Genomic DNA, 137,006 nt, shown 5'->3' with positions numbered 1-137,006 from the left:
ATAAATGTGCTCGTTATTTAGCCATCTGACAGGTAAAACTTTATTTGTTCATCGACAATTGTGAATAACTCACCACAGGTAAATGAGAAGGGTGTGCTTGAAAGGATGCACATAACTCTGCAATGTTTGGTTGTATTGGAGAGAGTCTCAGTCTTAAATCATTTTCCACACACAGTCTGTGCCTGTATTTAGTTTTCATGCTAGTGGGGGCCGATAATCCACTCTCACATAGGTACGTGGTTGCAAAGGGCATCAGTGTCTTAATAGCACAATTTGCCAAGGCAAGAAACTCTGAGCGCAGCCCTATCCAGAAATCTGGCAGTGGCTTCTGACTAAATTCAATTTTCACAGAACCGCTTGTTGCAATTTCAATGAGAGTCTCTTTGTTCAGATATCAGTAAGTGGACTGGATGGCAGGGCATGAAAGGGATAACGAAGTCCAGTTTTTTGTGTCATCGGTTTCATGAAAGTACCTGCGTAATTCCGCACCCAGCTTACTCAGGTGCGTCGTAATATCACATTTGACATTGTCCGTAAGCTTAATTTGCACACAAAAAAATCATACAATGATGGAAATACCTGTGTGTTGTCCTTGTTAATGCAGACAGAAAAGTTCTCCAACTTCTTAATCATAGCATCTATTTTATCCTGCATATTGAACATAGTTGCAGAGAGTCTCTGTAATCCTAGATTCAGATCATTCAGGTGAGAAAAAACATCACCCAGATAGGCCAGTCGTGTGAGAAACTCGTCATCATGCAATCGGTCAGACAAGTGAAAATTATGGTCAGTAAAGAAAACTTTAAGCTCAATTTTTTTAAAAACGTGTCAATACTTAGACCCTTGATAACCAGCGCACTTCTGTATGTTGTAAAAGCATTACATGGTCGCTGCCCATATTATTGCATAGTGCAGAAAATACACGAGAGTTCAGGGGACTTGCTTTAACAAAGTTAATCATTTTCACTGTAGTGTCCAAAACGTCTTTCAAGCTGTCAGGCAATCCCTTGGAAGCAAGAGCCTCTTGGTGGACGCTGCAGTGTACCCAAGTGGTATCGGGAGCAACGGCTTGCATGCGCGTTACCACTCCACTATGTCTCTCTGTCATGGCTTTTGCGCCATCAGTATAGATACCAACACATCTTGACCACCAAAGTCCATTTGCTGTCACAAATCTGTCCAGTACTTTAAAAATATCCTCTCATGTTGTCCTGGTTTGCAGAAGAGGATGTCTTCCTTAATTGACTCCCATAAACATAACGGACATATACCAGGAGCTGCGCCAGGCCCGCCACGTCTGTTGACTCATCCAGCTGTAACACATATAATTCACTGGCTTGTATGCGGAGCAGTAATTGTTTCAAAACATCTCCTGCCATGTCACTGATGTGTCGTGAAACAATGTTGTTTGATGAAGGCATTGTTTGTATAGTTTTTTGGGGCCTTTTCCCCCAGCATTGTCCCAGCCATATCCACGCAGCAGGAATAATTAAGTCCTCCACAATAGTATGGGGCTTGCCTGTCCTAGCCACTCGATAGCTCACCATATAAGACGCTTCTAGACCCTTCTTATTAATGGTATCTGTTGCTTTTATACATGTCTTAGTACTTGAAAGTCGTCTTCATTCTCGCTCAGAGTCATGTGGCTTATTTTTCAAATTGTCATGTTTCGTTTCTAAATGTCTGCGCAAGAGTGAAGGTTTCTCGCGAGAGAGTAACGGTTAATGTGACTGGATGTTAATTATTTGACTAAGCTACCTGTATTTGACACTGTGTTGTTATTTCGCTGAACACTAGATGGTTTCATTTTGTTTTTGGCAGTGAAACGAGGCTACTCAGGTGAGGAAAACAAACTCAATCAAATGTATAGCCCCGTTGGAAAATATAAATGTACTCTTTGAAAATGTATCACATTTTTATTTGGCGTACCCCCGACAGCATTGTACCTATCCTAGAGCATCTGGTCATCGCAGTGGTGGCACAGGTCTACTAATTTCTCCTGTGGAGATTTTCTCTTTTCTCATCTGTTCAGCTCCTAATTTGAATTTCATGCTGTCCCTGTCACTTGTTCACTCCAGCTTAACATTAATGTCATCTATCGCCCACCAGGTGCCATTGGAGAGTGCCTTGACACCTTGATAAGCTAATTTTCTGACGATGGCTCACTGCTCTTCGTACTTGGCGACTTCAACCTCCCGACGTCTGCATTCGATTCATTTATTTCCAACTCTCTCTTTCCCCTCCTTGCCTCTTTTGACCTCACCATTTCCCAATCCTTTCCAACTACGCCTGACCTCATATTTACTAGAGGCTGCTCGCCTACTAATCTCACTGCAACACCCCTCCACCAAGTATCTGATCACTACTTTGTTTCCTTTTCTGTCTCCCTTTCCTCCAACCCTAACCACTCAGACCCTACCCAGATGGTCATGTGCAGTCGTAATCTTCGCTCTCTCTTCTCATCTATCCTATCATCTCTCCCTTCTGCTAAATCATTCTCCCTTCTGTCTCCTGATTCTGCCTCTTCGACCCTACTCTCCACCCTTTCCGCATCCTATAAATCGCACTGTCTCCTTACTTCCTGACTGGCTCGGCCCTCCCCTTCTGCTCCATGCTGTGGGCTGCTCAGGGCTGTGGGCAGCTGAGTGAAAATTGAGGAAAACTACATTTCTGTGGGACCTATCATCCTTTCACTCCATCCTCTCTACCTTCTCTTCTTCTGTATCCACTGCTAAAGCCACTTTCTACCACTAAATGTCAAGCTTCTGCCTCTAACCCTAGGAAACTATTTTCTACCTTCTACCTCCTTAATCCACCCCTCCCTCTCTGCGGATGACTTTGTCAACCACTTTGAAAAAAAGGTTGACGACTTCTGCTACTCATTCACTCAGCCTATTGAGTCCACTGGTCTCACTCACACAGAACTACCCTACGCCTTGACCTCTTTCTCCCGTATCTCTCCAGATGACATCCTGCCAGAGGTCTGGCCGCTATTTAACCTGCCCACTCAACCCCATCCCCTCCTTTCTCCAGACTATCTCTGGAGACCTTCTCCCATTCTTAACTTCCCTCATCAACTCATCTCAGCCCACTGGCTGTGTCCCCTCTGACTTCAAAATGGCCCGAGTTGCTCCTCCCCTCAATAAACCAACACTCAACTCATTTGACGTCAAAAACCATAGACCTGTATCCCTTCTTTCTTTTCTGTCCTAAACACTTGAGCATGCTGTCTTGGATCAACTTTCTCGTTATCTCACTAAGAACGATCTTCTTGACCCCAACCAGTCAGGCTTAAAGACGTGTCACTCAACCGAGATTGCTCTTCTCTGTGTCATGGAGGCTCTCTGCACTGCGAAAGCTGACTCTTCTATCTCCTCTGTTCTTACACTCCTGGATCTATCCCCTGCCTTTGACACCGTGAACTATCAGATCCTTCTCTCCACCCTCTCAGGGCTGGGCGTCTCAGGCTATGCACACTCTTGGATTGCATCTTACTTGGCAGGCAACTCCTACCAGGTGACGTGGAGAGGATCTGTGTCTGCACTACGTACTCTCACTACTGGTGTCCCCCAGGGCTTGGTTCTAGGCCATCTCCTCTTCTCTCTATACATCAAGTCACTCGGCTTCGCCATATCCTCACATGGTCTCTCCTAATATTGCTATGCGGATGATAATCAAGTACTTTTCTCTTTCCCCCCTTCTGACACCCAGGTGGCGACACGCATCTCTGCGTGCCTGGCAGATATCTCAACTTGGATGTCGGCCCACCACCTCAATTTGGCCCACCACCTCAAACCACATTTAACCAGTTGCACTTGACCCCCCCCCCACCCCACCCTTTTAGCTGTGACTCTACTGACAGTTACGTTATTTAGGAAAAATGTACATTCTATGCCTGTGATATGTGGTTGTCCCACCTAACTACCTTAGAATGCACTAACTGTAAGTCACTCTTTATAAGAGCGTCTGCTAAATGACTAAAATGTAAAAAAATATATATATATTTGATGGTCCGACCGTATTCTGTCTCATCAACACTTTTTAAACTTTTGGTGCCAGAGAGAATGACATAAGAAAGTAGATAGATTGAATCAACTAGATTGATTGAGCCTCAGCCATGTATATCTCACTAGGTCAGGATATTTAAGCCTCCATATATCCACTAGTTCCAATATATCTATATTTGTGATTTTGTTAAGTGCATGAGGCTAATAGTTTGTAGTGTGATTTCCTTTACGGTCCATAGAGGTATTTAAAACTGTATTATAATCTCCCACCATAATAGTCTTGTATTGCTTGATCAATTATTATATAGATTTTCAAAGAAGCGTGGATCATCATTATTTGAACCTTATAGATTATTGAGCCATATCGGTTTATGACCCAATAACATATTTAAAATCATCCATCTACCTTGAGGATCTGTTTGGACAATTTGCACATTCGGATCAAAATTACTGTTACTTAATATCATCACCCCATGGGAGAAATATATTTCACCCCCCAGTCCTTTTTCCACACAACTTCATCTAAAATTGTTGAATGAGTTTCCAGTAAACAATAGATATTATATTCCTTCTCTTTTAGCCAGGTAAATATCTGATATTTTCTTATCTGCTAAGCCATTAGAATTATAACTGGCTATTCTTTGTTCACCATTTACTATAATGCGATACAAATTTCAAATCTATTTATGATAACATATGTTTGTAAACTCACCATTAAAAAGTACCATAGTGATTGATTGTCTATATAGCTGTACCATGATAATTTGCATTGCTGCTAAGTAAACCTCCAATTGTTCCCCACTATTCCACCCGCTAAAACCCCTCCCCATCCCAAGTTGGGTTGTCATCCCAGTGACCGGCAGACCACACCCATCCCCCCGGACACCAGGACCCATCCTTCAAAAAGAGCACATAGAACAGGTGCAGATCAACTGCCAAAAGTATTTCCATCGCCCTCACCTCGATTTGCATTATATATAGCTATTAAAAATATATATATACAGTACCAATCAAAAGTTTCGAAACACCTACTCATTCTAGGGTTTTTCGTTATTTTCACAATTTTCTACATTGTAGAATAATAGTGAAGACATCAAAACTATGAAATAACACATATGGAGTGTTCAACAAATCAAAATATATTTTATAATTGAGATTCTTCAAATTAGCCACACTTTGCCTTGATGACAGCTTTGCAGCCTCTTGGCATTCTCTCAACCAGCCTCATTAGGTGGAATGCATTTCAATTAACAGGTGTGCCTTGTTAAAAGTTAATTTGTGGAATTTCTATCCTTCTTAATGCGTTTGAGCCAATCAGTTGTGTTGTGACAAGGTAGTGGTGATATACAGAAGATAGCCCTATTTGGTAAAAGACCAAATCCAAGAACTTTAAAAGTTTCTTCAATTGCAGTCGCAAAAACCATAAAGCGCTATGATGAAACTGGCTCTCATGAGGTCCGCCACAGGAAAGGAAGACCCAGAGTTACCTCTGCTGCAAAGGATAAGTTAATTAGAGTTAACTGCACCTCAGAAATTGCATCCCAAATAAATGCTTGACAGAGTTCAAGTAACAGACACATCTCAACATCAACTGTTCAGAGGAGACTGCATGAATCAGGCATTCATGGTCGAATTGCTGCAAAGAAACCACTACTAAAGGACAACAATAAGAATAAGAGACTTGCTTGGGCCAAGAAACACAACCAATGGAAATTAGACTGGTGGAAATCTGTCCTTTGGTCTAATGAGTCCAAATTTGAGATTTTTGGTTCCAACCGCTGTGTCTTTGTGAGATGCAGATTAGGATCTTTGCATGTGTGATTCCCACTGTGAAGCATGGAGGAGGTGGTGTGGTGTGGTTGTGATTTGTTGGTGACAGCATGGAGAAGGTGGTGTGGTTGATTTGCTGTCTGTGATTGATTTAGAATTCAAGGCACACTTAACCAGCATGGCCACCACAGCATTCTGCAGCGATACGCCATCCCATCTGGTTTGCACTTAGTGGGGCTATCATTTGTTTTTCAACAGGACAATGACCCAAAACACACCTCCAGGCTGTGTAAGAGCTATTTGACCAAGAAGGAGAGTAACGGAGTGCTGCATCAGATGACCTGGCCTCCACAATCCCCAGACCTCAACCCAATTGAGATGGTTTGGGATGAGTTGGACCGCAAAGTGAAGGAAAAGCAGCCAACAAGTGCTCAGCATATGTGGGAACTCCTTCAAGACTGTTGGAAAAGCATTCCTCATGAACCTGGTTGAGAGAATGCCAAGAGTGTGAAAAGCTGTCATCAATCAATCAATCAAGTTTATTTTATATAGCCCTTCGTACATCAGCTAATATCTCGAAGTGCTGTACAGAAACCCAGCCTAAAACCCCAAATAGCTAGTAATGCAGGTGTAGAAGCACGGTGGCTAGGAAAAACTCCCTAGAAAGGCCAAAACCTAGGAAGAAACCTAGAGAGGAACCAGGCTATGAGGGGTGGCCAGTCCTCTTCTGGCTGTGCCGGGTGGAGATTATAACAGAACTATGCCAAGATGTTCAAAATTGTTCATAAGTGACAAGCATGGTCAAATAATAATCATGAATAATTTTCAGTTGGCTTTTCATAGCCGATCATTAAGAGTTGAAAAACAACAGGTCTGGGACAGGTGGCGGTTCCATAACCGCAGGCAGAACAGCTGAAACCGGAACAGCAGCAAGGCCAGGCGGACTGGGGACAGCAAGGAGCCACCACGCCCGGCAGTCCCGACGTATGGTCCCAGGGCTCAGGTCCTCCGAGAGAAAGAAAGAGAGAAGGAGAAAATTAGAGAGAGCCAAGATTTTCAAAATGTTCATAAATGACAAGCATGGTCAAATAATAATCAGGAATAAATCTCAGTTGGCTTTTCATAGCCGATCATTAAGAGTTGAAAACAGCAGGTCTGGGACAGGTAGGGGTTCCGTAACCGCAGGAAGAACAGTTGAAACTGGAATAGCAGCAAGGCCAGGCGGACTGGGGACAGCAAGGAGTCATCATGCCCGGTAGTCCTGACGTATGGTCCTAGGGCTGAGGTTCTCAGAGAGAGAGAAAGAAAGAGAGAACGAGAGAATTAGAGAGAGCATACTTAAATTCACACAGGACACTGGATAAGACAGGAGAAGTACTCCAGGTATAACCAACTGACCCTAGCCCCCCGACACAAACTACTGCAGCATAAATACTGGAGGCTGAGACAGGAGCGGTCAGGAGACACTGTGGCCCCATCCGAAGATAGATGTATCTGGTACATTCACTATGGCTATCTACTCTCATCAAGGCAAAGGGTGGCTACTTTCAAGAATATAAAATACATTTTGATTTGTTTAACACTTAACTGGTACTGTATTTCAGACCCCAATAGAATTGTGCAAACCAGGTGTGAAAAGCTCTCAGAGACTTACCCAGAAAGATTTTACAATCCAGGTGTTTAAAGCTCTTAGAGACTTACCAAGAAAGACTCAGAGCTGTAATCACCCGCCACAGGTGCTTCTACAAAGTATTGACTCAGGGGTATGAATACCTACAGTACCAGTCAAAAGGTTGGACACACTTCCTCATTCAAGTTTTTCTTTATTTTTTACTATTTTCTACATTGTAGACTAATAGTGAAGACATCAAAACTATGAAACAACAAACTAGCTAGCGAACAGTACACTTTAACTTGAAATGAAAATGTCTTTCTGTTAATATTAGAAACGTGTAATATTTGAAAATGTAGCTAGCTAGACTATCTTACCCGTGCTCTGAAATCAGAGTAGATAGCCATAGTGAATGTACCAGATACATCTATCAACATTTGTCACAGCGACATTCTATCGAAATGGATACTTGCATAGTGGAGTCTTTTGTGAAGACATGTAGCTAGCTAGCTAGCTAAATAATGAACCATAATCCCAACTCATGATGTTACTACCCTGCATGAATCTGCAGGTAGCTAACCAACCAGGTTTGATGTTAGCTAACTAACATTAGGCTATAACTAGCAAAGCAAATGGCTCTGAGATACAAATAATAAGATCATACACGTAATGTTAGCTAGCGAGCCAGCTAACGTTAGCCTGCTACCTATTAATACACTTTAACTTGAAATGAAAATGACTATCTGTCAAAATTAGAAATGTGTAATATCTGAAAATGTATCTAGCTAGACTATCTTACCCGTATACATCATGGATGGATGCTTCTGTCACACCCTGATCGGTTTCACCTGTCTTTGTGCTTGTCTCCACCCTCCTCCCAGGTGTCACCCATCTTCCCTATTATCCCCTGTGCATTATACCTGTGTTCTCTGTTTGTCTGTTGCCAGTTTGTCTTGTCTTGTCAGGTCTTACCATTGTGCTTTCCCGTCTTCCTGTTTTCTCAAGTTTCTGTTTTCTAGTTTCCCCGGTTCTGACCATTCTGCATGCCCTGACCCCGAGCCTGCCTGCCGTTCTGTACCTTACTGACTCTGCCCTGGATTACGGACCTCTGCCTGCCCTTGACCTGTCTTTTGCCTGCCCCCTGTTTGGGTCAATAAACATCTGTGACTCTAGCTGTCTGCATCTGTGTCTTATCCTGAGTTCTGTCACAGATGCCATGGTTGCCCTTAGTTTGAAGATGTAATCCGGAGACAGGTGTTTTCTCCATCTTCTTAGCTATCATACTCAAAATTCATAATTCATAATACTCATAATTCCACTGATTTCAAAACTCGGTCCTCCAGAAAGTGGAGAGCAACACTATATACGCAATATATATTTTTAAAAGTTGCGTTAGACAGGATTACCTACACATACTGACCAGCTAAAATAGACAGAAGTGTGCTATATGTCAAACCAATCCGAACTCATCTCTCGGCATATCCAGCCCACTCATTAACTCAGCTCAATCATGGAAGGTTGCTGTTATTTCTGTGGCTAACATACTAGGCTCGTGATTTAACAATTTTAATTGTATTTACAGATGGCATACAAGTTTGCTATTAAGGCACATGAAAGTTCACATGTTACAGAAGTCATTTCTGCCAAAAAACACATTTCGAATTCTAATGGGCTCTCCTGTGAAGTAGTGACCCGCGACATATGCCTAGTTTCCTGAAACGAGTCACATATGGTAAGCACTTTTTGGCTGCTTTTCCTTTACTCTGCGGTCCAATTCATCCCAAACCATCTCAATTGGGTTGAGGTCAGGTGATTGTGGAGGACAGGTCATCTACTGCAGCACTCCATCACTCTCCTTCTTGGTCAAATAGCCCTTACACAGCCTAGAGGTGTGTTGGGTCATTGTCCTGTTGAAAAAAAAAATATTGTCCCAGATGGGATGGCGTATCACTGCAGAATGATGTGGTAGCCATGCTGGTTAAGTGTGCCTTGAAGTCTAAATAAATCACTGAAGGTGTCACCAGCAAAGTTTCTTTGTAGCAATTCCAAATCAAAAAATCTAATCAAATCAAATTGTATTGGTCACATACACATATTTAGCAGATGTTATTGCGGGGTGTAGCGTAATGCTTGTAAATTCGACCATGAAGGCCTGATTCATGCAGTCGCCTCTGAACAGTTGATGTTGAGATGTGTCTGTTACTTGAACTCTGTGAAGAAATTATTTGGGCTGCAATTTCTGAGGCTGGTAACTCTAATGAACCTATCCTCTGCAGCAGAGGTAACTCTGAGTCTTCCTTTCCTGTGGCAGGCCTCATAAGAGTCAGTATCATCATAGCGCTTTATGGTTTTTGCGACTGCACTTGAAGAAACTTTCAAAGTTCTTGAAATTTTCTGGATTGACTGACCTTCATGTCTTAAAGTAGTGATGGACTGTCAATTCTCTTTGCTTATTTGAGCTGTTCTTGCCATAATATGGACTTGGTATTTTACCAAATAGGGCTACCCTCTGTATGTCAACCCTACCTTGTCACAACACAACTGATTGGCTCAAACGCAATAAGAAGGAAAGAAATCCCACAATTAACTTTCAACAAGGCACACCTGTTAATTGAAATGCATTCAAGGTGACTACCTCATGAAGTTGGTTGAGAGAATACAGAGTGTGCAAAGCTGTCATCAAGGCAAAGGGTGGCTACTTTGAAGAATCTCAAATCTCAAATATATTTTGATTTGTTTAACACTTTTTTGGTTACTACATGATTCCATATGTGTTATTTCATAGTTCTGATGTCTTCACTATTATTCTATAATTTAGAAAATAGTAAAAATAAACAAAAACCCTTGAATGAGTAGGTGTGTTCAGACTTTTGACTGGTATTGTATATATTTTTTTGTTAAACAGGTGGGGCTCAAAACAGGTGAACAGACCCACCCTGAATGACGGGTCGCCACTGTATGTAATGCTTTCAAAACGAATGATAATTTATAAAACTGCATATCTAAAGCTCTGGATTGTCCTAGGAGTGAGGTTAAACGGTAGGCATGTTCTCTGCTATCCACTTTATGTTTTACTTATTCATTTGGGTATAGGGGAGAGTGACTTGTTTTTTTTTCAAGCGTTTAGGGAGGGTTGGCTAAAAATATATTTGACTGAAAGGAGGGCCATACATTTTAATTTCAGAGACCCGATTTTCTCCAGATCCCTCATTATAAATCTCTGTGCTCCCCGTACTGTACCATCTTTTGTCATCCTATTTAGCTAGGCTAGCATGCCTAAGCATGCTGCAGAGTTGTCTGACGAAATCATTTGACTAGTTCTTCAAAGTAGATAAGGCGCAATAGACTATGGTCATTGTAGTTAATTACCAAGTTTCTGCATTATACATAACTATAAAACGTTGGCGAGCATCCACACTAAAGGAAAGCTTATCGTTCAACAGTAGCCAACACTTGTCAATCAACTAAGCAAAGCGTCCTACTGCACGCTAATAGGCCTATTATTAAGGTGGTAACACAGACCATTCAGTTCTTCAGGGTGTGTTCATTGTCATAGTGACAACTGCAAATAATACTTCAATGTAGGCTACATGGAGCCTAATCAAAAATATAATATAGAAACTTGTATTTAAATTAAATGTCGATAGGCTATTCAACAACAAACGCTGTTTAGCCTTCGCATCTTTTACATCATGTCATTGCTTGCCTCATTGCTCAAGTTGCTTGCAAGTGATTTCCATTTTTCTAATAGATGTCAATTAGTTTGATATTTTTTTCACTGTGCTCATCACTGTCTTTTCCTGTGCAACCATTTAATACATCAGTGCAACAATGTTATCGTCACTGGCGGCCAGTGATGCTGTCACGCCCTGTGAGGGTTTATGCACTGTAGCCTGTTAGCATATTGTTTGAAGATGAATATTGTTTTGTTACACACACACAAACAATACAGAGGAGGGTGTGTGTGTAGGTGTAAGGACTGACCAACACAGGCCATAAAAGCTGTGGACAGTCTGGAGAGGGGAGGGGTGCATCTCTCTAGACCAACCAAGAGTTTAGAATACTGGACAATACCATATTAGGAACTGTTTCAGTGTAGAATCGACAGACACAAGACGGATCTAATCTACCCAGCAACCAGATGTGGACAAAAGGAACGCAAAGCAAAGGCGGGGCAAAGTCTAAACCGCGCCCAGCCTCTACTGTGATAGGCCAACAGACGTGTTGGAACTACGTCATCAGGGTATAAGAACAGCTGTTTACGTACTTCCTGCAGTTCCCTGTTAACCCTGCGCGGTGATACAGCGAACCCGTATATATGAAAATTGCATTTGCCATTCATTGCGGTAATTAAACATAATTAAAGAAAGTTAGCAGACCTTGCTTTTTATTTATCCTGACACCGGATGTGTTACACGCAGCGTTCACACCTGACCTTAGAGATCCTTTTTATGTCTCTATTTTGGTTTGGTCAGGGCGTGAGTTGGGGTGGGCATTCTATGTTTTGTTCTATGTTTTCTATTTCTGTGTGTTTGGCCGGGTGTGGTTCTCAATCAGAGGCAGCTGTCTATCGTTGTCTCTGATTGAGAACCATACTTAGGTAGCCTTTTCCCACCTGTGTTTTGGGTAGTTTTCTTTTTTGTGTCTGCACCAGACAGAACTGTTTCGTTTGTTCTCTTTGTTGTATTTGTTATTCAGTGTTCAGTTTAATGAATAAATCATGAACACTTACCATGCTGCGCTTTGGTCCACTTCTTCATGCAACGATGGCCTTTACAGATGCACTCTCTCCCTAACTTTCCCGACAGTTAATTTGGCTTAAATGCCTATTTTACATTCAGCAATTAGCAAGAGCAAACCTATTAGGCCTCTTAGAGAAAAAAGTGTCTCCTATAGATTTTGTAGCCTATAGTTTTTCCTGGGATTTCAGGAAAACAAGCTAAAAATTCGCTAAATATTAGGCCACTCATTAGCTAAATATTACGGGCTATAAACATTTACCTGAAAGTGCAAGAAAAAAAGTTTGATTATGAAATGGCAGATCTGTGCGTTAATCTGCTCTGCAGCAGTCGGGCACAGCAAAGCTCCGCTATTTTTATTTATTTATTATTACGATCACCTTTAGCTGTGACGATTGCAGCAGCTACTCTTCCTTGGGTCCAAACAAAACATGAAACATTACATAATTAATAGACAAGAACAGATTAAGGACAGAACTACATATATGTAAAACGTCACATATAGCTGGTGGGGTACGTGTGTCAGTGGTGTGTGTACTGTGACCATGGAAACAATTTTGAATTTAACACATTTGCTTCTTATATTAAAACAAAACTGAAGCAGTCAGTCGCCTTTACTTCTAGCCAAGAGAGACTGGCATGCATAGTATTGATATTAGCCCTCTGATTACAGTGAAGAGCAAGACAACCACTCAAGCATCCTTTTTGAATGCGTCATGCTGAAATAATTAAAAAAAATCAAATCAAATTGTATTTGCCATATGCGCCTAATACAACTGTAGACTTTACCATGAAATGCTTGCTTATGAGCCATTCTCTACAATGCAGTTTAAAATAAGAATACAAATAAAATAGTAACACGAGGAATAAAATAACATACACAAGAATGGAGCCTTACACAGGGAGTAGCTACCATCCTTTGCCTGATTATCCAACCATTTGGAACAGTTATTGGTCTATTCTCGACAGTTTACAAGGTCCAGAAATGTACATTAGCAGATATTTTGATCACACCATAGCACGCGCTCTCTCTCTCCTCCAAGCCAGGGGTGTATTCATTACGGAAACCGTTTACCGTTCCCAACCAACTAGAAGCAAACAGAACAAAACGATAGTTTATATTGGACAAATTCAGGTAGGTCCCGCCCCATTTGCTTCTGTTTAAGAAATGTTTTGCAGAAGAGTCGGCGTAATGAATACGCCCCAGTTCTTTTGGCTTCTGTATTTTATACTGCATTTAGACGAGGGACGCAAAAACCGCCATACCAGTCAGGATAGCCGAGCAAAAGCAAGCCAGCATGACTGTATACGTTGCTATGGTGACCACGTGACTACTGCGTTAAGATGCCACGAAGTAAACGATAAAACCGAATTTCGTTGTTTTCAGTGAGAGAACGACGGCAAATGACATTCAGCGCTACAAATAGACGGGACTTGCCGCCAAGTTAAAACATTTCAAATGTGGCCGTCTGCTGTAGCAATGTTTTCTACTGGATGTTGATTTGCACTATTTGTTTACTGACATCACCATAGTAACGTTACGCACACCTCGTGCTGGCTTGCATTTGCCTCACTGTCTTTCTTGCTTTCTTGGCCCGCAATGCCGACTAGTATGACGGGTTTTGCGTCCCTCGTCTAATGCAGCATAAGGCAAATGCTAATATCTTAACTATGGTGGCCAGTCTCCTCTACCGTGGCAGCTGACGGTTTAGAAATATGCTAGAGTTTCCGACTATGAATTCAGAGCTGGATGAACGTTCAAAATTTTTTCACAGTCGGAGTTCGTTTGTTTCTCGAGTTCTTAGTTGTCTTGAACGCTCGGAACTCAGAGATTTCAGATTTCCCAGTTTTGAAAGCAGAATTTCTGCTAGCTCCCTACATCGTCACTACAAGCACTATTTTATTCACCAGATACTCCAGATACACGCCGTGTTCTGGATACGCCAAGCACAAAGAGGGACTGATCGAACAGCCAATAGAAAGTAAAAAGCGCAATGCCCACCCAGCCGGGCTAAACGAGGAGAATGAGAGACAGAGAAAACGGGTCTACACGAAACACACATATAGTCAAATTAAATATGTAAATTCCCAAATGCGGACATTTCATCGATAACAAATTACACTCGGGCTCCCGAGTGGTTCAGTGTTCTAAGGCACTGCATCTCAGTGCTAGAGGTGTCACTACAGACCATGGTTTGAGTCCCATAGGGAGGTGCACAATTGGCCCAACGTTGTTAGGGTTTGGCTGGGGTAGCCCATCATTGTAAATAAGAATTAGTTCTTAACTGACTTGCCTAGAAATATACATTTTAAAAAATGAGCCTCCCCTGGATTAAATTAAAAAAATATTAAACTCTCCCCCTAAGTGACATTTTAAAACCATGACCGGCCGCCATTTTCCTCTGGGTAATAATTGCACCGGTCTGTAACTGCCTCCTCCAAGCCTAGCTATCTGGCCACTGTAGCTATTATTATTAAATCACAATGGATTTGTTTCCATGAAGCAGCTGCCTGTAGCTAGCTGCTGAGCCAGCTAGCTAAAAATGTATCTATGGGATGTATGGTATTATGGTGAATGAATTAAATTGTTTCTTTGTCATCTTGTTAGCTAGTTATCTAGCTGTGGCCATCTGGCTAGTATCAACAAGTGCTTTTTACAACAATAGCAACATTAGCGGAGAAATTGCTATTTATTCTAGACCATAAAACAAGACACGGACATGCATTGCCAAACAACACTACTGCCACCTTCTGGTTTATTTTAACAAGGCTGAGTGGCTGAAGACTTCAAGGTCTTTGCTGTGTGAACACAAAACACACCAATCCACAAATGTGAATCGCTTTCCACAAATGCAATTCACTATCCACTATGTTCACTATGTTTTGTTTAAACATTTTTTGATTTGTATTTGTAAATCCATATATTGCATTAGCATTTTATATAACTGCAGATATGCAGGTCATTTCCAAGGGCCTTGAGTAAAATGACTGCCATAAAGACAAAAAGTTCTCACGTGTAGAAAGGGATTTAGGCAGGCAAGAAAATGGCCTTGCCGAAATCCTCCCCCCTTCTAATTTCCTTAATTTTGTGGCTAGTCAAATACTTTCTGTGGCACACAGTACTGGTCAACATGAGCTACCAAAATGATTCTGAAGTGTGCCAGGCCTTGCTGTAAGGTTCTGCTTTTCTTAGTCAACCTTGTGTTCTTTTTCTTTGTGTTCTTGAACGTAGCCCTGTTTCTTTGTGTTCTGGAATGTAGCCATGTCTTTAATTTTTGTTCACTGATTTCACCTGAGTCCGTTTCTCACCTGGTCTCATCAGCTCCCTATTTAGTTCAGTTTTCTGTTTGTATGGTTGTGAGGTAATTTTTTTTTTTATGACTGCCTACCTGTGTTTGACCAGTGCCTACCTGTGACCAGGATTCCTGCCTTCTGTGAAGGCTTAATATATGGAATGCAGTTTTGGTCTTAAAGCACGTGGTCAAAACACAATATTTTTAATGCTGCGTGTGTAAAATAAGCAGGTGCTGGCGCTAAATTAACGTGTGCACGCGTCAAATAAGCATGCGCGAAATAAACGGCTGCAAGCGGTCCTGCTCACGTCAAATTAACGCCTACAGCTGCTAAATATACACCTACACATGCTAACTTAACGCAGTCTTTAATATGCTAATTTTACCAGCCAATTTCCCTAGCTCCTCCTTTCATTAAACCGGCGTACAGTCAGTTTGATGCAACAACTCCACAATTGAAGATGGCGAGAAGGAACTTCCATATCAGCTGCAAACAGACCCTAAATGGCTGCACTCGGCTTCTGCTCTCCGTTAATCCTGGACTTGATGCCCTTCAGTGCACATTAACAAGGTTGATTCTTTTTTTAAATACTATTATTACTTAAGCATAAAGTTGATTTGCTAGCTAACACAGCGGATGTATCTGTGTATGGCTATGCAACTATGTTGGAGGCTCAGACACTGAGACAGCAGTGCAAGTAACTTAGGCCTATGTGTCGCTAATATTGTAAGTCTGATTAGACCAAGGGAGTATTTCATATTTAGCTAGTATATGTAGAATATATATATATATTTTGATATGAATGCTGGTATTTTAAATGGCTGGATTACTAAATGAGTTACTAGTTTGCTTGATAACGTTCCTTAGCCGCCCACCCCGGACATAGCCACAGTGAACGGCGTCCGGCTTGTAATATTTTTACAGCCCTGCTAGTTACATAAAGGTGACTTATCGAATAGTACTGACGTCAAACATGTTTTTGAAATTTTAGGCAAAACAACAACTGAAGGTCTAAAACTTCAGGCAGGCTATCTAGCCTTAGCTGCGCTAGCTCGCGATTAGCATGAAAACATTTGCAAAGCTCACTTGACCTAGGACAACCCTGTAAAAACGTTGCTAATATCTACAACATATCAGCTTTCCAACAGCACAGATATTACTTTTGAATACCCTTTTAAATATGAATATTTCATGTAAGCCTATGATGTAGAAATGAACAACTTCAGACAAAAACCAGGAACGTTAACATTAGGACTATGGCACGGTTTGAACAGGAATCGCAGTCCCTTAAAGGTCTCTATTAAAAAAAAAAAAAAACTCTTCTTGCAGAATGGAAACCATGCAGAGGAGGTTTCTGATGTCCTGTACTTTCAGTGTGTCTCAGATGGCAGATATTCTACATGTGTCCTGATCGACAGTCAAACGTTGTCTAAGGTCAGTTTGCTTGGGAGTAATGCTATAAACTACAGACTTTAGATGCATGGTTTCCAGTTTCTTACCAATCAAACAATTTAGTATGACTACAATCAAGACAGGACTTTAAAATGATTATGATATGTATTACCTCATCCCTGTACATTGTTACTTTGTTTCTCAGATACTTCAATTTGTTACATGCACCAACCATTATATTCTGACATGTCAGACTCTGCTCTGGATGAAAAGATTAAGGACTTGGTGGCTGGGAACGACAAATGTGGAGCGGAGGCTGTTCGATCACAATTAAGGGCTCTGGGTGCAGAGACTCAGATTGAGGGACAGCATGCTTCGTGTTAACCCGAGGGCGGCTGCCCTTAGAGCCATGTCGCAGAGGCTGCATAGAAGGTCATACCGTGTTGCTGGACCAAACTCGTTATGGCACCTTCATGGAAACCACAATCTGATAAGATAGATGTATCTTTGATAGACAATTATCTATATCACTGGTGAGAAGTTGTACATTTGTTACGCACGCCTCTAAGAAGAGGGAACGCAACACCCTACTACAACTCAACTCCCCATGAAGTGAAAGAGGTATGGGACTGTAGGTGCGAGTAAGGATGACAAAAGGCAGAGAAGTTACCATTTACTGGGAATTTATTCCTTCACATGGTAATATGGGGGAAAGGGGCTGGACGGAACCAAAGCAAGGAAAGTAAATATCAAAGCCCCCTCTCCTACCTTACCTGCCTACCCACTACTTACCACCACCTGGTGCGCTAACCAAAATACAGGGGGTGGTCCACCCAGGTCTTACCTAGTGTGTCTAGACAGTGAATATACTACGGGTATTTGTATGCCCGCGGGCCTCTTGCCTAAGCACTCCCTCGGTGCCTTCCCCTTCCCCCCTGGAAACAAATGAACCAGAATATTAAACAATTTCACAAACAAACTGAGAAACACAGGACATTAAATAAGCTCTATCTGACTGAGCAACAAACTAACACAGAACATACCAAAGCTGTTCCCAGCAACAACTAACACAGTAAATAACCCACAGCCATCAGCCTCCTCTCTCAGCAATCATCTCTCTTGAACAACAGAACACTGGCTTTTATATAGCTTCAGAAGGAGTCTAATCAGATACAGCTGTAACTTGATGAGGGGGTGGGGTCAGCTCCAATTAGCCATGGAGTCGACCAATCAGCTGCTTGGGGGATTTCAGGAAGCCACCCTGAAACACACACATAACAAACCACAACACAGAAACTGGGGAACGTAACAACATTGTAACAGCTCAAATTGTTCATCAACAACTAACAATTCAGTAAGCAATGGCCCTTGATACCATATGTTACTCATGTGGATAATAATTGTTTTATTGTGTTTCTGCTACATGAAATTAACAAACATGCTTATATTGAGGACATACGGAGGCAAAAACAGTTGGAGCAAAGTATTTGTGCCAAAGTGTGAACAACAGGAGAGTCTGTCCTCTTGACTCATCAATATAAACGTGGTTATTTTTCCTAATTGAAGTAGATAATGTAATCACACATCTTCCGCTGCAGGAAACAGTCTAGAACAAACCCTTGTTGTAGCCTTTAGAGGGCTAACGGAAGTACTTATAGTTGTGATCAGCGGGAGACTCTTCATTAACATTGTTCCACATTTTGGATGTTAATGTAATATTTGGTCTGCTGCTTTGTTATATACTGGAGGAACCTGATGCAGCATTTAAGCGGTAAAGGAGGATGGTGATGTTTGTATATTTAATGTGTCTTCAGCTTTTGTATCAACCAGTGCTGTATTTTCTGATTTAGGTGGAGGATAGTCATACATGGTGGCATTGATGGGTACAGCCGTCTCGTTGTTTCTCCGTGCTTCCAGCAGCAATCGCAGCAGTACTGTAATGGATTGCTTCGTGAATGCTGTCTCCAGATATGGCGTTCCCTCCAGAGTTAGGACGGACCATGGAGGAGAAAACGACACTGTCTGCTTGTTGAATGTAATACACATTGAAAATATTATTTAAAAAAATAGAGCTACATGCATCCTTAAAATGTCTTCTTGACCTACACATTGATTACATTCTATAGTGAGTGATGTATGCGGCTACATTTTTTTCTGTAAATCATTTTTAGAACGCAATCACATTATGTTTGCAAGCTTTAGTGCTTTCTCCATGTTTTTGAAATGTATAAGCCTTTAAATGACATTTAACTGACTACTTCTACAAACAAGGCTACACTTGTGACAGCACCTATTCCTGTGCCCCCCCCCCCCCCTATATCACTTCCTGTGGCCTCCCCTCCACCATTCCCTGAGGCTTATTGTCCACCTTCCCCACACTCTTCTGTTGATTTTGAGGACAATGAGCAAGTAATCCCTGTAAATAATTCAATGTCTTGTTATTACAGATGAATTGTGGGAAGTATCTGAGCTTTTTTATTCTGAATGTCTTTTTTTTAGTGGTGACCTCCAAACACTGCTAAAGAGTTAATGAGAGGCCAACCAAGTTAACGTGATGATTGTGCAATGAGAGGCTTTAAGAGAGCCCGCTTTAGTCCGGAGGAAAAAATAGACATGGTTTTTAGGGATGCTGACAGAAAAGGGTCTGCTGAGGATGGTCCCTCGAGAATTTCTCCGGCTGCTAATGAGTGCCATCCATTCCTCTGCAATATTTGAGGGACCTGCTTGGCAAAAATGTCTTTCTTGCAACTCTCAAGGTGAGTTACACTTTTACACTAACAAAGACACATTTGTTTATGGCAATATACACTGCTCAAAAAAATAAAGGGAACACTAAAATAACACATCCTAGATCTGAATGAATGAAATATTCTTATTAAATACTTTTTTCTTTACATAGTTGAATGTGCTGACAACAAAATCACACAAAAATGATCAATGGAAATCAAATTTATCAACCCATGGAGGTCTGGATTTGGAGTCATGCTCAAAATTAAAGTGGAAAACCACACTACAGGCTGATCCAACTTTGATATAATGTCCTTAAAAAAAGTCAAAATGAGGCTCAGTAGTGTGTGTGGCCTCCATGTGCCTGTATGACCTCCCTACAACGCCTGGGCATGCTCCTGATGAGGTGGCGGATGGTCTCCTGAGGGATCTCCTCCCAGACCTGGACTAAAGCATCCGCCAACTCCTGGACAGTGTGGTGCAACGTGGCGTTGGTGGATGGAGCCAGACATGATGTCCCAGATGTGCTCAATTGGATTCAGGTCTGGGGAACGGGCGGGCCAGTCCATAGCATCAATGCCTTCCTCTTGCAGGAACTGCTGACACACTCCAGCCACATGAGGTCTAGCATTGTCTTGCATTAGGAGGAACCCAGGGCCAACCGCACCAGCATATGGTCTCACAAGGGGTCTGAGGATCTCATCTCGGTACCTAATGGCATTTAGGCTACCTCTGGCGAGCACCCAAAGAAATGCCACTCCACACCATGACTGACCCACTGCCAAACCGGTCATGCTGGAGGATGTTGCAGGCAGCAGAACGTTCTCCACGGCGTCTCCAGACTGTCACGTCTGTCACATGTGCTCAGTGTGAAACTGCTTTCATCTGTGAAGAGCACAGGGCGCCAGTGGCGAATTTGCCAATCTTGGTGTTCTCTGCCAAATGCCAAACGTCCTGCACGGTGTTGGGCTGTAAGCACAAGCCCCACTTGTGGACGTCGGGCCCTCTTACTACCCTCATGGAGTCTGTTTCTGACCGTTTGAGCAGACACATGCACATTTGTGGCCTGCTGGAGGTCATTTTGCAGGGCTCTGGCAGTGCTCCTCCTTGCACAAAGGCGGAGGTAGCGGTCCTGCTGCTGGGTTGTTGCCCTCCTACAGCCTCCTCCGCGTCTCCTGATGTACTGGCCTGTCTCCTGGTAGCGCCTCCATGCTCTGGACACTACGCTGACAGACACAGCAAACCTTCTTGCCACAGCTCGCATTGATGTGCCCTCCTGGATGAGCTGCACTACCTGAGCCACTTGTGTGGGTTGTAGACTCCGTCTCATGCTACCACTAGAGTGAAAGCACCGCCAGCATTCAAAAGTGACCAAAACATCAGCCAGGAAGCATAGGAACTGAGAAGTGGTCAGTGGTCACCACCTGCAGAACCACTCCTTTATTGGGGGTGTCTTGCTAATTGCCTATAATTTCCACCTTTTGTCTATTCCATTTGCACAACAGCATGTGAAATTTATTGTCAATCAGTGTTGCTTCCTAAGTGGACAGTTTGATTTAACAGAAGTGTGATTGACTTGGAGTTACATTGTGTTGTTTAAGTGTTCCCTTTTATTTTTTTGAGCAGTGTATGACTTGAGTAAGACAGTTGATTTTTGTATGTAATGTGTCCTTTATTTGCTGTTTGTCTTCTGTGTGATAGCACTCTATGATGGCGTATACAAGCAGGTGGGCCGCATGCTTGCTGTCTGTCTGGTACATGGGGTGTAGAGCAACATTTTTTCAGGGGCTATACAGGCAAGTGTGTGGCCTACAACCTCCTGTGCCAGAACTGAAAGAAATTGTGAAATATGACTTCAGAGAGAAGTTGGAGAAGGTAAGTAACTATACTGTGATGGATGTTATGTTACTGTTAATTTGCACTAAGTTTGGAAAAAAATTTATTGGTTCATTAATACTTTTCCACATGGATTTGGTTTCCTTTTGTTGGCAGTCAATCTTTTTTAAGGGTTGTGATAATCAGTTTATTGTTTTGCTAATTTGTCCCAAAACACTGTTCAATAAACAATCTAAGATCCAGTTAGCACAAACTGTTGACGAGGCACAGGAAAGCGGTCATGTTGGGTCCAGTGCAATACATTCGTACATTAGTGGGATGCCCTGGTTGGGTCAGCCACAAATTTTTACTTAGAAAGCAGGATACGGGATGCTCTTGAGCAGTGAGTTTCCATATATCTAATTAATCTCAAGTTTAGTTAAATTCTTCAGGGCAAATTCATTGACTTTTTTGACTTTATAGATTCAAAGAGGGTCAGAAGTGTCTAGGTCTCCTGCCTTACATGAATAGACACTCAAGCCTCTCCAGAGAGGTTTTCATCTATGCTGAGAAACCTCTTTTGGCCAAAGACATAGCTTCTCTCTTCAAAGCAGAGTGCTCCCCACCTGGTACCAATCAAAGAGCAATAGAGAGACTAGTCATATGTTTCTGGAGGGACTAGCTTCTGGAGGTGGAAGGTTAGATGCAAAACCATGATCGTTGAAGTAACACGGCCCACATCAATAAAATATCACCTCATCACACATTTTATAGCCTTATTCTTCCATGGGCCCCCTAAGAATTTAATAGATAAATGAAATCCCAAACTACTTTCACTTAGAGTATTGTGTTCTCCAATAAGTGTTACTTATGGACTTTAATGTCCCCCCCCATTCCTTTTTTCAGGGGGGAACACATACCCTTTAACCATGGAGAAGGTTTTCATTTTCACTTCGGGGGCTTCAGCATTCCTAGGCTGGTATTGCCAGTGGAGCCACAGCTACAGTTCTCTCTGCTACCGCACGGCAAGCGTTACCGTAGCGCCAAGTCTAGGTCCAAGAGGCTTCTAATCAGATTCTATCCCCAAGCCATAAGACTACTGAACATCTAATCAAATGGCTGCCCAGACTATTTGCTGCTACTCTATCTATGCATTGTCACTTTAATATCTCTACCTACATGTATATATTAACTCGACTAACTGGTGCCCCCGCACATTCTCTGTACCAGTATCCCCTGTATATAGCCTCGCTATTGTTATTTTACTGATGCTCTTTAATGATTTTCTTTTCTGTAGTTTTTTTTAAACTGCATTGTTGGTTAAGCATTTCACTGTAAGGTCTACTATACCTGTTGTGTTTGGCGCATGTGACAAATACGATTTAATTTAAGGGGAATTATCCAAAATGTTTATTGCATGACTACCTAGTAAGTCAGGAATACAGCAGCCAATGTTAATTGGTGATATGTCACAAAATAATTGATATTATGAAAGTTTCATATAAGATTGTCCATCAGCAAAAAAAAGTTGTGTAGTGAAAGTTTAAAAAAAACATTACAACCTTCCAAAATCAAATGGACACAGTAATACATAATGCAGCTTTAATATTTAAATAAATGTATGATTTCATAGAGTAGGTAAACTGAGCATGATGCAAAGTAGTTAAGTCATGTATGTCAAGGGACTATGTTACAATATGTGCAATGTTGCCATAAATAAATCTTACAGTAAATATGGACATTTTGTTTACATGTGTTATGGAAATAAAAGCAGACACTGTAGTTGGTACATAGGTCGTGGTGCAGCAAGTTTGAGGGTAGTGGAGAAGCACAAGTGGGACTTTGAGTGAAGTAACTGAGGGCAGAAAAGGATATCAGGGTGCCCAGGAACTTGAAGCTGCTGATCATCTCCATGTCAATGTACAGTAGATGAGAGAATGGTCAAGTATCACCATCTACTTTGTTTTGCTTAAGCTAAGACTGTTGTCCTATCACCATTATGTCAGGTCCCACAGCTCCTTCATTTACTCATGATCAGGTGTACCATGGTAGTGTCGGGTCCATTCTGGGGATACACATTCTTGTGATAATGTAAAAAATCTAATTTGTTACTACAGGATTTACATCCAGAGCCCTGAGTCTGCTAACCAGTTTGTGAGTCAGGATGGGGATGAAAGCAGAGCTATAAAAGAAAATGCACGCTGACGTATGTAAAATTTACATTTGTTGGGACAATAGGCAAACTGGAGATGTTACATTTTTGCTACTATGTGCTACACGATATCTATTGTTCCAGTTTCTTAAATCAATATTGACTGGGCTGCAGTGGAGATGGTATATGCTTCGATATCATGGGGACCTAACTTCTAATGTCCTTTCTTGGTACACCTACACTGCAGTCAAAAATGCCAACCAGCGGCGCTCTGTCCTACGGTGGCTGAAGACATTTTGCCTGACGTCAAGCATTAACGAGAGTTTCGGATTGAAGTGTCTGGAAAAAATGTAAACAGAACCATAAGAGCAGATAACTTTTTTTGTCATCTTTACTGGCAGTTTAAAAATGTCTAATTGTAGTCCCTTTCAATTGATTCATTGACTCCAAGAACCATAGATTGTTTGTAGTTCATAATATTAACACAACTGACAAATGTTGATTGGCGGTAAATTGGGATACATGTTTTAATATCATTGGATATTTGATTGGGCTTAATGTTGCATACCTTGTAGTGTTGTGCATGCTAACCAGGTGAGAATCACCAGAATTAATTGATACTTAAAGCAGCAGAGAAGACCTGATTCTTCATCAGCCTTGCCCACTCCAAGCTCCCCTCCAGGATTCCCTTCTGCAAGACTCAATTGTGTGAAAATAAAGCGGAAGGAATGGGAACCCTATTCCTTTGAAGCAGTACTGGGTATATGCCTGAAGTTATTTTACCCTAATAAGCTTCGATGGAATATAAATATTCAGAAAACGAAGTGAACGTGCACATTAAAGTCTACTCTGTTCGAAAGCTGACATGTAGATGTTAGCGAGAGTTTTACAAGGTTGTCACTAGCCAAATTTGCTTTATGTGAGCTTTACAGTGTCTTCATGCTAATCGCGAGCTAGCGTGGCTACCACTAGCTTTGAACTGACAGCCAGTCAGGCTGAAGAAGTTGCCTACCTTTTTAGCTGTTGTTTTGCTTAAATACAAGGTTTTGGGCTAAAAACGTAACTCGAAAACATGTCCTGCTTCAGTACTAGCCAATAAGTCACATTTAGGTAGCTTGTCTTCCTTTTCGTCAATGATAAAGACAATAGTCCAAAAATCGAGAACTACCAGGATGTTGAGCATCTCCGTTGTCTAATCTATGTATGCCTGGCCCTGCATTCAAGCAACAATCTTGCTAGTATGTAATTTGCCTTGATAGTATTAACATAGTCCAATGTGTTTTCGTGGCTGTTAAAGTTAACATGTTTTTTTCAGCAAGGCTTTTAATAAAACACATGACGGTTCCGTTCACTGCCGCTAGCAGTATGACCAGGCAGTTTGAGGCTAACTATAATGATATAATATGGCTGGGGTTCGAGACTACCAATGTTAGCTAAATTAGCTAGCAAATATCTGATTTAGCTTATGCTAAGCACTGCCGATCCTGGTGCTAGATTAATGTTTACTGCATTTTATAGCCAGTGATGAGAAACAGATCCTTCCACTGTAAACTAGCTGATAAACTTTATAATTCAGTAACAACAATTTTCAAAGACAAAACTGTTACCATGTAAAGGTTCATACTCTGCTTGCAATGCAGTGGAAAAGGAACTTCCTTCAACTGTGAAATCTGGTTGAAAGGAGGAGCTAGGGAAATTGGCTAGTAAAATTAGCATGTTAAATGAGTGTGTGTAGGTGTATATTTAGCAGCTGTAGGCGTTAATTTGATGTGTGTAGGACCGTTTATTTAGCACATGTTGGACTGCCTGCAAGCACATTTTCATGCGCTTATTTGACGCCTGCACTTGTTTACTTTACACACGTAGCATTAAAAATATTGAGTATTGACCACGTGCTTTAAGACCAAACGGAGTGTGAATCTACACCTTTTTCTCCCCGAGTATTCATTACACTTGCAGTCCCAAGATAGAAGGGGGGGGGGGGGGGGGGGGGGGGGGGGGGGATTTCGGCAGGCAAGAAGATGGCCTTGCCATCCCCCCCTCTAATTTCCTTAATTTTGTGGCCAGAGTCAAATACTTTCTGTGGCACATTTCAGAGTCAAATACTTTCTATATAACAAACTTCACGTCAGGATAGGCAACCGAAATGAATAATTAATGTGTGTTATATTAAACAGTGGGAGTAAAATATAGGCAAGCAATAAACATTTCAGAACAACTACTAGTCGAATAAGACATGGGAGAGATGATGAATTTTGGCAAAGAGATGTATTTATAGACTAATACACTTGAAACAAATAGGGGGGGGGGGGGGGGGGGGTTCGGCACAACACCTGATCACTGGTTGCTGTGGAAAAAGAGGTCAAAGGTGGTGTGTGTAACCAGTGTGAAATGCTAGCTAGTAAGCGGTGCGCGCTAATAGCGCTTCAATCGTGATTTCACTCGCTCTGAGACCTTGAAGTAGTTTCCCTGGCTCTGCAATGGCCGTGGCTTTTGTGGAGCGATGGGTAACAATGCTTCGAGGGTGTCTGTTGTCATTGTCTGCAGAGGGTTCCTGGTTCTAAACCTAGGTTGGGGCGAGGAGAGGGACAGCAGTAATACTGTTACAAAGTCTGATCCCATATCCTACACCTCCACTCTACCTTTTGCATGCCTATCCTGGGGAAATGGTTGGAGGCCTCTGGAATACTTGTCTCCTTACTGCTCATTGTCTGTGCAACATGAGACAGCGGATGGATTATAATCACTTTGACATATCCTTCACATTTAGTGAGGCTATCACATTGGCCAGCTAATGCAACTATGTGCAAACCTTTATGGCAGTCATTTTACTTAAGGCCCTTGGAAATGACCTGCATATCTGCAGTTATTAAAAAAAATCGAATGCAATATATTGATTTACAAATCAGAAGGTGTTTGTTTGGATAGTGAATTGCATTTGTGGATAGCGATTTACATTTGTAGATTGGTGATTTACATTTGTGAATACATTTTGCATGATATTGATCCCATAGCCAACACTGGCAGGTAAACGTTTGACAAGCCAACCGGTGTGTCTGAGCCTTAAGATTTAGCAGAGAGGATATTTTCCCTTATTGTAAGATCAGGGATGCTATCAGTCTCCAGTGTAAGATAATACCGATTCAGAACATGTGCTGGTCAGATTCAGCTTCTGGTGAGGTGACCAATATGTTCTACAGAGAAAACCTAACTGTTATGTGTTGACTGGCAGATATGTTCAGGATAGGTGTTGGCCAAACATGTAGCTCCTTATTGCTTGCTAGTGAGCAGGTTTTTCAACCCCAGATTTCATTTATGACAACCCTGCTATGTCCCCTGAGACTCCAGCATGGTGCCTGACTGTGCCCCTCCACCACGGCCGGTCATCACCTCTGGTGAGAGGAACAACAGCTTGTTTTAAATGAGAAAGGCTCCCTCATTGTGTCAGATGGCTCTTCCCCAGGGCAAAGTCCTCTGCTCTTTGGCATGTCACATGGTTTAAGCCTGTCCCTGCACACAATCATCATTGGCTGAAGCCGGGTGCTCAATCTATATTATCTTGTATGCCACATCTCACCTCCATTGGCTCAACAAACTCATTGCCATACCAATGCCATATAATAAAACCCATTGCTTCAACCTTGACCCAGCTCCAACAATATTGCACCACCCATAATAATAGAGACTGACAGCCATGCCTATAATGTAGTTGACTCATTGTGGGATTGATTATATTTAGGTATATATTTAAGTATTGCCTTTGAGATACATATTATACATCATAACGATGTACTTAGAATAACGTTAACATACCTCACATCACTATAACTGAGCTCTTGTAGTGTTTTAATCCCATAGCTATGTGTGTCATTATAATCATATTTACACTAACATACTCCTGGAGGGGACTCACAGCAGGATGCAGCCCTCTCTGTGGACTTTCCCCCACCCTCCTTCACCCTCCACTATCCTGGGGCAAAGGTGCATTCAAAATGGCACCCTATTCCCTACATAGCGTACTACTTTTGACCAGGTTCTATAGGGCTCTAGTCAAAAGTAGTGCACTATGTAGGGTATCGGGTGTCATTTGGGATGGAAACCAACTGTTATTGACAGTCAGCAACTTCAAAGAAATGTTCCTGTTCTGGACAGAAAAGCAAAGTCACTCGATGGAATGCAGAGTGAATCCAAGAGGTTAAGAAGAATCCCATGCACACTCACCCACGTAAAGTAATGACATTTCACAGTACAGTAGTGTGTGGTAATTGGATATGGTTTTCAAGTTCTCCTAAGGGGCATGTCATGTTTTGTCGTATCTATTAGGTGGAAGAATACAGTGCATTCTTGGCATTTCTGTGGGATCTTATTGTTAGCCACCATGGGACATACAGTACTTAATCTGGGCATGCATGATCAAATTATAATGGCTTGCAAGTATTATCTGACTAATAAACACACATTGATATCATAATATTCAATAAGATCACCTTTTCATTCCAGGCTCGATGCATCTTTCATGAGAACATCCTTTGGGATTACTGGATTGGCTTCTTTGTTACCCTCTGCAGCAATGGGTGAAATTGTTGCACCATAGCACAGCATGGCCCATATCTTAGTCACACAGCATACATTCAATAGCAGTGCATCTCTGGCCATTTACCAGGATACCAAACACACTCTGAGTGTGTGTGCCTGCTGTTCTGACAGTGGTAAATGACTGCAGCAGGTTGGGGTGGAGGCTGTGCGGCAGGATGAATTAGGTGGGGGGGGGGGGTGCACTTGGAAGGAACAGGGAGAATATGCCAAAAAATGTAAGCTTCTGTTTCCAGGGCAACAAGGATCTGCAGATCACAGTTCTGTAGGCTTGTCACTTGTACAGACAGAACCCAGAAATATGTCTAGTAGTGCACCACTAACATGAAACGGCATTCAGGTTTCACTCCGCTCTAGGAACAATTACGACAGGATCACTCCGTTTTGGAGCTTTGGTCCTTTATACACTGTATTCCTTTCATTATCATCATTATATACAAGTCATATTTTATCAGTAGACTCCATTTGAACTAAGATGGTCTTCATCTGTGGAAAATAGACTGCATGTACTGAATGATGCCACAAAAAAATATCAGGAATTTAAAGGCTGGACCTTCAATTAGGTAAGCATTTAACTCGGAAAAACAATGTGGACAGATTAGTTTCCTGAAGACATATTTGCTCTATTGGAGCAAGGTGTACATTTATTTTTATTTATTTTTAAACCTGAAAAATCTTTCCTAAACATGTATTTTTCATACTCTGTGATCATCTATAAGCCATCCTTTTGAGCTGCTTGTATCCAGTGTGATCAGCTGACTGGTTTTCCTGGTGTGAGAGAGCGAACATGCTGAATAGATGCCCTCATGCACTTTGGCTAAAGAATGCTACACTTAGCACTAAACCGTGAGGGCTCATCAAGGCCAGATCAATTGTTCATCTCTCTACAGCCTATCCCCAAGGCTCAGCACAACTAAGGGTTAATTCTCATGGTATGCTGTGACAGTCACAGGCGAGGAGACCTAGAAGCCCTCGAGGGGAGAACTACAAAAAGGTTACATTCCACAGACTGGAATGTAGGTCTACTTGTTATCAATTGTAAAAGACTACAAGTTGTCCCAAAAATGTTTGTGCATGACTGCCCACATTTAGTTTCTTTAATCTTTTAACAGTGTTAGAATTAGCTGCAAACAGATCCATTATAATGTAATTAACATTTTCATAGTCATAAGCAATTGATAAGAAACTTATTATGTATTGTTTCTTTAAGACTCCCTTTCAAGGAAACTATTGTTTGGCAGCATATTATTATGAACTTATCTCCATGTGCTGGTATGTTCCTCTAAAAACAGAAAAAAACTGTATTTCCATAAGCTCACTTGCATGCTGATTCATGATGAGAAGAGCACCACATTATTACCTCACGGGCTTAGATCGTTTACGGTGGTAGCAGTGAATCACACAGTAATTACACCTAGTGTTGCTCCAGACTTTGCTGAAATAATGAGTCCTCCAAATCTCAAGAGGGACTACTGTAAAGATAGGGATTTACAGAGCAGGACAACACATATTTATCAAAGTCATATAGACCTTGAATGAACGTATGGGGATAGCAGCTATGACAAAAAAAAAATCCTATGCTATGACTAATCATGTGCAAAACATCTCTATGCAGAGGGAGTCCTGTGGTCTGCTTTAGATCCTTTTTTTGTATATAGACTGATAAGCAGACAACTTGCTGTCAGCTCATGTCAACAGGAGTCATTGCAACATATGTTCTGGGTACATTACATTTATACTACAGTACAAAAACAGGGTATGACACTATAATCTGAAGTTGGAAGAGGTTGATTCTCTTTGACCGACTACCACTTATATTTCAGCCCATATGGCAAATATATCATTTAGCAGACAGACACTCTTATTCAGAATGACTCAGGACCTTATTGTCAGAAATAAATTCTGAATCTGATGCAGTTCTAAAATAATTAATTGACTGCTCTCCATTTCCATCTGTAAAATTACAATTCAGGTAGATGACAACTATTATTTCATGAATTATTATTAATTCATTAGATCATGTATTATTGTTATTAATATTGTTATACATACTTATCAATTACAACTAGTCTGATTATTTAGGCTGTAATACACACAGCCTGAAACTAATGCCTGTAAAATCTTGTAAATGTTACTTACGAGCAAGAATATTGAATACAATTACATTTAAACTTACTATACCGGGTTGTCCTTCATCTGCTCGAAATTTAAGACAAAGTATGCACAAGAAAGTATTGTTTACCTGACTTTTCAGAGAGCAGTACAGTTCTGCACCTAGGTAAAATTAGTTTTATATTGGATATTCAGTTTTGTCTCATGAATAGCTATTGAACCAAGGATGCCATGATAATTGTATATTCTGAATCGGGAGGATGGGGAACAGTCAACCCGTTTTCTTTGGTGAATTTTTCATTTTCTAAAATGTTTTTTTCGGATTTCAATTTTTAGAAAAATCTAAAATTCCCACAAAAACAGTGTTGATTGTTCTTCATTCAGAATATAAAATGTTCAATGTCATGGCATGCTTGGTTCAACAGTATTGATGAGAACTGAATATCCAACATTAGACTAAAATATATATTTTTAATCAGAAAAAACAATACTTTCCTATGGATATTTTGTCCCCAAAAAAATCGAGCAGTTGAAGCAAAAGAGTTTAAATGTAATTTCATTATACATTATGGCTTGTAAAAGTACATAGTTTACATTTACACGATTTTGGAAGCATTCGTTTAGGCTTTCTATACAAATGAATTACCTGTGTACTACAGCCTGATTAATCAGACTATATTACAGTGTGGTCATAGAAGTCCTTGATCTCATGCATAAATTACACCAGCCCATTGTGCAACAGAAGGAAGCAGCTTGTTAGCTAGCTAGCTGGCTGAACTGTGGTGGCTAGAATTCGCACTGTAACATTAGTGGAGAACAGAGCCAAGGAAAGTGCAGCCCTTCAATACAGCAGGCAAGCAGACCAGGCTGCCCTCAGTTATCAGGCCAGTTAGCGACATTATTGAGACGGTAGGGCAGGGTTATCCAACAAAGTAGAACGCGTGGGTGACGGACAATGCTACACTGTAAAATTAATTGAATTAAAGCTGTACTTTATTGAAATAGCACTGATGGTGCCGAGCGCTGCGGAGGGTAGCTAGTTAACGTTAGCTGGTTAAGTAACGTTAGCCTAAACAAGTTTCCTAGATAGACGAGCCTGGACAACCTTTCGACATTTAACGTTAGTTAGTTACATTAGCAACTTGTCCTAAAAGCTAACGTTAGATAGCTAGCTACGTTATTTTGTCAGTACAATTTATCTTAGTGAAACCGGGTCCCAAGCATCCAGAAAACGGGTTTGCGCATTACTGCCGCGGAGCTCAGACTGCAGCCACGCAGACCAACCCCGGGCAGTTGAAGTTGCAAGGTAAGTCAGCACCAGCAGCCACTTCACTCCATTGTCACTTAAAGCTAACGTTAGCTAGCATGTAGCTTAACAGCGAGCAGGCTAAACCATCATCTAGTTAGCTAGCTATAAAACCTATAGTTAGTGGTAGCACTGTACTGCCACATCATTGACTTTTGCCAACTAACGAGCTAGATTTTGGTAAAGGATATTTGTTACATCAGAGTTGTTTACTAACTAGCAGAGCACAGAGCTAGCTAGTTAGCTTGTTAGCCACAAATGGCCCAAGCCATTATTCGCATGTTAGTCAATCGTGTCGTCATATAAATAGGAAAGTAAGGTTAACGTAAGTAGGCTACGTAGTTGCGATTTTGTCTTGGCATTGAACTACTGTCTCGTAAAATATCCAAATTCGTCTAAGTGTTAGCTGGCTAGCAACCATTTCGTAAACACTGTCACACTGACAGTTGCCTTTATTTATACCGCATTCAAAATGTCTTCAATTTATATTTTTCCCAATCATTGTGGTTTAAATATAACGTAACTGTACCACTACAATATGAATAAGATAACGATAGTAGTGTTTGTTTACGAATGGGGGGCGACATTGGTCAGCTTTGCTAACGTTAGCGAATTTTTGTTGTCTTCATCGTTCGTTCAGATGAGAAGTAGCTAGTGATGTGCAGTTCGCGCAAGATTCGTTTTTTTTAGTCATGATTCCGAGTGACTCGGTTCATTTTTGTCGTTCGTTTGACCTGCTGGAGACGTATTGCGAACATCAACTGTCTATTTGCATGTTTAGAACGGATCAGTGATCGCATGGTGCAACAATGAATGCAATTCATCTATTGAATGGTATGATGGACACCGCTTTGTAGAACCAACACATACACACAGCCTCTGTTCAACGAACTCGAGAACGAATCGTTTGGGTGCTGCAGTTTGCGAACGACAGGCTATTTTGCGAATCACTCACGGCAGTCAAGCGATGCATTCCACCAAGTGTCGTTCACAATCTAGTCCGGTTGCGGCCACCACAAATACACCTCGTTTCAACTGTATCAAAAATGATCTAATTTGTATGCCTAGCAAACAACACATGTAGATTGTTTAAAGCACACTTACAAGTCTGTCACAGATGACAGCTCCAATAAACCCCTTATGGTGAAGGACATGTGAACGAGAGGCTTGTGGAATTATGACTTGAGTTTTCAGTGGCATCAGTTCATCTAAACCTAGGGTGTAGAAATACACCCACCAGTTGAAGCTAATTTACTGTACTTCCACACACATTTTTAACTATAAAATGCTATTTGGAGAACCGCAAAAAAATAAAAATGTTCCTCCCAATACATTATCACCACTATATTAGGTTTATAGGTCTGTGGAATGGTGTGTACAATGTACTACTCAACCTCATAATACATAGGCTACATTGACTAATTTAGCCTACTTGTGGAACAGCGCAACATGAAATAGATGCATATTACACGCTATCAAATACAAACATCAATGTGAAAGTAACCTGAGCATAAAACAGCTGACTGCGAATTCAAACTATGCCAGATAGACCCTACACATGCATTGAAATAAAAGGCATACGTCAAAGGAATTACTTAGGCCTGCAATCGACAAGGACGCATAAAGACAAACAAACTCGACCAAGGAATTAAGAAAAATCTACACATTAAGGCCGCACCTGTGATTCAGCACCACTAAATGGAAAGTGCCTTGATACAGGTAGGCATAGTGGAGCACTGTGGGGTGTGGCTGAATGGACAGCGTCACTGTCTAGTAGCCAGCTAGAAGTAGTTTGTGGGCAGTTAGGCATTTTCTGGGCACAGTTGAATAGCCCACAATGCTTATGTTAAAATCATAACTGGCACTCAGATTTTTTTAAATTGTAAATTGTCACTCATATGACAAAGGTTGCAGACCCCCTGCTATAGGCTATATATTTAATTAAATACAATTTTATTGGTCTCCTACACCATATTTAGCAAATGTATTGCGGATGTAGCGAATTGATTGTGTTCCTAGCTCTAAAAGTGAAGTATTTAACAATACACACATCTCAAAGTAAAATAATTTAAGAAATATATAATTATTAGGATGATCAATGTCGGAGTGGCATTGACTAGAATACAGTATATACATATGAAATGAGTAAAACAGTATGTTAACATTATTAAAGTGACTAGTGATTCCATGTCTATGTACATAGGGCAGCAGCCTCTAAGGTGCAGGGTTGAGTAACCGGGTGGTAGCCGGCTAGTGATAGCGACTAATTTCAGGGCAGGGTACTGGGTTGAGGCCGACTATTGATGGCTATTTAACAGTCTTATGTCCTTGCTGTGTTTCAGTCTCTCTGTCCCAGCTTTGATGCATCTGTACTGACCCCGACTTCTGGATGATAGCAGGGTGAACAGGCTGTGACTCGGGTGGTTGATGTCTTTGATGATCTTTTTGGCCTTCCAGTGAAATTGGGTGCTGTAGGTGTCCTGGAGGGTGGACAGTGTGCCCCAGTAATGTGTTGGGGAGACCCCCCTCTGGAGAGCCCTGCGGTTGTGGGCGGTGCAGTTGCCATACCAGGCGGTGATGCTCTCAATGGTGCATCTGTAAAAGTTTGTGAGGGTCTTCGGGGCCAAGCTGAATTTCTTCAGCCACCTGAGATTGAAGAGGCGCTATTGCGCCGCCTTCACCACACTGTCTGTGTGGGTGGACCATTTCAGATTGTCAGTGATGTGTATGCCAAGGAACTTGAAGCTTCTCACTGCGGACCCATCGATGTGGATGGGGACATGCTCCCTCTGCTCTCTCCTGAAGTCCATGATCAGCTTGTTCATTTTGTTGACGTTGAGGCACCACTCTGCCAGGGCCTTCACCTCCTCCCTGTAGGCTGTCTCGTCATTGTTGGTAATAAGGCCTACTATTGTTGTGTAGTCTGCAAACTTGATGATCGAGTTGGAGTTGTGCGTGGCCACCCAGTCATGGGTGAACAGGGTGTACAGGAGAGGGCTGAGCATGCACACTTCTGGGGCCCCTGCGTTGAGGATCAGTGTATTAGAGGTGTTGTTGGGGGCGGCCTGTCGGGAAGTCCAGGACCCAGTTGCACAGGTTGGGGTTCAGACCAAGGGCCATGAGCTAGGAGGGTACTATGGTGTTGAAGGCTGAGCTGTAGTCAATGAACAGCGATCTTACATAGGTATTCCTCTTGTCCAGATGCAGTGTGATGGCGATTGCATTGTCTGTGGATCTATTGGGGATGTATGCAAATTGATATGTGTCAGGTAAGGTGGAGGTGATATGATCCTTAACCAGCCTCTCAAAGCACTTCATAATGACAGAAATGAGTACTACAGGGAAATAGTCATTTAGTTCAGTTACCTTTGCTTTCTTGGGTATAGGAAAAATGATGGACATGTTGGAGCAAGTGAGGACGTCAGCCTCGGAGAACGAGCACCCACAGTCCTCGGGAGAGGGCTGCATCGGCCATGCCGATTAATCGGTCGACCTCTAGTTGTAATATGGCAAATCTTTCTGGATTGGCTTCCCCAGTGATTTTATCCATGTACCACTACTGTGTTCAGTACAAAAACGCTTTGGCATGTTGGAGATAGAAATGCCAGGAATATAACTGACACGATTCCTTAGAATCAGGTGCATGTTTATTATACATAATACATTTCTGTTTGAACGTTGGCAAATGTTGTCTCTCCTCCTGCTGGACTTGGCCCTGGTAATCGCTTGTCCCTACCTATGTGAAGCTAGCCAAAATAATGATTATCCACTATCCTCAATGGTTTTACTCATGTGTATGTGTGTCTTTTTCAAGTTTTATGCGTGCATGTTTTTAAAATTGTTAAATTAATAAACTAAACTACTATGTGTATTGAACATTGAGAGCTAGTGTGGCTAATTTCAGTGGTTTCAGAGTCCTGCAGTAAGAGCAAATACGCTAATATTTGTGTAAACTCTACATGGCTGTGTTTTGTGGATGTCACTGAGCAGGCCGATACCCAACTTCATGGGTGCACAATACATAGGTTAGAGTGTGCCCCCAATGCAATTATGCAGTCTAATACGCACGCCCCCCCCAAAATTATTCTGTTTATTGTCAAACAAATTAATAATTGTATTTCATTTTAAAATATGTAACAACATTCCAACCTTGTTTATCATTATCTAGTCCAAATACGCAATGATTCCAATTTGTATCGGTTTGCATCAATTTCAATTAGGCACTTATTTTGATGGCGACCCACAAATTCCACACGCTGAGCACGACAATCAAGCGATCACATTTTTATTTGTGACACGCTTCCTAAACAACAGGTGTAGACTAACAGTGAAATGCTTCTGGGCCCTTTCCAACAATGCGGAGAGAGGGGAAATAATCAAGAAATAATAACACAAGGAATAAATACACAAAGAATAACGATATCTACTCGGTACCGATACCCAAGTTGTGCAGGGGTATGAGGAAATTGAGGTTGCTATGTCAATATAAGTAGGGATAAAGTGAATAGGCAACAGGATGTATAAACAGTAGCAGCATCATATGCAATAAGTCAAAATAGTTAGTGCAAAAAGGATTAATGCAAATAGTTAACCAATAGCTACCTGGATTAACTATTTAGCAGTCTTATGGCTTGGGGGTAGATGTTGTTCAGGGTCCTGTTGGTTCCAGACTTGGTGCATCGGTACTGTTTGCCGTGTGGTAGCAGTGAGAACAGTTGAGTTGAGTTGAGTTTAAGTTTATTTTTACAGGGACAGTGCACATTAATCAACGTTTCAGTAAAAGTGCCGGTTTTAGCCAGCCGGCTAATTTTCAACCGCAGTCCCTGGGCAGTCTATAACTTGGGTGGCTGTAGTCTTTGGCAATTTTTAGGGCCTTTCTCTGACACCGCCTGGTATAGAGGTCCTGGATGGCAGGGAGCCTCGGCCCCAGTGATGTACTGAGCCATACACACTACCCTCTGTAGCACCTTGCAAACAGTTGCCATTAGAGGTCGACCGATTATGATTTTTCAACGCCGATATCGATTATTGGAGGACCAAAAAAAGCCAATACCGATTAATCAGCCGATGTTTATATATATATTTGTAATAATGACAATTACAACAATACTGAATGAACACTTTTTTAATTTATTTTTTAAATCAATTTTTTTACCCCCTTTTCTCCCCACTTTCGTGGTATCCAATCACTAGTAATTACTATCTTGTCTCATCGCTACAACTCCCGTACGGGCTCGGGAGAGACGAAGGTCGAAAGCCATGCGTCCTCCGAAACACAACCCAACCAAGCCGCACTGCTTCTTAACACAGTGCGCCTCCAACCCGGAAGCCAGCCGCACCAATGTGTCGGAGGAAACACCGTGCACTTAGCTACCTTGGTTAGCGTGCACTGCGCCCGGCCCGCCACAGGAGTCACTAGTGTGCGATGAGACAAGGATATCCCTACCGGCCAAACCCTCCCTAACCCGGACGATGCTAGGCCAATTGTGCGTCGCCCCACGGACCTCCCGGTCACGGCCGGCTGCGACAGAGCCAGGGCGCGAACCCAGAGTCTCTGGTGGCACAGCTAGCGCTGCGATGCAGTGCCCTAGACCACTGCGCCACCCGGGAGGCCCACTTTTTTTTTACTTAATAAAATCCATTTAGTCTCAAAATAAATAATGAAACATTTTAAATTTGGTTTAAATAATGCAAAAACAGTGTTGGAGAAGAAAGTAAAAGTGCAATATTTGCCATGTAAAAAAGCTAATGTTTAAGTTCTTTGCTCAGAACATGAGAACATATGAAAGCTGGTGGTTCCTTTTAACATGAGTCTTCAATATTCCCAGGTAAGAAGTTTTAGGTTGTAGTTATTATAGGACTATTTCTCTCTATACCACTTGTATTTCATATACCTTTTGACTATTGGATGTTCTTATAGGCACTATAGTTTTGCCAGCCTTATCTCGGGAGTTGATAGGCTTGAAGTCATAAACAGCGAATGCTTGAAGCACAGCGAAGAGCTGCTGGCAAATGCAGGAAAGTGCTGTTTGAATGAATACTTAAGAGCCTGCTGCTGCTTACCACCACTCAGTCAGACTGCTCTATCAAATCATAGACTTAATTATAATATAATTACACACAAAAATACGAGCCTTATTCTTTCAGTGAAATACGGAACCGTTCCGTATTTCATCTAACAGGTGGCATCCCTAAGTCTAAATATTGCTGTTACATTGCACAACCTTCAATGTTATGTCATAATTATGTACAATTCTGGGAAATTAATTACGGTCTTTGTTAGGAAGAAATGGTCTTCACACAGTTCGCAACGAGCCAGGCAGCCCAAACTGCTGCATATACCCTGACTCTGCTTGCACAGAACGCAAGAGAAGTGACACAATTTCTCTAGTTAAAATAAATTCATGTTAGCAGGCAATATGAACTAAATATGCAGGTTTAAAAATATATACTTCTGTATTGATTTTAAGAAAGGCATTGATGTTTATGGTTAGGTACACATTGGTGCAACGACAGGGCTTTTTTCGCGAATGCACTTGTTAACTTGTTAAATCATCACCCATTTGGCGAAGTAGGCTGTGATTTGATGATAAATTAACTGGCACCGCATCGATTTATATGCAACGCAGGACAAGCTAGATAAATTAGTAATATCATCAACCATGTGTAGTTAACTAGTGATTATGTTAAGATATATTGTTTTTTTATAAGTTAAGTTTAATGCTAGCTAGCAACTTACCTTGGCTCTTTGCTGCACTCGCGTAACAGGTGGTCAGCCTGTCACGCAGTCTCCTCGTGGAGTGCAATGTAATCGGCATCCAAAAACGCAGATTACCGATTCTTATGAAAACTTGAAATCGGCCCTAATTATTCGGTTGACTTCTAGTTGCCATACCAAGCAGTGATGCAGCCAGTCAAGGTGCTCTAAATGGTTCAGCTGTTGAACTTTTTTTTATTTTTTATTATTATTATTATTATTATTATTTTTTTATTTTTTTTTATCCCCTTTTCTCCCCAATTTTCGTGGTATCCAATCGCTAGTAATTACTATCTTGTCTCATCGCTACAAGTCCCGTACGGGCTCGGGAGAGACGAAGGTCGAAAGCCATGCGTCCTCCGAGGCACAACCCAACCAAGCCGCACTGCTTCTTTAACACAGGGCGCCTCCAACCCGGAAGCCAGCCGCACCAATGTGTCGGAGGAAACACCGTGCACCTGGCCCCCTTGGCTAGCGCGCACTGCGCCCAGCCCGCCACAGGAGTCGCTGGAGCGCGATGAGACAAGGAAATCCCTACCGGCCGAACCCTCCCTAACCCGGACGACGCTAGCCCAATTGTGCGTCGCCCCACGGACCTCCCGGTCGCGGCCGGCTGCGAGCTGTTGAACTTTTTGCGGATATGAGGGCCAAATTATTTCAGCCTCGAGGGGGAAGGGGCATTGTCGTGCCTTCTTCACGACTGTGTTGCTGTGTGTGGACCATGATAATTCCTTAGTAATGTGGACCAAGGAACTTGAAGCTCTCGACTCACTCCACTACAGCCCCGTCGATGTAGATAGGGTTGTGCTCGGCCCTCTGTTTCCTGTAGTCCACAATCCGCTCCTTTTGTCTTGCTGAGGGAGAGGTTGTTGTCCTGGCACCACACCACCAGGTCACTGACCTCCTCCCTATAGGGTGTCTCATTGTTGGTGATCAGGCCAACCACCGTGTCATCAGCCAACTTAATGATGTTGGAGACGTGTGCAGCCATGCAGTCGTGGGTGAACAGGGAGTACTAGGCACGTACCCTTGAGGGGCCAGCGTGTTGAGGGTCTGCTTGGTGGGTGTTGTTGCCTACCCTCACCACCTGGGGGCGGCCCTTCAGGAAGTCCAGGATCCAGTTGCAGAGGGAGGTGTTCAGTCCCAGGGTTCTGAGCTTAGTGATGAGCTTGGAGGGCAATATGGTGCTGAGCTATGGTCAATGAACAGGGATCTTGTGTAGGTGTTCCTCTTATCCAGGTGGGAAAATGCAGTGTGGAGTGCAATAGAGATTGTACCAACTGTGCATTGAAGTGTGAAATGTCAGTGAACACACTTGCCAGCTGGTCAGCGCATGCTCTGAGTACGAGTCTTGTTAATCCGTCTGGCCCCGCGGCCTTGTGAATGTTAACCTGTTTGATGGTCTTACTCACATCAGCTACAGAATGCAAGATCACACAGTCACCCGGAACAGATGTTGCTCTCAAGCACTGACACATCTAACGAGCATCAGAGCCAGCGTAGTAGGATTCAATCTTAATCCTGTATTGACTTTTGACTGTTTGATGGCTCGTCAGATGTCGTAGCGGATTTCCATGAGCGTGGCTCCCGCTACCTTGAAAGCTGCAGCTCTAGCCTTTCGCTCAGTATGGATGGTGCCTGTAATTTATGGCTTCTGGTTGGTTGTTCTCGATGCACCTATTAATGAAGCCGGTGACTGATGTGGTGAATGTGTCTATTATCGGATGAATCCTAGAACATATTCCAGTCTGTTCTAGCAAAACAGTCCTTTAGCTTAGCATCATCGGACCACTTCCGTATTGAGCGGATCACTGGTACTTCCTGTTGGAGTTTTTGCTTGTAGGCTGGGTTTCTGTACAGCACTTTGAGATCAGCTGATGTAAGAAGGACTTTATAATTAAATGTGATTTGGTCTTTATTGCATTATTCACACACACTCAAAATATGCTGCGTCAACTTCAGTAGCCTACCTGTCCTCTTCTAGTTGGTATGTGAGATCAAGTGCGCCTAGTATACACTACATGACCAAGAGTATGTGGACACCCCTTCAAATTAACGGATTCGGCTAGTTCAGCCACAGCTGCCCTTGCCGGGACCTGCGGGAAAGCAGCCCTGCAGATAGAGACACTTTTTGTCCTTTGTTCTTCACTCTCTGTCGACGTCCCCCTTCATCTCTATCATATAATTCAATAAGATGAATCAGCTTTGCAAGGTCTTTTGAATCACACTTTTGTTTGTGTACCGTCGTGGCCAAAAGTTTTGAGAATGACACAAATATTAATTTCCACAAAGTTTGCTGCTTCAGTGTCTTTAGATATTTTTGTCAGATGTTACTATGGAATACTAAAGTAAAATTACAAGCATTTCATAAGTGTCAAAGGCTTTTATTGACAATTACATGAAGTTGATGCAAAGAGTCAATATTTGCAGTGTTGGCCCTTCTTTTTTCAAGACCTCTGCAATCCGCCCTGGCATGCTGTCAATTAAATTCTGGGCCACATCCTGACTGATGGCAGCCCATTCCTGCATAATCAATGCTTGGAGTTTGTCAGAATTTGTGGGTTTTTGTTTGTCCACACGCCTCTTGAGGATTGACCACAAGTTCTCAATGGGATTAAGGTCTGGGGAGTTTCCTGGCCATGAACCCAAAATATCAATGTTTTGTTCCCTGAGCCACTTAGTTATCACTTTTTCCTTATGGCAAGGTGTTCCATCATGCTGGAAAAGGCATTGTTCGTCACCAAACTGTTCCTGGATGGTTGGGAGAAGTTGCTTTTAGAGGATGTGTTGGTACCATTCTTTATTCATGGCTGTGTTCTTAGGCAAAATTGTGAGTGAACCCACTTCCTTGGCTGAGAAGCAACCCCACACATGAATGGTCTCAGGATGCTTTACTGTTGGCATGACACAGGACTGATGGTAACGCTCACCTTGTCTTCTCCGGATAAGCTTTTTTCTGGATGCCCTCAAACAATCGGAAAGGGGATTCATCAGAGAAAATGACTTTACCCCAGTCCTCAGCAGTCCAATCCCTGTACCTTTTGCAGAATATCAGTCTGTCCATGATGTTTTTCCTGGAGAGAAGTGTCTTCTTTGCTGCTCTTCTTGACACCAGGCCATTCTCAAAGTCTTCGCCTCACTGTGCGTGCAGATGCACTCACACCTGCCTGCTGCCATTCCTGAGCAAGCTCTGTACTGGTGGTGCCCCGATCCCGCAGCTGAATCAACTTTAGGAGACGATCCTGACGTTTGTTGGACTTTCTTGGGCGCCCTGAAGCCTTCTTAACAACAATTGAACCTCTCTCCTTGAAGTTCTTGATGATCCAATGAATGGTTGATTTAGGTGCAATCTTACTTGCAGCAATATCCTTGCCTGTGAAGCTCTTTTTGTGCAAAGCAATGATGATGGCACATGTTTCCTTGCAGGTAACCATGGTTGACAGAGGAAGAACAATGATTCCAAGCACCACCCTCCTTTTGAAGCTTCCAGTCTGTTATTCGAACTCAATCAGCATGACCGAGTGATCTCCAGCCTTGTCCTCGTCAACACTCACACCTGTGAGAGAGAATCACTGACATAATGTCAGCTGGTCCTTTTGTGGCAGGGCTGAAATGCAGTGGAAATGTTTTTGGGGGATTCAGTTCATTTGCATGGCAAAGAGAGACTTTGCAATTAATTGCAATTCACCTGATCACTCTTCATAACATTCTGGAGTATATGCAAATTGCCATCATACAAACTGAGGTAGCAGACTTTAATATTTAATATTTCTGTCATTCTCAACTTTTGTCCATGACTGTACATCCTCTCTATGTTCAGAAACATTGGCGGTGGTGAGTGACTGAGGGCTTAACTAAAAATAAAGCTTGTAAACAGCAGTTGATATGACTGATCTGCGGGTTGGGAATTGGGAGGGTTCTCTGCTGTGTGTGTATTAAAATGAGTAGGGGGTTTGAGGTTTCCCCTAGGAACTACAAGTGTTTTCAAGCTGATGCCTTGTTGACCAAGAATCATGACCAAGCCAAGGAGTAGCTACATTTTATACTATTACTATGAACCTAGGAACTACAAGTGTTTTCAAGCTGATGCCTTGTTGACCAAGAATCATGACCAAGCCAAGGAGTAGCTACATTTTATACTATTACTATGAACACACTTGATCACGTAGGTGTCTGATACACCAATGTTGTTATTATTGTATCAAGTCCCAGTCCAAGACCTTCCTGTGAGTGTGAAACATTTGCACTTACGGCGTCTGCAAATACCTCCCTCCCTCAGAGCATGTGTGCAGCTACAGGTTGGATGACATAAATTCCAGTTGGCCTGCAATGGAGTGGATGGTCCATCAGGACTGATTTAACAGACACTGAAGAGAGCCACGCTCTATTGATGGGTCCGTACCTCCCAAGTCATAACACACAAAGGCTGTTAACAGTATTAACTCTGAAGTGATACATGTTCCCATGTCTCACTAGAGAAGTGTCTTTGTATGTGTTCTGAATGAGGGACCGTTCGCTTTGTTGCCGAGCCCCCCCCACACACACTTTGACAGGGTCCCAGGCAGCCAGTGTCTGTGTGTGCGTGTGTGCAGCCAACTCCCAATGAGTTGCTCGTGTCGGTGCCGATCAGTCAGCAGTCAAGCTGTTTTTTCACTTCGAAGCAGGAAGGGGCCAGTGACTGTGCAGGGTGAGTCACGGTGCCGCAGGGAAGAGAAAGAGAGCAGGGCCGGCACAGCACAACCGCTCTCTGCCCAAGTTTATACAGAGAGGAATATGTGCACTTTGGAATGGATTAAAAGTGAACACACCTGTGATGACTGGGCATACCAGTTCAAATACACCCAACTGTAAACTAATGACCACAGTTTGTCTTTTTTTTTTTTTTTTCCTTTTTTTTTTACCTTTATTTAACTAGGCAAGTCAGTTAAGAACAAATTCTTATTTTCAATGACGGCCTAGGAACAGTGGGTTAACTGCCTGTTCAGGGGCAGAACGACAGATTTGTACCTTGTCAGCTCGGGGATTTGAACTTGCAACCTTCCGGTTACTAGTCCAACGCTCTAACCACTAGGCTACCCTGCCGCCCCGTCTTCATTTATATGAAGGTCTATATTTTTTTGTGTGGGGGGGGGGGGGGGGTAATGGCAAAGTCTTGCTGCCTTGTCACCCAATTACGTGTTGTTGGCATTCTCATATGGCTTTATGATGCTGATGACTTCCTCGAGTAATGAGTTGTAACTAAAGCATTTTCTGGGGTGAAGGTGGTTGTTGTTAACTTGCCCCTCTCTAAATAAATTCCCATAAGTACTGCATGTTCTGCTGACATCACTCAACCTTTCACCTGGTATTTGGGGGGGGGGGGGGGGGGGGGCTGGGGGACATTTTGTCTCTCCAGCTAACTCATTTCCTTGTCTCATGTGATGTAGAGACAATTGCATGCTTATCATTGTGACATTATGCCATACACCTATATTTTTACCTTAAACATTTCATTTGTTTAAAAATAATGTTTTAGCCTAAGCTTTATGCATGTGAGTTTGGTTTATCGGTATGTACATTTTGTTTTGTTGTCAAAGTAGTGCGCTGATTGCTTGCTAGATGCCAGCCTCTCTACCTCTTCTTTACCTGTGAAGGTGGCCTGTAATGACTGTGTCTTCAAGAGCTCACTGCCAGGCAGCCATCCAGATACAGTACTAGTGAGTGAGAACGAGAGGAGGGGGGGGGGGTCTTTTTGAGTATGCTGCACCAGTAATTTAGTTGATTCTGTAGTTTGTGTAAAAGCATCTGCACTCCCCTGGTCCCTTAGCTGGGTAGAGGGACTCAGTCAGCCTTGCAGATGTGCTCAGCATAGTGGATGCTCCCCAAATTGCACACTATACCCTATATAATACACTACTTTTGACCAGAGCCCACTAGAGTGCCATTTGGGATTGACCCACAGTCAGAGCCAGAGCCAACAGTTTCACATTCACTCACACTCATTTGGAGAGAGAGGGCACGGCCGTCGGCGAAAACCAATTGCCCCTGTTGATTATGGGCGATTCCAGTGTTATGGACATTACATTTGCACACAAAATCACAACTTTCATGTCTCACAGAATGGACAAACAAAATATAAATACAACTTTTGATGCGTGGGTCTATAGTAGTGTTTACCCCAAAAAGAAGACTTTTAAATATTGGCATGTTGGAGAAATAAAGCATATAAGACGCATTATGGATGCTACATGAAATTAGATTTTTGAGAGACTGAACATATTATTAAAAGTCTCAGTTTGTAAGTCTTAGGTCAAAACATTGTTTGCCATTTCAAAGGAAAGTCTTTGCTGAATAGAAAAACAATAATTTTGAATTATTACTTTACAGAGGAAAAAACTACAGTTATGGATGTTTATTAAAAAAATATAAAAAAAATAGGCAAGTCAGTTAAGAAATAAAGTAAACAGTGACTGTAATGACTTCTCTTGCACTGAGATGCAGTGCCTTAGACTGCTGCGCCACTCGGGAGCCCGAGTCTGAAATAGACATTCAAATCTTCAAGGGGCAATCAGCAGTTGCTACATCCATTTCTGGACTTAAAAATTAATGATATGTATCCATTGATTCGTAAAGAATATACAGTGTATTCAGAACCCTTGAATTCTTCCACATTTTGTTACCTTACAGACTTATTCTAAAATTGATTAAATAAAAAAAATCCTCATCAATCTACACACAATACCACATAATGACGAAGCAAAAACAGGTTTTAGCCATTTTTGCAGCGATTACAGCATTGAGTCTTCTTGGGTATGACACTACATGCTTGGCACACCTGTATTGGGGAGTTTCTCCCATTCTCTGCAGATCCTCTCAAGCTCTGTCAGGTTGAATAAGAAGTGTCAGTGCACAGCTATTTTCAGGTCTCCAGAGATTTTAGATCGGGTTCAAGTCCAGGCTCTGGCTGGGCCACTTAAGTACATTCAGAAACTCCTACGCAGGTGCATGTTCATTAATTGTTTATGGTTCATTGATCACGCATGGGAAACATTTAAGTCATTTAGCAGACGCTCTTATCCAGAGCGACTTACAAGTACATACATCCATACTTTTTTTTTTTGTACTGGCCCCCCGTGGGAATCGAACCCACAACCCTGGCGTTGCAAGCGCCATGCTCTACCAACTGAGCCACACGGAAACAGTGTTTAAACCCTTTACAGTGAAGATATGTGAAGTTATTTTGATTTTTACGAATGATCTTTTAAAGACAGGGTCCTGAAAAAGGGACGTTTCGTTTTTGCGGAGTTTCTATTCAGTGTGCGAGCCAATATTGAGGTTATGATTAAGTTGGAGTTATTTTCTGTCTGTATGAACAAGGACAACACACAGGTCTTTCCGTCATTGTATGTTTTTTTTTTGTCTGCAAATTAACTCAAGTTTACGGACAATGTCAAATGTGATATAGCGAAGCACCTGAGTGAGTTGGGTGTGCAAACAACTGGATTCGTTATCCCTTTCATGCCCTGCCTCCAGTCCACTTACCGATATCTGAACAGGAGAGCCTCATTGAAATTGCAACAAGCGGTTCTGTGAAAATTGAATTTAATCAGAAGCCACTGCCAGATTTCTTGATTGGGCTGCGCTCAGAATATCCTGCCTTGGCAAATCGCGCTATTAAGACACTGATGCCCTTTGCAACCACGTACCTATGTGAGAGTGGATTCTCGGCCCTCACTAGCATAAACTAAATACAGGCACAGACTGTGTATGGGAAATGATTTAAGACTGAGTCTCTCCAATACAACCCAACATTTCAGAGTTATGTGCATCCTTTCAAGCACACCCTTCACATTAACCTGTGGTGAGTTCACAATTTTCGATGAGCAAATAAGGTTTTATATGTAAGATTGTTAAATAAAGAGCAAAATTATTGATTATTATTATTTGCGCCCTGGTCTTATAAGAGCTCTTTGTCACTTCCCACGAGCCGGGTTGTGACAACTCACACTCATTCATATGCTTAATAAATGTATTGTACAGTTTGTGTGTGTGGCAGGTTTACAATGATGGCAAAAAACTATATTTGAGATTGTGCTGACGCTGGTGCTAGAGGGGGTATGCAGCTGGAGGTTTAATGTTTGAAGGGGTACGGGACTATAAAAAGTTTGGGAATCACTGATAGCAGGAGTTAGCGGTGTATTGTCAGCTAATTTAATGTGTACGTACAAGAAAATGAAACCATTTAATCGTATTTGCGTACTTGTGAATTGTTGCATTACTCAGTAGTGTAATATGGTTTGGTTGCATTAAAACTTCTTATGGCTGAGATCCCATTAACGGGATCAACTTGACAACAGCCAGTGAAAGTGCAGGGCGCCAATTTCAAACAACAGAAATCTCATCATTAAAATTCCTCAAACATACAAGTATTTTACACCATTTTAAAGATAAAATCCCACCACAGTGTCCGATTTCAAAAAGGCTTTACGTCGAAAGCACACCATCTGATTGTTAGGTCAGTACCTAGTCACAGAAAAACACAGCCATTTTTACAGCCAAAGAGAGGAGTCACAAAAAGCAGAAATAGAGATAAAATTAATCACTAACCTTTGATGATCTTCATCAGATGACACTCATAGGACTTCATGTTACACAATACATGTATGTTTTGTTTGATAAAGTTCATATTTATATCCAAAAATCTTAGTTTACATTGGCGCGTTATGTTCAGTAATGTTTTGCCTCCAAAACATCTGGTGATTTGGCAGAGAGCCACATCAATTTACAGAAATACTCATAATAAACATTGATAAAAGATACAAGTGTTATACATGGAACTTTAGATACATTTCTCCTTAATGCAACCGCTGTGTCAGATTTCAAAACAACTTTGCGGAAAAAGCACACCATGCAATAATCTGAGTACAGCGCTCTGAGACCAAAACAAGCCATAAATATACCCGCCATGTTGTGGAGTCAACAGTAGTCAGAAATAGCATTATAAATATTCACTTAGCTTTGATGATCTTCATCAGAATGCACTCCCAGGAATCTCAGTTCCACAAATGTTTGTTTTGTTCGATTAAGTCCATCAGTTATGTCCAATACCTCCTTTTTGTTTGCGCGTTTAGTTCAAAAATCCAAATTCACGACGGGCAGGCCAGACGAAAAGTCAAATTCCATTACAGTTCGTAGAAACATGTCAAACGATGTATAGAATCAATCTTTAGGATGTTTTTAACATAAATCTTCAATAATGTTTCAACCGAAGAATTCCTTTGTCTTTAGAAAGGAAAAGGAATGCAGCTAACTCTCACGGGCGCGCGCATGATTTAGCTCATGGCACTCTGCCAGACACCTGGTTGAAACTGCTCTCATTCTCTCCCGCTTCACAGTATAAGCCTGAAACAAGGTTCTAAACACTGTTGACATCTAGTGGAAGCCTTAGGAAGTGCAATATGACCCCATAGACACTATATTGGATAGGCAAAGACTTGAAAACCTACAAACCTCAGATTCCCCACTTCCTGGTTGGATTTTTTCCCTTGGGCTTTTGCCTGCCATATGAGTCATGTTATACTCACAGACATCATTCAAACAGTTTTAGAAACTTCAGAGTGTGTTCTATCCAAATCTACTAATAATATGCATTTCTTAGCTTCTGGGCCTGAGTAGCAGGCAGTTTACTCTGGGCACTTTTATTCATCCAAGCTACTCTACTGCTCCCAGCCATAAGAAGTTAATCTAGACCGTAATATTTTTTAGATGAAAAGTTTCTCGGATTGTTAAATAGTTTGTTCTTATTGGCTACTGTGACATTTATGGTCAATTTGAGGTTTGGACCAAGATGTCACGTTGCCAGTCACAATGAAAGGTAAGGATGTAATGTGAATTGAAATCTCTTTCGCCACTCAGCTCCTCAGACTCCCCTTCATCTCTTGTAGTGGGAATAGGGTTCTAAGCAGTATCCGTGTCACCTATGTCTCTAAACAAATAAGGGTGGCATTGAGGTGAACTCGAATGCAGTTATTCTGACTGTTGCGTCTTGTTGCCTTGATTTGGTTCAGTGACAAACGGTTTGAGTAATTGTATAGGGAAAAGGGCGGTTAGGCTTATCACATCAAGAGAATTATTTACCTCAAGTAAATTAATTACCGTCCTGAAAAAGGTCACCTTTATGTAGGCTATGCGTTTTCAATGTCTGAGACAGTTGGCGACCCTTCAGAGAACATCAAGACAAGATTTTGCAACGGTAACCGTTTTGCAACTGAAATGAGCCTTCCTTATTGGACAAGTTCGGGTTTCATCCCATTTGCTTCTGTCTGTGGTTCCAAATAATTGACTTGACCTTACCTGTTTTTCAGGAAATGGAATACTGTCTGCAGTGAGGGCTTTGGGGAGGGGAGCTCAAAATCCTGTTTCTGTGAGGGATCCATTGCTATTGTCCCTCTGGGGACCTTTCACATCTGCTATTCAAAGAGGCTGAAACAGTTTTTGGTTTTAGTCCCTTCTATAGCTTGTTCCAGTAGAGGCAGCTAGAGGTGGTGCATTTTGGAAACCCAAGTGGTTCTGAGACTGCATTCTGTGTTGCCTCCTAACTGTCATCACAGTGTCTGATAGTTCTGGGATTTCTTTCTCTAGCTGCACTCTTGAGTTTCCCAAATGAGTGGTTGAGACTGGGGAATGCTCAATGAAACTTTATCAGATGCCATCACTATGATGATTCATTACAATTCTATGTGTAAGGCCTATGTCATCAGGGATGCCAAGCAAGTATGTCTGTGTGCGCAACCGGGTCTCCACAAATGAGTGAGCACATTTGCGTTGGATTTTGGGGAGTGTAAAAGTGTGTTGTCTAACACTGTAGTGATGTTCAGGAATGTGTAATCTTGGGCCGGCCCCCCTCTGTTCACTCAGCTCCCTTCTTCCCAGCACTATTCTCTTCGCAAACCATTCCTCAAAGGTCCCGTGTTGGGGGAGGGGCCCCACACCGACCAGTTATTTGACTTCAGCCTCTGTCCGTTTGGTGTTGGTGAATGGCTTGACCAGTGGTGGGGGATAAGCACTAATGTCCTGTTTTCTGGAGCTCTTGTGCTGGACAGTGGACACCGCTTAAGAGGCACCCATTGATGGGCAAGTGTTGCAACTAGGTGCTTTCGGAAAGGTAGCAACCGTCTCTCAAGCTTGTGTGCAGAGGTAAGCCTTGCTCTCTGTGCTGTTGTCCTTCTAGCTACTCATACTGGAATGGGTCTTCTGTTTCCTTTCACTGTAGAGCACATCACGTCGGCGCTAGGCTAAATTAATGGGGCTGCTGCTGGCTGTTCCATCTATGTCTTTGTGTTTCAGGAGACAGCCACACAGGTTGGACTGTCCGAGGTTGGCTGGAATAATAAGGCTGTTGAATATGTTGCCTTGACTTGAGATTGTGGGTTGAATTGACAGATGTCATCTAGCTAACCATAAGACATCGGACACCAGGCCTGTATTCATGAAGTGCTGATTTAGGGTCAGTGTTGTTTTTTTTGTTGATTATAATGAATGGATAGAGGGACCTGATCCTAGATCAGCATTCCTACTATGAGACGCTTGGTACATACGTGCTCTAAGCTATTCAGAAAGCTTTTCAACAGTTGTGCCTTTGGCTGGAGCTGGAGGTTCAGGTGAACTGGCCATTGAAGTGGTGCTGTAGAGAGGATGACACCGCAGGGAGGGCACCTTTACAATGGAATGAATGCAGGAGGAAGTGATTGAGTTTGTTTTGGAGGTGCAACCACCAGAATAAAGCTTACCTGTCTCGTCCTCATCCCCCCCACCCCAAGAATGTTTATTTGGGAACCAATAGGTCTTCAGTGGCAGGGCCCATAGTCATAAAGCATCTAAGTATGAGTGCTGATCAAGGGAATGCTTTGCTGATAAACCTGTGAATACCAGGGTGTTGGAATAAGAAGTGGGCCCAAAGGTTTATGTGTGTGTGTGTTTACAGTTCCGTGCCGGTCCCTAACACTGGGGGGGTTGGAGCAGGGCTGTGCGTGACCTGGATCTGTGTGGGGTAGAGCGTCTGAGTGTGTTTCAGGGCAGCTAAGTGGAGAGTGTGTGTGGGGTAGTCGGTCATTCACAGTGTGTGTGTCAGGAATATTGATCTGAGACAGATCACACGGTTAGTGTATCTGACACATTTTCCCACGTGGAATCCTCCATCGTTCACTCAGCTACGTGTGTATGTGTGTGTAATGCAGCCAGATCCTAGTCATATAACCAGTACCGTCGCTCCATCAGACCAGACGCCATGGCGATCAGTTGAGGAGGATGTAATTTGTTTTGATTGGCGTCTACATTAACTTGCCGTCGGTCCTCAGCCAAACTCTGAGAAGATTAAAGGACCATATGTTAATGCTGTGTGAGCAGCGACCCACCGCACTCTGTCTGCCTCGCTACAAAATAACAGTTCTCATCTCAGCAGCAATGCTCCCATACAGTCCTTCTCATTAGATCTAACCTCCGCTTTGTCTTGCCTCTGAAAAGGTATGCGTAAACTTCGGCACAGTACATTTGTTAAGGGCAATTCCACGGAAATGGAATTACACTGAGACTCCAATTTTTCACTTTAGAATGTATGCAAAACAAAAAACGTTGATTTCAAAGTTTAACAAACCATACAACTCTATGCACAATGACTACTAGAAAAATGTTCCAGTAAATGTTTTACAAAACTGTGCAGATAAAAAATTTGGTAACAGAATTTCAGTCAAATGTCCTTCTGTTTTATTCTGTTACCTAACTTTGTATATGCACAGTTCTTCCTGTAAATATGTTTTTGTAAAGTTTTCTGTGGAAATTGTTAAAAGTAGTCCTTGTGCATAGTTATATGGTTTATTAAACTTAGAAATCAACGGTTTTTGTTTGGTAAACATTTTAAAGTTAAATATCTGACTGGGCGATATATCAAATGAATGCTCTAACAATCACTTTCCCTCTTCCGCTCTCCAGTTATTGCCCTCTCCTCCCCGCCCTCTCTACCTTTGCCGGCCCACTCTCCCTGCAATTTTCCCTTATTATCCTGGTAGGCATCCTTCTCTCTCTCATACTCCGCTGCCCCCCCCTCCCCTCACCCCCCTCTTCTTTCCACATGTATTTTTCAAGCTGGAGGCTGTCTGACCTAAATCTAGCAAGCAGGCAGTGACAGGAATTAAGGGTGGTGCGGGGGGGAGGGAGGGACAAAAGGCAATGATTCCAACAAATTAGCATGCCAGTTAATGGCGCTCATCCTGGCTATGTGGTATGGCCCAGAATGAGGGGATGGGGGATAGTGAGGGGTTGGAGGGGGGGGATGACAACCCTTTGTACAAAGGCCCCTCAAGGGAAATTAAACTCCTCATTCTGAAACATCTTCACCCGTGCTACTGCTCGGCTCTTCTACTCTGCTGCATGTGTGCCATTTGGCACACGGAGATCGAGAGACATTCCCACTGTTTCCACTCTCCATATCACATTTTCCACCTTTTTGAAATCCTGCTGCTATTTTTAGTCCTAAACTCTTCTCAGCTGTGAGGAATCTGTGGCGTGCAGCAGTAGCCACAGAGGCTGTGATATTGTCCAAAAGCAACAACACAAGCACTGCATGGCATCATGCTGCTGCACAGGACACAGGTGCACAACCTCCTCGTGTGTTGCCTTAGCCTAACAATTAGTACTGATGTCTGATGCCTGAGCATACCACGTCACTGCGCTCTGAAGCAGGATTATGGCGTCAGCATGCTTTGGTTTGAACTCGGCTGGGCAAAGCGAACGAGTGTGCTCGCATATTCCCTTAACTGACTTGCCTAGTTAAATAAAATAAAAAACAAATAAAAGACGTTTGCTTAAAAAAGAGGGAAAGTGGCAGTATTACCCCATGACAGTAGTGGGCGATAAACTGGTAATAAGCCATCTACGGCCAAACAAGGAAGAGATGTGCGGGACTGATAAAATTGCATACAAAGAGAGACCCGGGAATTGCCTGGAATCTACTAGATTTGCAAGACATATATCAAATGGGTAAAACTTATTTTGGGTAAAACTGCAGCAGGAGACCCTCGACTGGGCGATTTTTATATCTAATTAATGCTCCAACTCTCTCTCCCTCTCCCGCTAATTTTTGTAATTTGCCATGTTGAATCGAGTTACGGGGCTGAATCGAGAAGAAGAATAAACTTTCGTCACCCCTACAGTTGACCAGTCACCAATGAAGTGGCGTAGACTTTGGCTCCCGAACTTCGGTTTTCCTACCAAAAGTGCACACGAACAGCCGAAAGAACTCCTGCCAAAGACAAAACTGTCACGAAATGTAGTCATAATATATGTACAAACTGTTTCAGTTGGGAACCATGCCGAGGCCTTTAGACCATACTTCTTTGATACTTACGTTTGGCCTGCATGGGGAAAATTACGTTTGCTTGAATTAGGATTTGGGTAAGATTTTAAAATCCTTTTGTGTCAGGCTACACACACAGTGCAGCCTGTACAGTTGACCCCAGGCAGGATGGGGCCATGGATTCATGCTGCTTATGCCAAATCCTGAGTCAGCCATCAGCATGATGCCACAGGAACCACTCCTCAATTGTCCAGTGTTGGTGATTGCGTGCCCACTGGAGCTGCTGCTTATTGTTTTTAGCTGATAGGAGTGGAACCAGGTTTGGTCGTCTGCTGCAATAGCCCATCCGTGACACGGACCGACGAGTTGTGCGTTTCGAGATGCCATTCTGCACACCACTGTTGTACTGCGCCGTTATTTACCTGTTTGTGGCCCGCCTGTTAGCTTGTACGATTTTTGCCATTCTCCTTCGACCTCTCTCATTAACAAGCTGTTTTCGCCCACAGTATTGCCGCTGACTGGATGTTTTTGTTTGTCGGACAATTCTCTGTAAACCCTAGACACTGTCGTGCATTAAAAGCCCAGGAAGCCATTTCTGAGATACTGGAACTGGCTTGCCTGGCACCGACGATCATACCACGCTCAAAGTCGCTTAGGTCACTCGTTTTGTCCATTTTAATGTTCAATCGAACAGTAACTGACTGCCTCGATGCCTGTCTTCCTGCTTTATATAGCAAGCTACGGCCACATGACTCACTGTCTGTAGGAACAAACCATTTTTGTGAACCTAATAAACTGTCCGCTGAGTGTACCAGTCAAATGTTTGGACATCTACTCATTCAAGGGTTTTTCTTTATTTTTACTATTTTCTACATTGTAGAATGATTGTGAAGACATCAAAACTATGAAAAAATCCATGGAATCATGTAGTAACCAAAAAAGTGTTAAACAAATCATAATATATTTTAGATTCCTCATAGTAGCCACTCTTTGCCTTGATGACAGCTTTGTACACTCTTGGCATTCTCTCAACCAACAGCATGAGGAATGCTTTTCCAACATTCTTTAAGGAGTTCCCACACATGCTGAGCACTTGTTGGCTGCTTTTCCTTCACTCTGCGGTCCAACTCATCCCAAACCATCTCAGTTGGTTTGAGGTCGGGTGATTGTGGAGGCCAGGTCATCTGATGCAGCACTCCATCACTCTCCTTCTTGGTTAAATAGCCTTTATACAGCCTGGAGATGTGTTGGGTCATTGTCCTGTTGAAAAACAATTATAGTCCCACTAAGCGTTAACCAGATGGAATGGCGTATCGCTTCAGAATACTGTGGAAGCTTGCTGGTTAAGTGTGCCTTGAAATCAAAATAAATCACTGACAGTGTCAACAGCAAAGCATCATCACACCTCCTCATCCATGTTTCACGGTGGGAACCACACATGTGGAGATCATCAGTTCACCTACTCTGCATCTCACAAAGACACGACTGTTGGAACCAAAAATCTCGAATTTGGACTCCTCAGACCAAAGGACAGATTTCCACCGCTCGAATGTCCCATTCTTCTCTGCAAATCTTCTCGAGCTCTGTCAGGTTGGATGGGGAGCGTCACTTTACAGCTTTTTTCAGGTCTCTCCAGAGATGTTCTCAGATTCAAGTCCGGGTTCTGACTGTGCCACTCAAGGACATTCAGAGACTTGTTCCGAAGCCAGTCCTGTGTAGTCTTGGCTGTGTGTTTAGGGTTGTTGTCCTGTTGGAAAGTGAACCTTTGACCACAAATGGAGATCCTGAGTGCTCTGGAGCGGGTTTTCATCAAGGATGTCTCTGTACTTCACTCCGCTCATCTTTGTCTCGATCCTGACTAGTCTCCCAGTCCCTGCCGCTGAAAAATATCCCCACAGCATGACGCTGCCACCACCATGCTTCATCGTAGAGATGGTGCCAGTTTTCCTCCAGACGTGACGCTTGGCATTCAGGTTCATTTGTGGTTTCATCAGACCAGAGAATCTTGTTTCTCATGGTCAGAGTCCTTTGGTGCTTTTTGGCAAACTCCAAGGGGGCTTCTCCCCCGATTTACTCAGTTTGGCCAGGCGGCCAGCTCTAGAAAGAGTCTTGTTGGTTCCTAACTTCTTCCATTTTAGAATGATGGAGGCCACTGTGTTCTTGGGGACCTTCAATACTGCAGAAATGTTTTGGTACCCTTCCCCAGATCTTTGGACAATTGTGTGATCATGCTCTTCGTAGCTGATGTGAGCAAGACCTTTAAACAGGTTAACATTCACAAAGCCGCGGGGCCAGACGGATTACCAGGACGTGTACTCAAAGCATGCGCGGACCAACTGGCAAGTGTCTTCACAGACATTTTCAACCTCTCCCTGACCGAGTCTGGAATACTTACATGTTTCAAATAGACCACCATAGTCCCTGTGCGCAAGATAGCGACGGTAACCTGCCTAAATGATTACTGCCCCTTAGCACTCACGTCGGTAGCCATGAAGTGCTTTAAAAAGGCTGATCATGGCTCACATCAACACCATCATACCAGAAACCCTAAACCCACTCCAATTCACATACCGCCCCAACTGATCCAAAGATCTCAATCGCACTCCACCCTTTCCCACCTGGACAAAAGGATCACCTATGTGAGAATGCTGTTCATTGACTACCGCTCAGCGTTCAACACCGTTGTGCACACACAGCTCATCACTAAGCTAAGGACCCTGGGACTAAACACTTCCCTCTACAACTGGATCCTGAACTTCCTGACGGGTCGACAGATTTGGCATGGGTCCACAGATCCTCAAAAAGTTGCACCATTGAGAGCATCCTGACCGGTTGCTTTACCACCTGGTATGGTAACTGCTCGGCATCTGATCTGAAGGCTGTACAGAGGGTATTGCGTACGGTCCAGTACATCACTGGGGCCGAGCTTCCTGACATCCAGGACCTATGTACTAAGCGGCATCAAGTGTCAGACTCCAATCACCTAAGTCATAGACTGTTTTCTCTGCTACCGCACGGCAAGCGGTACCGGAGCGCCAAGTCTAGGACCAGAAGGCTCCTTACCCCCAAGCCATAAGACTGCTTAACTAAACTAATCAAATGGTCTCCCGGACTATTTACATTGAATCCCCCTCCCCTCCTTTGTTTTTACAGTGCTGCTACTTGCTGTTTATTATCTATGCATAGTCACTTTACAAATTACCTCGATTAATCTGTACCCCCGCACATTGACTCTGTACTGGTACCCCCTGTATTTAGCCTAGTTATTGTTATGTACATTTCTTGTTGCTTTTATTTATTTTTTTACTTTTAGTATATTAAGTAAATATTTTATTAACTCTAGTTCTTGAACTGCATTGTTAGTTTAAGGACTTGTAAGTAAGTATTTCACAGTATTCGGCGCGTGTGACGAATAAAATGTTATTTGATTTGAGTTCCTTCAACTTCATGGCTTGGTTTTTGTTCTGACATGCACTGTCTACTGTGGGACCTTATATAGACAGGTGTGCTTTTCATGTCCAGTCAATTGAATCTACCACAGGTGGACTCCAATCAAGTTGTAGAAACATCTCAAGGATGATACATGGAAACAGGATGCATCGGAGCTCAATTTTGATTCTCATAGCAAAGGGTCTGAATACTTATGTAAATCAGGTTTAATTTTTTTTTTTATATATACATTTGCAAATAAAAAATAAACTGTTTTCGCTTTGTCATTGTGGGATATTGTGTCTAGATTGAGGAAATGTTTTATTTAATCCATTTCAGAATAAGGCTATAACCTAACAATGTGGGAAAAGGGAAGGGGTCTGAATACTTTCCGACAGCACTGTATATGGCATCTTTGGGCCATTTTATTGTGTTTTCCATAACCCCTCAAGCATTTTAAGCTGTCCACCCGGGCTCTTTTACTCAGGGCCCCCCCTTCCAGCATTGGGGAACATCCCGCACCCCACCTATTTCTATGGGCACAAGCACTGTTCATGACACCAGCTGTTCACACCCCTTTTGTTGGTGGAGAAAAATTTTCAGGGTTAATTAAAGCTTATTTCCGGAAATTTTACACATTTTGTCAAGGGGTGCAAACATAGTTTTGCAGTTTTAAATATAATTTTCTTGCAATTCTATACATTTTGCCACGTCTAATATGTATTCATGTGATATTTGAGTAACAAAAAAATTACAACTATCTCTGGGCTAAAAAAACAAAATGACAAAGGATTAGCTGACATGGGCTAATTGATCTGGACATTTCTGACAAGTTATAAATAGCTCTTTAAGGTATACAATGTCTAACATGACAAGAGGAACTGATGAGGCACTACACAATTCTCGAAATTGCACCTTGTGCATACTACTATTAGACCTTTCAAGAGTAAGTTTAATGTCTGACTTAGTTCCTTAAAAACAGTTATTTTTATTTTTGGCGGGGACCTCCCACAGTTTGGTAACCACTGTAATAGAGACCCACAATGGAGGTGAATATATTGATAAAAGTATATTCACCTCCACTGTGGTACTCTGTACGGCCCCATGCGGCTGGTTGGTGGCTGTACCAAAGACCTCAGAGTGGAGCATCCATACTACTGAGATGAACTTGATTAACCAAGTTGATTTCACCTGTTGAGTCTCCTCTCAATGCCACACTCTTGCCACTAATTATCAGGACTGCCCTGGCTTATTCACACCTTTTAGTTTGTATTTAAATTCTGTCAAGCCATTCCTCCGTTTCTTTCCAGTTAAGAGTAAGTTTGTTTACTATTTTCCATTTATATTTTAGTCAGGTCATGACATTAAGATGTCTTCTAATTTCCTTATTTGAAATATATTGGTTGAATAGATTCATACTTATCACCTGCTTATGTCCCTCCTTTGTTGCAGAACCACACATATTCTACTTTTACCATGTCCAACCACAAGTCCTGAATAAATATATGAACTTTGTCATCTGCCAGAGTACCCCGGGGGAAATCTATCCAACCATTTACCTATCTTGGGTTTCTTAGCCTATTTTTCAGCGGCAATATTGGAAATTACTGCCAGGGGGGGTAATGGACCAAATCTGCGATGGCACTATACCCAAAAATATGTATTTAGACATGCCCTTATTTAGTGGGTAGATGTAATTTTTATATTGTTTGGAATGATTTTACCCTATTTTCTAACAGGAAATCCTGGTTGACTGACATGCTTCCCAGAATGCCCCCAATCTTAACAATGTTCTTCAAGGTATCTAGTCTTATTCAATATATCAAACTTGGTAGACTAATTAATTCACCTATCCTCTCGACTAAACGTATACACTGAGTGTACAAAACATTAGGAACACCTTACTAATATTGTGTTGCACCCCCTTTTGCCCTTAGATCAGCCTCAATTCGTCGGGGCATGGACTACAAGGTGTCAAGTGTTCCACAGGGATGCTGGCCCATGTTGACTCCAAAGCTTGCCACAGTTGTGTGAAGTAGGCTGGAGGTCCTTTGTAGAGGTCGACCGATTATGATTTTTCAACGCCGATACCGATTTATTGGAGGACAAAAAAAGCCGATTAATCTGCCGTTTTTTTATTTATTTGTAATAATGACAATTACAACAATACTGAATGAACACTTATTTTAACTTAATATAATACATCAATAAAATCAATTTAGCCTCAAATAAATAATGAAACCTGTTCAATTTGGTTTAAATAATGCAAAAACAAACTTTTGGAGAAGAAAGTGCAATATGTGCCATGTAAGAAAGCTAACGTTTAAGTTCCTTGCTCAGAACATGAGAACCAATGAAATCTGGTGGTTCCTTTTAACATGAGTCTTCAATATTCCCAGGTAAGAAGTTTTAGGTTGTAGTTATTATAGGACTATTTCTCTATACAATTTGTATTTCATATACCTTTGACTATTGGATGTTCTTATGGGCACTTTAGTATTGCCAGTGTAACAGTATAGCTTCCATCCCTCTCCTCGCCGCTACCTTGGCTCGAACCAGGAACACATCGACAACAGCCACCCTCGAAGCAGCGTTACCCATGCAGAGCAAGGGGAAAACCTACTCCAAGTCTCAGAGCGAGTGACGTTTGAAACGCTATTTGCGCGCACCCCGCTAACTAGCTAGCCATTTTACATCGGTTACACCAGCCTAATCTCGGGAGTTGATAGGCTTGAAGTCATAAACAGCGCAATGCTTGAAGCACAGCGACGAGGTGCTGGCAAAACGCACAAAGGTGCTGTTTGAATGAATGCTTACGAGCCTGCTGGTGCCTACCATCGCCCAGTCAGACTGCTCTATCAAATCATAGACTTAATTATAACATAATAACACACAGAAATACGAGCCTTAGGTCATTAATATGGTTGAATCCGGAAACTATCATCTCGAAAACAAAATGTTTATTCTTTCAGTGAAATACGGAACCGTTCCGTATTTTATCTAACGGGTGGCATCCATAAGTCTAAATATTCCTGTTACATTGCACAACCTTCAATGTTATGTCATAATTACGTAAAATTCTGGCAAATTAGTTCGCAATGAGGCAGGCTGCCCAAACTGTTGCATATACTCTGACTCTGCGTGCAATGAACGCAAGAAAGTGACACAATTTCACCTGGTTAATATTGCCTGCTAACCTGGATTTCTTTCAGCTAAATATGCAGGTTTAAAAAAATATATACTTCTGTATTGATTTTAAGAAAGGCATTGATGTTTATGGTTAGGTACACGTTGGAGCAACGACAGTCCTTTTTCGCGAATGCGCACTGCATCGATTATATGCAACGCAGGACACGCTAGATAAACTGGTAATATCATTAACCATATGTAGTTATAACTAGTGATTATGATTGATTGATTGTTTTTTATAAGATAAGTTTAATGCTAGCTAGCAACTTACCTTGGCTTCTTACTGCATTCGCGTAACAGGCGGGCTCCTCGTGAGGCAGGTGGTTAGAGCGTTGGACTAGTTAACCGTAAGGTTGCAAGATTGAATCCCTGAGCTGACAAGGTAAAAATCTGTCGTTCTGCCTCTGAACAAGGCAGTTAACCCACCATTCCTAGGCCGTCATTGAAAATAAGAATGTGTTCTTAACTGACATGCCTAGTTAAATAAAGGTGTAAAAAATATAGTGACCATTCCGATTAATCGGTCGACCTCTAATCCATAGCATGGATAGAAGAAGGTTCCTTTATCTTCAACCTCGTGTTGCGTTTTCGGTTTGTTGACTACTCAGACCTTGGCTGCAGCTCGGGTCACTTAGTCTATGTTAATTCTTAACTCACATGTCTTATACCCTCGGCTCGGAAGTGGGCGTTTCCTCCTTTTAGGGCAATTCTCTGGGCGTACCAAATTACGAGGCAAGGTCTGGATTTTACTCTGATCCAATTTAGACAACTAACTTCACATTTCATCTTTACCAAAACATCCTCTTTGATTTGGACATTTCCCACCCAACGTACAATGTATAAACATCAAGCATATACTAGGAAAACTCTTAAGTTACAATGTTTTCGTTATAACGTTGTCCTTTAACTTTTAATAACATAACAAAAATGACATTCATTTTCATATTCCATCTATCGTCATTACCACCCTTGTGGCTGACGAAACCCATTGTCCCAAAGTCCATTTATTGCATGTTAATGTTCTGAGGCCGGTTCTCTATAGTGAGGGGACAAAGGAATTTTGTCTGCTGCCTTAGATTTACAATGGGTGGGAGGTGTCATAAACCCCCCCACCTTCATACCCCTCGATCTCTTCTCCTCTGGTGGGTGTGAGAGATCTCTCTGTTGGATTGTGGTCCCCGGTAACCTGACCCGAGCAGGCCGGTCATGACACTACCTCATCTTTGTACCCCTCACATTATCTGTAAGTTCCCTCAGTCGAGCAGTGAATTTCAAACACAGATTCAGCTACATAGGTACGGTATACGTAACAACAACATTACATTCAGTACCACTCAGTCTCACTTCCTGGCTGCTCATAAATTCAGTGGAGAACCGGTTCTCCAACCACTAGGACCATCCCCAACCTCTCCCGTATCCCAAAGAAATGTTTGGTTTGGCCTGATGTTATTATGATGTACATCATGACAATGGACTTCACGGCTTTGATCATGTAACACATTTTCTCTCCATCCGACCTGCCCGAGGCTGAACTAGTGACCATCTGTCCTGCTACAGTGCCTTCAGAAAGTATTCATACCCCTTCATTTATGCCACATTTTGTTACAGCCTGAATTCAAAATGGATTAAATAATTTAAAAAATCACACAATACCCCATAATTATAAAGTGAAAACATATTTTTGGAAATGTATTGCAAATGTACATAAGTATTCTACATCTGTAGAAGCACCGTTGGCTGCGATTACAGCTGTGAGTCTTTCTGGGTAAGTCTCCAAGTGCTTTTCTCACCTGGATTGTGCAACATTTGCCCATTTATTCTTTTTTTTAAATCTTTAAAGCTCTGTCAAATTGGTTGTTGATCATTGCTAGACAACCATTTTCAGGTCTTGCAATAGATTTTCAAGCAGATTTAAATCAAAACTGTAACTAGGCTACTCAGGAGCATTCACTGTCGTCTTGGTAAGCAACTCCAGTGTAGATTTAGCCTTGTGTTTTAGGTTATTGTCCTGTTGAAAGGTGAATTGATCTTCACATTTCTGGTGGAAAGCAGACTGAGCTAGGTTTTCTTCTATGATTTTGCCTAATAATATCACTGAGTACCACTCGCCATATTTCAAGCATAGGGATGGCTGCATCATGTTCTGGGTATGCTTGTAATCATTATGGACTGGGGAGGTTTTCCAGCATGAAAGATAGATTTGAGCCGGTCGGTCACTAATGTTGTATTGGATTTGCCCCAAACATAACACTTTTCTATTCAGGACAAAAAAAGTATTGCTTTGCCGCATTTCTTGCAGTATTACTTTCGTGCCTTGTTGCAAACAGGATGCATGTTTTGGAATATTTGTATTCTGTACAGGCTTCCTTCTTTTCACTCTGTCAATTAGGTTAGTATTGTGGAGGAACTACAAAGTTGTTGATCCATCCTCAGTTTTCTCCTATCACAGTCATTAAACTCTGTAACTGTTTTTAAGTCACCATTGGCCTCATGGTGAAATCCCTGAGCAGTTTCCTTCCTCTCCGGCAGCTGAGTTAGGAAGGACGCCTGTATCTTTGTGGTGACTGGATGTGTTGATACACCATCCAAAGTGTAATTAACAACTTCACCATGCTCAAAAGGATATTCAATGTCTGCTTTTTACATTTATTTTTAATCTACAAATACAGTGGCAAGAAAAAGTATGTGAACCCTTTGGAATTACCTGGATTTCTGCATAAATTGGTCATAAAATCCATAAAAAAGTCACAACAATAGACAAACAGTCTGCTTAAACTAATAACACAAACAATTATATGTTTTCATGTCTTTATTGAACACACTGTGTAAACATTCACAGTGTAGGGTGGAAAAGTATGTGAACACTTGGCAGCAATAAACTCAACCAAACGTTTTCTGTAGTTGCGGATCAGACCTGCACAATGGTCAGGAGGAATTTTGGACCATTCATCTTTACAAAACTGTGTCAGTTCAGCAATATTCTTAGGATGTCTGGTGTGAACAGCTCTTGAGGTCATGCCACAGCATTTTTAATCAGGTTGAGGTCAGTACTCTGACTGGGCCACTCCAGAAGACGTATTTTCTTCTGTTGAAGCTATTCTATTGTTGATTTTACTTCTGTGTTTGGGTCATTGTCATGTTGCATCACCCAACTTCTGTTGAGCTTCAATTGGCGGACAGATAGCCTTACATTCTCCTGCAAAATGTCTTGATAAACTTGGGAATTCATTTTTCCGTCAATGATAGCAAGCTGTCCAGGCCCTGAAGCAGCAAAGCAGCCCCAAACCATGATGCTCCCTCCACCATACTTTACAGTTGGGATGAGGTTTTGATGTTGGTATGCTGTGCCTTTTTTTTCCTCCACACATAGTGTTGTGTGTTCCTTCCAAACAACTCAACTGTTTCATCTGTCCACAGAATATTTTGCCAGAAGCGCTGTGGAACATCCAGGTGCTCTTTTGCAAATTTCAGACATGCAGCAATGCTTTTAGATATACTTTTGTAACCCTTTCTAGGTTTATGCAAGTCAACAATTCTTAATCAAATCAAATTGTATTAGTCACATGCGCCAAATACAACAGGTATAGACCTTGCAGTGAAATGCTTACTTACGAGCCCTTGACCAACAATGCAGTTATATAAAATAAAAAAAATACAGATAAGAATAAGAGAGAAAAGTAACTAGTAATTAAAGAGCAGCAGTAAAATAACAATAGCGAGACTATATACAGGGGGGTACCGATTTAGAGTCTGTGTGGGGGCACCGGTTAGTTGAGGTAGCATGTACATGTAGGTAGATTTATTTAAGTGACTATGCATAGATGACAACTGAGTAGCAGTGGTGTAAAGAGAGGGGAGGGGGGCAATGCAAATCGTCTGGGTAGCCATTTGGCTATATGTTCAGGAGTCTTATGGCTTCAGGGTAGAAGCTGTTTAGAAACCTCTTGGACCTAGACTTGGTGCTCCGGTACCACTTGCCGTGTGGTAGCAGAGAGAACAGTCTATAACTAGGTTGGCTGGAGTCTTTGACCATTTTTAGGGCCTTCCTCAGACACTGCCTGGTATAGAGGTCCTAGATGGCAGGAAGCTTGGCCCCAGTGATGTACTGGGCCGTTCGTGCTACCCTCTGTGGTGCCTTGCGGTCGGAGGCCAGGCAGTGATGCAACCAGTCAGGATGCTCTCTGGTGCAGCTGTAGAACCTTTTGAGCATCTGAGGACCCATGCCCATAATCTTAGGTCTTCTGAGATCTCTTTTGTTTGAGGCATGGTTCACATCAGGCAATGCTTCATGTGAATAGCAAACTCCAAATTTTGTGTGTTTTTTTTATAGGGCAGGGCAGATCTAACCAAAAAATCTCAAATTTTGTTTCATTGATTGGACTCCAGGTTAGCTGACTCCAATTTAGCTTTTGGAAAACTTCACATAAAAGTTCACATACAAAGTTCACATACTTTTCCCAACTTACACTGTGAATATTTAAATGATGTATTCAATATAGACAAGAAAAATACAATACTTGGTGTGTTATTAGTTTAACCACACTGTTTGTCTATTGTTGTGACTAAGATGAAGATCAGATAAATGTATGACTAATTTATGCAGAAATCCAGGTAATTCCAAAGGGTTCACATACTTTTTCTTGCCACTGTAGGTTGCCCTTTTTGCAAGGCATTCTAAAACATCCCTGGTCTTTGTGGTGAAATCTGTGTTTGATAGTCACTGCTCTACTGAGTGATCTAACAGATGGTTGTATGTGTGGTGTACAGAGATGAGGAAGTCTTTCAAAATCATGTTAAACACTGTTATTGCACACAGAGTGAGTCCATGCAACTTATTTAGCGTCTTGTTAAGCACATTTTTACTCCTGAACTTATTTAGTCTTGCCATAACAAAGGGGTTGAATACGTATGGACTCAAGACATTAGAGCTTTTTATTTTTTATTAATTTGGAAACATTTCGAAAAACACAAGTCCACTTTGACATTATGGGGTATTGTGTGTAGGCCAGTGATAAATATAAATGTAAACCATTTTAAATTCAGGCTGTAACACAACAAAATGTGGAAAAAGTCCAGGGGTATGAACACTTACTCAAGGCACTGTATACATAACAACAACATTGGGCGGTAGGCCTATGTTGATTTTTCTCAGTAGTGCCCCTCTAGTAGCTGCGGGATGCTCTGCCGATCATTGTTTCGGTTGTTTCTCCTCTTATAATTATAGACTTTCTGAATATGCAAATCATAGAAACATTGCTGGAACATTTGTCATGTCTATTCTCCAACATGGTACAGTAGACTGCAATCTTAATAGTTGGCCTCATGTCTAAACACGTGTTCTTTTGTTTTCAGGCTGTCTGCTGGTTGAGGAGTTGTGGGGCTCCCTGCTGATCCCAACGTCCTTCCGATGAACCCCATGAATTCCATGAAACCTGGCCTGCCTCCTAATCCACACAGGTGTGTACCAACTACCCACCCAGCCAGACAGCCAGCCCATCTCACCTCCCTCTCCATTCGATAAGGATGATTCTTAGCTTTGATGTGGTTTTGTAGATTAGAAGAATGGCTGTGACTTTCAGGGTCTGTATTCACATGTCTCAGAGTAGGAGTGCTGATCTAGGATCAGGTCCTACCCTCTTATTCATTATGATTTAAAACACAAAACTGATCCTTGGTCATACTCTGAGATGCTTTGTGAACACGGGCCCAGAAATACATCCTTTCTGTGAATTTTTGTCAAGGAGGCAAGGGAGAGTCGAAATGAACTGACCGATAAAGTGATCTTCTTTTGAGGATGGCTGGTTAAACGTGGGAGTTGAGAAAAGAGTGTGACAGTAAAGGTTTTATTTTAATGAGAAAGTACACCCACACAAGGCAAAAACGTCACCACCTCTCACTCCAACATAGCTTACTCAACAAAGTTTTGTGCTGATATAACCCTCACTTCAGTCTTGTTTGCTTGGATAGAGGCCAGGGTCTAGCCTACCAACATCACGTACTACGACCCCAACAAAGAGCTCAGACTCCAAGTGGACACGTCGAAGTATGGACTAGGTGCAGTGCTACTGCAAGAAGGAAAGCCCATCGGCTACGCTTTCAAATCTGACTGTGAAATTAACTACGCTCAAATCGAAAAGGGGCTGTACGCCATTCTGTTCGGGTGTAAGCGTTTTCATCAGTACGTATATGAACGACAAGTCATTGTGAAATCTGACCACAAGCTCCTCGAGTCAATCATGAGGAAACCGCTAGCCGCAGCCCCGCCAAGGCTACAGAGAATGATCCTTCAACTACAAAAATACGACTTCACAATCACTCACCGTCCAGGCAAAGACATCCCTGTCGCAGACACACCCTCAGTGAAGGCATGGACATGCAAGTGCACACTGTGTACAGCAACTTACCAGTTAGTGACACAAAACTGAAGGAGAGCTGAGCAGAAACAGAAAAGGACACAACACACAGCTGAGTAAAGTCATACAGGATGGATGGCCTGAGGAGAGGAGAAAATCACCTCTGAGTGTCTGAGTTCTGGAAACATCGTGATGAACTATCACAGATGAATGGAATCATTTTCAAAGGAGAGAAAATCATCATTCCTTCCATTCTCAGAGAAGAGAATGCTGGCCGCATGGAAACGGAGAGCACGGGACATTTTTGTTTTGCCCCGGAATGTGCAAACAAATAGGGGACATTGTTAGTAAATGCCCCACATGTCTTGAACGATGCCCCTCAAACACCAGAACCAATATTACCTCACTGTATCCCAGACCAACCCTGGCAGGTCGTGGCAACCAATCTGTTCACCTGGAACAACGAGGACTACATCTTAAAAGTGGACTACTACAGCAGATACTTCGAACACGACAAGCTTCACAGCACCACATCTGCAGCTGTGATACACAAGCTGAAAGCAATCCTTGCCAGGCATGGCATTGTAGAGACTTTAATATCTGACAATGGCCCCTGTTACAAATTAAATGAGTTTGAATCCTTTACAAAAGCATGGGAGTTCACACATTTCACCACAAGCCCACATTACCCTCAAATGAATGGCCTTGCTGAAAAATCTGTGCAGATTGCTAAATCACTCATGGACAAAGCAAAAGCAGACGAGAGACCCCTACCTCAGTCTCCTTGAATACCTCAACACTCCAGTTGACAACTTCAAATCACCAGCCCAGCTGTTGATGAGCCACAGACTTCGCTCAAACCTTACCAGCACTAACCAGCAGCTGCACCCTGAGGTCGTCAGCTACAAAGAAATGCATGAAAAACGTGCACAGACACAACTACGACAGGTCAGCGAGACCACAGCCACCACTGAACGACGAAGAGTCAGTTAGAATCCAGGAGCATAGCCACAGGAAGCAAGCAGTCCTCATACAGCCAGCTGACACTGAACATTCATATCACCTCCATGTCAGCACCGCAGAAGGAGCAGTGTACCGTTCAAACTACAGAGCATGTATTCAAAAGAAACGTTTAGAATATGTTGTACATTTTTCTTTAAAAAAAAGGGATGTAATATTCATATGTGTAAACATACTGAATTGTAATTGGATGCATTTAACCGCCGTATCATACTGTGCTATGATTGGTTAAGACCACCCAGGGGGTGAGGTCATATTCGGTTGATCATGGTATGAGACACGCGAACATGCCAGTTATAGCTTGCTAATAAAGAGCTGTGTTTAGAAATATCCTGTCGTACTGCATTTTATTTTGTACAAAGCGTGCAAAACAAGACGTGCCTTTTGGCTTTATTGTTGATATGAAAACCAAGTTGATATGAAAACCAAGAGATATGGAAATACGTTTGACAATTATGTAATTAGTCCTGTCTATACAGAAATAAATTAAATAATTCAAAATACTTCACAAGAAAGCATGACTTAGCTACAGAGGAACAATGATCATTAGTAACAAAAAATGTCATATTTTGCTTTGTATTGTTTCAAATCAGAAGCTCTCATAGGCTTATGCCTATTTGGGAAACCCGCAATTTGGGCACCGCGTGGCAATAAGCCTAGCTGTCAGTGAAAAGCATAAAAAATATGTGTGAAGATAATGTGTCTTGAGTATAATTAAACATTTTGAGACGAGAAGAAGCGGAGTGGTGTGGTGAAGGCCAGTCTCCCCAGAATGGCTCATCGGTCTCCCGCCAATTCTTGCACATTCATTGTGTGAATTGTTTGCCCTTTTTATTTTATTTGATCAATTCCCTATTACATATGTCACCAGTAATAAATGTACCGTTAATCGTTGTCATTTGGTTACATTAATTTATGTTAATACATGCATTAATTACTTTCATTTACCGTTCTCATTATTGGAGTGGAGAGGTCTTGGAGTGCGGAGTTCACAACCTGCTACACTTGTGAGAAACAATTTTTTTTTTTTTCATAACCATAATTTACCAGATTTGTCATTTTTTTCATTCCTTTTTGTTTGGAGTGCTCGATGTGAACAATGAGCATGTGTCTAGTTTCTCTCTTTCTCTAATGTTGAGGGAGCGTGCGCGCGCGCCTAAGCATGCATAGAAGTACCTGGCCTGCTGCGTGGCAAAGTAGGAAAGTTTTATTTTTTACATCCATTGCGAATGATAATATATTAAAACTATAGTTTTTCACTGTAAGCTATTTGAAAAATCTTTCGAACAATCTCCCTCGATAATCACCAATCCTCGATGTGGAAGTGCAATGGAATTTATAGGCTTAGTTCCATGCGCTCATTTCTTTATGCGCCAATGGATCATGGTGTATCAATAGGTTGGTGACCTCGCATTAGTTGACTTTTAGATGTTTATCATTTTAATTCAGATTTTTATGATTAAACATGTGACAATGATTTTGAGAAACGAAAACATTATTATTGCAATGAAATTGTTCCATTAAAACGCGCATATGAAAATCATAACTGGCACGTAAAACGGAAGAAATGGTAGGATAAATTGTAAGCTTCCCCAAACTTGAAACTCACGCGCTGCCTATAAAGTCTTTATAAAATACTTGCCTCCACGTTTTATGGTCGGGTTTTGCCTATAGGCTACTTTGAATGAAGGTAAGACATGCCTCATTTAAATGAAATAAAACATTCAGGTTTCAAACAAGAATGTTTTTAAAATGCATACTGCCTCCAGCTCACATTTTGAAGTGGTGGATGATGCGCTGATAGCCTGTTACCTGCACTTGAATTGTGAATGGGGGGCGCGCTTCAATAGCCTGTTCGAGAAATAAATACATAAAAAATTGTATTTTTAAAAACTGTGCACCAAACTGTTTAACACACGCATTTAGAATTGTTGCGCAATGAATGGGCTTATAAAAGCATGTTTACTCCAGCAGCAACCAGCTGATGAGCTCTGTATGCTGTGCGTGTGTGTAACAGTTGTGTTGGATAAATAAGATACACGATGACTAATACACACAGGCCAATTTAATTCCACTAAATTATGCAAATTAACCTATAGACTGATGAGCATGATGGTCAAATGTATTTCCACCGACTGGTATTTCCATGAATGAATATAAGCATTATTTTGCAATGGGATTTTTTTTATATATCTCCCAGTCATTTTTGCCTGCAACAGTTTTATTTATGGACTTTTCATTTTTTTTATCAGCCAAAATAACAGAAACCATGCTGTGCCTGTGTGGCCACTGTGCCAGACTCAACAAGATGTGTGCTGCAAGGCTGATTATGGAAAGCAAACAGGAATAACTAGAGCAGTCCTGTTTTATCCAGTATGAGTCACACACGTAACTTCTCTCTTGGCACTGCTACTTTTACCCGTATCTAGGTGACGGCTTTGTCTCCATGGAGACATGGTGCAGTGTCGTGTGATAATGTGATTGACATGCACAGGCAAATCCACTGAGTAAAGCACAGGCGGCACACATGCCCAGCACAGATTTTTAAATATGCAAGGGCTATAGCAAAGCCAGAATCTTCAGGCATGCATGTTGCTTACATGTATAAATACATGTCCATATTTCTCTCCTGACTCAGCAAAGCTCCAGCATCCGCTCAAAGCTCCACAGACTTATCCGCCTTAACCCATAGTTGAGGTCCCTGAAGGGCCACAGAGGAAGTGTTGGCCACGATCCAATTCTCCAGTCAGTAATCTCTCTGTCTCTCCTCCTCCTCAGTGACGGCTCCTACCCTTATGACCCTGTGTCCTGGCAGCAAGGCAGCAATCAGCCGGCAGGCTCCCTGTCTGTGGTAACCACAGTGTGGGGGGTGACCAATCCTTCACCCAGCCAGGTATGGATAGACACGTGACCCCACGAAAGCAAACCTTAAGGATGCGTTCCAAATGGCACCCTATTCCCTATGTAGTGCACTACTTTTGACTAGGACCCATTTGGGATGCTACTTACAGCTGCAATATGTCACCCTCCCTTCCCTTCCTCCACATGCGATACATCAACATTCCAAAGTACAAGAATCATTGCGGTGAATCATATTAGAACTAGGTTGATAGTGATTCACCTCGTCAACACTCCTGTTTGTTTCTCCTCCCCCTCTCAGGTCCTGGGTGGGAACCCGATGGGTCCAGGTGGGAACTCTGGTGGGGGAAACATGATGCCCGGCCATAGCCCTGGGATGGGCCAGCAGTTTTTAGGTCAACAGGGCTACCCGGAGCCCAACAAAGGCTACATGCAGCAGGGCATGTACGGCAGGGGCAATGGGGGATACCCCGCCGGGCCTGGATACGTGGGCAGGTAAGCGACAGACAGACCGACCGATATAGCCCAGGCCACGTGTTTTTATCTCCGCTCATTCATGTGGAATTACCTCAAGGAGAAGGAGAGGAGAGATTTGGAGGCAAAGATTAAGGGAGTCAACATCTCCCACACACACACACATACCCGTGTTGGTAATATGCCTCTGGCCACTACAGTATGTGAAGGCTGGATAGTGTCAGAGCTCCTCGTCCATCTTCTTGGCTGCAACCGTTTCCTTTTAGTGAGACCTGTCTCTGACTCACCCATTAACAGCAGTTTCCTTTTGTCTTCCCCTCTCATACCATTGTGGATTCAGTCGACTAGTAGGCTATTTAATCCTGAGTGGTGCACTGCAAAACTAAATCGATTAACATTCAGGGTGACACTAATCTCAATACACCATTCATTTTTGAATAGCTGGAACTGTTCCCTCCGAGCACAAGGGACAAGTGTCCAAACCAAAACAGAATGAATTAGCTGCCAGACATACATGTTGTATAGTAGTCCTCCTGTAGTCTTTGTATAGTAGCCAAGAGGGTGATGGTTTCTGTTCATACGGAACAGTTACTGTTTTACTGTTTTCACCTGTGTGTGAAATACTGGAGTCACACTATTTTCAGGTTGGTTTATTTTGAAACATCCATTTCTCTGTCCCATCAGTTACCCCAATAACGGAGGGGGGTCTATGGGCATGCCCCCTCACGGCATCCGTCCTCAAACCGACTTCACCCAGGCGGCGGCGGCAGCGGTGGCTGCAGCGGCTGCCACAGCAACAGCCACAGCCACAGCAACGGTTGCTGCTATCCAGGAGAAGCAGAACCAGGAGATGAACTATGGCCAGGTAAGGAAGGAGGTAGGGAGGGCAATGTAGTACATGCTCTGTAGTGGATTTTTCCTTAGGTACAGATCTAGGATCAGCTTGCCTTCCCCCAAATCCTAACCTTAACGGAGGGCATGTTGTCCGGTCCTCTGGCAGTCTCTATGGGGGTACCACAGGGTTCAATTCTCGGGCCGACTCTTTTCTCTGTATACATCAAAGATGTTGCTCTTGCTGCGGGCGATTCCCTGATCCACCTCTATGCAGACGACACCATTCTGTACACTTCCGGCCCTTCCTTAGACACTGTGCTATCTAACCTCCAAACGAGCTTCAATGCCATACAACACTCCTTCCGTGGCCTCCAACTGCTCTTAAACGCTAGTAAAACCAAATGCATGCTTTTCAACCGTTCGCTGCCTGCACCCGCACGCCCGACTAGCATCACCACCCTGGACGGTTCCGACCTAGAATATGTGGACATCTATAAGTACCTAGGTGTCTGGCTAGACTGCAAACTCTCCTTCCAGACTCATATCAAACATCTCCAATCCAAAATCAAATCTAGAGTCGGCTTTCTATTCCGCAACAAAGCCTCCTTCACTCACGCCGCCAAACTTACCCTAGTAAAACTGACTATCCTACCGATCCTCGACTTCGGCGATGTCATCTACAAAATAGCTTCCAATACTCTACTCAGCAAACTGGATGCAGTCTATCACAGTGCCATCCGTTTTGTTACTAAAGCACCTTATACGACCCACCACTGCGACCTGTATGCCCTAGTCGGCTGGCCCTCGCTACATGTTCGTCGTCAGACCCACTGGCTCCAGGTCATCTACAAGGCTATGCTAGGTAAAGTGCCGCCTTATCTCAGTTCACTGGTCACGATGGCTACACCCACCCGTAGCACGCGCTCCAGCAGGTGTATCTCACTGATCATCCCTAAAGCCAAAACCTCATTTGGACGCCTTTCCTTCCAGTTCTCTGCTGCCTGCGACTGGAACGAATTGCAAAAATCTCTGAAGTTGAAGACTTTTATCTCCCTCAACAACTTTAAAAATCTGCTATCCGAGCAGCTAACCGATCGCTGCAGCTGTACATAGTCCATCTGTAAACTACCCACCCAATTTACCTACCTCACCCCCATACTGCTTTTATTTATTTACTTTTCTGCTCTTTTGCACACCAGTATCTCTTCTTGCACATGATCATCTGATGATTTATCACTCCAGTGTTAATCTGCTAAATTGTAATTACTCGATTTATTGCCTACCTCATGCCTTTTGCACACATTGTATATAGATTCTCTTTTTTCTACCATGTTATTGACTTGTTTATTGTTTACTCCATGTGTAACTCTGTGTTGTCTGTTCACACTGCTATGCTTTATCTTGGCCAGGTCACAGTTGCAAATGAGAACTTGTTCTCAACTAGCCTACCTGGTTAAATAAAGGTGAAATAAATAAAAAAACAGGGGAAATTCTAAACTGGCCCAAGATCAGAGTCTAGGAGCAACTTAATCCGACTCTGTAGTGCATACTGTCTGCTATAGTAGTACTATTGTCTCGAATGACCACAAGCCAGGGGTTGCGACATAAACACCTTATGGGAGTTGCCTGTCAGACTCATGTATTGTGCAGAAACATCCAACCAAAATGGTGGCCTCTGTTGGTCTGAGTGGATACTGCACCCCCTGCTGGCTATAGGAGTGTATAGGAGCTGTTAAACAGCTTATGTCATGTTTAACAGAGGGAAGTTCTTTGACTTTGCAACACTGCTCAATATGGACCTTATTTATACGTTATTATAACCATGTAACCCAGGGAAAACATAGAACATCAAAGTGACTTCTGTTTCCTTTATCTCATCTGCCATATCATGCCCACACTAACCTAGAGGACTTTTCAGATGGGCGGCGGTACGGGCTACAACACACAGTTCATGCAGCACCCGGGCCCCAGAGGTCCCCCTGGCATGTCTCCGGCAGGGATGGGTCCCGCTCGTCCCCCGTCCATGGGGCCCATGTACGGTGCCCCTCAAGGTCAGAGGATGCCCCAGCACCCAGGCTACCCCGGGGCTCAGCATGGACCACCCAGGCCACAGCAGGGACTCAAACGCCCATACAATGCTGAGGTGAGTCTCTCCCGGCGAATGACTTCACATATTTTCTAATGCAAACCATTTGTAGACTGACAGCCATAAGTAAAAAATATACAGTGAATTATAATATCATGTTAACACCTATGTACATCCATTTTATTAAGCTTGATATGGAGTTTGTCGTTAATGTAGTTGTTTTTGGTTACACTGTCCAACTTCACCAAATTGGGCCATTCTCTTATAATAGCCAGGTGTCACTTCACATTTTAGCAAGTAAACGCCTCCAATTAATGCTGCGTATCAAAGTGTAATTTCGCGAGCTTAAAATTCAAGTAAGCTCAACTTCCTTATTTGGTGAGATTTATCTCAGTAACATTATAGCTTTCATTTGTTTGTATCCTCATCATACCAGAAATATAATTGTGTGCCCAGTTTTGCTTTGAGGTCAACACATACAGTATCTCGGTTCCATTTTGCCCCCTCTGTGTGTCTCCCTCAGGGCTTTACCGGGCAGCAGTATGGTCCAGGCATGGCTGGCCCTGCTCCTGGTCAGGGACCCTACCCTGGGCAGCCCATGCAGTACCATGGGGGCCTGGGACCCCAGCGCTCAGCCACCTCCCCCTCCTACCAAGGCCACAAGATGCCCATGCAGCAGGGCAACATGGGCCAGTACCCCTCGGGACCAGCCCACCCAGGACAGTACTACAAGGTAACGCTATCCAGTGTCACACCCCTATTCTTGTCTGTCTGTTGCACAGTCTGCTGGGCTGTCCTGTGCTGTTTTCACACCCTCCCCCCTTTTTGTGTGTATGTCCTGGCTGGCTACTGTAATAATACCCAAACTAGAGTCCAAAGTACAAGCCAGTGCTGTGCGATTTGCCTTTCAGTCGGAGCAGTTCAATGGACAGGGCAACACACTAAATGCACTAGCGGCCGGGGGAGTCAGTGGAGTTTACAACACCTTCAACCAGACTGCAGTCAATGGGGTGAGACGGAGAGAGAGAACTCATTCCACCTTCATTATGTTTTTGTGTAACATGGTCCTAGATCTGTTTGTGCTGTCTTGCCAATGGCCGTAGGATTTGGAAAGACGGCACAAACAGATTTGGGACCAGGCTTGTCTTTGTGTGTAGAGTTGTAGACCTACGTTGCCTCTGAATGCCAAAATCTCAAAGCACAGCACATTACTGCTATTTTTAGTCCTCCAAGTACAGCAACCTAACCCTACTCTCATTCTCTTTGTGTCCTAGCCGGGCAGGGCGATGCCTGGTTATCCAAGCTCTCCCCTTCTTGGAAACCCCACCCCTCCCATAACCCCAGGCAGTGCGGTGCCCCCCTACATGTCTCCTGGCCATGACGTCAAGCCCTCTTTCCTGCCTGATATCAAGCCAAACACGAACTCCCTACCCCCACCACTCCCCACAGGTAAACCTCAAACATGACACACTCGTACACAGAATTTGCTTTGGAAATCCCTTGTCTCTCAGTAGCTAAATTATATTTTATTGGTCACATACACGTGTTTAGCAGATGTTATTGTGGGTGTAGCGAAATGCTTGTGCTTCTAGCTCCGACAGTGCAGTAATATCTACAAATTACACAATATATACCCAATATATACAAATCTAGTAAAGGAATGGAATTAAGATTATAAAAATGTATGGACGAGCAATGTCAGAGCGGCATAGAATAAGATACAGTAGAATAGTATCAGATACAGTATATACAAATGAGATGGGTAATGCAAAATATGTAAACATTATTAAAGTGACGAGTGTTCCATTTATTAAAGTGGCCAGTCTCATGGCCTTGAGATAGAAGCTGTTTTTCAGTCTCTCGTTCCCAGCATTGACGTACCTGTACTGAGCTCGCCTTCTGAATGATTACGGGATGAACAGGTAGTGGCTCTTGTGGTTGTTGTCCTTGATTTAGCTTTTTGGCCTTCCTGTAACATCGGGTGCTTTAGGTGTCCTTGAGGGCAGGTAGTTTGCCCCCGGTGATGTGTTGGGCATACCGCACCAGCCTCCGGAGAGCGCTGCGGTTGCGGTGGTGCAGTTGCCGTACCAGGCGGGGATACAGCCCGACAAGATGCTCTCGATTGTGCATCTGTAAAAGTTTGTGAGGGTTTTAGGTGACAAGCCAAATTTCTTCAGCCTCCTGAGGTTGAAGAGGCACTGTTGCGCCTTCTTCACCACACTGTCTGTGGGTGGACCATTCCAGTTTGTCAGTGATGTGTACGCCGAGGAACTTGAAGCTTTCCACCTTCTCTCCTCCACTGTGGTCCTGTCGATGTGGATGGGGGGTGCTCCCTCTTTTGTTTCCTGAAGTCCACGATCAGCTAGGCTTCCATCCAATTGGCTGACTGACTGTGTGTGATGACGTAGTGCACACAATGTGCATTTTTGGCTTATGTTTTTCCCCCCTAATGTTCTATGTGTTGTCACAAAAACTGTTGCTTTAAATAGAACATGTGCCTACTCTGGTTTTGGCACGTGTGCTTTAGCCAGCAGCTCGCAGATACAGGGTAATGGCTAGAAGGGATCTAGCTTTTGACTAATTAACATCACGTTAAAATGCTAAAACAAATATACTTTTGACGTTAATTTGACAAAAACAGGATCCCGTCTAGCCATGACTCAGAAACAGTGCAGGTAGGCTAGTCTACATTATGAGATTATGGATATTTTTTTAAACGGCAGTCAGGCATCAATCATCATGTCACCAGAATAAGACACTCAGCATTTATTGGAAAGGAGCATCAATCTCATACCATGCACTTTCAGCACCCTGTGAAGTTCATCATAATTTATTTCATCTGTAGCCTAATTTAAACTGCATGTTTTCCTGAGTCGTAGTGTGAGGACCACACACCATGTCAACGTGTGATTTCAAGTTTACTTCAATATGATGGTTATTATATCAATATTTGGTATTTGCGCATCGATGCGTTTCCATCACCATTTTTCACATAATTAATTTTACCGACACAAAAAGATCCCACCATGTCGAACTAACAAATTATCTATCGGTATTTGTACCGAAACTTCCTGTTTCCATCACATCTGTCGTGATTCATTTTTATATGGTATGACATTACTCGCATAAAAACTGTGGATGGAAACATGGTTAGCGTAGTCTTTGTTTTCATAATTTCTCTGCATTTACGCAAGTAAGGCTCGGTGCCTCCAGAAAACAGAGAAACTAGTGTTGTTTGTGTTTGGACGGTCTAACAACAAGACATGGTGGCTGATTGATTGCACCTGGCTTTGCTCAACAGGTAACCCCAGCGATGACCTGCGGTTGACCTTCCCCGTACGAGATGGCGTGGTGCTGGAACCCTTCCGCCTGGAGCACAACCTGGCCGTCAGCAACCATGTCTTCCAGCTGCGCGACTCCGTCTACAAGACCCTCATGATGAGGTCCGAGCTCTGCTGCTCTTCATTTTATATATTGGATTGTACTGTGCTATGCTATACCCTACTGTGCTATATTATAAACTGGGTGGTTCGAGCCCTGAATGCTGATTGGCTGAAAGCCATGGTATATCAGGCCGTATACCATAGGTATGACAGAACATTTATTTTTACTGCTCTAATTATGTTGGTAACCAGTTTATAATAACAATAAGGACCTCAGGGGTTTGTGATATATGGCCAATATACCACGGCTAAGGGCTGTGTCCTAGCACTCCACTTTGTGTCATGCTAAGAACAGCCCTTAGCTGTGGTATATTGGCCATATACAGTACCACACCCCTCGGGTCTTATTGCTTAACTAAACCATGCTATGCTATACTATACTACTATATTGCTGTTGTAGATAATTTGGCGTGTGTGGGTGCGTGTGTGTACCGTACACAGGCCGGACTTGGAGCTCCAGTTTAAGTGTTACCACCACGAGGACCGTCAGATGAACACCAACTGGCCGGCGTCGGTGCAGGTGAGCGTTAACGCCACGCCCCTCACCATCCAGCGTGGCGACAACAAGACTTCCCACAAGCCCCTGTACCTGAAGCAAGTGTGTCAGCCCGGGAGGAACACCATCCAAATCACAGTCACAGCCTGCTGTTGTGTAAGTGTCCTGCAATGCACACCCACACTCTGTTGAATGGAGTCTCACCATTGTAACCAACTCTTCTGCAAGTGTCACAGTTCAAATTGAGGCACAGTCAAACCTGTTGCCCTCTATGTAGAGTGTTCACTATTGCACTGATAATCTCTAATCCTAAACATCTATTTTGCTGTCTCTCTCCTCCTCTCTCCTCTTTCTACCCCTCGCCCTCGCTACCTGCAGTCTCACCTGTTTGTGCTCCAGCTGGTCCACAGGCCGTCAGTGCGCTCGGTGCTGCAGGGCTTGATGAAGAAGCGGCTGTTGCCAGCGGAGCACTGTGTCACTAAGAGTGAGTGTGGCATTTATTTATTGAACCTTTAATTTATCAGGAAACTCCCATTGAGATATAAAATCTATTTTACAAGGGAAACCTTTCATTGGAACTAGGACTACCTCTGGTACCACCATTTGCCATTCTCGGTTGTCTCAAATCTATTGCAAAGTCTGAATAAGCTTTTAGTACTATACAGCGCCTTCGGAAAGTATTCAGACCCCTTGACTTTTTCCATATTTTGTTCCGATACAGCCTTAATCTAAAATGCATTAAATCTTTTTTTCCCCTCATCAATCTACACACAATACCCCATAATGACAAAGCAAAAACATGTGTTTAGAAAATGGTATAAAAAAGGTATTCTTGGGTATGACGCTACAAGCTTGGCACACCTGTATTTGGGGGGTTTCTTCCGTTCTTCTCTGCAAATCCTCTCAAGCTCTGTCAGGTTGGATGTGGAGCGTCGCTGCACAGCTATTTCTCTCTGTTCGATTGGGTTCTGGGCCGCTCAAGGACATTCAGAGACTTGTCACGAAGCCACTCCTGCGTTGTCTTGGCTGTGTACATAGGGTCGTTGTCATGTTGGAAGGTGAACCTTTGCCCCCGTCTGAGGTCCTGAGCGCTCTGGAGCATTTACATCAAGGATCTCTCTGTACTTTTCTCCGTTCATCTTTCCCTCAATCCTGACTCCCCCAGACCTGCTGCTGAAAACACCCCTACAGCATGATGCTGCCACCACCATGCTTCACCGTAGGAATGTTGCCAGGTTTCCTTCAGTCGTGACTCTTGGCATTCAGGCCAAAGAGTTCAATCTTGGTTTCATCAGACCACATAATCTTGTTTCTCATGGTCTGAGATTCCTTTAGGTGCCTTTTGGCAAACTCCAATGAGACTGTTATGTGCCTTTTACTGAGGAGTGGCTTCTGTCTGGCCACTCCACCATATAAGCCTGATTTTAGTGGAGTGCTGCAGAGATGGTTGTCCTTCTGTAAGGTTCTCCCATCTCAACAGAGGAACTATGGAGCTCCGTCAGAGTGACCATCAGGTTCTTGGTCACCTCCCTGACCAAGGCCCTTCTCAGTTCAGTTTGGCCAGGCAGGCCAGCTCTAGGAAGGGTTTTAGCAGTTCCACATTTCTTTAATTTAAGATTGATGGAGTCCAACTGTGTTCTTGGGGACCTTCAATGCTGTATCTTTTGGTACCGTTCCCCAGATCTATGCTTCAACACAATGCTGTGTCAGAGCTCTACTGACAATTCCTTTGACCTCATGGCTTAGTTTTTGCTCTGACATGCACTGTCAACTGTTGGACCTTATATAGACAGGTGTGTGCCTTTCCGAATCATGTCCAACCAATTGAATTTACCACAGGTGGACTCCAATCAAGTTGTAGCAACATCTCAAGGATGATCAATGGAAACAGTAAGCACCTGAGCTCAATTGAGCCTCATAGCAAAGGTTCTGAATACTTATGTAAATAATTATTTATTTGTAATAAATTTACAAACGATTTTAAAAAATCTGCTTTCACTTTGTCATTTTGCCGTATTGTGTGTAGATTGATGAGGAAAACATGTATTTAATCAATTTTAGAATAGATTAAATACTCTATGCCATTTAGCAGATGATTTTATCAAAGCTAATAATGGTAGCGCATGCATAAATATTCATATTGGGAGCCCCAGCGGGAATCAAACCCATAATCCTGACATCGCAAGTGCCATGCTTTACATTTACATTACATTTACATTTAAGTCATTTAGCAGACGCTCTTATCCAGAGCGACTTACAAATTGGTGCATTCACCTTATGACATCCAGTGGAACAGCCACTTTACAACAGTGCATCTAAATCTTTTAAGGGGGGGGGGGGGGGGGTCAGAAGGATTACTTTATCCTATCCTAGGTATTCCTTAAAGAGGTGGGGTTTCAGGTGTCTCCGGAAGGTGGTGATTGACTCCGCTGTCCTGGCGTCGTGAGGGAGTTTGTTCCACCATTGGGGGGCCAGAGCAGCGAACAGTTTTGACTGAGCGACACAGCCTTTGTGAAACCTGTGCATTAATTTCTCCATCCCTTTTACGCTACTGTCCCACAATAAGGCACTGAGCACTACAGCATCATGTATTAGCAATACATCCTGTAACTCTACAATGGGGACTTCACTCGCCGCATGGCCTATGGGTCTCCAAAGCCCTGTTCACACTGCACTTAGCTATGGGAGCTTTTAGCATGGGACAAAGATAGTGTTCACTCTTGCATATTCTCAAGTGGGCTAGCAGAAACCTTAGCCCAGGGCTAGCTGGCTCTGCTCTGGAGCAGGGTTAGTGCCAACTTTTTGGGGCTAGCCTATCAGAGTTCCATTGTTACCTAATTTCAATATTCTGCTCCAGAAAAGTGACAGTTGGTTTCAGTGAACACAGGCTAAGTTAACACAGGGACAGTCTTAGCATGGGGCTAAGGATAGCCCAAGGCTAAGACAAATGCAGTGTGAAAAGGCCTTAAATTCACTCTCTCCCCCGCTCCCCATTGCAGTCAAGAGGAACTTCAGCAGCGGCACCATCCCAGGGACACAGGGGCTGAATGGGGAGGACGGGGTGGAGCAGACGGCTATCAGGGTGTCCCTCAAGTGCCCCATCACCTTCCGCCGCATCCAGCTGCCAGCGCGAGGCCATGACTGCAGACACATACAGGTCAGTACTCCTTGCCAGTACCACAGCGATCGGCTCCACTAACACTGCGCCCTCAGAGTGGAAAAAACACAGTGCTGCATCTGAAATGGCTCCCTATTCCCTAAATAGTGCTCTACTTGTAGGGCACTATATAGGGAATAGGGTGTCACTTCAGACGCAGCCAGTGTTGATTCTTCACCTGTTCCCTGGAGATAGGCTATACAACTCTTGAGTGCCAAGGAAGTCACATGTCAGAGCTCTACACACGTGAGGGTTTGTGAGTGACGGATCAATATTATGTTTCTGTATCTGGATGAATTTTCGGCTAATCCTACTCTCTCTCAACCTGGTTTCAGTGTTTCGACCTAGAGTCCTACCTGCAGCTGAACTGTGAGAGGGGGACCTGGCGCTGTCCTGTGTGCAAGTACGTTACAATAGTAGACTACTACATAACTCCCTTGCAGGATTCAAATCGATTGTAGCTCACTACTACGTCCTTTCCCCCTTGCAGTAAGACGGCTCTACTGGAGGGTCTAGAGGTGGACCAGTACATGCTGGGGATCCTCATCTACATTCAGAAGTAATAACCAACTCCCCCATGTCATTCTGATTTGTACCTGATTGTGCTTTATATTCTTTCCCCCATGTTCCTCCCCCATTCTCTATTATCCCCTCAACAATGTCTCTCACAAAACCCACAACACAGTTACGTCCTGAATGGTAGCCTATTCCCTATTTGGTGCACTACTTCTGACCATAGCCCTATCTGGTCAAAAGTGGTGCACCATATAAAGAATACGGTGCTATTTCATCTGCAGCCACGTATCTAAAACGTTCACCTCTGAATTTTACACGCACGCAGCTCGGAGTATGAGGAGATTACCATTGACCCGGTGTGTAGCTGGAAGCCCGTTCCCATCAAACCCGACCTTCACATGAAAGAAGAGCCGGATGGTCCCGCACTGAAGCGCTGCCGCACCCTGAGCCCCAGTCACATGATCCTGCCCAGTGTCATGGAGATGATCGCCTCCCTGGGCCCAGCCTCATCGCCCTACCCCTCCATGCCAGCAGGGGGAAACGGCAGTACTACGGACTACCCCAGCCAAGGTAGACTGACTAACTCCTCTCATGTGGTAGGGAAGCGTGGTGCCATTTTCACTTCCATATCCACTTTTTTTAAATATATTTTTTAATGGACTTCCAGAGTAGCCTGAAATCCAGAACCTGATTTCTGCTAGCATTCCACTCCTTGGACTCTGTCACTGCCAAACGTGTTTGGCATTAAATGGACTGGAAAAGAGTGGAAAGTCAGCACAAAAGTCAAGCCAAAGGGTTAGTTGAGCCACCCCTTGTTTCTAGGAAACTATACATAAATGTATTCTGTGACCAAATATCATCAATGCATCAAATCCAAATGTATTTGTCACATGCGCCGAATACAACAGGGGTGTAGACTTTACTGTCAAATTCTTACTTAGGAGTCCTTTCCCAACGATGCAGGATTAAAGTAATACAAGTTTGCTAAATAATAGAAATGGTAACACAATAAAATAACAATAACTAGGCTATATACAAGGAGTTGACTCGGTACCGAGTTATTGTGCAGGGGTATGAGGTAGTTGAGGTAATATGTGCGTGTAGGTAAGGGTAAAAGTGATCATTTCGTGGAAACTGTGAAGAAAGAAACCACATGGAGAAAGTGGTAAGCAAATTAGGTCCAATAAACTGGTAGGTTTCATGATGCTTGCATCTATATTGTTTTATTTTACACCATTTGGGGGTCTCTATAAGCTTCAGTATGAGATCCTAAACCTATCCAGAAAGTGCATCCTTGTACAGTGGTTCCTCCTTTAAAGTTGCAGCGTACTGCGGCGCAGCTTGCATAAATTCTATAATATATATGCAGAAATTGCAGAAATTCTATGGCACATTATTTAAGTGTGAACCACTGGTACCATTAATGTTTGATAGTGCTAGTTTGACCACCTGAGGGCATCTTTGAGAAGCATTTGATAGCCTTCAATAATGGCTGTGCTAGAAAATGCGGGCACGTGGGAGACCGGGGTTCAATTCCCCGATGGGGAGGAAGGAGTAGGCTGTCCTTGTAAATAAGAATTTGTTCTTTACTGATTCCATATGTGTTATTTCATAGTTGTGATGTCTTCACTATTATTTTACAATGTAGAACATAGTAAAAATAAAGAAAAACCCTGGAATGAGTAGGTGTGACCATACTTTTCACTGGTACTTGCTTAATTAATTTGATTAATATTATGGTGTTTCTATTCCAAGAAAAATGAAAAACCCTCTGGGTTTCCGTTAGGATGGAACAGAAAATATGGCGCTATACAACGTGACGGTCAGGATTACAGAACTGGGCTATTTAGCTAAAGAAGCCCTATGTTATGCGGGCACGTGGGAGACCGGGGTTCAATTCCCCGTCAGGGAGGAAGGAGTAGGCTGTCCTTGTAAATAAAATAAAAAATTCTTAATTGACTTGCCTAGTTAAATAAAGGTTACACTAAGAGCATAACATTTCTACACCCTAATTTTCTGTTTCTAATCTAACCAATACCCAAACGAAGATTCAGTGAAAATAAAAATCTCATTGATTTATCAAGACCAGTCCCTATTCTTGTTTCAGAGCAAACCGTGCTAAAATAGTTGTAGGCTACTGCTTGTAACTTACTTCAATATGCTCTTTAAATGAATAAGACCTACACCACTTTTAACAGCACGTTACGCCACACTAGTGAGACTCATGTTGCCTATGGTAGGCCTACAGTATATCATAAAATATGATGTGACTCTCTGCCAATAATTACATATAGAGGATGGGAGGTTATTTCTGTAATTCAGTGATATTTCTTCCCATATTAATTCATTAAAGATCCATAACTAAATAATTTTTAGTTTTTTATCATAATTTTTTTAACGAAAGCATAAAGATGCCATTATTAGTTACATTGTTTTAGTTTTAACGTGCAGACTGGCACTAAGAACAGAACAGCGGGAACGTTTCCCTTGTCAGCGCCATTATTAGTGCAATGCCATGTGCTAGGTTGGTCTTCTGTGCGTGGCTCTGCGGCCCATCCCGTGCCCCCTGCCCTCGTGCCTTGAACCTCATGCTCTTTCAGCGGATACAGCTGGAAAACTGCAAGACAAATCCCATTGTGCGCCACTCGGGAGCCATGAACAATATGACCAATATAAAGTTGAAGTCAGAAGTTTACATACACCTTAGCCAAATACATTCAAACTCAGTTTTTCACAATTCTTGACATTTAATCAGAGTAAAAATTCCCTGTCTTAGGACAGTTAGGATCACCAATTTATTTTAAGAATGTGAAATGTCAGAATAATAGTAGAGAGAATAATTTATTTCAGCTTTTATTTCTTTCATCACATTCCCAGTGGGTCAGAAGTTTACATACACTCAATTCGTATTTGGTAGCATTGCCTTTAAATTGTTTAACTTGGGTCAAACATTTTGGGTATGCTTCCACAAGCTTCCCACAATACGTTGAGTGAATTCTGGCCCATTCCTCCTGACAGAGCTGGTGTAACTGAGTCAGGATTGTAGGCCTCCTTGATCGCACACGCTCTGTCAGTTCTGCCCACACATTTTCTATGGGATTGAGGTCAGGACTTTGTGATGGCCACTCCAGTACCTTGACTTTGTTGTCCTTAAGCCATTTTGCCACAACTTTGTAAGTATGCTTGGGGTCATTGTCCATTTGGAAGATCCATTTGCGACCAAGCTTTAACTTCCTGACTGATGTCTTGATGTTGCTTCAATATATCCACATTTTCCTTTTTCATGATGCCATCTATTTTGTGAAGTGCACCAGTCCCTCCTGCAGCAAAGCACCCCCACAACATGATCCTGCCACCCCCATGCTTCATGGTTGGGATGGTGTTCTTCGGCTTGCAAGCCTCCCCCTTTTTCCTCCAAACATAATGATGGTCATTATGGCCAAACAGTTCTATTTTTGTTTCATCAGACCAGAGGACATTTGAAGTACCATCTTTGTCCCCATGTGCAGTTGCAAACCGTAGTCTGGCTTTTTTATGGCGGTTTTAGGGCAGTGGCTTTATCCTTGCAGAGCGGCCTTTCAGGTTATGTCGATATCGGACTCGTTTTACTGTGGATAAAGATACTTTTGTACCTGTTTCCGCTAGCATCTTCACAAGGTCCTTTGCTGTTGTTCTGGGATTGATTTGTACTTTTCGCACCAACGTACGTTCATCTCTAGGAGACAGAATGCATCTCCTTCCTGAGCGGTATGACGGCTGCGTGGTCCTATGGTGTTTATACTTGTGTACTATTGTTTGTACAGATGAACGTGGTACGTTCAGGAGTTTGGAAATTGCTCCCAAGTATGAACCAGACTTGTGGAGGTCTACCTTGTTTTTTCTGAGGTCTTGGCTGATTTATTTTTATTTTCCCATGATGTCAAGCAAAGAGGCACTGAGTTTGAAGGTAGGCCTTGAAATACATCCACAGGTACACCTCCAATTGACTCAAATGATGTCAATTAGCCTATGAGAAGCTTCTAAAGCCATGACATAATTTTCTGGAATTTTCCAAGCTGTTTAAAGGCACAGTCAACTTAGTGTATGTAAACTTCTGACACAGTGGAATTGTGATACATAAATGACAAAATTATAGTTTGTTTACAAGACTTTTGTGGAGTGGTTGATACACTTAGGTTGGAGTCATTAAAACTTGTTTATGTAAAGTTCCGAATAATATATCTGTGAATATATACTACAGGCTTCTATATAATTCTATAATAATAATAATCACCTTGTTTAAAAAACAACAATATTTTGGAGATTTTCAAGTGACGTAAATGAGCGCGGAAAAAGGCCATTCTTGAACATGGGGTGAGACATTGTTATTAATTTATAAATAAAACCAGTTTGTTATTTAGAATTATTTATTTATTTATTTGCGTTTATAGAGGGAGAGAAACCAAAAACCCACAATAATCTCATGGGTCTTCCAGTCGAGGCCGGCACGGGTATTGAACCGGCATCTGTAGCAACACAGCTTGTATCATAAGGTAAATGCACCAATTTGTAAGTCGCTCTGGATAAGAGCGTCTGCTAAATGACTTAAATGTAAATGTAAATGTATTGTGCAGTGTCTTATACCATTGCGCTACTCAGGCGCTGTACAACGTGACCGGTCGGGAGGGGACTAGACTACTAGAGTAAGAGCAAAATTAATCCTAACAAAATAAATAATAAAAACCTTAGTGTAACTACAGTTTCAGTAAGTAATGCTGAAGTCGTTTTCATTTATCAGTTTCTATTTAGATTTATGTCGCCCATTCATTGTCAGTTAGAGACACAGTAGGGCCCAAAAGCATAATCAGTGCTCTAACTCCCCCTTGTGCTGGCCTAGCACAATGAAGTGGTGACGCAGGGTACCGTACTTAACCACAAATTACCTCTAAGTACCGCAGTGTAAGCTCGCAATTTTTAAAGGAGGAACCACTGTAGCTGTGTGTAGGCTAATATAGTCAAAATGGTTGTAAATTGAGCCATTTGGCCAGGTAGAAGTTGAGCCAATGGATGATCCAATGGCAAGTTGAGCAAATTGTTGCAAAATGTTTTCTTCTCAGGCGTAAGGCATTATTGCTAGGATATGCGGCAACATAAGGGCCTGGCCTGTGTTAAAATAAAAAAAATAAAAGTTAGTGTTTGTTAGGAGTTAAGCCTATGTTAAGTGTTAAAATAGTGATTGTTTGGGGGGAAAATATGGACATTTACTAGGTTTCCATCCAATTGGTGACAGATTTCAACACTAATAATCAAAAATCTGCATAAAAACATGTGCATTTTCCCTCCAAAGATGTTTGACTTGTTGCGGATAAAATGCTGTGCGTGATGACGTACTGCACACATGGTAATTTAACCCTCCCATAAACCGGACGACGCTGGCCCAATTGTGCGCCTCCCCATGGGTCTCCCGGCCGCGGCCGGCTGCCACAGAGCGATGCAGTGCCTTAGACCACTGCTCCATTCGGGAGGCCCCTTGGTATCATCTCTACGGTGAAGCATGGTGGTGGCAGCATCATGCTGTGGGGATGTTTTTCAGCAGCAGGGACTGGGAAGACTAGTCAGGATCAAGGCAAAGATGAATGGAGCAAAGTTCAGAGATCCCTGATGATAACCTGCTCCAGAAGACTCGGCTGTAATCGCTGCCAAAGGTGCTTCAATAAAGTACTTAGTAAAGGGTCTGAATACTTATGTAAATATGTTGTTTCAGTTTACTTTTAGTACATTTGCAAAAATGTCAAACTAGTTATTGCTTTGTCATTATGGGGTATTGTGTGTAGATTGATAAAGGGGGAAAAACTATTTAATCCATTTCAGAAAAAGGCTGTAATGTAACAAAATGTGGGAAAAGTCAAGGGGTCTGAATACTTTACGAATGCACTGTATCTTAAATGACTGCATTTTCATGAATTGCATTATCTATTCTTGAAGTACAGTCAAAAACAGTATGTGACTTTATACGGAAGTGGAGCTGGAAGTAGACATGACCTTCCCAGTGGATTACAAACCACGGTCGTGTCCAGTTGGCATGAAATGGAAGAAAAGAAAACACTAATACATATACCAGTCCCTTTAGGATTCTGCGGTTATTATGTGAGGGGTTTCAAATTTTACCAATCTCCGCACTATTACCGCATAAAAGAGTCAAATCACTGCAATATTACCACATAAAACTGTATGATCACCGCAATACAAAACGAGAGCTAACAATTTTAACCAATTGCAGCACTTTTTTAAAGCATAAAATGGTTCAAGCAAGCCACACTTCAACAAACTTTTTCCCCTGTTAGTGCATTTTCGTGACAAAGTGTACAAAATCATTGCAAATTGGGTAGGGAAAGGGGATACCTAGTCAGTTGCACAACTGAATGCATTCAACCAAAATGTGTCTTCCAAATTTAATTCAACCCCTCTGAATCTATCACCAACAAAAAAAACTGAAAATCCCGGAGGGACTGAGATACGAAAGGATATTGTTTGTACTAATTACAAAGGAAACGACAGTTTTTCTTTTCTGTGTCAAAATATTTGCACAGTTTTCTATGGAGTACCCCAATGAACACAACCAATAGTTGGTTAACTCAGTAAAGAATGGTACTGACGTTTTTCCTTTAGTGTACAAATACAAAAGTTTTGGATTTCCAAATCACCTCTCATAGCCGTTCCCTGCTAAAACATTACTCTTATTTTTTACAAAGTATTTGCCGAAATTAATTTTGAAATGGATTAATTAGCAAATGCTCTCTGTGAAAAAAATAACATATAAACGTTCTTCTCATGTAAATTTATGGTTAAAAGGGTAGAGAATGTCTAAGTAACAAGAGTGTATGTCTGTTTCTGCCCAGGATTGGGATACCCTAACCAGCCTGGGTTCTCAGACTTCCCAAATGCCCCTGGCACCCCTAATGTTGGGGAGTTCTCCTCGGGACCACCCCCCCTCTCCTACCAGGCTGACCTGCCAAGTGGACTCCTCACTTCAGACAAACCCATGGGACATCCCATGTCATCCCAGGTACTAACCTCAACCCTGCTGAGTGCTTTGTTCTCCCTGTTCTCAATGGTCTGGAGTCTTGACAAACAAATCCACCTCACCCCTAAAATAATCATGTTTGTGCTTTTAACGTATTATCATTCACTTTTCATGTAACCAGCTAGGTGACAAAGTTGAAGTTCTCTTGTTCGTTTAGAGACCAAACTGTGGGGTAGTGTTGTAGACCTGGTCTTTCTTTTGTATGTGGGTCCTGGTTTACTAATCAGTGTTGATGGTGCATGTCATTATGATAAGTTATCCATAAAAATCATAATGTAATCTGAATTAGAGGTCGACCGATTAATCGGCATGCCCGATTTAACTAGGGCTGATTTCAAGTTTTCATAACAATCGATATTCCGCATTTTTGTACGCCGATTATGGCCGATTACATTGCAATCCACGAGGAGACTGCGAGTGCAGCAAGGAGCCAAGGTAAGTTGCTATCTAGCATTAAACTTATCTTATAAAAAACAATACATCTTAAGTCTAGGACTGGGGTGCCGCTAGCGGCACACCCCCCCCACATTCCACTGAAAAGGCAGAGCGCGAAATTTAAAAAAAATATATTTTTTAAATATTTAACTTTCACACATTAAAGTCCAATACAGCTAATGAAAGACACAGATCGTGTGAATCCAGCCAACATGTCCGATTTTTAAAATGTTTTACAGGGAAGACACAATATGTAAAGATATAAATCTATTAGCTAAACTCATTAGCATAAGACACCATCTTTTATTTGTCCACCAACACCAGTAGCTATCACCAATTCGGCTAAACTAAGATATTGATAGCCACTAACCAAGAAAAAAACTCATCAGATGACAGTATTTATTTATGGTATAGGATAGGTTTTGTTAGAAAAATGTGCATATTTCAGGTAGATGTCATAGTTTACAATTGCACCCACCGTCACAAATGGACTAGAATAAATACATAGAGCAACGTGTTTACCTAGTTACTAATCATCAAACATTTCGTAAAAATACACAGCATACACTAATCGAAAGACACAGATCCTGTGAATACAGACAATATTTCAGATTTTCTAAGTGTCTTACAGCGAAAACACAATAAATCGTTATATTAGCATACCACATATGCAAACGTTACCAGAGCATTGATTCTAGCCAAAGAGAGCGATAACGTAAACATCGCCAAAATATATTAATTTTTTCACTAACCTTCTCAGAATTCTTCCGATGACACTCCTGTAACATCATATTACACAATCCATATACAGTTTGTTCGAAAATGTGCATATTTAGCCACCAAAATCATGGTTAGACATTGACAAAAGTTGCCCAGCTGGTCAGACAATGTCGTGCGCCATATTAGACAGTGATCTAGCCGTATACATAAATACTCATAAACGTGACTAAAAAATATAGGGTGGACAGCGATTGATAGACAATTTAATTCTTAATACAATCGCTGATTTACATTTTTAAAATTATCCTTACTTTTCAATACAGTTTGCGCCAAGCGAAGCTACGTCAAACAAGATGGCGTCCTAAGCGATTAACATTTCTCGACAGAAACACGATTTATCATAATAAATTGTTCCTACTTTGAGCTGTTCTTCCATCAGAATCTTGGGCAAAGAATCCTTTCTTGGGGGTAATCGTCTTTTGGTCGAAAGCTGTCCTCTTGCCATGTAGAAATGCCCATTGCGTTCGGCATGAACTGGAACCGTGCCCAGAGATTCACAGTGTCTCAGAAATAAATGTCCCAAAATCGCACTAAACGGAAATAAATTGCTATAAAACGGTTTAAATTAACTACCTTATGATGTTTTTAACTCCTATAACGAGTAGAAACATGACCGGAGAAATATAACTGGCTTCACTAGTGCTTGGAAAAAGTGCAGGTCGGTGTCCACCGCGCGCCTGACGCAGCTGGAAAAGAGTTCTTACCTACACGTGTTTTTGTTTTATAGGGGCTGTGATTGCTCAATCGATACCATTCAAATCGTCATCACGTAAAGGCATCCAGGGGAAGACGTAAGCAGTGTCTGTATGCTCATAGCAATAACAGTGGCCTTTAAACTGACTCCAGATCAGGGGCCAAAATGTGTGAAATCTGACTCCATGTCAGGGAAATTGCTGTAGAATGAGTTCTGTTCCACTCAGAGACAAAATTTCAACGGCTATAGAAACTATAGACTGTTTTCTATCCAATAATAATAATAATATGCATATTGTACGATCAAGAATTTAGTAGGAAGCCGTTTCAAAAATTACACGATTTACATAAATAGTGACAACAGCACCCCCTAGCCTCAACAGGTTAACATAATCACTAGTTAACTTCACATCGTTGATGATATTACTCGTTTAACTTGCTTGTCCTGAATTGCATATAATCAATGCGGTGCCTGTTAATTTATCATCGAATCACAGCCTACTTCGCCAAACGGGTGATTATTTAACAAAAGCGCATTCGCGATAAAAGCATAATCGTTGCACCAATGAACCTAACCATAAACATCAATGCCTTTTCTTAAAATCAATACACAAGTATATATTTTTTTACCTGCATATTTAGTTAAAAGAAATTCATCTTAGCAGGCAATATTAACTAGGGAAATTGTGTCAAGCAGAGTCAGGGTATATGCAGCAGTTTGTGCCGCCTGGCTCGTTGCGAACTGTGTAAAGACCATTTCTTCCTACAAAGACAGTAATTCATTTGCCAGATTTGTACATAATTATGACATAACATTGAAGGTTGTGCAGTGTAACAGCAATATTTAGACTTAGGGTTGCCACCCATTCGATAAAATACGGAACGGTTCCGTATTTCACTGAAAGAATAAACGTTTTGTTTTCGAAATGATAGTTTCCGGATTTGACCATATTAATGACCTAAGGCTCGTATTTCTGTGTGTTTATTATATTATAATTAAGTCTATGATTTTATATTTGATAGAGCACTCTGACTGAGCGGTGGTAGACAGTAGCAGGCTCGTAAGTATTCATTCAAACAGCACTTTCCTGCATTTGCCAGCAGCTCTTCGCAATGCTTGAAGCGCTGCGCTGTTTGACTTCAAGCCTATCAACTCCCAAGGTTAGGCTGGCAATACTATAATGCCTATAAAAACATCCAATAGTCAAAGGTATATGAAATACAACTGGTATAGAGAGAAATAGTCCTACAACCTAAAATGTCTTAACTGAGAATTTTGAAGACTCATGTTAAAAGGAACCACCAGCTTTCATATGTTCTGAGCAAGGAATTTAAACGTTAGCTTTTTTTTACATGGCACATATTGCACTTTTACTTTCTTCTCCAACACTGTTTTTGCATTATTAAAACCAAATTGAACATGTTTCATTATTTATTTGAGACTATATAGATTTTATTTGTGTATTATATTTAGTTAAAATAAGTGTTCATTCAGTATTGTTGTAATTTACATTATTACAAATATATATATATATATATATAAAAATTGTCCGATTTTAATCGGTATTGGCTTTTTTTGGTCCTCCAATAATCGGTATCGGCGTTGAAAAATCAGAATCGGCCGACCTCTAATCTGAATGAATTAACCATATAAAGTAGAAGAAATTGATTAAGTTCAACTATAAAGAATACGTTAAGTGTGGGTTAAGATGGTTCCATATATTGCTTTGTTGTCTTGGTCCTTCTACAAATCACAGGTGCCATCAAAGTTGTAAAGAATTGATGATGAGTTCTAATTGAAAGGAGCATGACACTTTGGAAGGGTAGTTGGATTTGAGTTGAATTGGCTTGTTATAAAACTTTATTTTACTTCTAACACACCAAAGCATATTATATGTTGATGTGGCACAGACGTGTTATGCAGGAGCTTATAATACTTATAATACTTTTCAACTCAGATTCCCCATTCGGGCCGCATGGACTCCTCCCACAGTTCTCTCCAGCATCAGCAGCATCAAGGCCTCCATAGCAACTCGCACCTCGGGGGAACAGTGGCACCCATGATGCAGCCTCGCAATCCCTCCCAAAACACCAGACTACACACAGAAAGCTCCTTTGGGTTAGGGGGTCCCGCTTGCTCAGAGGTGCCAGAGCCTTCCTTGGATGTGAGTAGCAACATTTTAATTCACTCACTTCGTGACCTAGCTACTCAGTGCATTGCTACACTACATTTACACAATGGCTGTATCGCATCAGTGGAAACCAAGACTGTTTTCAGGGCAGTTCTGCCGGTTTGGACTAGCAGAAGTGACTTTTCGGTATTAGGTTAGGAGAATTAGGTTAAGGTTAGGAAACGGGTTAGGTAAAATGTAAATATTGTTCCAGACGTGGAGCCTTCCGAGTGGCGCAGCAGTCTAAGGAACTGCAGTGCTTGAGGCGCCACTACAGATCCAGGTTCGATGCCAGGCTGTGCCTCAGCTGGCCGCGACCTGGAGACCCATGAGGCGACGCACAATTGGCCCAGCATCATCTGGATTAGGGGAGGGTTTGGCCGGCCAGGATGTCCTTGTCCCAATGCGCTCTAGCGACTCCTATGGCAGGCCGGGCGCATGCATGCTGACACGGTCTCCAGTTGTACATTGTTTCCTCTGACACATTGGTGGCTGGCTTCCGGGTTAAGCGAGCAGTGTGTCAAGAAACAGTGTGTCTTGGCAGGGTCGTGTTTTGGAGGATGCATGGCTCTCAACCTTTGCCTCTCCCGAGTCCGTACGGGAGTTGCAGCGATGGAACAAGACTGTAACTACCAATTGAATGTCACGAAATTGGGGAGATCGCTGCAACTCTCCAACGGGCTCGGGAAGCGAAGGTCGAGTCACGCGTCCTCCAAAACATGACCCTCCAAACCGCCCGCTTAACCCGAAAGCTAGCCGCACCAATGTGACGGAGGAAACACAGTTCAACTGACGACCGAGGTCAGCCTGCAGGCGCACGGCCCACCGCAAGGAGTTGCTAGAGTGCGATAAGCCAAGTAAAGCCCCCCCCCCTGGTCAAACTCTCCCCTAACCCGGACGATGCTGGACAAATTGTGTGCCGCCCTATGGGACTCCCGATCACGGACGATTTGTGATACAGCCTGGGATCGAACCCAGGTTTGTAGTAACACCTCTAGCACTGCGATGTAGTGTCTTAGACTGCTGTGCCACTCGGGAGGAGACTCAGACATATCTCGCTTCAACTAGGCCTGCCCTGAGAACAGTCTTGGTTCCAACTTATGCAAAGCTGCTACACAATGGCCCTCGTTCATCAACTTGTTCATAAATAGGGCAACATTTTCGTAGTATGGTAAGATTTGCACTATTCATAATGCTTTTGCACTGTGTAATACGTAATGTGTAATACAGATATTGTATTTTGAAGAAAACTCAGAGGTATCAGGCAGAACTCATTTATCAGCAATAAGAGGTTTATTCAAGCAATTGGAAGGAAGGTCACTCTCAGGATGAACCCAGAAAGTAACCTCCAGGATATACCGGAAAGGAATTCTCAGGATATTTCTGAAAGGATCTCAAAGATTGTACAATTACAGCCTTTAGATACTTACTCTACACAAAAAGCTGCTTAACCATGCTAGGGGGAGGCAAGCTTACATGAGAGATGAGGGGTACTTGGCTCCCATAAAGCATTAAAACAAACAAAAGCAGGTTCTAACCAGTTCTCACATCCTATGTGTCTAAGATAGGGGAGTGATAAGATCTTTAGAGCCTCAACAGACATGAGCAGCCTGGATGGCTTTTAGTGTCCCAGAGATAAGGACGAATAACAAATCACTCCTTAAAATCGCGCAAGGTTCAAGGCACGAGAGCAGGGGGCACGGGATGGGCCGCAGAGCCGCACACAGAAGACGGACCTGGCCCATGGGGGAGGGAGGTGGACCCCTAACCCGCCACACTGGGTAGCACAGAGCAACACTTTAAGCGCATTGCACTAATAATGGTGCTGACTAGGGAAACATTCCCGCTGTTTTTAGTGCCAGTCTGCACGTTCAAACTAAAACAATGTAACTAATAATGGAATCTTTGTGCTTTCGTTCATAAAATAATGATAAAAATACTACTATTTAGTTATGGATCCATAATGAATTACTATGGGAATAAATATCACTGAATTACAGAAATATTGCAACAAAGTCGTCTAATGAAGGTAAACAAATTGTTGCCTACTGGAAAGTACTATTTCGAACACACACGGTCATGTTGTACAGTGCCATTATGGCTATTAGCAGGTAGCTGGACAATAGACTTGCCTAGGAGGGTAGGGGGAGAATTCTATCGTTAAATGTATTTCTAAGTTAGGTTGGCTGTATCTCAACCGGCCGTGATTGTTGAAATTTCAGTTTAATACACCAGAAAAGACTAAACAAATAATACCACAAAAAGTATTATTGTGTATCACATCCAACCGTGAATTGGGAGTCCCATAGGGCGGTGCATAATTGGCCCAGCGTTTCTCTCCTTCTAAAAACATAAATAAATGTTTTGGCCTTTACAAATATAATTTTGGCCCTTATTCAGATTACAATTGCTCACTTTCGTTTAAAAAACAGCAACGAAATAACCTCCAAAATATCGTTATGTATTGTCAAGTTGATGGCACAGTCATATAGCCGGCACCTACATAAAGCTGAGTGACTCACTCATTCATGGCTTTGGATCAAAATAAATAAGGTTCTTTTGATAGTCTTTTATAAAGAAATGTTTTGGTTATCCTGACCTGGACACCATGTACAGTAGCCCATTATGGGATATTAGCAGGACAATATACCTTTACCAACACCTCTCTGTATTTTGAATCTTTGTGAATGGGGGCTCCCACAATGCAAACAGTTGCAGGTTCTATACACGTGCCGGCCACCACCGTGAGACCCATGAGGCAGCTTTTAGTTTTAATTTAGAATCCTCCAATCCTCTATATAATTATTGGCGAAGAGTCACATCATATTTTTAAACATCAGTCATGTGTTACCTCAGGTAGTTAACAACCTGGTAACTTTACCAGTACATCTAAACATCTGGGGGCACAGAAAGAAAGGAAAAGAGATGGCTTCTTTAGAAAATCAATTAATGAAGGACTGATCTCTTGCATGTCCTCACTCACAAACTTGAAATACTTTCAATGTAATGCATCTCAATAGGTAGAGCTTTTACACAATGTAGAATCCTAATATTCCACAAATGACTTTGTAATTTCAATTACCAATATTTTAGATTTTTATAACAAACATATGTTTTTACAGAGTTAAATGTTCGTTTCTTTGTGCACAACATGTGCTTCAAAAGTAGCTAGAATTCATATACGCCCAATATGCTATATCTCAATCAATTAAAACAAATATATGTGCTACCAATGGAAAAAGTTAATTTAGAGCCCTGTCTACAAGCAAATTTGCATACGAGTGGTCTCGGACCGATTTACATGTACAATATCCAGAGCGACATTGCATACATTTATATACAGATGACATTTTATGCCAAAGAGAAACAAATCTGAGCTACAAAAAAATGTGGAAGACATTGCTCATATGTTAATGTTGATGACTATTTTGAACTGTGAATGATTGATTGATGAGCGAGGCACAATGTGTTAATGAGCGCAGTGCCTGTTGTTGTACATAATCTTTAGGGATTCTGATTTCTCTCTCCTCTACAGTTACTTCCTGAATTGACAAATCCAGATGAGCTGCTGTCTTACCTTGGTCCTCCCGATTTACCGAACAACAGCAATGATGACCTACTCTCCCTCTTTGAGAACAACTGAGTCCCGGTGCTCCTCTCCACAGTCTCCCATGGTTCCCTGCAACACATAAACTACATACAAGAAGTATCCCACCTACAATGTGGGTATAAAATACTTCCTGTAATATAAGAGCTCCCCTTGAGCCGAAAATGGCCGTCAGTGGTAGGCGTGTCGAGTAGACATTTGAATATGAGGAAAAACTTTTAATGTCCCTTGTCTGACTATAAACTATGGTAATATTTTGTTTTATATCTGTAAACTATTCCCGCATCCATTCCCTTGTTACTACCTTTCTTGCCCAAGGATCCAATTGTATTTAAAGGCTTCCTTACTAGAATCACATTTATTGTATGTCATTCAGAAGGGATTATCAATGTATGTACATTTTCTTATTCAATGCAGTTGTGATGCAAGTTTATGTCCAACTGAATTTGGTGAGTTTGAAATGTCCATTAAAGTATGATTAAATAACCTTTTTTAATTTACAATAATAAATGGAAGATGAATACATTGAGGGGATGCCCTATGTGTTTCAAAGATAAATATGTATTTTCACTGCCTTTTACTGTGATTTATCAATGCACAACAGTGACAAAACAGCAATGTAATTTCCACATTTACATAACCATTCCAAGCTATGATCATTTAGCACACCGGCACACACAATTACTCAGTCTTTTTATATTCTAAATTAACAGATTTTTATGCATAAATGTTTGACATTATATTCATAACAATGGTTAACAACCTTGTAGGCAAATGGAATAAATGGCAATCTGTAAGGCTTTGTGAGACTCAATTCTTTGGAGCAGCTATGGAGCCAAAGCCATACCTTTATGGCTACATGTAAATATATGGCTCTAGCTAAATCAAAGATGACCACACCAACCAGATGTAGTCCCCTATTACATTTTTTAAATGTGAATTTATTTGCATACTTCTGGTTCTTACTGATCCAGATATACTTTTATTAAATCCTACTTTATATTCTTCCTACACTAACGCTTTGTAGGCCTGCTCTTTGCAGAATGACAGAAAAATTAACTACACAGGTATGGGCAACTGGCGGCCATTTCGTAGGCCCCCGGATCAATTATTATTTAAAAAATGTAGAACTAATTCGGGGTCCCATTACTGTTGAAAGTTAGAATAGTAGAATATACTAGGTGCAATTTTGTAATTTGGTTGTGCATCAGCAGATTTTCTCTTGTTATGTAAGTCACTGACAGTCACTCAATTAGTCCATGTCAGCTAAAATTGTTTAGATTCTACATTTGTCTAGCCAAATATCTAAACCTGTAGTAATCAGGGTCCAATTACAGACCAGGGAGCCTCCATTAATTTTGTTGGCCACTCTCACTCCGATAACATATTAAAAACTGCAAACATTTCTCTTCACCCCATGGCAAAATGAGTAGAATTGCATGAAGTAAGTTACATTTCTAAATCTTCTCTCCACCCCATGGCAAAATGTATAAAATTGCAGCAAACTTGTTTTAAAACTGCATTGCAGGAAATTAACTCTTAACACGTAATTGTTTACCAGACAATTATGATATTATTAGGAAATATTTAGGCCCACTATGTTGAGGAAAATTTGTTTTCTTTGAAAATAATTACTTTTTACTGACTTGATAACGTATTGTCAAAGGCACGTAGACAATATTATTTACTGTGTCGATACCAATGTCAGGATGTGAAAAGACACACAAGAATAGCATGGTCTTTGGGAGTAGGCTAGTGTACAATCGTAACGTAATTTGATGTGCTAGTGTTATTTATTTAATGGATGAATTAAATTGTAAATGAAAAGAGCATATGCCAAACATGGATTGTGTGTGTGGGGTACAGAGATTGGGTAGTAATATAATAATCATGTTGTGGTCTTTTGTTCATCAAGCAGACCAGATAATTCGAGATCTTTTTCTGCAGTATTTGGTTGTCAAAGTTGGTTGCTTAATGGGTCCAGTATGTCAGCTATATGGTCCAATACTTCCTGAGGGATTGGAACCTCAACCTGTGCCATAGTTGCTAACTAATCCAGAAAAGTGGAATTCTCACCGCCACCGAAAACATGAATAAACTCCTTATAAGTATTGTGGCTATATATCTCAATGTCAGGATGTGAAAAGACACACAAGAATAGCATGGTCTTTAAATAGAACCTGTGTGCCCAGCCCCGTGCCCAACCCCCTGCTGCTTCACCAACGCCTGGCATTGAAACATGCCTGAAACGGCGAAAAAAATATTTTAAATTATGGCAAACAAAGAGCATCAGCCAAACATGGATTGTATGTAGGGAGTATAGAGTTGCGGTAGTATAATGTGGTCTACATTTTTGTTCATCAAGCAGACCAGATAATTTGAGATGATGGGAGAGCCTGTTAGGCTATTTAAAATTGAAGAATACAATTGATGTACTCTAGCATGAGACTAATACCTCCTGTTTTTTTTAATGGGATTTGAGTGCTGTTTAGAAAAATATATATGTATTTTTAAGACACTGCAACATTACGGAGTGCACATCAATTTAAATTCCACTTTGTAACTAAACTATAGGGAAAAAATCAAGGTACTGGACAGGACTATGATGTCTAAAGGTCTGGCTTTCCAAGCCATTCTGTTCATCTAGAAGCAGACCTGATGATTATAGATGGTGGGAGAGCCTGTTATTTGAAATGTAAGAATATAATTTACTGTATATACTGTAACAATGACAATAATCCCTTTATGTATACACAGGCGGCCAGCTCTAGGAAGAGTCTTAGTGGTTCCTAACATCTTCCATTTAAGAATGATGGAGGCCACTGTGTTCTTGGGGACCTTCAATACTGCAGACATTTTTTGGTACCCTTCCCTAGATCTGTACCTCGACACAATCCTTTTTCAGAGCTCTACGGACAATTCCTTTGACCTCATGGCTTGGTTTTTGCGCTGACATGCACTGTCAACTGTGGGACCTTATATAGACAGGTGTGTGCCTTTCCAAATCATGTCCCATCAATTGACTTTACCACAGGTGGACTCCAATATTGTAGAAATATCTCAAGGATGATCAATGGAAACAGGATGCACCTGAGCTCAATTTCGAGTCTCATAGTGAGGGGCCTTAATGTTTTTATTTTTTATATATTTGCAAAAATTCTAAAAACCTGTTTTGACTTTGTCATTATGGGGTATTGTGTATAGATTGAAAATAATTAATTTAATACATTTTTGAATAAGACTAACGTAACAAAATGTGGGAAAAAGTGAACGGGTCTAAATACGTTCTGAATGCACTGTAAATCGATAAAATCACCTATCAAAATGAACGTGACAGCGAACATTTAATTTTTTGGAAGCCTATTTGGACATAAAACGTGATGTGAAAACTAAGGTACCTGGACCACATATTGAGATTCACTTTTATTAAGTGAATCATGTGTTACACAAGATTAAAAGGTGACAGTTGTAAGACTGTTAACACAGTGGTTGAATTGTCAAAGAGAGTAGTAGCGAGAAGGGTACCGAAATAAAAGTTGTCTGTCTTTGGCTACAGGTTTAACTGTTTTTTATTTTCTTCTTATGGCTAAAATTAATGGGTAAAGAATAGGGTTTTGGGGGAAAACAAAGAAAATAAGGTCTGAGGTTATTAACACAGGCTCAGGAGATCTTATATGTTTTGTTTTATGGGACAATATCAGCCAGTTAACATGACCTTTATGAATTTTGAAGCCTTTATGTGGCTTTTTAAAATACCTAAATACTTCAAGATTCACAAAAAGTGGTAAAAAAAATCTCCTAAGCCTGTGCTTAGCACAGACCTTTATTTTGGTGTTTATCCAAAAACCCTACAGAAACATGTATTCATTTTCCCATATAGGCTTTGTCCAACGAACCATGGTGGAGTTAGTGCCTACCAAAAGACGCCATTACTATTGCTCTCTATGTCTACCTTTAAATGGTCAAACCTCAAAGGCATACAGTTTTTGTCAAATTAATGTCAAATTTGACGTTTCGTAGCAGGTTCGGAGAATTTACGCAGCAGGTTAGGAGAATTAGGTTAAAGTTAGGAAAAGGGTGTATTTCAAGGCCTACCTTCAAACTCAGTGCCTCTTTGCTTGACATCATGGGAAAATCAAAATAAATCAGCCAAGACCTCAGAAAAAACATTGTAGACCTCCACAAGTCTGGTTCATTCTAAGGACAATTTCCAAATACCCGAAGGTACCACGTTCATCTGTACAAACAATAGTACGCAAGTATAAACACCATGGGACCACGCAGCCGTCATACCGCTCAGGAAGGAGACGCGTTCTGTCTCCTAGAGATGAACGTACTTTGGTGCGAAAAATGCGAATCAATCCCAGAACAAAGGTTCTTGTGAAGATGCTGGAGGAAACAGGTACAAAAGTATCTATATCCACAGTAAAACGAGTCCTATATCGACATAACCTGAAAGGCCGTTCAGCAAGGAAGAAGCCACTGCTCCAAAACCGCCATAAAAAAGCCAGAGTACGGTTTGCAACTGCACATGGGGACAAAGATAGTGCTTTTTGGAGAAATGTCCTCTGGTCTGATGAAACAAAAATATTGTTTGGCCATAATGACCATAGTTATGTTTGGAGGAAAAAGGGGAGGCTTGCAAGCCGAAGAACACCATCCCAACCGTGAAACGCGGGGATGGCAGCATCATGTTGTGGGGGTGCTTTGCTGCAGGAGGGAACATTTTTGCGCAGAATTGAAAAAGCGTGTGCGAGCAAGGAGGCTTACAAACCTGACTCCGTTACACCAGCTCTGTCAGGAGGAATGGGCCAAAATTCACCCAACTTATTGTTGGATGCTCGTGAAGGCTACCGAAACATTTGACCCAAGTTAAACAATTTAAAGGCAATGCTACCAAATACTAATTGACTATATGTAAACTTCTGACCCACTGGGCATGTGAAAGAAATAAAAGCTGAAATAAATAATTCTCTCCACTATTATAATGACATTTCACATTCTTAAAATAAAGTGGTGATCCAAGACAGGGAATTTTTACTAGGATTAAATGTCAGGGATTGTGGAAAAACTGAGTTTAAATGTATTTGGCTAAGGCGTATGTAAACTTACGACAACTGTATTGCTGACACCTATCCAATACTTCCAGATCCACACAAGTTCCTTGGGCCTAGGGGTTGATTTGGGTTTCAGTGGGTTCTGAGCCCAGGTCCAAATGAAGACTGCTTTTATGGGTGTTTGAGTAGTCTTAAGGCCAACACCACAATAACAAGAGACTATCTATGCTACAGTATAATAGACCTGCTTATACTATGGTTAGTAGGGATCAGGCATTCCTGACCTGTCATGGCATGTAGGGCATTGGTCAGCAACCCTGTTCCTGGAGAGCCACAGGGTGTGCAGGCTTTTGTCCCAGCTAACACTATGACTAACACACTGAAGGGCTTGACCCTCAAACCTACTTTCCCCACGGCTCTATAGGACCACGTTGAATAGTGTGTACCATCCTAAATATATGCTGAGAGCTGTTTCACGTACGCATGCTATATAATGAATATACAACATACTGTAGCTACAGGTATAAGGCTACTTATTATAGGCAGGGTTAGATAGGGACCACAGGTCATAAGTTACCTTGGCTTTAAGGGAAGGGCAATATCTGCACTTGCAATGTCATCGTAAGGTGATTGCGGGGTAACTGCAGTGTACTGCAGTTGAACTGCAGTTATACTGCACTGTAACTGTAGTTACACTGCAAAATTACTGCAGTAAATGTTTATTTTGGACGCAGTATTTGCAGCCTACTGCAGTTATACTACATTCTAACTACAGTTAGGGCAGGGTTTGACAACCCTGGTCCTGTTTTTGATTTAACCGAGCTGGAAGACCAGGTGTATTGATTCAATTAGCTCAGTTGGTCAAATGAGGTGTGTAGTTGGATCAAATTTCTGCAGTGCCTGCGGCACTCCAGGAACAGGTTTGCCTACCCCTGTAGGGAATGGATGATCTTTGAGATCATTCAGTTCTTGCTTTGACAGGTGGGTGTGCGGATGTGTTGCTGCTATATCATGCTCCAAGGATATTCCAGCATGCTCACTTCTGTATTCACTCCAATTGTGCAGTCATGGTTAAGGTTAGATAGGAATGCACTCCCCGGGCACCATATTGTAGTACAGGCCTGGTATAGATGGTCACCAGGCCGGGTCTGTTGACACTGAAACTCTCAAGATGGCGCAGCACAAACATCTATATATTTATAAACTGGGCGGTTCGAGCCCTGGATGCTGATAGGCTGACAGCCATGTTATATCACGAGTATGACCAAACATTTATTTTTACTGCTCTAATTACGTTGGTAACCAGTTTATAATAGAAAAAGGCACCTTGCGTCGTGCCTAAGAACAGCCCTTAGTCATGGTATATTGGCCATACAACACTCCCTTGGGCCTTATTGCTTAAATATATATATAATGCTCAATTAAAAATAGAAATAAAAACACTAACTGTCCAAACAGCAAGTTACTAGTGACCAAATTGGATTTGTGTGTGTTCAGAGAGCAGTAATTTGCTGACATGGCTATGCTAGTTGTCATAGTCATGACGAGTGTGTGCGCAGTGGTGTAGGCGTATTGGTGGTGGAGCTCGTGCTTCCTGTCACCCAGAAGTTATGTAGCAAGCTAAGGTGACAACAATGCCTGTCATGGACGTTTCCCAGTTGCTTTGAATGTTCAAATTCGTAGTGTAAGAACACTTTTAAAGCTTCCAGCATCTAATCAGTATCACACTATTGATAGAATGGGCTAAAGAGACAAACGTATTGAGTCTTAAGTCATGATGACGTATGATCTGGTCTGTAGTAGCTGAGTGTATAAATGCTTTTAGAAACATAGTTTGATTGGGATGTGGGGACACAAAGGATGATGACATTTGTACTATAGACTGACTTGAGGAGTTTAGAGTGGTAGTTTGGGACTTTACAATTGAAAGTGTAATAAATTAGTGTGTATACAGTTAATTTTGGTTCTGAGAGTGTAAATTAAATTTCTGTGGTGGGTGTACTAAGGAGCGACAGGACCAAATCTAATGGCAGGGTATCACAGTATGGTCAGGCATAGATAGTAGAATGTTACGCTAAAACCAACTCAGATTGAGGAGTACATTCAAAAGAGCACAGAACACCCATGTGCATAACACACCTCTCACCCTGATAGCTGATGTGTGGTGAAAGTTTTGGCACAATATGATTGCAATGCATCACCAAGTGGGTGCTACACATTGGTGGTGGATAAGGTGTATGTAAAGTGCTTTGATTTAAACATTTATTTCATGCCTGCAGAAATAGTTTTTCAGACTTAGCGGTAATATGTTTTTTTGTTATTTATCTGATTGTAGTCCGAGTCCTTTCTCGAAGATGGTCCAGCAGAGAAGACTAAGGAAGACGACCCATGCAGTTTCCCAGATACAGCTATGCAATGTCACTTTCAGATTTATTTGCAGAATGCAATGCCATCAGCTACACCAGGGTTTACCAAACTTTTCCACCACTGCCACCCATTTCTCAGCTTTGATCTAACTTTATTAAACAAGCCCCATTCGCCAGAGTAGGCTAGCCTGTTCTCTATGAGTGGAGCGGAGACTGTGCGTGGAGTGGAGGGTCCCGCACATGCACCAGAAGCTTCGGGACCTTTAGTCATTGGGAGGAAAGATCCGGAAAAGTCAGATCCGCAGTCACTCAGTTTTTTACATTGCATGCTTTTATTTCACATCATGCTTTCAATAATCTCACCAGAAAAAAACATAACTAACACGTTGATGAAATCAACTCACTTTAAACTGCCACTGTAGAATCAATATTTGTTTGTTCTTTACCTCTAGAATGCAACTTGAAACTTCAGGAAGAGGAACCAAAGTGGTGGACGTGGTTTCAATGACCAAAGTAATTTCTACATTAGATTTTTACATTTGACATATTGTGTTGAATACTGTTTTGAAAATATGCCACTTTACTTTTTCTACTATTTATTGCATATTTGTTTGCCATCTATGTATTATCAGGGCAGACAAAAAGATGTAGGCAATGGAGAAAAAACACATTGTGGTGCAGCGGTGGTCAGTTGCCAGCTTGGAGTCCAAGAGAGTACTTAACGTTGCGTTGGAGAAGAGGGCAAAAGCTGTGTCGAAGACCATCTACCACTCTGCTCTAGAACGCAAATTCATGTGCAGCCTAATGAGGTGAGAGGAATGAAAATCTTTGTGCCATTGTTGGAGTTCTATGTGCATATTAGGATAACATTGTCTGACCTGTAATACTAACTAACTGTAACACTTTTGTTTTTGTTTCATTTCAGAGGGTCAAGCAATGACGACAAGGTTGTCAAGGAAAAACTTGAAACGTAATAAATTCATGGCATCAATAAAGCTGTACACCCTGAAGGTGTGCCATACCCTTCTCCAATCTCACTCAACTGCTAACTTTCAAAGTGGCAATTGATAGGAGGGTGGGCCCATTGAGACTAAATGTTCAAGGTGGAAGAAGGTTCCTAGCGTACAACCAGGTAACAATTCCCAGCTGATCAAATGCATAGGACCTCCAAAAGTACAATGGGGAGAGTATCTGACTGGTAGTGTAAAGCCCCTAAATGATAAAGGAGATGTTGTGTTGACAGGATTAAAACCCACAATAACTCCCCCTGTTTGTATCTGCAACTCAGGGAATGTGGATGTAGGAAACACCACGAATTGCCACTAATTCACCACTAATTCACTCAGCAGAGTGAACAGTCTATGACTAGGGTGGCTGAAGTTGTTGACCAATTTTAGGCCCTTCCTCTGACACCACCTGGAATAGAGGTCCTGGATGGCAGGAAGCTTGGCCCCAGTGATGCACCCTCTGTAGTGCCTTGCAGTCGGAGGCCGAGCAGTTGTCATACCAGGCAGGGATGCAAACAGTCAGGATGCTCTCGATGGTGCAGCTGTAGAACCTTTTGAAGATCTGAGGACCCATGACCAAATCTTTTCAGTCTCCTGAGGGGGAATAGGCGTGATTGTGCCCTCTTCATGACTGTCTTAGTGTGTTTGGACAATGATAGTCTGTTGGTAATGTGGACACCAAGGAACTTGAAGCTCTCAACCTGCTCCACTTCAGTCCCGTCGATGAGAATGGGGGCGTGCTTGGTCCTCCTTTTCCTGTAGTCCACAATCACCTCCTTTGTCTTGCTCATGATGAGGGAGAGGTTGTTGTCCTGGCACCACACGGCCAGGTCTCTGACCTCCTCCTTATAGGCTGTCTCATCGTTGTCGTGATCAGGCCTACCACTGTTGTGTCATCGGCAAACTTGATGATGGTGTTGGAGTCATGCCTGGCCATGCAGTCATGAGTGAACAGGGAGTACAGGAGGGGACTGAGTACGCACCCCTGAGGGGCCCCCGTGTTGAGGATCAGTGTGGCGGATGTGTTGTTACCTACCCTTACCACCTGAGGGCGTCCCGTGAATAGCATTCTCACATAGGGAATGAATAGCATTCTCACATGGGTGTTCCTTTTGTCCAGGTGGGAAAGGGCAGTGTTGAGTGCAATAGAGATTGCATCATCTGTGAATCTGCTGGGGTGGTATGCAAATTGGAGTGGGTCTAGGGTTTCTGGGATAATGGTGTTGATGTGAGCCATGACCAGCCTTTCAAAGCACTTCATGGCTACAGACATGATTGCTACGGGTCAGTAGTCAATTATTACAGACTCAGTCAGGAACAGGTTGAAAATGTCAGTGAAGACACTTGCCAGTTGGACAGCACATGCTCGGAGTACACGTCCTGGCAATCCATCTGGCCCTACGGCCTTGTGTCTTCACTGACAATCCATCTGGCCCTACGGCCTTACTCACATCGGCTGCGGAGAGCGTGATCACACAGTTGTCCGGAACAGCTGATGCTCTCATGCATGTTTCAGTGTTACTTGCCTAGAAGCGAGCTTTTGGTTGGGGTATGTACGTATGGTCACTGTGGGGATGACATCATCGATGCACTTATTGATGAAGCCAGTGACTGATGTGGTGTACTCCTCAATGCCATCGGAAGAATCACGGAACATATTCCAGTCTGTACTAGCAAAACAGTCCTGTAGCTTAGCATTTGCTTCATCTGACCACTTTCTTATTGACCAAGTCACTGGTGCTTCCTGCTTTAGTTTTTGCTTGGAATCAGGAGGATAGAATTATGGTCAGATTTGTCAAATGGAGGGTGAGGGAGAGCTTTGTATGCGTCTTTGTGTGTGGAGTAAAGAGGTGGTCAAGAGTTTTTTCACCCTCTGGTTGCACATTTAACATGCTGGTAGATATGAGGTAAAACGGATTTAAGTATCCCTGCATTAAAGTCTCTGGCCACTAGGTACGCCGCCTCTGGATGAGTGTTTTCCTGTTTGCTTATGGCCGTATACAGCTCTTTGAGTGCGGTCTTAGTGCCAGCATCGGTTTGTGGTGGTAAATAGACAGCTACAAAGAATATAGATGAAAACTCTCTTGGTGTGGTGTGGTCTACAGCTTATCATGAGATACTCTATCTCAGGCGAGCAAAACCTTGAGACTTCCTTAGATTTACAAATATACACAGACCGCTACCCCTTGTCTTACCAGAGGCCCCTGTTCTATACTACCGAAAAAGCTTAAAACCCGCCAGCTGTATGTTATTCATGTCGTCGTTCAGCGACGACTCGGTGAAACGTAAGATATTACAGTTTTAAATGTACCGTTGGTAGGATATACGAGCTCGTAGCCCATCTATTTTATTATCCAATGACTGTACGTTGACTAATAGGATCTATGGTAAAGGCAGATTACTCACTCGTCTTCAGATCCTTACAAGGTACCCCAATCTTTGTCCTCAATATCTCAGTCTCTTTCTCCTGCGAATGACGGGGTTGAGGGCCTTGTTGGGCGTCTGAAGTAAATCCTTCCCGTCCGACTCGTTAAAGAAAAGGTATTCCTCCAGTGTGGAGTGAGCAATCGCTGTCCTGATATCTAGAAGCTCTTTTCGGTCATAAGACACGGTGGCAGAAACATTCTGTACAAAATAAGTTACAAATAACGCAAAAAACACACACACCAGCACAATTGGTTAGGAGATCGTAAAACGGCAGCCATCTCCTCCGGCGCCATTATGCTGTCCTGAATAAGACGTGTTGCGTTTGGGGCAAATCCAATACATCACTGAGTACCAGTGCGGTGGCTGCGTCATGTAATGGGTATGCATGTCATTGGCAAGGACTAGGGAGTTTTTTAGGATAAAAATAAACTGAATAGAGCTATGCACAGGCAAAATCTTAGAGGAAAATCTGGTTCAGTCTGCTTTCCAACAGATACTGTGAGAAATTCACCTTTCTGCAGGACAATAACCTAAAACGCCAAATATACACTGGCGTTGCATTGAATGTTCCTGAGTGGCCTAATTACAGTTTTGAATTAAATTGGCTTGAAAATATATGGCAAGACTTGAAAATGGCTGTGATCACCAATCAACTTGACAGAGTTTGAAGAATTAAAAAAATAATAATGTATATTTTTTATATTACGTGAAAGGGTTAAAAAAAATATATATTTTCCACTTAGTGGCGCAACTTTGGTTTTAGAAGTGGGGGGGACATAACTTGTCATCTCATTTCTTGGGGCATCTAAAGCACATTTCCTGCATTTCTACACAATCTAATATGGCCCTTCTAGCCATCTCTATTTAGAACAACAAAAAGTGTAAGTGATTGATAAGACTGAACTAGATCAATGGTAATTCAATAATCAATATTGTGTTGCATCTTTAACCAATAGCCTAACAAATGAACAACTCTTATAAATAAAGTATTTAACTTTGATTGTCTTTATTAAGACATCCTCTATATCAAATTTCAGCCAGACCACCCAGCCAGCCCGAGCTGCCTCGACACCCGACCCTCACCAGTCTAGTCACTAACTCAACTCTCTCCCCAACACAACTTCCTTCCCATCTTTTTTCTGTCTCAAGGGAAACAAAAGTTGAACGAAAACACACATACACCTACACATAAGTGGACGCTGCTGTTGGGAAGGTGGCTCATAATGTCTGGAACGAAGCGAATGGAATGGCATCAAACACATGGAAACCACGTGTTTGATGTACTTAATACCATTCCACCAATTCTATTCCAACCATTACTACGAGCCTGTCCTCCCCTATTAAGGTGCCACCAACCTCCTGTGCTACACATTAACACACAGAAACAGTACCCCCTCCATATAATTCACATCATAGGCATAATAGTACTGTAGAGCTCTTTTTACTTGCACACAATATAGCTGGGGTCCCTGTAGCACCCCAACCCAACACACTCCACTCAGATTTAGGATCTTAGTGAAACATGTATTATTGGTTTCAGGTGTGTTAGGCCAAGGCCAGAGTGACAACAGTACAGCAGACTCCCAGCACCAGGACTGAGCAGCCCAGCAGCTAGGGATTGCCTAAAAAGATATCTCCCCTAACGTGGGCTTGTTTTCAATACAGACTATTTTTGTCGTACAGTATTCCATATAAGGCATCCAGACCTTATGAAAGTTGCACAGTATACCCTTAATATTAAAACAAATCTTGTGATACCATACATAACTTGACATTTCTTCCATATCTTTTGTTTATGCTTTCATTCCTTTTCAGGTCAGTTCCTGAGACACTTAGGAAGTGATAGAGCCATAAACAAAGTCCCCATACAACCATCACTTAGTGCCACAACGCCGCTCATTGGGGAATTAATGGAATTATATATTTCGTGAGTGTGTGTGTGCGTTGTTAACATCTGCCTAAGTTACTACCCAGATCTTCCAGTCTGGACGACCAGACAACGGGTCTGGAACGGTGATCCCAAACCAGACATCCACTGCCCATCCTTGTGGTGGACTGCCCCACTGTCAGAGAGCCTACCAAGGTAAACCACCAGAGGGGGGGTGTTAAGTCCGTCGTCAAATGAATGAGACCAAAGCGCAGCGTGGAAAGTGTTCATGATATTTACTAATGTACTCCGACAAAACAACAAAATACAGTACCGAACGTAAGGTTCTGCAGGGCTAGACAACAACTATGCAAAAACAAGATCCCACAAACTAAAGGTGGAAAATAGGCTGCCTAAGTATGATCCCCAATCAGAGACAACGATAGACAGCTGCCTCTGATTGGGAACCATACCCGGCCAACAAAGAAATAGAAAAACTAGAATGCCCACCCAAATCACACCCCGACCTTACCAAATAGAGAAATAAAAAGGCTCTCCAAGGTCAGGGCGTGACAGTAACCCCCCAAAGGTGCAGACTCCGGCCGCAAAACCTGACTCCATGGGGGAGGGTCCGGGTGGGTATCTAGCGTCGGTGGCCGGTTTGGGACGTAGACCCCACTCCGCTCGCTGATCCCTCCGCCGTCGCCGGGGACTCCGGACCGTAGATCGTTGCCGGGGACTCCGGACCGTAGATCGTCGCCGGAGGCTCCGGACCGTAGATCGTCGCCGGAGGCTCCGGACTGGGAACCCTCGCAGGAGGCTCTGGACTGGGAACCCCCGCTGGAGGCTCTAGCTGCAGACTGTCGCTGGAGGCTCTGGACCGCAGATCGTCGCTGGAGACTCCGGGCCATGGATCGTCACTGGTAGCTCCGTACCATGGATCATCACTGGAGGCTCCGGGCCATGGATCATCACTGGAGGCTCCGGGCCATGGATCATCACTGGAGGCTCCGGGCCATGGATCATCACTGGAGGCCCCAGGCCATGGATCATCATTGGAGGCTTCGTGCCATGGATCATCACTGGAGGCTCTGGGCCATGGATCATCACTGGAGGCTCTGGGCCATGGATCATCACTGGAGGCTTCGTGCCATGGATCATCACTGGAGGCTTCGTGCCATGGATCATCACTGGAGGCTTCGTGCCATGGATCATCACTGGAGGCTTCAGTCCATGGATCATCACTGTAGGCTTTGGACAGTGGATCCTCACTGGAGGCTTGGTGCATGGAGCAGGTACAGGACGTACCAGGCTAGAGACACGCACTGGAGGCCGGGTGCATGGAGCTGGCCCAGGATATACTTGACCGTGGAGGCCCACTGGAGGTCTGGAGCGTAGAGCTGGCACAACGCGTCCTGGCTGGATGCTCACTTTAGCACGGCAAGTGCGAGGAGCTGGCACACAACGCACCGGGCTGTGTGCCATTGCGTATCTCCGCAAAACATGGTGCCTGAACGGTCACACGCTCCTTAAAGCGAATGCGGGGAGTTGGCTCTGGTCTGAAACCTGGCTCCGCCAACCACCCCGTGTGCCCACCCACCCAAAAAATTTGGGGTCTGCCTCTCGCGCTTGTGTCGTGGTTGCGAACCACGGAGTCGTCGTTGATTCTCCTTTGCTGCCTCCGCCTGCTTCCATGGCAGGGTCTTGTCCCCTGCCATAATCTCCGCCCATGTCCATGATGTCCTCCACTCACTTTTCTCCCGGGCCCAGGATCCCTGCTCCTCCTGGCCACGCTGCTTGGTCCTTCGGTGGTGGGATCTTCTGTTACGTCCGTCGTCAAATGAATGAGACCAAAGCGCAGCGTGGAAAGTGTTCATGATATTTACTAATGAACTCCGCCAAAACAACAAAATACAATACCGAACGTAAAGTTCTGCAGGGCTAGACAACAACTATGCAAAACAAGATCCCACAAACTAAAGGTGGAAAAGGCTGCCTAAGTATGATCCCCAATCAGAGATAACGATATACAGCTGCCTCTGATTGGGAACCATACCCGGCAAACAAAGAAATAGAAAAACTAGAATGCCCACCCAAATCATACCCGACCTAACCAAATAGAGAGATAAAAAGGCTTTCTAAGGTCAGGGCGTGACAGGGGGACCACAACAGGGATCACCAACCGGACTTCCACTGTCCATCCTTGTGGTGGACTGCTCCGCTTTCAGAGAGCCTACCAAGTTCACCTACCAGAGGGGGACTGCTTTTATTCTCTATGTTGGTGAGGTCGGGTGTGATTTAGGGTGGGTCATCTAGGCGTTTATATGTCGATGTTGGCCTGTTATGGTTCCCAATCAAAGGCAGCTGTTTATCGTTGTCTCTGATTGGGGATCATATTTAGGCAGTTATTTCCCCTTTGTGGTTTGTGGGATCTTGATTATGTATAGTTGCCTGTAAGCAGTATATTAGCTTCACGTTTTGTTTGTGCTTGTTTGTTTTTTTTGTTTTGGTGAGTTTCGATTTATTAAAATATGTGGAACTCTACGCACACTGCGCCTTGGTCCATTCATTTCGACGAGCGTGACAGTTGATTTGTAACTTGCAGGATAATCACAAGATCCAAATCACCAGGGGGGGACTGTCATGACGTGGCCCTTTCTGGGTATAGATTGTGGTTTCCCCTCTCTCTTGCTCTCTCCTACACCCAGGTTCTGTTATCTCAGGTCATAAATTCCTGGTGGAGACTCTCTCCCCCTGGGCATGCAGTATTGAGAGAGAGAGAGTTTCACACTATATCAAAGGAACTTCTACTACATCACAGAATTTGAGTACTGAACAATATCCATGTTTTGGAGAATGTGTAAACGGTCGGTGGAGAAGCCAGCTACGACCCGGTCCGTTTTGTTTCATGTTTGTGACCTCATGAAAGACAATACAGCCACATTACCATAACTCTGTTTCTACAGGTGCCTCCATTATGAGGTTTGCATCTAAGTATTGTATAAAATGAATGAGTAAAGATTAAACTATTTGTGAAATGATGTAATGTGATGATAAACCTTTAATGTGAGAGAATTGTATTCCGTTTAAAGTTGAACTAAATCATTGGCCCGTCATAGAACCGCCTTTTCTATTGTTACGAATAAAAAACCCTCCTGAGGAAATCCTCTTCAGACCATGCATACTTTGGTGTAAGCTGAGGTGGCACAGGTTTGAGTACCAAGACTGAGCAAACCCACAGCGTGAGCTGTGATTGCGAATAGTTTAGACTAAGCAAACCCACAGCATGAGCTCTGATTGCAAATCGTTATTGAATTCCCAACCATACCACATGAAGCATTGGCTACACGGCTGGAAATGGTTCAAATCTGAGACTATCGATCCCTACAGAATAGGAGCAAATCTTAGATACTAATTACTAGTCTGCAGCTAGAAATTATGTAAACCTGGGATGCGACTACCGACAACCGCCAAAACTTCTATTCTATGAGAACATTTCTGAATGGTACTCTGAAGTATCCATTCTAACCACGAAATACTTTGATCTTCAGGGAAACAGAAAGATAGAGAGAGACTTGGATGAACTCTCCAGCAGACGGACCGGATTCCAACAGAAAAGATCACGACAAGGGGCCTCCCGGGTGACGCAGTGGTCTAGGGCACTGCATCGCAGTGCTAGCTGCGCCACCAGAGTCTCTGGGTTCGCGCCCAGGCTCTGTTGCAGCCGGCCGCGACCGGGAGGTCCGTGGGGCGACGCACAATTGGGCTTGCGTTGTCCGGGTTAGGGAGGGTTTGGCCGGTAGGGATATCCTTGTCTCATCGTGCTCCAGCGACTCCTGTGGCAGGCCGGGCGCAGTGCGCGCTAACCGAGGGGGCCAGGTGCACGGTGTTTCCTCCGACACATTGGTGCGGCTGGCTTCCGGGTTGGAGGCGCGCTGTGTTAAGAAGCAGTGCGGCTTGGTTGGGTTGTGCTTCGGAGAACGCGTGGCTTTCGACCTTCGTCTCTCCCGAGCCCGTACGGGAGTTGTAGCGATGAGACAAGATAGTAATTACTAGCGATTGGATACCACGAAAAAATTGGGGAGAAAGGGGATAAAAAAAGAAAAAAAAAAAGAATAAAAAAGAAAAGATCACGACACATGGGCGTAAACATATATTGATTGCAATTATTCCCAAATGAGTGAGCGTTCATGTGCAAAGGATTAGCATTTTAATTAATATAGTTGTCAACTATGTGTAGTGATCCTTTTTGTCTTTCCTGCTCTTTCTCAGTCCCCACCCACTTCCCTTTGTCCACCAAGCCATCATATTGGCTTAGCCCACTAGGAAATCATCCCTATCATTTGTTAATAACATATCTACTGTTTGTTTGTGCATTTCTGTGATTATTTGGTTAGTTAGTAAATAATTAATTAAGCCAATTGGTGTATGGGTGATTTATAGTAAAGGCTAGGTTCGTGCAGATAACCAACAATTTAAGATGTTTGGAATGAGACTGACGTGAGGTAAAGAATAGTTCATTAATAGAAGACTAATTGTTCAGATATTAAAATATCTTATAGTTATATTAGGAAAATTATAATTTTGTGAAATGAAGATTTTACATGGTGCCCCGACTTCCTAGTTAATTACATTTACATGATTAGTTTAGTCATGTAATAATAATTACAGAGAATTTATTTGATAAAATAACAGTCACTTTAAATGATATATAATAATAATATAATAATATTCACTTTAAATGATGCCAAATGCACGTCACTGGCTGTTAAAGTGCAGCATTTTGCCACATGACGTTTTGTGTTAAACCCACTTTTAGATTCTGATCGGTCACTGACTGGACTGGCTATTTTCTATTTAGGGCAGAGAGTCCCTCTTGGTGCAGGTCCAGACTGAATCAATGACATGAAACAATATTGAAACGGTAATGGTAAGTGTGGATTCCAGGCTACAAAACCCTATCCTCGGGCCCTTTTCAGATATTGTCAATTTGATGCTTATAATCTTCACCCAATAGATGGCACTAGTGGACATTGGTATGATGAGGTCTGGACCATTTGAGAGATGGTACCAGATGCCATTAAATTTAAGGAAGTTATGAAATGTGCAGATTTGTCTTTTAAAGATGAATACGATTAGGTGAGGGGCTCAAATAAAAACAAAGAGTAGACCACCGGAGCTTGTATGGAATGAAATATACATTTACAAAAGCCTACACTGCTTTTAGCCTTTAACATTTTAAACAAAGAATGGTACAAAAGTAGTTGATTGAGTGAAATGTTTTGAGTGAATGAAAGGCTTAAGTCATCTTTTTCAGTTTGGGGATACAAACTCCTTGGTTTTGGGGGCTTTCAGCCTGGGCACGACAGGTTAGCCCAAGTGCACAGTTGCAGCGTTCAAGATTTCTCCGCTGTTTAGAGCGTCCTCCTCGCAGGAGGCAGATCTCTCCCTCCTTTGGGATGTGTGGACATCTTTTCCCTATTAAATAACGGACGCAGCACAGTCCTGCTTCACAGTCTCCAGAGCGCATGCATGTGGCCATCTCTGCAACTGGAAAGGGAACAGGACAGTTAATACCACACTCAGATATGCAGAGCTGCAAGAGTTGGAGGCAGCACACACAGTTTGGGACCAGGCTATCCTTTTCCAAGCTTTCTTACCTTTCCTTTTGTTGTCGTCATCATCATGAGCAAGTATTTCTTTACGCTGGTTATTTTTCTGAGATCCATTGCAGGTATTTCTCTGTGTAGATATAGGAACTACATTACCACTTACACATGACAGTCAGCAGCACAATTAAAGTATGTAATGTTAGCATTTCAGTTTAAAAGGGCAATCTGTGATTGGTACATTTTGGACTTTTGAATTCATGATATAGTCATTTATTCTTGAAACAGTGGAGGCTGCTGAGGGGAGGACGGCTCATAATAATAACTGGAACGGAGCTAATGGAATGGCATCAAACACATAGAAACATGTGTTTGATACCATTCTACTAATCCGCTCCAGCCATTACAAGCCTGTCCTTCCTAATTAAGGTGCCACCAACCTCCTGTGCTTGAAGAATATAATATAAATGCATCCTGAATTTAGTTAAACTGTCATACCCCATCAGAACCCAACATGTAAGCTTGTTTTATTTACTCTAGTGTTTGTAACAATGTAACTGTAATCAAACACTGTGAAGCCTCAACATTTTTAAACTATAATTTTGATCTCATGGAAGTCACTACCTTGTCCATGAATTTGAGAGTGGTTACATTTCTCCAGCCCCATCCCTTCATCTGCAGATTGAAGCTTTCAGTTTTAATTAAGAGGTCAGTAAGCTCCAAAAGTATTGGGACAGTAGCCTGGTTTCCATCCAATTGGTGACAAATTTTCATGTGAATATTCTAACAACAATATTTTAACAACAATACTCACAAATTTCTTAACTGTAAAAGGCTGCTTACAATGCAGCTTTACAGAAACACCACCTTAAAGCTCTTAGGAAAGACCAAATGAAGTGTAACACCACCTGCCAGTTCTACCAACCTGAGCATGAGGACGGAATCCAAAGCTAACGGTGATTCCGACATGCAAAAATGCGACATACAAAAATGAACATGAGAGATTTATCTACATTTAATCCCTCAGAAAAACAATATCCATATTTTCATTTCCTAGATGTGCTTCCATTAAATGTACTTATTCCAGATAAAAGTATGTGTGTGATGACATGGTAACATGTTAATACATTTGCGGTTAAAAATGTACCAAATGAAAACGATTCGTTTTCTCACATTTTTTTCCCATTACATAGCGAGTGTGCTAACTCTGGTATTAGCACGTGCGCTCTTGCCAACAGCGCGCAGATACTTATAGCCTACTTGATGAGATTATTATAGACAAAGGAGCCTGATTATTTGTATTTGTCAAATGGCAGCCAAGCATCGATGATCATGTCACCAGAATAAGACCCTCGTTATTTCTTGGAAGGGGCATCAAACTTGCACTTTCACCACCCTGTGAAGTTCATCATAACTTTTCATCTGTAGCCTAATAAACTGCATACGTAGTGGGAGGACCACACGTCATCACGTGACTCCAAGTTTACTTCGATATGATGGTTATTATATCGATATTTGCACATAAAATCATTTCCACCAACATTTCTGGAATCATTAATTTTACTGACACAAAAAGCGTATTTTGTTTTGTCAACACTTGGAAAGTTTACCGAAAAATGTTCTTTCCATCAGGCCTGTCATCACATTTTGCATCGGAAACATGTGGCTACTTTCTCGCCTAATTCAATCTGAAAAAAGAGACACTTAAATGTCACTTGAAACACTTGAGTCCACACAGCTGCAAAACGTAGCCTAGTCATCACTGGTCACTCCACTGCAGGTGCTCTCACCTGTTCCAATAGATCCATCGCTTCTTTAGAGGATCGGATTACATCTGATTCGAGGCTGTGCACAAAACAATGAGAACACATGAAAAGCAAAGCGATCGTAGGTGTCCACATTGTTGACAAAACAAAATGACACATAATATCCAGCAGTTGTAAATTGCAAAATCTCCAATACAGAAGACAAAACCCACTTTCCTTTGAGCAGAGAAGAGCAGGTGTATCCTGGTATTTATAACCCTACAAGTTTCACATGTAAATTATGTATGTCACATGCACAAGTACAGTGAAATGCCTTTCTTGCCAAATCAAAACCCAACAATGCAATAATCAATCAAAATGTAATACTAGAAAATAACATAAGGAAGAACAAAAACACACAAGAAATAAGAAAACACTGGCCCACCCACACAGCATAAAGCTTCTACTTCTTTCACTGCACACCAAAATCAACACCAATCCCTCCTCCCAACACATAGAGGCCCTTTGAAACATATGTTTAATGAATAAGAAATATTCTTTGAACAAACCGCATCAATTGACATGGATTAGAGCTACATTCTGGCCAACCGGAACATATGGTAATCTTTCTCTCATTAGAACTAGACTAGTTTAGGCCATAGGGGGAAATGTAGTAAATGTAAGAATTGTCAACTGTTTGATGGTCAGAGATCAATATCCATCACTCCTGTAATAATAATAACTAGATCAGAGGACTGATATGAGAGGTTGATTCTGTCCATTTTGATATTACGAGTATACTTTTTGTGATGTTAAATGAATATATTGAATCATCTATGAACAGTCACTGTGACTGCACCCATTGGGAATCTTATCCCCACCCAAATTGGCATATTTCAATGGCTCGAGCTGGAGGGCTGCATTGGGACCTGCAGGGCCTACAGAAGTAATTGCGGCGCGGGCGTCATTTTTCATACTGCATTTGGGAGTGGGCGGTCAGACAGAGATTTGAGAAATTAAAATAGTTTTGTTGTCTCGCAGAGTATTTGAACATTTATATTTTCTGCTTTGTATGCCTTATCCTACCTATTGTATTAAAAGCACATATTTTTTCTCTTAAGCTTACCTCTTCTATCCTAGTCGGGCCCTGCAAGATCAAGTGCGCCTAGTATATGTGTGGTCTTAATGAAATAGAGCAGGCTGCCTATGCATGGGCAGAGAAACACGTGGCAGTTACCTTTCCAAGGAAATTACATTTAATATGATTAGACTATAGTTTACTACAGTGTCTGTAAATAAGTATTGATAATGGAAGGAAGTGAAGGGCGCCCAACCAACGTCGGTTTAGGTGCAAAAACATTTGATCATCATTGAAAAAGAAAAGGTGCAATGCGCACATAGTGAGCAAGCGTCTTTTCATTTTCAATAAATATTTATTACCTATTAATTTGTCTCTGTCTGAAAATCGTCCTCCTGAAAGGTAGCCTATATCCTATACAGTGGCGGAACTAGAGTTTTATACATGGGGTGGCCAGGTGGTGGCCAAGGCTATTTCAGGGGGTCCATAGACCATGACAGAAAATGTGTGAGTAACCTTAACCTGGCATCTAAGGAGCAGGAATGAATCCTATGATTACTGATTAGAGGTAGAAGTGATAATTCACATAACCGGAGTTCTTCAATGTGACAGATAGTGTGGCCCAAAAGGATTACTTCACGATAATTTTTTAACATACTATGAATAGTCAGCGTCTCTACCTCGGAACTGCAGCTCAATTTCTTTCTCTCGCTCTCACACACACGCACGCACGCACGCACGCACGCACACACACACACACACGAGAGACTTGGGTCACTCTGTTTTCATGAATATATAATCTGGGTCTATAAGTGTTGAACATCCAAAATTATTTCTCAAAATAAAGCTCAAGCACCAAGGAGATACATAAATTGCATAGTTTATTTACAAAAAAATGTATTTACAAAAAAAAACACTGCAATCTGACATACCAGGTATCAAGCAGAAACAGACCTGAAAAATACTAATCATTTTGGTGCCCATCAATATTTCAAACTTACAGTATCATATTTATGCTCATATATATTTTGTGTTAACTAATAGCAAAGAAAAGTTTTGGAATTGGCCTAATCAAGACCAAATTAAATCTGTGTGACATAATTCTGTGGTTCTGATTGATCATTTTAGAATGTCATTGTACTAGCTAGTACACAGTGCAGGTTTTAATCATGACCAGAGGGACCGCCTAAGTGCCAAATTATTCTAAGTAGATTTAAAACAGCATAATTCTGCGGTTCTGGTGTGAACTGGCAAAATGTTCCACAAACTCATCCATGTTGAGGGAGCGTGCCCTCCTTGACTCAACACTGATAATTCCGAGGTGACTTAACCTGTCATCAACCATTGTTGTCCACCTTACATCCGTAAGTCTCTGTAGTTCCCTGGGCTGCTGCTGTGGATACAGCTCTTTCTGAACTTCAGCCACTTGAGATGAACGTATGATCCAGATACAAAGTTATAAAGCTTCTGCAGGAGAACAAAAACGTGAACTGATTTTACAGCATTGACAAGACGCTGCACATAAAATGCAAATCTTGCACTGTTTTTAGTCTGTGCAGACACACCATAATGCTTTCCGCTCATGAAGGATACACCGTCATAGCCTTGCCCCACAAGATTATTTCTGTAGTCCAGACCATGTTTTTCAAGGCAATCAATTATCATTTTTGTGAGACTTGCTGCATCTAAGCATTCAGCTGACTGAAAGTGTAAAAAGCTTTCGTGGATGGCCCTTGTTGTAATAGTACCTCACAACTAAAGACATTTGTTCTTTTTTCTTTAAATCTTTGGTTTCATCTGCAATTACACTAAAAACTTCAATTTCTTTTACTTTTCTTATTATTTCACTTTGTACCACCTCAGCTAAGCCCTCAAGAACTTTGTTCTGGATTTGGTGGCTTGTGTACTTAGCATTGCCACATGCGTTCATCCTTTTCTCCATGAGAGGGTCATGCTTTGCTATTTCTTCTATATTGTCAAAAAATTACCCTTGTTGTGAGAGTCATTAGACTCTTCGATGAACTCTCTGCACTATATTTTGAGTGGCAGTTAATAGGAGCACATCTGCAATTGTTTTAATGTAAGTAGAGTTTTCCTCCACTTTATTTTTCCGGTTCTCATTTATGACATCTAACATTGATAACACTGATTCCAGCATACATAGCATTGATATGATGCTCTGCCTTTGAATGGAGCTTAAACCCAGAATCTTTAAACAGCTCCTTTTTCCAGTTACAAAAACCTGACTGTGATGTGAAGGCAGATGCAGGTGTATTGTGTAGAGAAAAATGCCTACAGGCGAAACAATAAGTCGAATCTTGATTTACAGAATATTCAAGCTATGAATTGTCCTTATAACAGGAGCTGTTGAAAGCCCTTTTCCTAGTACCATGCTGAGTTCTGGGAAATGTTTTCAAACACGGCTGTACAGGACCCTCTTTTCTGGATCTTGAAATGTATGAAATACATGTTAATTAATGTGTCATATGTCCATGGAAATGTCTAATTAAGGGATCCACAAGATTAGATACTAACAGCTGCTAAATATAATCTGTCATTTAGAGGGAACTGCTCGATGACATCTCCTGGCAGCTCTGGCTCACTATCTTGCTCAGAGCCAGGGGTCTCTGTGTCATCCCTTGATATAAATATTACATTAAAATAACACAAGAACCATTAGTGTATCATCAAAATAAAAATGCCACAGCCATCAAAACAAGAGCACACATGAATCAACAACCAACATTTTAAAGTGAGGCTTAATCTGACAGATGATTTTATTACAAGCTGAAGCTAAACTTAAATTCTGAACTGGGCATGTGACTGACTACCTGGTAGATGCTCTGACCTGGTGGTGGTAGACTGGGTCCTTGTGAAGTCTGACCACACTGACTCTGACTAGCCTCAGGTAGGGAGCTGCTCTGGGGTCCGATGGTGATGCAAGGGCTGGGGTCCTTTTGCGCCTGATCTGCCTGTTTGTGCTTCTTTAAGAAATAGTCTATCTATCTATCCCTTCCTTTTCATGTTTAATTGACTCTATGCAAAAATAAGACAGTCTGTGGTTACATCTAAGCATCCAATTACCCACATTTTAGTACAATCTCAATCTTAATTACAAATCCCCAATATCATAACTGTACCTTAAAATCAGCTACCAGCCTAAGTTACTAGTTAGATCATGGGTAGCCCTACTCTGCAGTAAGTAACTTAGCTAGCTATCTTTTCTTACACCTTTTCGATAGCAAACAGGCTATCTGCAAAGTGTGGTAATCTTTTGAGTAACGTTAACAGATTGATAATAACAATTGTTCATTTTGAGTTCAAGTACGGAAATTAGTGGAGTTAATGGATTTCAAATTGCTGAATGTTAACTTGCTGAACACTGACAGCTGTAGCCTACTAGTTACCCCACATTAGCTAAACATTCATATACTGTAACATTCATATACTGTAACGACACTGCACTGTATATGCGTGTATTACTCGTACAGATGTAAACATAATGTTAGGCTAAATTGGGAGCCGATCTCTCTTATCAAAGGTCTAACGTTAATTTACACAATGACTCAACTTTCGTAAAAGTTGTTCAGGAAACCTAAATCCGATGCTAAACCTTAAAACTTACTTCAAATATGACGCTTTCGCCAATCGCGAAAAGAGCTTGTGTAAATATTCTATCTTCGTTTTCTGTATGTTCTTATTTTTATTCGTCTGTATCTCGCAAACAACGTTAATATTCTCTATTGTCTTCGATTTGAAAACGTCAAAATAAATGCTTCTTTCAACAAGAGGTGAAGCTAAATGTAAATCAGCATCAAACTGATTCCAGTAGCAAATTACATTTTGAGGTGACAGCCCGGGTGGCCAATCAGATGTCAGGGGGCTCCAGTACCCCTCTGGCTCCTCCCCTGATCCTATACTGTATACAAAACATAGCTCAAGAGAAATTGCACGTGTCCGCTCTTATCATTTATGCTGATTTATCTTCAGTAGCCATAAGTGCGAGATCAGGTGCTCATGTGGTCTCAGCTAAATAGAGTAGGCGATAACCTATGCATGGCCGGAAAATTACAGCAGTTATCGTCCCACTCCTAAACTCCTAAACGTAGCTAAAGTGCAAGTATCTCCAACTTCGTCTAGTCTATCGGCTGTTATAGCCCAGGAATACCTATAGCCTAATATAATGGGCTACGGGAGCAATGTTCCCTCTAATATTTTTTGGCACTGAGAACATTTCTGATCTGCTGAGAGCAAACTTAAACCTTGTTAAATTTCTGTGCACCTTCTAGCATACGTTTACTGAGAACACTGAGTCTGTACCCACTTTAATGTATTGTTTTAACAGTGACCAAGTAGGCTACTGTTGCTATTTGATCATAATGTAGGCCTACCAGAGTGTTTTACAATTAAAATACTATGGAAAATATGAATCGCATAACATTTTAACATGGAAATAGTGGTTCTATCATTCAGCCTATGGTAGCAGCCAATTTAGTGTTCAATGTAAGCCTACATTCCATGAGACTTTTGAAAAAAACATGCAGGCCTTCACATTAACCTATTTATCCACTTGTCCTTCAGACAAGGAGGTGACTGAACATTTTGTTATGTTGTTTGATGCAAGAAACCACTTTACAAAATTAAATGAATTAGTATTCCCTGCTATTATTACAGAGAATCAGACAAAGTATGCGACCGCCTGCCTATTGGTTGCTTAGCTTATTCAAGCTTGTATAAAAATACAACATTGCCCTTTCAAGACATAAAAAAAGCTCTTTACCTAACTTGCTTTTCAAAGATGGCTAGAAATGTACACTTTTGTGCTCTTGTTGGAAGCAACCACTCCCCCATTGCTGACTATAAATTAGCTACCACTGGACTAATAACTCACTAACTAGCAAAGAATATGAACAAATGTGCACAGGTGGCTACATTTATCTCTCCTTTTGATCTGAAATCAAGCGCATAATAATCACAACTACTCATGCTGTAAAACAGTCCAGTGGCACAAATCCATATATGGCAATGGCCTATTTGCATATAGGCCTGCTGCAGCTCTGATTGGTTATGGCGCACAGGTCTGTGTAGAGTATGGGTATGCGCTCTGCCTACAACAAAATCTCTTGCATAGTTAGTTTTGCATACCAAGTCTTGCAAAGTTAGTTTTGTTTTGGTATGTTTCATTGAATGTGGCTAATATTGCGTTGATTCGATGACAATTCCCACTGTAAAGGGAAACGTTGAGAGTGTTAGCTAACTGGGAAAACTTTAGAAAGTTAAGTTCAAGTTCTTGTGCTTCTCTGCAAGGGTTGATTTTTCTTCTGTGCTGCAGTACCTGAGAAGCTGCGCGCATGTGCATTCGCGTAGCTTAGAGGGGAATTGCAAATGAGAATCTCTGGTAATTTAACATATTTCTTAGGTTATTTTTGGCATTTTCATATTGCCTATAGGGCACAAAATTGCTGGGACCATGGCTTGGAAGTGAGCTGCATCACATATGCCTAAAATTACATTGTCGAACTGTGGGTTCGGGACCAGTACTTGAGGTAGCTGGTGGAAGTTGGACAGAAAGCGGGTGCGGTATGAAAGCTTCAGGTCCTGTGCAGACCTGAGCTGGAGCCCCTGCATTCTATATGACAGGGCTGGCTTTCCATATCATAAGATAAGAATGCCCACCATTACCCTGATTGTACCATTCCAAACATGCTCTCTCTCAATATAGAAGGAAGGTGGAAAACAATTACGCAGGCTTCGATGCTAGTCGGATGTGGCAGGTGTTGCAGTCAATAACTGACTACAAAGTGAAACCCAGCTGTGAGATGCCCAGTGATGCAGAACTCACAAACAAGCTAAATGCCTTTCATTCTCGCTTTGAGGAAAAACAACACTGAGTCTTGCTTGAAAGCCTCTTTTGTTCCGGATGACTGTGTGATTTCGCTCTCAGTGGCTGATGTGAGTAAAATTTTACAATAGGTTAACACTTGCAAGGCTGCAGATGGAATACCAGGGCCCGTTCTCAGAGCATGCGCAGACCAGCTGGCAAGCAACTTCATGGACATTTTCAATCTCTCCCAGTCTATAATCCCAACATGTTTCATGCTGATCACCATTGTCCCTGTTCAAAGGAACTCCAAGGTAACCTGCCTAAATGACTATCGTCCCATAGCAATCACATCTGTAATCATGAAGTGCTTTGAAAGGCTGGTCATAAAACACATCAACACCATCATCCCAAACCCCTGGATCCACTCAATTGCACTTCACCCTGCTTTCTCCCACCTGGAAAAGAGGGGATATAACTGGTTAAGAATGATGTTCGTAGACTACTGCTCTGCGTTCAACAACATAGTCCCATTCAAGTTCATTACCAAGGTCGGGACCCTGTGACTGAACACCTCCCTCTGCAACTGGATTTGGACTTCCTGATGGGCTGGCCCCAGGTGGTGAGGGTAGGCAACAACACCTCCACCAAGCTGTCTCAACATGGATGCTCCTCAGGGGCCGGTGCTTAGTCCCCTCCTCACCCACGACTCCAACACTATCATCAACTTTTCTGATGACTCGATTCAACTTGTCAGTGTGGTGCCAGGACAACAGCCTCTCCCTCAATATCGTAAGAGCTAATTTTGAACTGCAGGAAAAAGAAAGAAGAGCACGCCCCCTTCCACATCAACAGAGCTGTAGTGGAGTGGGTCGAGAGATTGAAGTTCCTTGGTGTCCACATCACTAAGGACTTAACATGGTCCACATATACCCGCACAGTTGTGAAGAGGACACGATAGCGCCTCTTCCAACTCAGGAGTCTGAAAAGATTTGGCATGGGCCCTTGGATCCTCAAAAGGTTATACAGCTGCACCATCAAGAGCATCTTGACTGGCTGCATCACCACTTGGTATGGCAAATGCACTGCCCTTCACCTCAAAGCACTACAGAGGGGGATGCAGACAGCCCAGTACATCACTTGGGCCGAGTTCCATGCCATCATGGACCTCTATATCAGGCCATGTCGGAGGAAGGCCTGAAAAATTAGCGACAACTTCAGCCACCCAAGACATAGACTGTTCACTCTGCTACTGTCCGGCAAGCAGTACTGGAGCATCGGCTCTAGACAGCTTCTACCTCCAAACCATAAGACTGCTAAATAGCTGTAAGACTGCTAAATAGTTAATTAAAATGGTGTCCTGGACTATCTGCATTGACCCTATTTTGCACTGACTTTATGCACACTCACAAGACTATGTATACACTATACAGTGCATTCGGGAAGTGTTCACAGACCCCTTGACCTTTTCCACATTTCGTGACGTTACAACCTTATTTTAAAATGAATGAAATAAAACATTTTCTTCATCAATCTAGACACAATAACCCATAATGATAAAGCGAAAACAGGTTGTTAGAATTTTTGCAGATGTATTTTTAAAAAACTAACACCTTATTTACATAAGTATTCAGACCCTTTGCTATGAGATTCAAAATTGAGCTCAAGTGCATCCTGTTTCCATTGATCATCCTTGAGATGTTTCTACAACTGGATTGGAGTCCACCTGTGGTACATTCAATTGATTGGACATAATTTAGAAAGGCCCACACCTGTCTATATAAGGTCCCACAGTTGACAGTGCATGTCAGAGCAAAAACCAAGCTATGAGGCTGAGCAATCGAGCGAGAAGGGCCTTGATCAGGGAGGCTACCAAGAACTCTATGTTCACTCTGACAAAGCTCAATAGTTTCTCTGTGGCGATGGGATAACCTTCCAGAACGACAATTATCTCTGCAACACACCACCAATCAGGCCTTTATGGTTGAGTGGCCGGAAGGATGCCATTCCTCAGTAAAAAGCTACATGACAGCCCGCTTGGAGTTTGCCAAAAGGGACCCAAAGACTCTCAGACCACGAGAAATGAGATTCTCTGGTCTGATGAAACCAAGATTGAACTATTTGGCCTGAATGCCAAATGTCACGTCTGGAAGAAATCTGGCACCATTGTCACGGCTCCTCCTCTGCAGTGCAGGGGGCGGTTCCTCCTGCAGGCAGAGGAGGGTCGTTAGTGATTGGAGCCACCTGGGCTCAGGGTATAAAGCTGTCACTAATCACTCTTGCTCTCTCTCTCTCTGCTCCTCCAGGTATGCTCATGATTTGTTTGTTCCTTTTTAGTTTTGCATAGTTTTCACTCAGTCATGTTCACACACACATATTCATGCACCCATGCACTTTACATACACCTTACATTATGATACATCCACACCTCATTCCTATTTCTTAGTTTAAGTTAGTAGTTGGTTTAATAATAAAGAACACTTTTGAATTGGCCTATACCTGTTGTTCGTGTCCTCTCATTTGTCACAGGCTATGAGCCGGCTTGTGACAAGTGGGGGCTCATCCGGGATAGTAGTTAACTTGGGTTAGTTTAGTTCAGATTGACAATTTTTTTTGTTTGAGTGGATGTTTTGGTTGGGCCAAATTTTTGTTTAAGAGAGTTGAGAGCCATGTGTTCTTTTGGTTCAGTTAGTTTGGTAGCTAAGCAATTCACTCTGTGTTTTTCTGGGTTTTGTTCAGGTGGGAGTCCTCTCCTGTTCAGGCATATCAGCAAGTGTCCATAGGAGGCTTGTGGTGTTTTTGTTTTAGGTGGCAGTGAACGTGGGTAGAGCATCCCTTTCCCTTTTCCCCTACATCGGCTCGGGAGCACCTCCGTGGTTATGGGAGGGCCGCCAGTTTCTGGTTGTCTTTTCCACTCCACTGGTTTTGTGTGCATAAAACCCCACCACATGTGACTGCACGAAGACCAGGGCCAGTTAGTTAGTAGTTTTTGGAGGATAGTGGGGTGTGGCTCCTGTCCTTGAACCCAGATTGACAGCAGGTGAGTTGTGTTTTTTTTTGAGCATTTGTAATAGTTGTATTGGTTGAGGAAAATGTCTTCCATTTTGTGTAGTTTTGTTCAAGCTCCTTCAGAGGTAGCCTTAGAGTTGTGTACTAAGGAGCAGTTAATTGAAATTGCTGAACATTATCAGATTGAGATTGTTGATAAAAAAATTAAAGAGACTGTTAAAACTAGCTTAAAGCAGGGTCTTAGGGAAATGGGTGTTTTTGGCGGTCAGTCTGCTAGTAGTGAGGGTGCAAGTTTTCAGGCTAGCCCTTCATTAACTTTTGAGCAGCAGAGGGAACTGTTGCAAATGCAAAGGCAAATGCAATTAGAGCAAATGCAAATGCAATTAGAGATAGAGCGATTGAGAAATGCTAATAGACCGGAAAGACTACCACAGTTTGATGTTTCACAGAATCTTCATTTGTTGCCTAAATTTGATGAGTCAGATCCAGACACATACTTTACTTTATTTGAGCGTATTGCGGAAGCTAGAGCTTGGTCAGATTTGGACATGACTATGTTGTTGCAATGTGTACTTACAGGTAAAGCACGTGAGGCTTTTGCAGCACTGAGTGTAGCTGACAGTAAAGTTTATGCTAAAGTTAAATCAGCAGTTCTGAAGGTCTACGAGCTTGTGCCAGAGGCATATCGTCAACGTTTTCGTTACAGGAAAAAGTTAGATTCACAAACCTATTCTGAGTTTGTTTGTGATTTAACTTCTGCATTTAATCGTTGGTGTACAGCTTCTGAAGTTAGTACTTTTGAGGGTCTGTCTAATTTGATTGTGTTAGAAAAGTTCAAAAATTCTGTTTCTTACCAGGTTGCTACATACCTGAATGAAAGTAAAGTTAAGTCTCCAAGTGATGCAGCCATCCTTGCAGATGAGTACAGGCTAACACATAAAAGCCATTTTGAGTCAAACAGTGACGTGTACCATAAAAATAACTTTACTCCTAGGAATAGGAGGTCACCTTTTTTTGGAGATTTTTTCAAAAGGCCTCGGCAGAAGTTTGGGTCTGGAGGACTTAAAGGACCGGTTAATGCTAATACCTGTCGCTACTGTTTAGTTGAAGGACATTGGAAGAAAAATTGTCCTCTGCTTAAATCAAAACAGTCAGTTCAAGTTAAACCTGCTGTGATGGCAAGTCCTGTTACAGCCTCTGACCACCAGGGTGAGCTGTTTCAGCCACTAGTTGAGTTTGATTCTCAGTTTTCCCGCTGTGATTTTTCAGCCTTTATTTCAGATGGTGTAGTGTCCCTGGTAGATGGCAACCAGAATGTTAAAATCAAGATCCTAAGAGACACTGGAGCTTTAGATTCTTTTATTCTGGAATCTGTTTTGCCGTTCTCTAAAGAGTCTGATACTGGCCGTTGTGTAATGGTATGTGGTATGGGTTTAGTTCCATTCTCTTGTCCTTTACATGAAGTTACCCTAAAATGTGGTCTGGTAGAGGGTGATGTAGATGTTGGGGTTAGACCTCAGTTGCCAGTAGAGGGAGTGCACATGATTTTGGGGAATGACTTGGCAGGTAGTAAGGTGTGGGCAGATGGCAAATTAAACATCTGTAAGAAGCAACCTTCAGTGTCCCCTGCAAGGGAATCTCCGGATCAGAACTGTGTGTCTCCTGAGATATTTCCAGTTTGTGCGGTTACCCGCGCAGCCTCTCGTAAGGAGATTGAGAGTAAGCCAGAAAGTCTTGAGTTGCCAGTCAAACTCCAGACAGAACAGTTGACTAGTTCTAGAGATTCATTGATGGCTGAGCAAAAAGCCGATACTACTTTGGCTGATCTGTTTGATAAAGTGGTTCCTGATTCAGTGGTGAGGAATAGTGCTCAGTGTTATTTTCTTCTTGATGGGCTGTTGGTCAGGAAATGGGTTCCACACTATGATAAGGGTTTAGGAGAACCAGTCTTTCAAATAGTTGTACCTACTACTTTGCGAAATAAAGTGTTGCAAACTTCACATGGTGATGTGGCAGGTCATATGGGTGTTCGTAAAACGTATGATCGTATACTTCGTTATTTTTTCTGGCCACGTTTAAAGCGGGATGTATCTCAGTTTATTAAAACTTGTGATACGTGTCAGCGCACAAGCAAGCCAAATCAGGTTGTAAAGCCTGCACCGTTGTATCCAATACCAGCCGTAGGGCAACCTTTTGAGCATCTTATTATCGATTGTGTTGGGCCATTACCAAGGTCCAAGTCAGGTCATAGCTACTTATTAACTGTTATGTGTCAAGCAACCAGATATCCGGCAGCTTTTTCCTTGCGTACCATAACTTCAAAATCAGTAGTTAAAGCTTTAACTCAATTTATTTCAACATTTGGGATTCCAAAAACCATCCAGTCAGATCAGGGGTCTAACTTTACCTCTCATTTATTTGCTCAGGTTCTCAAACAGCTTAAAGTTAAACACAACAAGTCTACTGCGTTCCATGCCCAGAGCCAGGGAGCTTTGGAACGTTTTCATCAAACTTTAAAATCCTTGCTTCGTGCATATTGTACGGAACTGTCTGCCGACTGGGAGGAGGGGTTACCTTGGCTGTTACTAGCTGCTCGTGAAGTAGTGCAGGAAAGCACAGGGTTTAGCCCAAATGACTTAGTGTTTGGCCATAAGGTGCGTGGGCCTTTAGCAGTGTTGCAGGATGGTTGTTTGCCTGAGGAACCACCTCGGAACCTTATTGACTATGTAAATGGTTTTAGGTTGAAGTTGTATAGGACTGGTGAACTAGCGAAAGAAAAACTAAAATGTTCTCAACGGAAAATGAAACTGAAATATGACGGACAGGCTGAGCTGCGTGAGTTTAGTCCCGGTGATCGGGTACTTGCTCTTCTGCCTCTTGTAAGTTCACCTTTTCAGGCAAAATACTGTGGTCCTTTCACTGTGTTGCGTAAAGTGTCAGATTTGAACTATCTTATTGAAACCCCTAGTCATAGGAAGTCCTCTAAATTATGCCATGTGAACCTGTTAAAATGTTATCACTCCCGTGATCTAAGCAAAGTTGAAGGCACTCCAGCAGTGAGGTCAGTGTTGACTGCTGCCCCAGTCCCTGCATCTTGTGGCTTTAATTTGGTGGAGGGGGGAGAAGAGGAAGTTAAAGTTTCAGATGAGGTCTTACAAGGACGGTTGAAAAACTCCCAGACTTTGCAAAACCTTGGGGTTTTGGTAGATCATTTAGACTCTGAGAAACGTGATGAATTGGTAGCTCTTATTAGAAACTACCCTGTTTTGTTTTCTGACACTCCATCACAAACCCACTTAATTGAACATGATATAGACATCGGAGATGCTAAGCCTATCAAACACAGATTTTATCGTGTATCTGAGGAGAAGAGACTAAAACTGGAAACAGAGATGCAGTCTATGTTGGACACAGGTATTGATTTGGCAAAATGTGAGTTTGCCAAAGCTACAGTCACATACCTAGGCAAGGTTGTTGGTCAGGGATTTGTCTGTCCCGTGGAAGCCAAGGTTCAGGCTGTGAGGCAGTTCCCACAGCCCTCTACAAAGAAAGAACTGATGCGCTTCCTGGGAATGGCGGGGTACTACCGTGCTTTTTGTAAAAACTTTTCGGTAGTAGTGTCCCCACTGACCAATCTGTTGAAGGCCAAGGCTGAATTTATCTGGTCCACCCAGTGTCAAGAGGCATTTGATGCAGTTAAGACTCTTTTGTGTTTGGCACCTGTGTTGGCAGCACCAAATTTTGGGAAACCTTTCAAATTGCAGGGAGACGCCAGTCAAATCGGTGCTGGGGCTGTGCTTCTCCAGGAGAATGACGACAAGGTTGAGTGTCCAGTCAGTTTCTTCTCCCGAAAATTTAATAAGTATCAGAAAAACTATTCTGTAATTGAAAAGGAGGCTTTAGGTCTCATTTGGGCTTTACAGCACTTCGAGGTCTATGTTGGTTCTGGTTTGACCCCTTTAACTGTGTTCACTGACCACAACCCACTGGTTTTTCTGAGGTCCCTGCAAAACCCCAACCAGCGCCTGATGCGTTGGGCTTTGTTCTTGCAACCATTCAACCTTGATATTAGGCACATTAAGGGTAAGGATAATATCATTGCTGATGCTCTGTCCCGTGCTCCTTTAACCTAGCTTGTATCTTTTCTCTGCTGACCCCTACGGGCTGTCTGCGCCTCTTTTCTCTTAAATTGCTCCCCAGGTACCAGGGCTGCTGAGTTTGAGGGGCGGACAGTCAACTGGGGGACACGGAGATACTGCTAGGAGCCGGGATTGGTATTTTTGTTGTTTATTTGTTTTTGGGGAAATTTGAATTATTTTGATTATGTTGGAGGAAGTTGGGTTGAGGGTGGGACCCTCATTTTAAGGAGGGGGGTGTCACGGCTCCTCCTCTGCAGTGCAGGGGGCGGTTCCTCCTGCAGGCAGAGGAGGGTCGTTAGTGATTGGAGCCACCTGGGCTCAGGGTATAAAGCTGTCACTAATCACTCTTGCTCTCTCTCTCTCTGCTCCTCCAGGTATGCTCATGATTTGTTTGTTCCTTTTTAGTTTTGCATAGTTTTCACTCAGTCATGTTCACACACACATATTCATGCACCCATGCACTTTACATACACCTTACATTATGATACATCCACACCTCATTCCTATTTCTTAGTTTAAGTTAGTAGTTGGTTTAATAATAAAGAACACTTTTGAATTGGCCTATACCTGTTGTTCGTGTCCTCTCATTTGTCACAGGCTATGAGCCGGCTTGTGACACCATCCCTACAGTGAAGTATGGTGGTGGCAGTATGCTGTGGGGATGTTTTTCAGGGGCTTGGACTGGGAGACTAGTCAGGATCAAGGGAAAGATAAACGGAGCAAAGTACAGAAAGGTCCTTGATGAAAACCTGCTCCAGAGTGCTCAGGACCTCAGGCTGGGGCAAAGGTTCACCTTCCAACAGGACAATGACCGTAGGCACACAGCCAAGACAATGCAGGAGTGGCTTCGGGACAAGTCTCTGAATGTCCTTGAGTGGCCCAGCCAGAGCCTGGACTTGAACTTGATAGAAACAGCTCTGAAGAAACATGAAAATAGCTGTGAAGCGACGCTCCCTATTCAACTTGACAGAGCTTGAGTGGCTCTGCAGAGAAGAATGGGAGAAACTCTCCAAATACAGGTGTGCCATGCTTGTACCCAAGAAGACTCTAGGCTGTAATCGCTGCCAAAGGTGTGCTGTGGAAATTCTACACAGTAGATACTTGAAGTCAATCTTAAATTAATCATTCTATATTAACAGCGAGCTGGACAGGTCACAATCAAACTTAGATGCATATAGCATCGGTCTGAAGTGAGCTCCGCCGGGGCAGTTCCTTTAGTTCTCTTATATACTGCTTACAAAGACATGTTATATTTGCATGATTTAGCTTATTCATTATTCATTATTCATAATTAATTCATCATTAACATTTGGTTCATGCATGTGACCGACCAATATCTCACGAGGCTTCTTCTCTCCAAGCTGAGACCTTGAAACTGAGATATCCGTTTCGTTTTTAAAAGAAGGTTCTGGGCGTACTGCCAAAATTGCAGACACTGATAGTGAGGATTCCTCCCAGCCACATTCAATCAGTCACTTGCATGAACACAGAAATTGGTTATTAGAAAAGCACTCCCAAAACTTTTTACATCACATGTGCTTCAACAAAGTACTGAGTAAAGGGTCTGAATAGTTATACAAATGTTATATATCTGTTTTATATTTTTTATAAATTAGATAAAATTTCTAAAAACCTGTTTTTGCTTTGTCATTATGGGACATTGTGTGTGGATTGATGAGGGGAAAAAACGATTTTATCCATTTTAGAATAAGGCTGTAACGTAACAAAATGTGGAAGAAGTCAAGGAGTCTGAATACTTTCCTACATAAGGGACCAGTATAACCCCCTACCCTCCAGGTACAGATTAGTATAGCGCCCTACCCTCCAGGTATAGCCCCCTACCCTCCAGGTATAGACCAGTATAGCCCCCTACCCTCCAGGTATAGCCCCATACTCTCCATATATAGACCAGTATAGCCCCCTACCCTCCAGGTACAGACCAGTATAGCCCCTACCCTCAAGCAATACTTATATATGCTATTTGGACATTTCTTATGCCATTTGAACATGGTTAACTGACTTTTGGGTTCGGAAGCCAACTTCCTGTGATCATATATGACAAATGGACAAAACATAGGCCTTATGGACAAAATCACATAAAATAAGACAAATCTATATACATACGCTTCCTACATATGTATAATTGACAACAAAAAAAATAGTTTTGAAGATTTCACCCTTGAGCCCTGACTTTCTGATAATTTCCCATATAGAATCTTACGGTGGAGCGCACTCACCCCCTTTGGGATTTTTGGTTTATTACACCCGGTATTTGACATATTCCACTTGCATTATGTTTTTGACCAATTGCCGCACAATTGAGTGGCATTTGCGATTGTGTATATGGATCGTCCAATGCCAATAAGTAGCCATTCATTTTTGTCCATTTCATGGGGGTCTTCCCTTTCCGAATGCACTGACTCACTCACACACATTACACTGACACTGACACTCTCACAAAAACCCACACACATTCACATACACTACATACGCACATACACATAACACACATGCATACCCATGCCATACACACGTATGCACGCACGCATGCACACACGCACACACACACACTTTCACAATAATATGCTGCTGCTACTCTGTTCTTTATTTTACTCGTATTATTATCTATCTTGATGCCTAGTCACTTTACCCTACCTTTATGTACATATTTACCTCAAATACCTAGTAGCCTGCACAGTGATATGGTACTGGTACTCCCTGTATACAGCTTAATTTGTGTTAGTTACTATTTGCATTTTTCTTATCTTATTTTTCCTCACAATGAAATTGGGGAGGGGACTGTTTATCTGTCTCCGTCCATTAGTATGTTCGTTTGTTTGTACATGCATCACATGTGATATCTGTGATATCTGCTCGTAAGCAAGCATTTCCCAGTAAAGTCTACACATGCTGTATTCTGAATACTACAATTAGATTTTTCTTTGTCTCTTTCTCTCTCTTTACATGATGTGTACACATGTGCACACAGGGAGAGTGAACTTGCATTGCTCCAGGCTGTTTGATTCAGGTCTGCCTTTTTAAAAACCTACCCTCGAGCTAGTAGGCGATGGCAGCTGCTCAGTTCCAGGTGAATTTCAGCTATCAAAACATAAGGGGAAAAGATAGAGAGGGGCCTGTACTCCCTACTCTAATAAAAGCCTGCACACCACTAATTCTACTAGTAGTAAGTACATTTCAAGCTGACAGAAATATAGTAACAGTACACGACTATCATTTATGCAAAGCAAATAATTCAAGCTATAGAGGAGTTATCCCTCTTAGATTCACATGGTACTGTTAGAGGGTAGTGTGGATTTCAGAATTCTTAAAATCCTACATGTTTTGATTGGACCAACTTTACCATTTGATAATATTACATTTGCATGCCAAGCAGTGAACAAACAGTGGCTCCAGGTTTTCCAGCAGCAGGTTCGGAGGTGTACACAGTGAGAAGTGGATGTGCTGCCTTTTGTTAACAGTTTACAAGACTCTCCTCCTGGTACGCTAGCACAACAGGGACCTGTTGACAGAGCCCATTGGACAAAGATGAAATGCAAACAGGCCTGCTGAAAAGGTTGCTCCACAGTTTGAAAAGGGTCCATTTGGGTGAGATGGAAGATAAACCTTATTGTGAACAACACCAGCCTCAGGTTACACACCCCCTCACCCACCCCTCTCAATAAAGAGCAGCAGATGTAGATAATTGCTTCCCTTGTGACGCAGAGCGAGCTCAGGCCAGGGAGTGTATGTGTGTGTTTGTGAGGTGGCTGTGTCTTATGTTAGGGGTAAGACGTAGAGTGACTAACTTGTGAAAAAAGGCTACAGCAGGTCTTAAATAGAGCAACAGGAGGATGAGTTGACCACTTGTACCCAATGTGGATCTGCAGGATGCATCTGAAGGTAAGACATCTTGGCTCAGGTAAAATTGGACTCTAGGCCTCCCGAGTGGCTCAGCGGTCTAAGGCAATGCATTGCTTGAGGTGCCACTACAGATCCAGGTTTGAACCCGGGCTGTGTCGCAGCCAGCTGCGCCCGTGAGATCCATGAGGCGACAATTGGCACAATTGGCCCAGCGTCGTCCGAGTTAGGGGATTGTTTGACTGGCCGGGATGTCCTTGTATCATCGCACTCTAGCTACTCCTGTGGCGGGCCGGGCGCATGCATGCTGACACGGTCCCCAGTTGTATTGTGTTTCCTCTGACATATTGGTGTGGCTGGCTTCTGGGTTAAGCAAGGAGTGTGTCAAGATGCAGTGCGATTTTGCAGGGTCGTGCTTGGGGGGGATGCAGGGCTCTCGACCTTTGCCTCTCCCAAGTCCGTACTGGAGTTGCAGAGATGGGACAAGACTAACTACCAATTGGATATCACTAAAAAGTAAACAATAAATGTTTGGACTCTTGGGATGTTCGATACTTTTCTATAGACCTAACTGAAATTGATGACGATGACGCTAATCAATCGTAGAAATGTTCATTTTAGTTTGTTCTGTAACCATTAAAGGCACTCCAAATAATGCATGGAATATGACTTAAACCTGAATTGTAATGTTATCCATTGCTTTGTTCCCACCAGTTATGCATGGTAACCAAAGGCTATATGATGTGTCATAATAATGTCTGAAGGTAAGAGTAAGCTATATGCAAACCTGATCTTCAGAAATGATCAACTTTATGCGTATTCACCTCTATTACTGGAAGATATTGTGATTTTCATAGCAGATTGGTGTAAGGTAATATGCTGGGAGTCAGGGGCAGGTGCAGAAGATGAGTTTAATAATGAATCGAAACAGATTAACAAAATGTGAGAAGCGTACAGAACGTGAGAGAAAACAATACTACCTAGTGACTGCTGTCAACTGAGGGCTAAATAAAGGGGGAGTAATCAAGGAGATAATGATGACCAGGTGTGTGTAATGATGGGAGCAGGTGTGCGTAATGAATGTTGCCAGGGCCAGTGGTTAGCAGACCGGCGACGCTGAGCGCTGGAGAGAGGGAGCGGGAGTAGGCGTGACAATTGGTGCTGTGTGTACTGAGCCTTTTGCACACTTGTTGTTGACTAGCATGTTGTGTAAGGAGAAAGGATGGAGCTGTGCAGACGAATGTTTGACATATGGACCAGTCCTTATTTACAGTTTATGAGCACCACGGGAGGCAAGCAGGCTACACTTGACCTTGATCAGAACAGAACACAGCAGGCAGGGCTCTGAGAGGACCCTGGAGGAAGTCTAATCCTATTGCTGAGAGACAAAAACACCATCCTCAGAGCCAAATGTATCTCCAGAAATACCATGCCTGACCATCCAGGCAGCAGCCACCAGCTCACCCCATTAGCTACCACAATTACTGTAGCCCTGGCTGGGCATCCCAGCTTATTAAATTGAAACGGAGGGTGCATTAGTGGTGACTGCAGGTCAGGGAAAGGTAACATTAGAGGTAGTACACACAGAGAGATGAGACCCCTTCAGATCAGTTACTATTGCAGTTTTATATTTTGAGATGAGAAGAGTAAACCTGATGTACACTGTCATGACTGGCCTGTTCGGGTCAGGTTACCGTAGACCATAATCCTACAGCGATATCTCTCAGACCCACCAGTGGGGGACAGATCGAGAGTTATGGAGGTGGGGGGTTTCATTACACCTCCCACCCATTGTAAATCTTAAGGCAGCAGACAAAATCTACTTTGTCCTCTCAGTATGGAGGGATGGAATGTATGATGGGCCTTTGGAGAATCTACCTCTGAACAGTAACATGCAATAAATGGACTTTGGGACAATATGTTTCGTGGTAGTAGTGACAATAGAGGGAATACGAAAATGAGTGTCATTTTTGTTATGTTATTCAAAGTTAAATGACGATGTTATAACGAAAACATTATAACTTGAAGAGTTTTCACACTATGTACTTGAGGTTTGCATACTGTACGTTGTGTGGAAAATGTCCAGATCAAAGAGAATGTTTTTGTAAAGATGTAATGTGAAGTTGGTTGTCTAAATTGGATCTGAGTAAAATCCAGACCTTGCATCGTAGCTAGTTACGACCAGAGAACTTGCCCTAAAGGTGGAAACGCCCATTTCTGACCCGAGAGTATAAAACATGTGAAGTAACATAGCAGACTAAGCGACCACGAGCTCCAGCCAACGTCCAAATTAGTTGTATACCCAAAATTCAACACAAGGTTGAAGAAGACAAAGGAACCTGAAGAGGGTTAAACCAAGGCCTCATACCTTTTAAAGGGTTAATATATTGTGCTATGATAAACTCTGTGTGTGTGTGTTAAAACCTGTTTTGAGTGTTGTGCCCTTCAGACACTATCAGAAGACGAAAACCGCCTACGGTACGTTCATACTCCTCCTGTTGGGCCCCACCATGGTTATCTGAGGTTCTGAGAACACACGGCTGCCGCAGGCCTGATGAAAACAGCCACCTGTCAGAAGATCGTTCACCTTGTTATGACTCTATACTTGTGATGGAAGGTCAAGTTTCGGTCAACCCACTTCTGAGCTTTTAATTGCTGATAATTGCTGGTTGCTGCTGTCAGGGAGAGGTTAGATTTATTAAAATGTTGTTGTCAGGGAAACTCACGCAAGGAGGACTGGGAGAGGCTCTATGAGTTACAGGATGTCTTAGACATTTTGCAGAACCCGGGGAGAGCTATTATATACTGTACTCTGTACCAACTTCTGCCTACAATTGTATTACTGAATGAGTATTTTAATACTTAAACAAAGAGTCTGTGTTTCCTTTCCATTACTAATGTATGTTTGATAATTATGTAGACCTGATCATCTGTTGAAGAAATTGACCAACAAACCTTTTTACAATCTATGCTACGGATGAGTAACTGTGTCTAAAGAGGGTGAATTCAAGCAGGACCACCCGGTCACCACTCTCCAAGGAATTGTGTGTCTAAACTACTTTCATTCCCACGCTGGAACCATCTACACGGCTGATTAGCCGTCCTCCGAAGAACCCCTTTCAGAGCAAGGGCGAGGAAACATTCCACTAATAGTAAGGACACTGACATCGTGAGGACAAACAGAGAGTTACACCTGGCAACCGTAAAATCGATATCCTGATATTCTTTGAGTTAATTTGGTAAATAGAAACTCAATAAAGCCAGGTTAATGCCCCAGGTTAATGAGTTAATAATTACCTGATTAATTTAATCTGTCACGCCCTGACCATGGAGAGCCTTTGGTTCTCCATGATGTTTAGGTCAGAGTGTGACTAGTGTTCTAGTCATTTTGTTTCTATGTTTTGGGATTGAGTATGGTTCCCAATTAGAGGCAGCTGATTATCGTTGTTTCTAATTGGGTATCATACTTAAGGGTTCCCTGTTCTCACCTGCTTGGTGGGATATTGTTTTTGAGAGAGTGCATGTAACACTTCAGTACTGCACGGTAGTTGTTTTGTTTGAAAGTTTCACTAAAATAAAGATGTGGAACTTTAATCACGCTGCGCCTTGGTCCGTCTCTCCACACAATCAAGTAATTATAAACTGTTAATCATTCAATGAGCAGCAGTCGTCACATTAATCAATACAACGTTATGACAGCGCTCTTAGAAAAAAAGGTGCAATCTACAACCTAAAAGGATTCTTCAGCTGTCCCCATAGGAGAACCATTTGAATAACCCTTTTTGGTTCTAGGTAGAACATTTTTTGGTTCCA

The 137,006-nt window shown here is 42.3% G+C and overlaps 1 protein-coding gene and 1 long non-coding RNA gene across 7 annotated transcripts; both read left to right on the top strand.

Annotated features, from left to right (window-relative positions):
- Nucleotides 1-15,672: 15,672 nt before the first annotated feature.
- Nucleotides 15,673-23,095, top strand: LOC129853949 (uncharacterized). 5 transcript variants are annotated; one of them, XR_008759207.1, is made up of 5 exons: nt 15,673-15,992; nt 16,752-16,856; nt 17,020-17,435; nt 18,665-21,416; nt 22,263-23,095. It is a non-coding gene; the product is annotated as an uncharacterized LOC129853949 (long non-coding RNA). The 5 variants fall into 5 exon arrangements; XR_008759208.1 differs by having other exon boundaries at nt 17,020-18,168; XR_008759206.1 differs by having other exon boundaries at nt 17,020-18,849; nt 19,314-21,416.
- Nucleotides 23,096-28,445: 5,350 nt separating this feature from the next.
- Nucleotides 28,446-96,007, top strand: LOC129853948 (zinc finger MIZ domain-containing protein 2-like). Of its 2 annotated transcripts, none has more exons than XM_055920488.1 (19): nt 28,446-28,664; nt 64,576-64,680; nt 69,375-69,489; nt 69,757-69,950; nt 70,614-70,794; nt 72,682-72,906; nt 73,373-73,582; nt 73,761-73,859; nt 74,124-74,298; nt 76,151-76,292; nt 76,734-76,944; nt 77,167-77,272; nt 79,788-79,945; nt 80,281-80,348; nt 80,436-80,504; nt 80,787-81,031; nt 87,340-87,506; nt 91,391-91,597; nt 95,139-96,007. In XM_055920488.1, the coding sequence occupies exons 2-19, from the start codon at nt 64,631-64,633 to the stop codon at nt 95,244-95,246; spliced, it is 2,730 nt and encodes a 909-aa protein (XP_055776463.1). In that variant the 5' UTR covers nt 28,446-28,664; nt 64,576-64,630; the 3' UTR covers nt 95,247-96,007. The 2 variants fall into 2 exon arrangements, with proteins under 2 accessions (XP_055776463.1, XP_055776462.1); XM_055920487.1 differs by lacking the exon at nt 28,446-28,664 and adding an exon at nt 30,942-31,519.
- The last annotated feature ends 40,999 nt before the right edge of the window (nt 96,008-137,006 follow it).

The sequence above is a fragment of the Salvelinus fontinalis genome, chromosome 4 (assembly GCF_029448725.1).
Source record: "Salvelinus fontinalis isolate EN_2023a chromosome 4, ASM2944872v1, whole genome shotgun sequence".
Lineage (NCBI taxonomy): Eukaryota > Metazoa > Chordata > Actinopteri > Salmoniformes > Salmonidae > Salvelinus > Salvelinus fontinalis.
Note: the sequence above shows the minus strand (reverse complement) of the source record. Positions and strands in the feature narration are given on the sequence as shown.

What these genes read in the sequence shown, in the direction of transcription:
- LOC129853948 (XM_055920488.1), top strand. Translation starts at nt 64,631, where the DNA reads ATGAACCCCATGAATTCCATGAAACCTGGCCTGCCTCCTAATCCACAC. An exon ending in GGGCCTGGATACGTGGGCAG is followed by an intron (nt 69,951 to 70,613) that starts GTAAGCGACAGA and finishes CTGTCCCATCAG; the next exon opens with TTACCCCAATAACGGAGGGG. An exon ending in GGAGCACTGTGTCACTAAGA is followed by an intron (nt 77,273 to 79,787) that starts GTGAGTGTGGCA and finishes TCCCCATTGCAG; the next exon opens with TCAAGAGGAACTTCAGCAGC.